Source organism: Vitis riparia, chromosome 11 (assembly GCF_004353265.1).
Source record: "Vitis riparia cultivar Riparia Gloire de Montpellier isolate 1030 chromosome 11, EGFV_Vit.rip_1.0, whole genome shotgun sequence".
NCBI classification, from domain to species: domain Eukaryota; kingdom Viridiplantae; phylum Streptophyta; class Magnoliopsida; order Vitales; family Vitaceae; genus Vitis; species Vitis riparia.
In genome coordinates this window covers 15,420,994-15,565,172 of record NC_048441.1, presented here as the reverse complement: position 1 = coordinate 15,565,172, position 144,179 = coordinate 15,420,994, and the positions used below count along the sequence as shown (strand labels likewise).

At 32.9% G+C, this 144,179-nt stretch overlaps 12 protein-coding genes, 1 long non-coding RNA gene and 1 other non-coding gene across 19 annotated transcripts in view; 8 read left to right on the top strand and 6 right to left on the bottom strand.

Moving 5' to 3' along the window:
- Positions 1–7,046, bottom strand: part of LOC117924929 — a 7,997-nt gene extending 951 nt beyond the window's left edge. Inside the window, exons 1-8 of one of the 2 annotated variants that reach the window (XM_034843668.1) lie at positions 4,983–7,046; positions 4,720–4,904; positions 4,486–4,584; positions 4,212–4,364; positions 3,825–3,988; positions 2,504–2,651; positions 2,252–2,374; positions 2,075–2,162 (exon numbers count right to left, since the gene is read on the bottom strand). In XM_034843668.1, the coding sequence (XP_034699559.1) occupies positions 2,075–2,162; positions 2,252–2,374; positions 2,504–2,651; positions 3,825–3,988; positions 4,212–4,364; positions 4,486–4,584; positions 4,720–4,904; positions 4,983–7,032 (3,010 nt within the window). In that variant the 5' untranslated portion in view covers positions 7,033–7,046. Of the gene's footprint in view, positions 1–2,074; positions 2,163–2,251; positions 2,375–2,503; positions 2,652–3,824; positions 3,989–4,211; positions 4,365–4,485; positions 4,585–4,719 lie in introns of both variants that reach the window. The other variant, XM_034843667.1, reaches the window with a different exon arrangement.
- An 11,649-nt stretch (positions 7,047–18,695) lies between these two features.
- Positions 18,696–19,712, bottom strand: LOC117925588. Of its 2 annotated transcripts, XR_004652990.1 has the most exons (4): positions 19,653–19,712; positions 19,289–19,530; positions 19,076–19,192; positions 18,702–18,864 (listed from the first exon to the last, which is right to left on the bottom strand). It is a non-coding gene; the product is annotated as an uncharacterized LOC117925588 (long non-coding RNA). The 2 variants fall into 2 exon arrangements; XR_004652989.1 differs by lacking the exon at positions 19,653–19,712 and having other exon boundaries at positions 18,696–18,864; positions 19,289–19,587.
- Positions 19,713–27,988: 8,276 nt separating this feature from the next.
- LOC117924862 (protein kinase PINOID 2) lies at positions 27,989–29,614 on the top strand. The gene is made up of 2 exons (XM_034843578.1): positions 27,989–28,545; positions 28,703–29,614. The coding sequence occupies exons 1-2, from the start codon at positions 27,992–27,994 to the stop codon at positions 29,559–29,561; spliced, it is 1,413 nt and encodes a 470-aa protein (XP_034699469.1). The 5' UTR covers positions 27,989–27,991; the 3' UTR covers positions 29,562–29,614.
- Positions 29,615–37,926: 8,312 nt separating this feature from the next.
- On the top strand, positions 37,927–39,017 carry LOC117925459 (early nodulin-93-like). Its single transcript, XM_034844471.1, has 4 exons — positions 37,927–38,177; positions 38,387–38,448; positions 38,569–38,644; positions 38,805–39,017. The coding sequence occupies exons 1-4, from the start codon at positions 38,087–38,089 to the stop codon at positions 38,897–38,899; spliced, it is 324 nt and encodes a 107-aa protein (XP_034700362.1). The 5' UTR covers positions 37,927–38,086; the 3' UTR covers positions 38,900–39,017.
- A 4,850-nt stretch (positions 39,018–43,867) lies between these two features.
- TRNAR-UCG lies at positions 43,868–43,941 on the bottom strand. Its single transcript has one exon. It is a non-coding gene; the product is annotated as a tRNA-Arg (tRNA).
- A 3,737-nt stretch (positions 43,942–47,678) lies between these two features.
- Positions 47,679–49,000, top strand: LOC117925610 (zinc finger Ran-binding domain-containing protein 2). The gene is made up of 4 exons (XM_034844674.1): positions 47,679–47,769; positions 48,030–48,333; positions 48,551–48,621; positions 48,719–49,000. Exons 2-3 carry the CDS (start codon positions 48,047–48,049, stop codon positions 48,618–48,620), a joined length of 357 nt encoding a protein of 118 aa, XP_034700565.1. The 5' UTR covers positions 47,679–47,769; positions 48,030–48,046; the 3' UTR covers position 48,621; positions 48,719–49,000.
- A 4,145-nt stretch (positions 49,001–53,145) lies between these two features.
- On the top strand, positions 53,146–57,705 carry LOC117925745 (zinc finger CCCH domain-containing protein 39-like). The gene is made up of 3 exons (XM_034844849.1): positions 53,146–53,527; positions 53,881–54,769; positions 57,085–57,705. Exons 2-3 carry the CDS (start codon positions 53,983–53,985, stop codon positions 57,339–57,341), a joined length of 1,044 nt encoding a protein of 347 aa, XP_034700740.1. The 5' UTR covers positions 53,146–53,527; positions 53,881–53,982; the 3' UTR covers positions 57,342–57,705.
- A 5,097-nt stretch (positions 57,706–62,802) lies between these two features.
- On the top strand, positions 62,803–69,940 carry LOC117925535 (nudix hydrolase 19, chloroplastic). The gene is given in 7 exon segments (XM_034844557.1): positions 62,803–62,971; positions 62,974–63,488; positions 64,468–64,608; positions 64,719–64,823; positions 65,073–65,172; positions 67,596–67,688; positions 69,351–69,940. Coding segments are annotated over 7 exon segments (1,323 nt in total). The 5' UTR covers positions 62,803–62,892; the 3' UTR covers positions 69,641–69,940.
- Positions 69,941–73,503: 3,563 nt separating this feature from the next.
- LOC117925762 lies at positions 73,504–75,979 on the bottom strand. The gene is made up of 2 exons (XM_034844866.1): positions 74,608–75,979; positions 73,504–73,909 (listed from the first exon to the last, which is right to left on the bottom strand). The coding sequence occupies exons 1-2, from the start codon at positions 75,298–75,300 to the stop codon at positions 73,619–73,621; spliced, it is 984 nt and encodes a 327-aa protein (XP_034700757.1). The 5' UTR covers positions 75,301–75,979; the 3' UTR covers positions 73,504–73,618.
- A 22,391-nt stretch (positions 75,980–98,370) lies between these two features.
- LOC117924970 (NADH-cytochrome b5 reductase-like protein) lies at positions 98,371–107,237 on the top strand. The gene is made up of 13 exons (XM_034843726.1): positions 98,371–98,581; positions 101,503–101,545; positions 101,802–101,877; positions 102,536–102,595; positions 102,736–102,786; positions 103,300–103,354; positions 103,481–103,551; positions 103,630–103,681; positions 104,592–104,669; positions 105,088–105,177; positions 105,260–105,373; positions 106,856–106,924; positions 107,019–107,237. Exons 1-13 carry the CDS (start codon positions 98,417–98,419, stop codon positions 107,073–107,075), a joined length of 981 nt encoding a protein of 326 aa, XP_034699617.1. The 5' UTR covers positions 98,371–98,416; the 3' UTR covers positions 107,076–107,237.
- Positions 107,238–107,570: 333 nt separating this feature from the next.
- LOC117924968 (zinc finger CCCH domain-containing protein 34-like) lies at positions 107,571–115,804 on the top strand. 4 transcript variants are annotated; one of them, XM_034843725.1, is made up of 4 exons: positions 107,571–108,063; positions 108,201–108,251; positions 108,780–108,926; positions 113,827–115,804. In XM_034843725.1, the coding sequence occupies exons 2-4, from the start codon at positions 108,237–108,239 to the stop codon at positions 115,273–115,275; spliced, it is 1,611 nt and encodes a 536-aa protein (XP_034699616.1). In that variant the 5' UTR covers positions 107,571–108,063; positions 108,201–108,236; the 3' UTR covers positions 115,276–115,804. The 4 variants fall into 4 exon arrangements, with proteins under 4 accessions (XP_034699616.1, XP_034699615.1, XP_034699614.1 ...); XM_034843724.1 differs by lacking the exon at positions 108,201–108,251 and having other exon boundaries at positions 108,780–108,890; XM_034843723.1 differs by lacking the exon at positions 108,201–108,251 and having other exon boundaries at positions 108,780–108,890; positions 113,821–115,804.
- A 1,408-nt stretch (positions 115,805–117,212) lies between these two features.
- LOC117924574 (MAPK kinase substrate protein At1g80180) lies at positions 117,213–118,094 on the top strand. Its single transcript, XM_034843232.1, has one exon. The coding sequence runs from the start codon at positions 117,416–117,418 to the stop codon at positions 117,758–117,760; it is 345 nt and encodes a 114-aa protein (XP_034699123.1). The 5' UTR covers positions 117,213–117,415; the 3' UTR covers positions 117,761–118,094.
- Positions 118,095–124,529: 6,435 nt separating this feature from the next.
- On the bottom strand, positions 124,530–125,029 carry LOC117924795. The gene is made up of 2 exons (XM_034843507.1): positions 124,625–125,029; positions 124,530–124,553 (listed from the first exon to the last, which is right to left on the bottom strand). Exons 1-2 carry the CDS (start codon positions 125,027–125,029, stop codon positions 124,530–124,532), a joined length of 429 nt encoding a protein of 142 aa, XP_034699398.1.
- Positions 125,030–131,091: 6,062 nt separating this feature from the next.
- Positions 131,092–132,427, bottom strand: LOC117924678 (metallothiol transferase FosB-like). The gene is made up of 3 exons (XM_034843380.1): positions 132,120–132,427; positions 131,889–131,997; positions 131,092–131,728 (listed from the first exon to the last, which is right to left on the bottom strand). Exons 1-3 carry the CDS (start codon positions 132,272–132,274, stop codon positions 131,405–131,407), a joined length of 588 nt encoding a protein of 195 aa, XP_034699271.1. The 5' UTR covers positions 132,275–132,427; the 3' UTR covers positions 131,092–131,404.
- Positions 132,428–144,179: the final 11,752 nt, after the last annotated feature.

The window sequence follows — 144,179 nt, the reverse complement described above, 5'->3', positions numbered from 1 at the left end:
GTTATAGCTTTATACTTCTAATTTTAACCAAAAGAAGCTGAAACTGAAGTCAAAACCATGATTTCAGAGAAGCAATCCTAATATTATAAAATTTTCATTAAGCATAAAACAATTTCCTGCATTAACTGAAAAGGACATTCACAAGAGAGAACCTTGACATTGCGTCCACAGACTCTCAAGGAAACCAAAAGTAGTTTTATTAAGATCATGAAAGCAGAAGTAGAAACTCTTGATATGTTTAAAGCTACTTTAAGCATCCAAAAAGTCAATTCAAACAGGGGCTAACATGCTGATCAGACTGAATTTGACTCAGTTTAAAGCATAGTTGTTAAAAACTTACAATACACGATACGCTACAACGATACAATACATTTTTTATGGAACTTGATAACATATCGCAATTTGTATCACAATCTTAGGTGTATCTTACAATTCACATATGATACATGATATGATATGTGATACAGTAATATGTATACCTTCAACTATTTTTCATAATTTTTGAGAAAAATCAAATTCAAAAATTATTTTATTAAAAAAATTATTATATTAATTGTTTAAAATATACAAAAAGGTTGTAAATTGATAATATAAAGGAGAGATGTAAAATAACCATATATGAAAAGTTACATTCATGTTATTAAAGGTTATAATATAAGTTAATGTAAATTTATTCTTACAATGAATATTAGAAAATTTTCATTTAAATGCATTCAATGTTAACATTGAAAATTATGATAACTAGTGAATAAAAACTTTTACTTAATATTCATCCTTTTTGTTTTGAAAAAATATTTTTTTGAAAAAAATGCCAATTTTTTTAAAAATATTTATCTTTTTTTTTGTTTTTAAATTATTCATTTCTAATTTATCTTTTATTTTAAATTTATATTATCCTTTTATTTTATATTATGATTTTATTTTTAACTACTTTTCATATTTATCTCATTAATCCTATTTTAAAAAATCACTATCACTTCTATTTTAAATATTTTTTATATTTATCATTTTAATTTAATTTAATTTTAAATATTTTTATTTTAAAATATTAAAAATATAATTTTATTCAAAAATTGTTGAAATATGAAAGCAATTAATGAAGTTCTAATATTTTATAAATTAAAATTAATTTGATAAGATAAATTATTAATATAATTTTTAATAATTTTAATTATTTAAATAAATTAATGTTAATAGAAAAAATTGTAACTACAAATTTGTAATAAAATTTTAAAAACTAAATCTCAAATAAATTATTTTATGTAAATCAATTTAATTTTTTATTTAAAATGTAATAAAATATGTTTTAATAAAAGTTGTTTTTAATTTTTAAAATAAATGAATATAAATATATTAAAGGAATTTAAACTATTTTTTAAAAAAAAAATTGATAAATATTATCATTAATCATATTTATGTCAATTACATTTTAACATTTTTTCTTATTTTAACATTTTTTGAAAGTTTTCTAAGCATTTTCATGAATTTTAAACCATTTTTGTTCCATTGATAATTTTTTCAAAATATCTACCGATATTTCCAATATATCGGTAACATCCAAGTATGGATATATCCGCGATATTTCAAACATCGGTTATATATTACTCTATACTTCATGCTTCCAATATAGATGCATATAAATGCATATTTTTTCTACTTCTTTTTCATTATGTAAAAAAATTTATGATACAAGATACAAAAAAAAATATAAAAACGATACACAATACCTTTTATGAGTCAACAACCATGGTTTAAAGCTAAAAAAGCTAAATAGTACTTGTGTTTTACCTTTTCATCGACACAAGTCATCGTCAATTTATGGATGAGTATTAGCAGAACTTCAAACATTATAGATTTGAGTAATAAGATAAGACTTCAAAACATACTTTTCAATAAAGAAAGCCTAGCTGCAGATAACATGTAATCACAAAAATTAGCTTCAAAACTCCACATAATTGAGATGAAAAATAAAATGACAATGACAGATTATTCGTTCAATTATATGAGACTTTTCTATTTGGTTAGTGTAACATACAAATCTACTTGCCATCAAGATTGTCAAGTTGAGCAGTACCTATTATTTCCTCTGAGCTCAACTTTCCATAAGGTTCCTCCCCAGTCAAGAGTTCCCACATGACTATTCCAAATGAGTATACATCAATCTATATAAAAGAATGAAGGAATCAAGTGAAACAATTGGCAATAGATATGAAACATGACAAAATTAATAATTTGTGGACAACCATCTCACCTTTTCTGTTACCAAGTCATTCTTACTGTTAAAAAGTTCTGGAGCCATCCATGGTATAGTTCCTCGTAACCCACCAGAGATGAGTGTCCTCCGTTTAATTTTTGACAAGCCCAGGTCACCAATCTGAAAAAGAAAGGCAGGTGTTGCAAATGAAAATGCCAGGTTGATGATCATGTACCACAAATAAATAACTTAGAAGGGAAGACCAGGAATGAAAGATATTAAAATGTAATGCTTTTCCAGGTAGCATGCCTTGCAAACTGGTCGCTGAGGATCCCTCATATTCATGAACAAGTTATGAGACTTTAAATCGAAATGAACAATGTTCTTCCCATGTAGATATTCCATACCAAAGGCTGCATCCATAGCGATAATTAATCTCTTCCGATGATCAATTGTTCTGTAAATCAGAAACATCTCAATTTAAAGAAAGCCAATGCCAGTATCACTATCTATCAATTTTAAGATCTGTGATGAATGTCTATAGAAAAGATGCAACAAGAAACTCAAACTCAGAATTAGTAACTTATTGACAAGAGCTTAAGAAAACCAACAAAAGCTTATTACATTACAAGCCAAGTCCAGATGAACAAACAAAAAATTGTATTATTGACAGTATTGGAAAGTAACAACAAATTGCTCATGCTCTCATCATGAGACAAGAATATAAATGTTTTGCATGAAAGACCTTGGTATCTCTGTTCACACAATTCAGGTTAATGGTCATTCTCTTTGCAATATTAAAATCTGGTTCTTCCAATTACAAGCAATGCTTCCTTGCAAGCTCATTCATGAGTATACGTTTAGAACAGAAACATGAATCATGTTCCTATGCAATCTCAATCTGTTGGATTGTCTCAAGTGTTAGTTTAATAGGCATATCTAATTTCATTACTTTCAAGGCACTGCAACATGAATAGGGGCAAGAAGCCAGTTGATTCAGAAGACACACAAACCAAGACATGGATTAGCCAGGATATTTATTCTAAATCACATGAAGTGATGTTGTCCCTGGACTACAGATCTCTTTAATGTCTGTCTCATTCCTTTTCTTCATTCTCATATTCCTCTCCAATTACATTATGCCACAAGCTTGACATTTGACATGTAGCACATGCGTGTGTATGTGGGAGCACTGTACTGATATTATGATTTGATCCTAATTGATATCAAGACAGCAAATAGAGATTTGATTAGATTGTAAACAAGATTAAAATAGCAAATATCTATTTCCCTGTGAGGGTTGATTTGGTGGATAGCTCTCCATATTGATCATCATATAACCTTCATATAAAGTAATAGACCCCATTTCATGATCTTCAAAATTGTGCTTTAACAATAGTAACTATGGTCATTCAAAGACTTTCAAGGGGGCATGGCTTCTGTTCTATGAATGTGTGTTTTTTGAAGCAAGGTTAGGATAAATGCCTCTTTTGGAAATAGCATGCAAGAGGAGCAGCAGATGTGCACTATATTCAGGTATGAATACGTTCTTCGATCTACTCAGAGAAATAGAGCAAAACTAAATAGTTTTCTGGCTAAACTAAAAACAAAAGATAAGAAGGTATCATACCGATCTTTTTTTTGCAACACTTGTTTAAGAGAGCCATTCACCATGTATTCTGTTACCGTTGCCAAATTTGTCACAGGTCCATCTGTAACTACACCATAGAATGCCACAATATTTGGATGGTGAAGCTGCCCTAGTATGTGGGCCTCCTTCCAGAACTCTGCAACCTGCAAAGAAGTAAACAAGAAAGAAGTTTCGTTATTAGATAGGCTTGGCCAAAACACTGCTCAAAACTTGGTCTGTTTCTTGTTGAAAATCTGATATTTGTAAAGAATATCATTAAGAAGTGACATGCAAGTTGATGAAAGCATCCAAACAAGGTAAGAGTTAATTATTTTACTCATTGAAAGATGATAAAAATTGGAAAGTTCCAAAATGATGTAATATTACCAATCGGTCCTCCTCCAATGTGTCTTCTGTGAAGCAACTGGGTTTTATCCTCTTAATGGCAACATCGGACCCCTTCCATTTTCCATAAGATACAGTTCCATAAGTACCCGAACCAAGTTCTTTTATGTATTCCAGGTCAGAATTTTTTATAGTCTGCAAAAAATATAAGAAGCTTAAATCCCTCTGAACAGGAAGAAGCAAGCATTTTCTTTTAAATTCCATTTTACCTCAAATGTTAGTAAAAGGAACTAGAGGTATATGCTCAACAGTTTACCTGCAGCTCTCTAGTGGATAGAAGAGAATAAAATGCAGCCAGGTCACTAGATACTCCACCAATTAGCTTAGAGCCTTTATGGCTTTCTTTAATGCAAACCTGCCAAGATGATTCCTTTGTCAGCCAAAGTCAAAGAAAATGCATCACCAATTATGAGATGACAGCTCAACTACATTTTCTTTCTTCATTCTTCTTAAATTATGGTTAGATGAAAGAGAAGAATATAAGCAATACCTTTTCATCAATGCTTAAATCAGATGAAGGGTCCAGTTGGATTTCTTCTTTATGCACATAATCATTTCCCAATTTGGTTGCATTCCCAGTGAGAGAACCGGATTCCATTCCATTTGAGTTGTAAGCTTCTGGGCTTGAGTGTCCATCTATGAGATCCAAATGCTTCGATTGAGACTTTAGTAGGGCTTCAGAAACATCAATGTCAACATGAGAAGAAAGTGCAAGAGGTTCCACTTCTTTGGATGATGACAATGAAAGATTACCCAATGAAAGATCAACTGGAGATGCAACTCCACCTTGTAAAGTATGGGCACCATCACGATGAGTGCTTAATGACTCAATACCTGCTTCCCTATCTGACAGCTTACTGTTGCATCTCAGTTCTGTTCCTTTGCTATAACCTGGATAATTCAGAAAGGCAGAAATATTGTCAACTTTCTGAGGGCTCAATGAGAATGGTTGCCTTGAATCATAACAACCAGATTCACAATTTGTGAGCACTCTGTGACAATTCTGGTAAGGGTTCTGATGTGGAACTTCATGCATCCCACTACCAGAATCAGTTAAGAAACCGTCCTTCAATGGGTTCTCAACAGCATTACGAAACAAGAGGGGTGGGTTGCCCATGCCAGCATATGCACCATGGTAGGCAAATTTACATTCCTCAATATTTGGGCTTCCATATTCAGATGCAAGGATACCCTGGTCTCTTATGTTCTCATTGGCATATTGGAGATCATGGGAGCAAGAGTGACTATTTAAGCTAGAGTCCATCATTCTCATCAATCCTTGCAGTGTATGGGTGTGTGTGCAAGACAATGGCTTCAAATAATTTGGATGGTATGATCTCATAGATTGCCCCTGTTTTGCTATGTTTGGGTTTGGTCTGAGCCCAGGACAGCATCGCCCTGACCAAGACCTTCCGTCCAACCTCAAATTTTGATTGCTACCCATCTCGGAGAGATTACTCTGATGGTTACGTATGTGATATAAACACATCCGATGATTTCTGGTATCACACAGGCCAAACCTATGCTTGCGGATGCCACTTTGAAGATCACCCCCCAACGCCCTATCTCTAGCAGACAGGATTTTCATTGGAGAAGCACTTCCCACCATCTCATTGCTGCAAGAAAGCGGCAATAAACTAATCTTCCCCAAATCATAATTTGCAGGACATGGCATGTTTTTCCTGTTGAAATTAGTCCATGACATAGGGTCCATGTTTCTCAAGTCCTGCTTAGCATTAGAACCACTTGACAACGAAATGATACTTGAATTACATGACAGCTGTGGAAACTGAACCACCTCACTGGATGTATTTGAAATGCCTTGATTCATTCCACCTCCATTACACCCAGACAGCCTCAACAAACACTGCCTGGGACTACTCCCATCCACCCTTGTATTTCCATTCCTTACCAAATTTTCAAAATTTTGATTTCCTGGAGAAAGGGCATCCTCAGTTTTGCAAATCAAAATATTCACTTCACGCGGGTGTTCAAAATTCAGATTCGCAGTTTGTTTACTCTTTGGGACTAATGCTTCAGGGGCTAAATCTATAAGTGGGTAACAATATTTTCGCTCGTCAGAACGCCTAAATTCCCTTTCCCCACTGCAAAAACTGCTAATTGGAGCCGGTTTCTTTGCCGACAACTGTTGTTTCAAGATCACTTTTCTCAGTGAACGATCACTATACCGGCCTCCGGCCACAACAGTCGCCGGATTGTTGATTTCCTTAGTATCAAACTGGAGTCCAAACAAATAGCTCCCACTATTTCGACTTTGAAACACATTACTAATATAATCACCAAAATCACTCACACCCTTCACACAAGTCTCTTTCCCCTCAACACCAAACCCCTTTTTCCCACACACATAATCATTTATGTTTTCAATACAATTCATGGGGAGATTCACGTTAACATACCCATTATCACGGCAAACGAAAATCCTCAATCTTGTTTGCTGTCCGTAGAAGTCCATCTTATCGTACTCATCGACCATGCAACGAACGTCATCGTCGGAAGCGATCAAAACAAGATTGGTGGTGTCACCGTGAACAGGATCCGACTCGGGAAGGCGGTATTTGAGAGAGAAGGAACGGATATCGGGGCAGAGCTCTGAGATCTTAGACCGAAGTTTCAAGAATCCGATGCCTCGGTCGACGGAGATGATACGAGTATCGCCGCCGACGTAACCAAGCTTACCAGAGGGCGGACGCGTCTGGAATCGGCCATTGAAGCTGCAAACGAGTTTGAGTTTCTTCGACGAATTGGGTCTCCTCCGGCGCAACATAGAGGGTTCTTTCATGGATATTAGACAGAGTTAGTAACTGAATCTTTGTGGGAAACAAACGTAGCGCTGGTGAATCGTGAGGGTTTATAGTAGTGGGGGAACTGGAAAGCTCAATGCCCTTGTATTTTCGGCTCCACGTTGCCTCTAGTTACGGTTTTACCACTCCTCTTATTTATTTATAACAATTAATTAATTATTTTATAATAAAATAATATCACAAAGCATGAGACCATTAATAAAAAATTTCATCTGCTCATTAATTTAGCCACGTGCATAGCGTGATTGTGAAGGCCTTTACAAATTACATTCCTCCACGTGCATGGGATTGTATTATTATTTCATGTCAACACATATGAGGTCATTTTGGGATAATATAAAAATCTTCCAATAAAAAATAAAATAACAACTAAAAATGCATATAAATGACTTGTTTAGAATTTTATAATTTGGGAAATATTTTTTAATTAAGATATTAAAAGAAATAAATATTTTCAAATTTTATTTTCAAAATTATCTAAGTTTCCTAAATTATTTTCTTTATAAAAATGATTTAGACACTTATTTTAATAAGAGATATAATATTTTTATTGGAATTCTTGAATTAAAATAGAGATAAAATATTTTTACGCTTTTAAACTTTCATACCAAATAAAATATAATAAAAGTAACGCTGACGTGGCAACCAATTTCTCTCCCATTTTAATTCGTGCATGATTCTTAACAACATTAATGACAATAATAATAAATTTTTGACAGAGAATCTACTTTTGGTCAGAATTATGAAATTTAATAGTAGGAACTAATATAGCCGAGTGGCAAATGAGATATTATGGAAGGATAGAGGGGCATTTAGAAACGAGGCTAAACAAACTCCTCCCTCCCCCTTATTCTTGAAATTTCCTCCTATAATTTTTATTTATTTTTTATTTTCCATTTTTTTCTATTAATTAAAATGAATTAATATTAGAAAATTAAATTTTTTATTGGTTCAATAGCATTTACACAGTAAAAAGGTCAATCCAATTTGATCCGTAGTAAAGTACAGAACTTTATCTTTGAACTTCACATCTTTCACTAATTGTGATTAACAAAAGTTTATGTGGTTGACCGAGTCTGTTATGATACCCAATCAACATCTAGTTTAATATTTTTATAATATTTATAATTTATAATATTATAAATAATAATATTTATTTTATTTTTTTAGTTTTAAAAAAAATTACATTGATTTTTTATTTTAATCATAAGATAAATAAATTCATTTTTATTTTTTATTATTATATTAAAATTTCATTTTATTTATTATTAAAATTTAAATATATTTATATAAAAAAAATATTATGGATGAATTTTAAATCAAAAAATAAGACTAGATTAGACTTGTGGAGTATATTTCACCTTGGCCTGGGCACGCAAATTAAGGCTGAAAAGGGCGTCAAGGCATATTTTAGTATCCAAATCTCCCAGGACATCTTAAACAAGACCGTCAACTTCGGCATATTAGACCACCGAAACTCACCTGAAAACAACAAAAGGTGATCCCGTATTGCTTTTTTGTCGCCGACCAATGAGGTTGGGGGAACACGTCATGAGTTGGACCCGCTGGAAAACAGAAAGGGTGGCCGCCCAGTAAGGTGAAAAGTCAGCACAGGCACAACACCTCAGCAGATATCGTGGACCCTCTTTGTCGGTTCGACACGTGGGCCATCAAGGAAAGCGCATGCAGACAAATGTTAGGTTCACTAGTTTCTTCCCATCTAAGGGTTTGGTACTATGCTGCTGAGGACTACGCTATTACTATGGTATTCCCTCTTTTCCAGGTTCGAGAAAAGGTATTCTCTTATATTTGATCTGTCTATGTATATATATATACACATGATGCCATAAGATTGATTTGATAAAGTAACCAAAATTGGATTTCTTGCAATAAAAAATAAACTTTCTCCCATTGACCTTTAAATGTATATGTCAATAAAAATTCTTCTTTCTCTAAACAGACATGTAGTTTTTACATTCATTTAATATAATTTTAAATCGTAGTGAACTATCAATATCATAATAATTTTGAATGTCTTTTATACAAATTGATGAGAACTTTTTTCCTTTTTTTTTTTTAACAATCTCATCTTTTTGAGTAAATAAATTTAACTAAGGTTATGAGTAAAGTAACCTTAGTTAAGTTTATGTTAATCTCTATCAAACCTTGTCTTAAATAGGTTTTGGTTAGTTTGATCATTCATTTATTATTCTTAAAAGTTGTCTAAGTATTTAGCAATTGTGAAATTAACAATGTTATAAATTACAAGTAAAGTAATCTTAGTTAAGTTTATGTTAACCTCTATCAAACCGTATCTAAAAGTAGGTTTTCTTTTGGACTCTAGTTCAAAAGGAATATTTGGAATTGCCTTAAAACCCAACATAACAAATTCAGAAAGATCTTTAAAGCAAGCATCAATAATGAAATGAGTAAAAGGAATTTTTTAACATACTTCTATTCATATCCATAAAAGTTCATCGAGCATATTGAGAACATATTTTGTGTCTTTCCAAGAGTTTAGCAAAAGGATCAAGACATTGTTATAATTCAATATACTTCCCAAAATATTCATCACCTCTCTATATGACAATACAAGTCGGGAGTAAAAGTTCATGGTGCTATTTCTTCTTAATTGAGTAAAAACGTTTTAAAACTCTGAGGATCCATTAAGCTCAAAGCGCATAATATTTACACAAAGGAAATAATCATTATAAGTGGTATAAAATTGATTTCCAATTTCGATGTGAGACTCTGTTTAACCCTATAAGGTGTGTATGTCTATTTAGCCTCATAGTGTCATGGGACCCAATTTGGATTTTGTGGTTGTATGAAAAATCATTATGATATCTCATATCAATTAGGGGCGAAAGGCTTTTGACATTATGCATGTGGTGGACTCCTCTTAATTATGTAATGTGTTTTAAAACCAAGTCTTTACAAATGGTATCAAAATTAATCCTCAATCCAAGTGTATAAATATGTTTGACCTTATAAGAGATGTTTGGTTGTTTGGGACACGACGAAAACATTATGTTTACATATGAAAGGTAATTGTAATATTTTACATGGATTAAGAGAAGAAATTTTTAGTACTACACGCTTAATAAGTTTATTTTCACTATGTAAATGAATTTTTAAACGGTGAGATATATTAAATCCAAAACAAATAATATTTATATAGAAAAAATAATCATCAGATCAAAGCAATACATATCCGGAATATATGCAACAAAATAGCAGCAAGAAGACCCTATAGTTTAATGAGGTAAAAGAACAGAAAGAAAACCCTCTTACAATAGGAAACATAAAACCAGGGTGAAGTATTGGGCTCAAGATGCTGCCACAGAACAACCCAAGAATCTGGCTCAAGTTGCTGTTGGAAAAACAGCCTACAAAATGGGCTTCTTGCGCTTTTAAAGAGTGATTCACCACATGGTCGTCATGTGCTGGGTCCTCATGCTCCTATAAAAGTAGTATTCAAAACCGAAACAAATAAACTTACTAGTTTGGTAGGGAGAGAATTTGGGGATGTTGGTAAAATATTTTAGCTCACCCACAAATCTAGCGTTAGATGATGAATCCATTTTTTATTTTTCACTTTTTATAATTGAGGGCCTTTCAAATTCTTCATAGGAACCCAAACCTTGGAGTCCTGATTGTTCTTGCCGTAACCATCATCGAGTAACAGCTGCAGGAATCCAATCCTAGATTGTGTCTCTACCTTTCATTTTGGCTTTCACCATAACCAAGTACCATGATGGGCTTAGATGATGATACATTTTTAACCACCACCTGGCCTAAAAATGATTATTTCTTATTTATTCATAAATTAATCTATTATTCATTTATGGATAAATCAATAGTCCTGGTCTCGAGAGTAATATTTTAGTGGGTTTTACTGTATAAGGAATCCAAAAATAATTGAAATATTTCTCACAAAGTAATCTCAAGCCAATATGTAATAGCCCCATCCAAGTGGGGGACACAGCCTTTTGCCCAATTAAACCATCTGTTCATACATCAATTGGTGGTACATTAATAAAAGGAAGCATTCTATTTGCAAATTTCATCTCAGAAAAAAAAAAAAAATGGTTTAAGTCGTTTCCATCAGGACTCCCTGGTCTTTCTCTGAAGCCACGGAAAAGTAAATAAGAAGTCCAATGGCAATCACACCATCTCCATAATGGGTAAATGCCTCTCTCTCTAGAAAACTCATGTGGACTGGTTGACATACTTTTCAGGTTAAGAGACATGGTGAAACTTCCTTCTTGATTTTCCTGTTCAATAGTTCCTGGGTTGAATTTTTAACAACTATTTGCCCATTCTTTACTCTACTTTCTTCTTGGATACGTATGGACATGACTAGCAATCTAATTACCACCATGTATGGTATCTATAAAACGATAATTTTCAGTCTATCACCATGATGCAAAGGCTTACCTGGTTGAGAAAGGACCAGGACCTCTCAAGATGGTTGCAGAAGTTATCTATAAACTCACTTCAACCAGTTTTCATCTTTTTTTTTTTTTTTGATAAGTAAAGGATATGCATTCAAAAGGCACAACGTCACAGGGTATACAGGGAGTATACAAAGCAGCTGAGGCCTCAAAAAACAACCAAAAAAAAATCACCTCCCTTTAAGTGGAAGCTATCCACTCTAGGAAGCCTATAAGGGAGAACGCCTCCTCACCTACATACAATTTGGCCCAACTCCACAGATTACATACAAGAAAATTCTTTAACTTCTGAACATTCAACACCCCCCCCCCCCTAAAAGCTAATCTATTCCTCTCCTTCCACACCGTCCAAAAAATACACAACGGAATGACGTCCCAAATCTTTTTCCTTTTCTTTCCCACAAACGAGCCCCTCCAGCTAGCTAAAACCTCCTTTACAGTTTCTGGAAAAACCCATTTCATATCAACTAAACCAAAAACAATATCCCATAGAGCTCTAACCACTGTACAATGAATAAGGATATGATTTACACTTTCTTCCTCACAACCACACAGGAAACAGCGATTTGGAAGTTGCAGTCCTCTTCTTTGAAGTCTATCCAAAGTAAGAACCTTCCCCCACGTCGCCTCCCATGCGAAAAAAGCAACTTTAGTTGGCACCCTTGCCACCCAAATGCTCCTTAATGGAAAGCCTGTATCATTAGACCTCGCCAACAAACTATAAGCTTCCTTGACCCTAAACTGACCATTTCTTCCTTTCCTCCACAGGACTGAATCTTCCTCCAAAGAGGGTTTGTGACCCCTCAATATATGGAGAAAATCCCCAACCAACTCCAGCTCCCAATCATTGAAGTCCCTCAAAAAATTTAGATTCCAATTTCCTTGACCCGAATTTTGATCCCACATTTCCTCAATCGTTGAGTTCCTTTGAACCGCCATACCAAAGAGATGAGGAAAACAGTGGGACAACGCTAACTCTGAACACCATACATCTGTCCAAAATCTGATCGTGTTGCCCTTCCCTACTCTGAAAGTCATGTTATCCCAACACCACTCTGATTCTTTCCAAATCTCTTTCCAACCCCTACTCCCACCGCCCCATTAGCCTTCTTTGGCCTCCAACCAAAGTCCTCCTGCCCATACTTCACCTTGATCACTTGTTTCCAAAGATTATCTTTGTCACAAGCATACCTCCATATCCACTTGCCAAGTAAAGCTTTGTTCAGCATAGCTAGCTTCCTAAGGCCTAGCCCACCTTTATCCTTGTCTGTACAAATCACCTCCCAATTTACCAAATGAGTTTTCCCCTCCTTATTTCCCCCTCCCCACAAAAAGTCCCTTTGCACTTTCTCAAGCCTTCTAGCAACAATCTTGGGCATTCTGAAGATAGACATTTGGTAGATTGGCATGCTAGCCAAAGTACTCTTTATTAAAGTGACTCTTCCCCCTTTAGAGATATAATGCCGTTTCCAAAGAGCTAGTCTCCTCCTGACTCTCTCTTCCACCCCATCCCACATACAACGTTACATTGATTTATTGATTTTTTTGTAAGAGTTTCCCTTACCAGAATGGTACCCGGGTCTGATTTGGTGAAGGGTTTATCCTGGATTTTTTAATTACTAAAGAATATTAAACTTGACAGAAAAGGAAAGACATTTGTTGCATTTCAAAACCTCTATAAAAAAAATAAAATAAAATAAAAAAATTCACTGCACTGCAGCACATACAAAATGTAATTACATCTATATCAACCTTTATTTAGTTCCTTAAACACAAAAGAAAACAAAGGTTAAGACTAATCCTACAGGCATTCAAATATTTATCATATGGAGTCATCAATGGGAACTCGGTGATTTCACATTGAAAAAGGTTCGTCCAGAGATCCATGGCTTCATACAGATAGTTTTGATCTCACATTCAATTTTTATTGTGCTTTTTCAATGGGAGAGGAGGCATCACTGAAACTGACCCGGTCTTCACACGTATAGAAACTCCATATGGTTGCATACATTCTACATGGTTATCAACATGCCATAAGTGTTCCTAGAAACTATTAAGGGCATGTTTGGAGGGTGATTTTGATTAGAGAGTTTTGACTTGAAGTGTTTTTTTAAGTGCTAGTTGAGGTTTTTAAATGTATAAGTGGAAGTCAGCTATTAATATCTGTTCCATACCCACCAGTTCTCTCCCACATGCCGTTTGGAGACCAGTAAACATTCCTAAATCTTTGAATTTTTATCCTTGTATTTTGCGTTATTTCATACATATATATGCAAAAATCTGTCTAATTATGTGCAAATTTAAAAGAAATTAGGCTCAGTGGCCGACAAATAGGAGGAAAAGAAAAAGAAATGCAAACCTTTGGACCTATTCCCTCCTTTTGGTTTTAAGAAGACCAGAAGAATAACAGAACTCGACCAAGTCATGTCAATTGCTTGTGAGTTTAATAAGTTGCCATTTTCATTAGCTTCAAATTGCAGATGTAAGATTTCAAATTTCTTTCATCACTTTTATTAGTAACCAATTGTTTTTCCTACTCTTTTCTGTTCCTTTTCGTGAATCCCTCCATGCAGCAGAGAAATGACTAGCATGAAAGAAGCTAAGCTGTTAACTCACTGTGTCTTGCTTGTTATCCTCTGTAACTTCTTTTTTTGCTCGTCTAAGGCGCTAGAAACCCTTAAACCTGGGGAGAATTTGAGGGACAAAAAAACATTAGTCTCAGCTGGTAAGGTGTTTGAGTTAGGCTTCTTCAAATCTGGTGAGTCAAATTATGGCTACTTAGGAATTTGGTTCAAGAATGACAGGAACAAGAAGGCAGTCTGGGTGGCAAACCGTGAAAATCCCCTTCTGGGTTCCTCACTGACTATATATCAGAAGCGATGGAAACATGGTGATGATGGATAAAAGGGAAATTCCCATAATAGTGAACTATGGTATGCTTGCAACTACTGGTCAAGTGCAAAGCTTCTTGATTCAGGAAATCTTGTTCTTACAGAGGGGGCAAAGATTGCCTGGCAGAGCTTTGATTTCCCAAGTGATGCATTTCTGCCTGGCATGAAACTGGGGTCATTTGACATGGACACAGATCATGTTAGGCATCAGTTTCTGGTATCGTGGCTAAGTCCGTTTGTCCCCACTACTGGACCTTTTGCTATAGGCCTGGATGGCAAAAATAGGACACTGTGCACACTGGCGTAGAGACGGTGCATTTCAACACATTGGTTCTTCAAATGGTCAGAGTTTCAGATTTTCCTTCCAGAATTCATTAGATAATAACACTTTTACCTGTGTCAAACAACAAGGAGATTTATATTATGTTTGATACTAGAGGAAATAGTATTTCTTCATGGTTTGTTCTAACTTACACAGGGGAAATCAACAAGTACACAGTGTTGAATGGGGAGATTTCAATTGTGGATAATTCAGTGTGTAATGGCACATCAATCAACTTGAATGGGTGTTTGATACTGAAGCCCTTGTCATGCAAGGATGGGAATGTTTTCTCAGATATTAGAGGGTCAATGCCAAATTCATTGATTGTAAATGGGTCAGACCGTTTGGGGCCAAGCGACTGTGAGATAATGTGCAAGAGCAATTGTTTATGTACTACATTTTCTTCTTTCCTTGAGGATGGAATTGGATGTTGACTTTACTATGGGCATAAGAAGGATCTTATGAGCATCATAGGGAAAGGCAACGCCACCATTTACATCCGAGGTGATGCCCCTACAGAATCTGGGAAGCCTTCTTATAAAGATCCGCTCCCTTCACATGTAGATATTATCTAGTAAGCCTTCTTATAAAGACCCACTCCCTCATAAGTAGATATTATCTATTCTGGGACTAATGGGCTCTCATGACTTTGAAATGTCTTTACATAGTTAAGAGAAACCCATTAGCTATATAGTATTAGGAACTTCTTTCCTTATTTGATGTGAGATATCACTTTCAACCTCCTTCCCCTCTCCTCTCCCCTCAATGCATACACAAGGCCACTCAGCACACTTAAAGCACTCTCTTAGAATCTCTAACCCATGTTAGGAATCAATTCAAACACCATTTATAACAACTTGCTCCCTCCTGTATAAATATTGTCCACTTTGGGCCGAATGGGGCTTCACAACTATAGAACACTTCTATATGGTTAAGAGGAACCCACTATATATACAACTCTTCCCTTAACCAATATGAGATGATAACTATCTACATCCTCCTATATAGATATTATCTACTCTTGGCCCAATGGGCTTTTATGGCTTTAAAACGTGTGTACATAGTTAAGAGAAGCCTGCCACAAATATAGTGTCTGAAACTTCTTCCCCTATCTAATATGAAATATAGGACTTATATTAATAACTTGAGAATCTCGGATGAAGTTGTTGGCATTAAGTGTATGGAATTCATAGGTCTCTTATTCTACTTATCAGCCCAGCACATCATGCTAAAATTTTAACCATCATCTCTCTCTTCTTTCCAAATTTTTGGTGCATTTTCAGGTTTTAACTTTAATTATGATTACTATAGTTGCAATTTTTCAGCATTTCATGAACTGTTTATGTTTCGTCCATCATGAAGCAGTTGGTAAGGATCTCAAAGTGTCATTGACCTTTCTTGTTCTTTTTAGTTTTCAAATGTAGAATAAATTTAATTTTTTTTCCATCTCTTTTTTCAGATCAAAGGATGAGGAGGCTGCTACTAGTTATCATAATTCCAGTTGTTTCAGTGATATTTCTCATTCTTGTCTCCTTTTGTTATTTACCATGGAGAAAGTACAACCCTGGAGGTAATTTTTGCAGACTATGTTAGTTAACATAACTTTAGATTTTTGCCACACAAGTAATGAATGTTGTATGTCTCATCCAGGAACAATTTTGTCCCAAACCATCATAAAGAAGTGCATGAGGCTTCATCTAGCAGCTCATGACAGAGTTCAAAATGCAAATGGCCTTCAACTTGATATAAATAAGGATCATGAATTGCCACTGCTCAATTTTTCTTGGATATCAACTGCCACTAATAACTTCTCCTTTGCAAATAGGCTTGGAGAGGGTGGTTTTGGACCTGTCTTTAAGGTATATTTAATCTTATGATGCAGAATGATTATTTAATACAAAGAATGAGTTCATTGCCTACTTTGACAGACAAAAAGGCAGAAATAGAGGGAAAAAAAAAATAAAACCTGCAAGATTTGATAGAACCTCTGGAATAGCTTCATCTTTAATAAGAATATCAAAAGCCTTGCAGGGTGATATAAGATGTTAGCATTAGTGATCAAGAATCAGAGGCAAGAAATTAACTAAACATGAACTAACAAAAATGAATTGGTAAGGTATCTTTGAAATAACTGAGACCAATATACAATTAATTAGAGTATTGTCAAGTCTTTGTGATTTAAAGAAATAATGAGCACCTCATGGCTGTGGCAGGGTAATATAGGAGGGCATGAGTTTGCAGCGAAAAGACTTTCTAGTACTTCTGGACAAGGATTAGAGGTGTTCAAGAATGAGGTGCAACTAATTTCAAAGCTCCAGCACAGAAATCTTGTCAGGCTTTTGGGTTGTTGCATTCATCAAGAAGAAAAAATGTTGATTTATGAGTACATGCCCAACAAAAGCTTGGATTCCTTTCTATTTGGTTGGTTACTATTTTCGACTTCGCCTACACATATATGTTTTTTTCGTTTTGATCTGTTGTCTAGTTTCATGCAATTTGAATGTATAACTAATGCAGATCCGATCCAGAAAAAACAACTAGATTGGGCAAAACGCTTTCACATCATTGAAGGAATTGCTCAAGGGCTTCTTTATCTTCACAAGTACTCTAGGTTAAGAATTATTCATCCGGATCTAAAAACCAGTAACATATTGTTGGATAGTTACATGAACCCCAAAATATCAGATTTTGGCTTGGCAAGAATACTTGGAGAGAATGAATCTAAAGCAAAAACAAAAAGAGTTGTCGGAACATAGTAAGTGATTTTGCCTATTAAAAAAAGAACATAGTAAGTGATCACTATTTCTTCAAGCACAAGCTAGGAACATGGTGCATGCATTCAAGTATATCAGTGTGTTTGTGGATATACATATCTGTATTATACCATCTTCAGACAACTAATACATTTTTTCTAAATTCTGGAATCAGTGGTTATATGTCTCCTGAATATGCGGTCCATGGACTTTTCTCTACAAAGTCTGATGTATTCAGCTTTGGAGTTATTATGCTTGAGATTGTAAGTGGCAGGAGAAATGTAGCATTTTCTCAATCAGAGTGCACTTTGAACTTGCTAGGACATGTGAGTATTACCATAGGCAGGGTTGTGAATGTATTTTATGTCATATATTAATCAGTAGGCCACGTCTATGAATATATTTTATTGTCATATATTAACTTTTAGATTGTAAATTTTGTCAAGGCTTGGGATCTATGGAAAGATGGCCGAAGCATGGAGTTGATGGATCCAACATTGGCCATTTCATGTTCGATGAGTGAGCTCACACTATGTGTTCAGGTGGGTCTCTTATGCATCCAAGAAAGTGCAGAAGATAGGCCGACCATGTCAGATGTTGTTTCACTTCTTAGCAATGAAAGAGCAATTTTACCAACTCCAAGGCAGCCGGCCTTTTGTACTCTAATAAGTGTTCAAGGCACTGATTCACAAATGGAAGAGCCAAAATGCTCCTTGAATATGTAACACTCTCAGTAGCAGAAGCTCGGTAACCACAATCAATACCAATGTAGATACCATTGTTTGTAAACTAATTTATGGACACAACGCTAGTTGGCAGAATAATTTCTTATTTCTTCTTGTTCAACTTGCTGATTTGGCTTCTGCTACAGTTAACAGAATATGCTATAACCTATCCCATTTTCTGACTTCAATTTCTTCATGTAAACGGTTTGTATCCATGTTTGTTTATTTCATTATAATCATTTTTTAGTAAAGATTCTAGTTTTGAGGTTTTCTCCTAGGAATAGACTCCTTATCGAATAGGTTTTATGTTAATCAAACTCATTATTTCTGCGTAGGAAGGGAGACACAATCAACATTTCTTTCCAAGAAAATGTTGAGGAGGGAGTAGAGGGAGAGGGAGTTTAGTAGGAACTCCTAATACAAGCTACACAAGATAATGAATTCAGAAACTTCTGGCTAACATTAATTGGGAGAAGCAAGACACATCTTTCTTACTGATAGCTATGCTATATATATATCATATTTCATCAATTAAAAGGTGTATGAGTCCAATAAACAGCAATTAGCAAATAGAATGGAATACAGAAACTTATGAATAATATAATTCACCTCTTACAAGTCAATTATAGCCCTTTCCCAAACAGTTGAGACATCATTGTACCCTGTAATACCATGGGAAACCATCAATTCTTCATGCCTGAAAAAACTAAAAAGAAGAAGAAAAGAAAAGAAAATAAACACAAGACATGCTTTGCAAAAGAGTAAAAAATAATGAAAATGTGGGTTAAGAATCAAAATTTGGATTCTTAAATTTTCAGAACAATCAAACAGAAAATAAAGAGACAACATTTTTAAAGTAAATGCAACTCCAACCTGTTCCCATCACAAGTAGGGCAAATACAAGGGTTTATAACAACAGAATCATACAGAGGAGACCATTCGATTGTGGAGTTCCTCTTGCATAGTTTGCATATGTAATAGCCTTTTCCTCTACAAACCCCACAAGGCAATGCAACCTAAGATCAAACAACCTCACCAAAATTATGTATAAGTATGTATACACAGAGAGAAAGAGGAATCTCTTACGCATTTAGCGTCGCCAGCTGCTCGAAGCGTTTGCATGGTGACAGATGAAGCTAGTTGCAGCACCCATGGCTCTGAGTGGCAGAGGCACACCGTCCACCATCTTCTTTCTCGTAAGCGTCGCCTCGAACACCTGGTGTGCCTGTAAATTCACGTACCTGCAACTCTAATTCGCTCTGGCTGGAAAGCCTGGATCCTTTCGTCAGCCCCCAAAATTTTATGCACCAGCCCAAAACGCCGCATTCCTGTAACGTGGCGAGTCAGGCGATTGGCCGAAAGTGAAAATTAATGACCAAAAAAATTTCTCAATGGAATGGGTAAGGAATTATATATATTACTAAATTGGAATGCATAATTTTCCTTTTACCACATTTTTCAATCTCTACCACTCCTTCCAATAGGCATCCCATGTGAGGATATAAGAAGGAGGATAACTAATATATATCACTACTTATTATATCTTTGGTTTAATTGAAAATAATATAAGATAAATGATGAAACAATTTATTTTATCTCAATACTAATATCATAACATATATGAGATGTTTGGAATTGATTTTAAAGAATGGTTTTTTTAATTTAAATGAATATGTTATTCGACAATATTTTTAAAAATAATTATTAATTGAGAATATAAAATAAGGAAATAATTGAAGGGATAGTTCAAGGGCTTCTTTACATTCACAAGTACTCCCAATTAAGAAAAATCCATCTAAGTTGAAAACCTAACAAGATGGCTGAGTAAAAATTTAGGATACCTTACTAAAAAATAATGTGTAATATTTATTTTTGTCATTTGTAATATTCTTTATCATATAATGAAATGTTCTTTTTCATCTATAAAGGTAAAAACATAATGGACCGTTGAAACCATGCTTATTTTTTATGTGGTTTGCTTTATTTGTTTATGTTCTTCCTTTAATATGCTTACATTAACGATTAGCACAACAAGTAATATCAAAGTCTTGATTGAAGATGTCTAGGAAAGCATTGGTTGAAAATGTTTGGGAGAGCCTTGGTTGAAGATGTCTTGGATAACCTTATTTCAAGATTTCAAGAAGAACAAAGAGATTAGAACATAGAAGAATATTACAAAAAGGATTTTAGTTGAAGGTGGAGTCAATTTTTTTTTAATTCAAGAAGATGGTGTGCGATGAGAATGTAGTGCATGAAGGGAATAATGGTGCCACAAGGAGAATGACATGCACAAGGAAACCATAAATCATGGAAAGATCAAAGATTGACTTAATAAAATTTGATTCAAAGATTGTGAGGAAAGTGTATTAAATTTATTTTTAAAATATACTCTTTTTTTTATTCCTAATTATAATTAAATACCTTATAGAATAAGGAAAGGGACAAGGAGAGAGAGAGATTTGAGGGAGATTTGAAGAAGAAAGATAGAAACTTAATGGAACAAGGGGGCGTATTAGAGTATAACTGGGAAGAGGAGTAAGAGACACCAAAGTGGAGAAAAGGAGTCTAGGGATGGCAATGGGGTGGGTTTTTTCGGGTACCCACCCCGCTCCGCTCCTAATGAGACGAGTTTCAATTTTAGCTAAACGGGTTTAGGATGAGTTTAATAATTTTTTTAAAACCTGAGGCTAGTTTGGGGCGGGTTCGAGTATTGTCTTGTCTCACCCCGTCCCGATTATATATAAAATTAATTTTTAAACTTAAATTAATTTCATTTTTATTTTTTTATTTTTAATATATAGATAATAATAAAATATTTTTAATAAAATAAGTTATACAAAAATATAATAATTTAATTATTTATAAAATATATTTATTTTAATGCAATTAAAAATTTTAAAATTAATTTTTTAAAAAAATAAAAAAAATAGTTAAATAGGACGGGGCGGGTTTGAGAACATTTAATTTTTTAATGAGATGGGGATAAAAATGATTTTGAATAAACGGGACGAGGTTCGGATCCATTTAGGGGCCCATGGTTCATAGTGCAGATATAAAGGGATCCCATAGTGGTATCTAATTTTTATCATATGATGAAATGTTTTCTCTTCTTGGTGGAGGTAAACTAAATCACATCAAAACCCCATATTCTTTTTGTGTGACTTGCTTTATTTTTGTGTTTTTCCTTTAACATGTTTACATTGATGCTTCCATTGAGACAAAAGAAGCAAATCAGTAGAATAAAGAGTCATGAAACTTTGCGGGTAACCAAAAGTTTAACACGACATAAGAGCTTTAACTATGGAATCCATCACTATTGGGAGAGAACTTCCACTAACCACAACTATAATACCATATTAATAACCACAAAAAAAAAAAAAATTTAATCTCATAAATTTCAGATGTACATCACGGCCATGAGGCTGAAAAAGCTCTCCCTAAAAAAAAAACAGACTCAAACAACAGGCATCCTATATCATCATTCATCTTGTTAATACTGTATATAGTAGGGTCTGGAGCAAATATTACTGGGCCTAATGTCACTAACAGTTCAGACCCAGCCCATACATATATTTTCTTTTATGGGCTTCCAACTTTCAACTTAGGAGTAATGATTTAATAAAATGATTTTATTACAATATATAATACCTTCACTTTTATTGAGCAAAATTCTTCTTCTCATTATCTTATTAATATTGATAAAAGATAATATGTCAAGCTTAATAGTTTTTTAAAAAATAGATTTAAATTATCAAATCATCTTAATTAGGGTTGCAATTTGAGTGGGATGGTTGAGTTGATGATTAATTCAAATCCAATTTGAATTAAGAAATGATCAACTTAAATCTAACCCAATCCGGACCTCTAACCCGAGTAACTTAATTCAAACCCAACCTAGTCTCATTTCTCTAAGTGTAGGTCGAGTTCAGGGTGATCAAGTTAGATTTAGATTGATCAAGTTGTATAATTCAAACTTCATTTATAATGTTTTTTTTTTAAATTTTTTTTCTATATATTTATATCAAAATTTAAATAGTAAATAAAACAAAATTTCAAGAAAATAACAAACAAGTAAAGATAATTTTACATAACATGTTTTTAAAAAAAATGAAAAAGTATATGATATAATATAATTTAATATTTTTTCTTAATTTTTTTATATTATTACAATATACATTATAAATATTATAAAAACATTAAATTGAGTTCAAGTTAAGATTTGATTGTTCAAAACTTGGCCTAAGTTCACCCAAATTGAGTTCAGGTTAAAAAAGATTTAATTAAATTTAATTTCAACTCAAATATTGAAAATGATTGCCCAAATTCATCGAAAGTCAAGTTGGGTCCGATGATCCATCCAAATTACACCAGTCTTAATTAAATACAAAAATAAAAAATTAAATAATAAGTTTCAATCAACAGATACTTTAGGACTGATTGATAAAATAATCTTTGATCTCCATTATCACCAAAACATATGCAGGATATAATTATGAATTCACTTAGAACATGCATTTATTCACATGAAACATACCCGAATCCATTTGATAAAGTTTGGTTGAAGATGTATGGATCTTCTAAGGCCAAGGAGGGTAACCACCGTCACTGGATTCTCTCTAGCAATGGGAAGCGGGAGAGATTAGGGTTCTGTTCTATTCAAAAATGTGATATCCAAAATGAACAGAACTTTGGCCTTTTATACCCTCCTGCCTTAGGGACCATACCCATTGGGCTATTGGGCCTCACGGGTCTTAGGCCCATTATCTAAGACTCGTGATGGCGTTTGGGCTCTACACATAGGTGGCCCATACTTTTGAATGAACAAATAACAAACTGAAAAGTGAATAGCATAATCATGAATTATTGTGAGATATGTGAGTCCATATCTTAACAATATTAACATTATAATTTTTTAGAAATTTAGATAATATCTAAAATATTGACATAATTAATTTAGAAATGCAAATAATATTTATAACACTTGTAGATGTATTATATGTATTATATGAACATAATCCAATGTGCAAGCTTCGAGGAGAAGTTTGCGTTGATGCGTTGTATCATGTGCAATTTAGCCATAACATGCATTCCCAAATAACGTAAGTTGAGACCCCACCTTTCCCATTCTAAACCACCAAAGGGCGACAAGGGTCAAGTCAACTAAAATAATATAGGTCGTGGAGGTAGGAGGCACACCTCCATCTATGGACATTAATACAAGGTATCAAATATTTTTAAATTTGGTCTCTATTCAAAGTCTTGCTTTGGCACTTGTGGGTTCCAATACCATGCTTCATGTTGAAAATTTGTTTGTTTTACATATAAAATATCAATTGATTGAACTTTCTAGAAATCCAATCAAATTCATGTATTAACTCCATTGAAGAGACATTATCAATTTTATCTAGTTGATCTTTGAGTTTAATATAAGGAGGGAATCTTTTAAGTTTTATCACCAAACTTTTAAAGGGTTTTTTTTTTTTTTTTCTTAAATCTCTTTTGCTTTGGATCAAGGATAATCATTTCATGGAATCATACGAGAGGTCAACAATTACTGAAATAAGTTTTTTTTTTTTTTTTTAACATATATTGTTGAAAAAAACAGGTCCAAAAAAATGAGACAAATAAAAACAAAGTTAACGAAAAATTAAAAACGAAATAGATATTTATTGATTTTTATTGATTAAGGTGTGATAAGTATTGTTCTTAAAGTAAATCAGTCATCTTAAATATAAACCTCAGTATAATAGAGAACTAATGTCCTACCTACAAAGAAAATTTTATGATGATATTTTTTGTTTTCAAATTACAAAAAGTTTTTGAATCTACACACTTATGTAAGGGGTTTCTCCACGCAAAATGCATATGCGGACAAGTTGTATAGTAAGGGTTTTTTATTCAAACTATTTGAATTCCCTCTCAAATGAGCTTGGACTCCTTAGGAATATGAGATTCCTTCTTTACCTCTTCACAAAATCATAAGAATAAAAAAAAAGTGAGTTAGCATATATATCCACAAAAAATATTTATCCCTTTCCAACTTAAAATGAAAAATAAAAAATAAAAAAATATTTCAAAAAAAAAAAAAGAAGCCTTTATAACCTCTTATTTGGATAGTCAAGGGCTAACACATGGTTTGTAAGTTTGCTCAAACGTTGTTTTCAATATTCAAACATCTGAAATTCTATTTAATTTCTTTAGATTATTTTGTTATTATTTTATTTTTAGTCCAATGACATTAAATAAATGGTACGTGAGACCTACCTTAGCCATTCTAAACCCCCAAAGGGCGACAAGGGTCAAGTCAACCAAAATCATAGGCCATGGAGATAAGGAGGCAAACCACCATACACAAACATTAAGACAAAGCATCAAATATTTTAAATTTGATCTAAATTCAAAGTATTGCTTTGACTTATTAGTGGGTTCCAATGCCATGCTTCATGTTCAAAATCCATTCTCAATTTCATGCATCACTATTATTAATTTTGTAATCGTTAATGGTGACTAGTTTTATCCTTTATTTTCTCGTCTCCAAGCTTGAATAGAAACCCACGTAGTGACTACGTCTTATTATTTATTAATCGAGTTGGGTGGGTATTCAAGTTACTTGATCCAATCCTATCAACTAAATAAGAGATTCAAAGGAGTAATTTATGGGAATTGAAGTGGTCAAAAACCATCTAAAAATCACCTCAATTTTAAAAAAAAATACTAAAAAGGAAGATCAAGAGAACTTAAAAAATAAACAAAAATTCTCTAAAAATAAAGGTGAAAGACTTTTGTACCGTAAAATGGAGTGATTCTCGATTTTACTATAGTCTCATTCACGGCTTGGAATGTAGAATTAAATAGTGAATTTTTATTTTTTTTATAAATATTTTTGAGCTATATGACATGGGAATGGGATAATTTTTTTTTTATTCCCTCTACTGTCCTTTTCAGAATTATTTTGATTTGAAATAATATTAGAGTTACCACGTGTACCAATAGGTGCGGACCGACTAAAAAACATAAAAATCAGGAGGAAAAAAAAAAAAGGATTGAAAGCAAGTGATGACATAAAACAAAATAAATGTGTTGGACCCCAGGAGTTGGAGCTGCCCATGATGATATGTCCTGGACAATCACTCTATACCATATATAGAGGATAAAAAAAAGGGATCAGATGCAGTTCCTCTCACTCTCACTCTCAGTATATGCTTCCATGTTCTTCTGAAATTGTCCACTTTCACTGAAACTTATGCTTTTCCTCCTTGTTTCTTTCTCGCAATTATATCCAGTATCCTTTGTTTTTATATATAATGGTGTTGTGGGGCTGTCAGATTGGCCATCTTTTCCTCACTCCTTTCTCCACATTATTGAGGGAATGGAAGTTTTGCTGTTGGGATAATGATTTTGGTGCTCTTTCTTCCCCTTCTCTTTTTTAATCTTGTCCTTTTCTTTTGATTTTATTCAATTTTCTTTCATTTATATAAAGCCTTGTTTCATTCTACTACTTGTCTCTTCCTTACTTTTACATTCTTTCTGGCTTATTTCAAATTTTGATTTAAAAAGGAAGAAAGAAATGGAACTGAGGAATTGGGTTGGTGTGATGGATAAATTACTTTAAATGACAAGATTTGGGAGAAGGCAGGAAAGATTGTGATGGTTGGGGGAGAAGAATGTATGGGGCAGGTGATGGAGGATTTAGTTTTCCAATATTCTTGTCACTCTGGACAACTGCAATTTTTGCTGGGTCTGCTGCCTGAAATTGCAACCAAAAGCGAGAATGATAAGATCCTGCTGACAAAAGTGGGGAAATGAAGGCAAGGAGGAAAATTATTTCTCAATCCATTCCTTTTCCCTTTCTTTTTCTTTTCATTTCAACATATGCAAACGAGGAAAAATCCAAAGGGTTTTTTTTTTTTTTTTTGTAAGGAAGTCCAAAATTCAATTTGAAGGGAGAAAGATATTAATAATCACATTCACTACTTTAATGTCTGCTAACTAAATCACATATATACATGAGTAGAAAATAAAAAAATAGATAAAATTTTTAATGTGGCTCCTTAAGTTTATGAAATGCATCGATACTTAATAATTTATTAATCAAAATGAATGAAAATAGTTACAATGGTAAAACTCTTCAAAAACTCTCTCAATTGTGAGTTTAACCCTTACAAATTGATAAAACAACTTGATCTTCGATATCATGAAACGTAATAAAATTGATTCAAACTTCATAATCCAATAATATCAAACCATTTTAGTTTTAGGATCAAATTTTATACAAGAAATAAGTTCTAGTTAATATTTAAATTGTGTTACGAAAAATTAAAAAACTATTTTTAAATTCAATAAAAGCTTATATATACATTTGACTAATTTTATCTAAAATAATTATAATTAAAAATAATAATATATAAATCAGGAAAATATAATTTTTCTTTTATATTTAATAATTAAAAACTAATTTTACCGTATCAATATTATTCTTTGAAAATTATAATTTTGTTTATATTTTTAGTTTTCAACTAAAATAAAAAATAAGAAAAAAATTGAAATTGGGTTATTATGAGCATTATTTGAATGCAATTGAAAAAAAAAAGGGGGGGATGGGCATTTGGTATTTCCTAGTAAAACCTTTTACATTTTTTATTAAATGAAATTAAAAAAAATAAAAGGTATATTTAAAATTTTAGGTGTTGATATAAAAAGGCTTACTGGGTAATAATAAAGTGGCACGTGTGGAGTCGCGGGCCCGGACTGGATACAGGTCCCCTTACATGGGTTCACATGCATGACAACCACATCATAAAAAGACACTAATATAAAATAAATAAAAGTGCCAAGTGGCACCTAATTTTTCCTTATTATTATGAGGTGGAAATTAATGGGGCACGGGTGCTTCGTGTCTCCGTTTTTCAAATTACCAAAAGTACCCACACTTTTTAACCTAACTGCTATTCAAAAGCTGGTTATATCAATGTTTGACCATCTAATTTGCAAGACACTGAAACGACGTCGTGTAACTTTCGTACGACGTCGTTGGCTCGAGGGCATTTTATCCGCTTTGACTGTCTGGTGCAGAAAAGACACTATCCAGCATGAATATAACAAAAGTGCCATGGAATCGAAATGAGTATATCGGGATCAAGGTGAAATAAAGTGTTTGGAAAGTGGAAAAAGGGCGGATAAAGAGAGCATGCCCAAAAAGGAGTAAAGTTGAAAATTGAATTTGAAAATTTGACTAAGTTTAAGTGCTAATGATATTTGGGTGGACAATTGGAAACATTTTTAAAAAACAGTTCTTCGATTCTTATACTTTTAAAAAATAATTTATTTTCAATTATTATTTGATACATATAATAATTTCTTTAAAACAATTAAAACATGTTACTAAAAAACACTAAATTTTTACAAGAAACATCGTAATAATATTTTTTTATTATACATTTATGAAGCATGTTTTCAAATCTGAAATCCTATTTTATGTTTTTAAAAATAAAAGATTGTTTTTAAAAAACAGTTCCTAAAATAGAGTCAAGCTCCTTCATTATGCATTTTTTTATTCTTGATCGTAGAATGATTAACTTTCTTTTAAGGGTTAGGTTAGAAATGATTTCATTGGCATGATAGATACATTATAATGTACTAATGGCAAAGCTGTGATATTTAGTAAAATAAGGGCGCAATATTGATTCACGTTTGTGAAATTCAATTAAGAAAGGCACGAGCCTATAACTTCAGCTCTTATATAAAGCCTGGGAAAGCAATAACAGAAGCGCATACGCATGTTCCCCAACCATGGCCACCGTAACCAGAGACGATTCCGACTACGACAGCAGCTGTTCTTCAATCACGGTGCCGGACTCCAGCCGGAGCTGGATGAGCAACCTCAGCTTTGGCAGCCGGAGCTCCGTCTCCGTCTGTTCCTCCGCTGACACCTCCCACAAGCCTCACAAGGCAAACCAAGCCGCCTGGGAAGCCATGAAGAGGCTCCGGGGCGAGAAAGGGCGAGTGGGGCTGGACCACTTCCGGATGCTCCGGCGGCTGGGAAGTGGGGATATCGGTAATGTTTATTTATGCCAGATTCGGAACCCGGTGGTGGGGTTGCCGCAGAGCTTTTACGCGATGAAGGTGGTGGATAGGGAGGCTCTTGCTATAAGGAACAAGTTGCAGAGGGCTGAGATGGAGAAGGAGATACTGGGTATTCTTGATCACCCCTTTTTGCCTACTCTCTACGCTGAGTTTGATGCTTCGCACTACTCCTGCTTGGTTATGGAGTTCTGTCCTGGTGGAGACTTACACGCTGCTAGGCAGCGACAGCCCGGAAAGCGGTTTAGCATTTCTTCAGCAAAGTAAGTTTTCTTTTTACATATGTTTGTTTGGAGAAAGGGCTCAGAATGTGTAGCATTGTTCATGGTCTTAGAAGAAAGATAAATGCTAACCAAACGATGCCGTTTGCCTTTAGTTTAATATATGACAGACTACTGACTTAGCTACATAAAACCACAGGTTTTATGCTGCAGAGACTCTGGTGGCTCTGGAGTATCTCCACATGATGGGTGTTGTTTACAGAGACCTCAAGCCCGAAAATGTGCTCGTCAGAGAGGACGGCCACATCATGCTTTCGGACTTCGATCTTTCCCTCAAATGCGACGTGGTTCCCAAGCTCCTGCGACCAAAGCCAGACCAAGAAGCCACTGGGAAGAAGGTGAAAAGCTCGACACCTTCTTGTGCTACACCCATGCAGCCAGTGCTCTCCTGTTTCTCGGCCTCCAACAAGAAAAAGAAAGGTTCAGTCAGAACAATAGTAGCATCCCAAGCTGATGACGTCCAAGAAATCGATCCAGAATTGGTGGCTGAACCCATCAACGCTCGATCCAAGTCCTTCGTAGGCACCCACGAGTACTTAGCCCCGGAAGTGATCTCAGGACAAGGCCATGGAAGTGCAGTGGACTGGTGGACTCTCGGGGTGTTCTTATACGAGCTTCTCTACGGAAGAACACCCTTCAAAGGTGAAAACAACGAAAAAACCCTCATCAACATTTTGAAACAGCCCTTAACCTTCCCAAGAATTGGAGTTAGCAGTAGCAAAGAGTTTGAAGAGATGGTCAAAGTCCAAGACCTCATTAGCAAGCTTCTGGTCAAGAATCCCAAGAAAAGAATCGGAAGCTTGAAGGGCTCCGTAGAGATCAAGAGGCACGAGTTCTTCAAGGGTGTGAACTGGGCATTGATCAGGTCAGTGAAACCACCAGAGGTCCCCAGAGACCATCTCCAGAAGATCATAAGGAGTAGAGCTTCCTTACCAAAGCTCAGCAAGAAAGAAAGAGACGCACCGTATCAGATCCCTCATCATTTTGACTACTTCTAACTGTAAATATCATGTATGAAACATGAATGACTACCAAAGAAAGAGTTGTTCTATGAGAGTGATGTTAAATTTTCATTAAAATTATTTTGTTATTATTTTTGTTAAATTAAAATTATTATTCTTATATCCATAACATTCCATTACCTTAAAAATAAAACAAATGAAAGTACTACATTCTTATACATTAATCACTTGTAAAGTCAATAGCTGCCAACATAGATGTAATTAAGATTATAATTTATACCAATTAATTAAATAATATTGATGGACAGTTATAAAAAGCATAGAGGGGAGAAGCCATTATTGTCTCAATGTGAGTCTCATGAGAACTCATGAACTCATGTGGTGACAATAATTACTTCCCTCAATGATGAAAAAAATAATAAAAAGCAGTACCCATTATTCTCTCTCTACAAATTTCTTTACCTTTTACTCGTATGGGCACTTTCATGTCCACGCATTCACATGTCCTTTTTAGTTTTTACCGCTTAAATAAAATAAAAATAAAAATAAACCATTCATCATGATCCCTCTTTTTCTCTATTTTTCTATTTTTCTTCTTTAATAATAAAATATTTTAATTTTATTAAATTCTACTATTTATTTGTTTTAGGAGAGTGATTCAAGGATCTTAGACATAATTATTCTAGTACTTTAAAATTTATATAAATTTAATCTAGTACTTAAAAAGATGTGACTAAATTTATTTAATGGAGCCCAGACTTGACCAAGATTTCTAAGGATTGTTTGGCAGAGCTTCCTCATGAGTATATCTGCAAAGGAATGAGAAGCACTGTAACACACTAATAGAGAAGCAAAAAAATCACTTAGAAGATTTTGAGTAAGCATGTGAAGTCCACACAAATGGTGGAAGAATCATGAGATTCAATAATATCAATATAGAATTGAGCTGAGCTGGTGAATGTGTCACCAAATATTAATTTCTATTTTTGAAATAAAATAGAATTTTACATTTTATTATATTAAATAATAATAATAATAATAATACTAGGGCATGGTTGAGAGTTGAGGGCTAATTAATAAAGGTGAACAAGTACATTGCATTTGGCTTAGGGTTTGAAGAGATTGCCATTGTGTTTGTTGTACATATAATTGAAGCATGTTAGCCTTCTTCACCCCCACTTAGGCCCCATAATACATGGTAGTTTTGTCCTTGATCATATTCTTATTCATTTCTATTATATAAATCCATGGCCACCACATCATGCCTGTAGGTGAATATAGTCCATCGGTGAAATATCCATTTTTTTTTCTTTTTTCCTTTTTCTTTTTTTTTTTTCATCTTTAATGATGTGTTTGATACCAAAAGTGTTTCAAGGTAAAAAGTTATCAACTAAACTAGTCATTAGGATCCGTAATAATGGCATGAAATTAAGTACCGACTTTGCCAAGATATGAAGTTATTGATCATCGAGTTTATGACCCATTGTCACCTTTGGAATGAGAAAAAGAGAAAAGCTAAGATGGCTTAAAAGGTGAGTATGGAGTTACAAAGTTACAATAATTTTCGTAGAAAAGCAATTACTATTTTTAGTATGTCTTTCAAAGTTATATCTATAGTAGTTCTAAAATTCACGTAATATTATTCAAAATTATTCATCTCCTTTAAAATCCACCTAAAAACCAATTGGTGTCTAAGTCGTGATTCAAATTCTGATACTAATTTTTTTTAATTGAGTTTTGACCGTCTCATTTGAAACCTAATCGATGTCTCACCTTTTATTATATTTGAGTTCATTGGATTAATTAAGAGTAATATTGTTACACCTCAGTAATTCGATTTCCTTAAATTAGACCATTAGAGGCAAAAATCAAATAAGATAGATCAATAATTCATACTCAATTGTGAAATTCAACTTTGATAAAAATGAGATATGACTTTCAATTAATGATATGAATTAGACATAAGTTAATTTGTTATGCTAAATTTGAAATATAGGTTAGACTTATAGTTGTAAGTAACAGTTACTCTGCATCCTTAGGCATGGTAATAATAGAAATAGGCCTTGAGAATTCTGGTTTCAACTACATGCATCATTATCATTATCACCCATGATAGCATTATATTGGATTCAGCACCAGTTCCAGATTTGAATAAATGTTAATGAGTATAGTCATGATTTTTTTTTCCTTTTTCATTTTTTCCTTTTATTTATTTATTTATTTATTTATATTCCAAAACCATGAATACAAAATTGATGCTGCAGAGAGAAATTAGTGGAAGAGATAAATCTTGTCAATAAAAAATTCACTATTTTTTTTTAAGATAATTTTCATTTTTTGTTGTGTAAACCAAAAAAGAAAATAAATTTTAATGGATATGTAAGAAGAATTTATTGAATTATTTTATACTTTCTTTTTCCTTCTATTTTTCTCCAGTTTTGTTTTTTTGGTAGTTGCAGGTTTAGACTTTTTGTGAACTTTTTAAGATAAAGTATAAATGGAGTCAAAAGGTTTTTGTCTCTATTATTTAAGAAAATAAATTAAATAATATTTAGCCTGATGAGAAGGTATCTGGGAGACCGTGTATTGTTGACAAATCAATTATTTTCTATAAATTATTAAATTCAATTCTTAATAACAGACAGATACAATGAAAGGATAAGAAAATGTAGGCCAAACCTTTTGATTTAAAACAAATACATACACTTTTAAGTTAATGATATTATCTTTCACCATTCAGATAATATTTTTTAATAATATAAATATTACTTTTTTATCAATAACTTTAGGAGATAAAGTGTTACCATTTTACAAATTGAAGAGTAAAATGATAATTTTTGTATACTAGGGGGAAAGTATAAAACATGTCGATTAAGGGGTAAATGATATTTAACTCAAAAATATATTAGTTCTATTTATAGAAGACTAAAAAAATAACTACCCCACTTCCAAAAATGGTATTTATTCCCAAATAATTGTGATGGAATCATACCCACAAATTAGGGTAATAATAAAATTTATCAACATATGGGAGTTTATTTTGATGTAATTTGATCTATCACCCTCCCATGTTTAAGCAAGCATTAAGAGCTAAATAATGCAAACAAATCATAATTTCAAATAATCTCATATTTCTTAATCCCATCCCTTTTTCTTTGTAAACCTAAAATATAATAGAGAGATTCCTAAAATATTTTCTTATTAAACAAGGGAATCTATTTTTATAAAGAAATGTCAATTTAAAAATTTTGATATACACTCTTTGAAGAAAGTTCAATGGAATGTGTAGTCGGATTAATTTAGAAATTTAATATAATTTTTAGTAAGTTTTCATCTAAAATATTCGGATTAATTTTTATCCATTCAAGTTGCTCACATGAGTACTTTGCATATGCTTCATTGGTGCTCATGACCCCTAAATATCATTACATGATTAAATTTAAATTCCAAATTTAACTTTTAAGAAAATCAAGCATCCTCTTTGATCCTAACACGATGTATATTTTAAATTTTTATTCCATAGGTTAGGTTTCATTCTTGAAAATTTTGAAAAAGAATTATAAAAGAAAGAAAATAGAAAAAAAAAAGTGGTTGACGAAAAATAGTTTGAAGGTAATAAATTAATTTTATTTGTCAGTTCAAATTCATTTAATTTATTTTAACTTATCGATATAAAGATTAAATAATTTAAACATATACAAAATTTTTAACTAGTTTTAATTATATTTAATGTTTTTCAAGAACCAAACATGATCATAGTTATTCAAATAAGAGATTCAATGAACCACATTGTCTTGTTGAGTCGAAAAATCAAACAAAAATTTTTAAAACATCGATTTAATAGTTAGTACCATACATCTTTATTCAATCTCAATCGTTGAATGTCATGAACGAGCCATAACAAAACATTAATACAAATACTAACGACTTATAATTCTTTGGTGTCCTATCTTTAGAGTCGAAAAATAATTTAGTTCAACCTCTTCCAAAGTATATGAAGTATGAATTTGAAATGTGGGTTAGACTTACGGTTGAGTCACAAGTCACAACTACCATCCATCTCGAACAAGGTAATGATAAAATCGGGCTTGAACGCTGGGTTCAACCATATGCATTATCATCATCATAATCACCCATGATGGCGAGATATTGGCTGGGTTCATCAGCAGACCCAGGTTTGAATACCATGTTCATGAGTATAGTCATCATTTTCTTTTGCTTTTCCACACTCCTGTTACTGTGGCAGTTATGCCGCTCTACCATTTTGGATATTATTAATAATAATGAATACTTTTATGATTTTATCACACAAAGGATTAATTATGAAAAGATGAATGATAGTATAGGAAGAGACTATTGGTGGCCACGATTGTTTAGGTTACTCATTGACCAATCCAATAGGCTAATTGAATTTAGTTGGTTTTAATTAAGTTGAAACCAATTAATATTGCTATATTCATTAAACCAAATCAATTTGATTTTACATAGGTTAGATTTGGTTCGGGTTGATTTATTTAATATGGGTTAAAATTAGGCTTATCCTTATTTTAGAAAAGTGACAACCTAAAATTTGTTCACTTTTAGAATATTATAAGTAAAATTTTTTTACATGAATTTATAAATATTTATAATAATAATTAAATACAAACATTCGAATGATTACATGATAATATAAAATTATACTTCAAATAATAAACATACAAAAAATTTTCATCATGACATAAAATACTAAACATCAACTACGTTTAAAGATTTACATGACATGAAATAAAGTAAAGGAAAGAAACCAAGAAAATAACAAATTCCTAAAAAAAAAATTAAAATGCATAGGATGAGTTTTGTTAGAAGGGGTCTTTGATAAGTTGCACACTAGCTATTGGAAGAGAAAAATTTTATACTAATTCAATTGATTTTCGATTGGGAAAGACCAACTGGTTGGACTAGTTCCTTAATTGGTTCGACCAATTTGGGATACCTTTCAATCAATTACATCTAAAAGTGTAGAAATACCTCTAATATTTAGTTTCAAGTTGTCGATAACTTATGTAACTCCTTTAAAAACCTTATTAAATCAACTTAGAAATAATTAGACTTAAAGCTTTTGAGTTAAAACACATATTCATTCTATTTCGTGATAAAATTTCAATTCCAAGCTTAAGTGAAAATGAAGAAAACAATCTTGAAGTGTACAAATTTTTTTTTTTGACTTAAGTGCACTAAAGAAAACAATGTTATAAACTTCTTAGATACCATAAGTTTTCAATGGATCTACATCTTCATGTCATTTAATTTTCTTTCAAGATCACTTGAATTTTCTTTACAATTTGTCATTGAAACTTAAACTTCACTTGATTTAAAATATTGATAACTTATAAATTGAATTGAAATATCCATTTTTTTAAAATAATATATAAAAAAATTATTCATTCGTCTCTCCTTGGGCTTTAGATAAACATGTCTAACCTCTATAAGTTTAAAATTTTATCAAATACTTTTTTTATTATTATTATTATTATTTTAAGTGACCACCCTCTTTTTAAAAATTCGGAATTATTTGATAAAATTTAAAATTAATCAAGATCAAAGATATTTAACCAAATCCTCAGGAAAGGTGAGTGAAATTAATTCATCCATAAAATTTTGAAAAAGTCAACTTAATTCAATCAAGCTAGATTCCATTTTTTTTTAATTTTTTGATCCATCAATTTACATATCAAATTTGAAAAAGTCAACATAATATGATTTTATTTCTAGATGTTACTTAATAATATTAAGTCTGCATTATATTCAATTTTACTAAGTTCAACATATAGGTTAGAAATAAAATAAAATAGTCAAGGTAAAACATGAAGTGGAAATTAGAAGTATAAAAAATATTTGTAGATATCAAAATTTTCCTTTAAATAAAATTATGATTTTATTAATTCAATATTTACTTCATGTTTTATAAGATAGTTTTGATATATATATATATATTAATTTAAAGTAGACTATGAATTGGATTTGGGCTTGCTTCCAATCCACTTAAGTTGGAGCCTAACTTTGGCAATCATAAAACCCATATCATTTGGTTCGTCATGGGAAAAAATATTAGTATATGGTAAAAATTATCTAAAAATTAATATGTTTTAAAAGTCATATTAACAAATAAAATTAGTAAATATATGATAACAAAGTTTACTAAATTTTATTTTTTTTAATTTTAAATTTTTTTACCTTTTAATTTTTTTTTTAATTTTGACTCTCTTTTCTTTTACTTTTCTTCAAACTTTTCATAATTCAAATAAAATGAAAAAAAAAACTTGAATAAATAGGAAAATAGACCATAAGGATTGGATTTTTTTTTATTAGGAACCTAAATCCAATTCTTATAATTTATTTTTATTTATTCAAAAGGAATCAACATAAAAATAGAACTTCTTTCATGGTTAGCTTAAAGTTTGTCCAAATTTATTTATTTTTTAAAATTTTAATGGCTACACTACATTTGTACACATTCAACTTTTTTTTTTTTTAAATATTCAAAATCATAGTTATGACTTTAAATTTAAATTTAAAATTATATTTAATAATTATGATTTTAAAGATAAATTTAAAATCATAATTAGCCGTTAACTATGATTTAATGTTTTTTAAAAAATTAAATCATAATTACTAAATACGGTTTTGTGACATAGACCCGAAAAGTATTTTCGGGTCTTGTCATGCTAAGTGGGTCAGTTTAAGATTCGACTTAGTAGAATTTTTTTTAAAATACATTATTTTTTTCTCTAACCTCGATAAAAAGTGTGGGATAGAATACCTTTTGACAAAAGGTAGATAATCGGGATCATTGCTTTCGGTTACAATTTTGTTTTATAGCAAAATTTGTTTCGAGCACAACAGACAGCGATACCAGGCTTCACCCATGAATGGTTACCTTGGAAAAGACTCCAACAAAAAGAGAATCAATCTAAAGTTTGAATAAAAGTTGTATTCTTTCATCAATAATTACACCATTTAGGGAATCTATAAAATAAAATAAAAAAAATTGAATTTAATTCAACTTTGTGCCGGGATGGGGTTCATAATCAATACTTATTACTTAATAATTTAAATTAATTTTATATTAAATTATAATTAATTTATTGACTTAAAATTTATTATATAAATTTTATTTTAAGTATTAAAGTTATTTGATAAAATTAATTTAAAATTTACTTTTAAGTTATTAAATTAACATATTTATCTTCACAACTTATAATTCTGGTAAATGAGATTGAGTAATAATAAAGATCGTCGAGTAAAAAAAACAATAGAGATAATTAGGATAAATAAAGATTAAAAACTAAAGTGAAAATGTTTGTTTAAGAATAAATTAATTATTTTTACTTATTATTTAAAGTTATATTTTAGTTTAAGTTATATTATTAAATTATTTTATCGAATATATTTAATTTATTTAATAATTTAAATTAAATTATTTAATCACAGTTAAGTTAATTTATCAGATACATTCACAAAGGTAGAATATAACAATTAATTTAAAAAAAATAAAGAAAAGTAAAAAAAATTAAAATTGAGAATTTATTTACTTAAGACTCCTTTCATTTAATCTCTTACTTACAAAAATTAAATAATTTAAAAATATATAAAATTTTAACTAATTTTAATTATATCCATTTTTTGTAATATTTATATGGTTAAATCAAATAGAAAAAAAAATAATTTTAAAAACATTTTTTTTCCTTCTAATTTCTAAAAACTAAACACACCCTAAAAAAAAGGTCTTCAGTCTTCGATGAAGGGTCCAAAGCTTGGCAACGGGTGGCATTGTGTCAAATCAAACACAGCAGAAAGTGGGTGAGCCAAGCACAGTCCAAGTGCCTAAACGCACCACGTATCGTGGTGAAAACAGAAACCCATCAATCTGAGCCCTTGGCTTGGGACACATGCCCTCATCTCATGCACTGCTCGAGGTGCATGGATCCAAAGCACATGCAAAAGCCTCTGCCCATGGTTTTGAGGCTTCCTTTCTCCTAAACCACCGGCCTCCTTTAATCTGCACACTGCACAGAGAAATTTTGCCTTTTTCAAAAAAATAGTAAACACATTTTCTTTTTGAATTATGTGTCACTGACTTTGTTTTGTTTCCTCTTTTACCAGAGAATGCCCATTGTTTTCTGCATTGTTACCATTCAATCTACAGTTGCCTTAAATCAATCAAGTAGTGAAGAGAAAAATGAATGCAATTAAGAGTTGGAGCAGTAGAGTACATTTTTCGCCCCAGCCCCACCAACTCTCTCCAAAAGATCCCCTCCAAAAACCAGGGGCAATGTGGGGACCAAGATAATATAAAACCAAGTGAGACTGAGCAGAAATGGGAGCTAAAACAAGTGTCTGAGACGTTGGAATGCAGCTGAAAACCATCAAAGTTTCTGCCCAACAAATCACCTGAGTCTCATCTCTCTCACCAAATCCTTTCAAAGTGCCCTTATATATACCAAGCACTCCCCCAAAGCTTCTCCATTACTTTCCCTCTCTGCAACTCCTTCAACTTTGTGGTGTTATCTTGTGCAATTATGGCAAAGAATGTGGCTGGGTCTCCCCTTGAGAGAAATGGGTTGGCCTCATTTGACCAAAAGCTGGCCATGGCCAAGCGCTGCTCTCATGGTATACTTCACTTTCTGCTTTCTTTCTTTGGTTTAAGCCTTTTCCCCTTTCCTTTACTTCGATGGCAAAAATATTATTCCAACACAATCCAAGGGTCAAGATTAATGGGTCGGTGGGCCTGTGGATCAAGAATTAGTATGCAGATTTTTTAGATGAAAACATAGGCAAACGAATCTGAGTAATTGATTATTGTTTTGGTGGGTGATCAGAGGGCGTAGTTGCAGGAGCCAAGGCTGCAGTTGTTGCCAGCATTGCCACTGCCATACCCACTGTAAGCCTTCTTCCTCCTCTTTGCAATATGAATTAATGACCAATATACCCATTGAGATAAAACCTTTTGAGATGGCAATTTTGACATATGAAGCTTCTAATATTGTTGTTTAACATGCAGATGGCTAGCGCAAAATGGCTGCCCTGGGCAAAGGCCAATCTCAATCACACTGCTCAAGCTCTCATCATCTCTACAGGTTGGTTTACATTTTTATCATTTTTTGTGTGCCTCACAGTTACAAAACAAAAGATCAAAATAAATAAGACTTAGATACGAATAATGAAACCTAAGAATATATACGATAACACGTACATTTTGATGGTGACATTGTTACTAAGACTTTAATTGAATGACAGCGGCAGGAGCGGCCTATTTCATAGTTGCGGACAAGACAGTGTTGGCGTCGGCTCGCCGCAACTCCCTCAAGAAACCCTGCTTCTCCGACGTATGAATTTGAATATCTAGTATTGATGTAAACCCAGCTCTCTATAATCCATGAGCAAACCTGTTATGTAAATTTACCATCTTCTAAGTACTAAATAAACGTGTGTTTCTGTTCTAAGCAGTCATTGAATTTGTGGTAAAAATCAGTTTCTATGAGTAACTTCAATTCAAATTAGGCTTAAACCATTAGAAATTTGGGCCAAAACATGGATCATAGATAGATGGATGGATAAGTTAAGAATGACCGACTCAAATTCAAAGTTTCAACCATATTGGGCCAAAATATGGCAAGTTGGACCAAAATATGAACCACTTTTGTCCTTCTAAATTTTGGTAAAGAGAATGAAACAAAAAGAAATAGGAATGAATCAAAATTAAAATTAGAAATATATATAAGAAATTAAAGGCGGAAAATGTTATATTGATATAATATATGTTGTATGTAATAGATAAAAATATTTTGTTTTTTTACATAATGTTCTTAGAGATGGATTTCAATAAGTGAAAAATTAAGAAAAAATATATAAGGTTAAATTAATTGGGAAGGTAGAGTCTTTATTGTTGAGGAGTAACTTCCCTAAAAAATTTATGAACTCAAGCATCATGGGATTTCAAAATTGGAAGTAAACAATGAAATGCAAGGGAAGAGAATTTCATATCATCTCAATGGAATTTGGTAAATATTAGAAGATAAAAATTAATCATCATGTATTTTATCGAACATATAGTTCATTTGAATTTAAAATTTTGAATCAGACTAATAGTTAATATTCTAATATATTATATGTAGGTTGTTATAAATGGAATTAGAATTGATCTTATGTGATACTTTATTTGTTAATTTAGCCCCTATAAAGGATATTTGTCTGTAGTTTCATGGTGTAGTGGGATATAATAAGGATATTGTATGTGTATGAATGATGAATGTAATATCATAAGAGAAAAAGTTTTTAACAAACTCTTTTAATTATGTATACACGTTTTAAAATCGTAAAAGTCTGTTGAGTTCAAAGCAAACATTATATATACTAACTAGAGGGAGTGAGTTATTACAAAATTATATCAAAGACAATCTTTGACGTTGATGTGGACACAAAATGATATTACAATCAATTCATAAGGATATTTGTTTATTTGATTATATAATTTCATAGGATTGGATAAAGAAGTCGTATTAGTATAGGGAGTGATTGTGATATTTTAAATCGAATAAAAAAAATATTTCTAACACTATATAAACATGTATTTTAAAATTATAAAAATTCATTGAACTTAGAATAAACTGGAGGGAGTAAGTTCTTTATGATATATTTAGATAATCATAATAATTATGAATAATTACTTTGTTAGAAAAGGAAGATAAGGATTTGAAGCAGCATGAACGGATAAATATTCTTGAAAAATGACCCCTATGCTTTTTGTTCTTTTTTGGTCTAATCTCTTGCGAGGATGTGGATTCTCTGAATATTAGTGAAATGACACGATTTTGACAAGAGACACATGGAGATCATTAAAGAGTAGGGCTGCATCTTAAGGTTTCTCGAGTGGAATGTTCACCTAGTCGGCTAAAATATTGATGATCAGGGTTCCCCTTGTCTAATCCAAGGTCAACATACAAGCATCCACAGCTGGATTTGGAGATAATGGTAGTATTGAGCATAAGGGTGAGGTTTTTTTGTTTTTTTACAACTTGTGCACTGAAATAGATTCTGGCAATTAGAATAATTTGTCAAAAGCCCTTTTTCCAATAATGCATGGGAATTTCAGAATCATGTAAAGAAGGGCAACCTGAGTGTGGAATTTGTGTAGCATACATGCACTCATCAGCTCCAATAGCTTTAAAGGAGGCATAAAGACCGAGCCCAAGAAGACCGATCGCTGAAACTGGAATTTCAGAGGCACTGATGCAGTGATGTGTGTGCAGCCGTGGACCACATGTCCTGGTTGGGGATTGCTACTGCTCGATAGTGACATGTAGAGCTCAGAATTTTGTCAGCAGGGCCATTCTGATACAAATGCCATGCGCCTAAATTGATTCGAATACGTCACTGAAGGTGCATAATATACAGTCTCTCGATTTGCTGCAGTTGAATCCACATTTTTTCTTTTGAAGAGCTCGATGACAGTGTGATTAAGAGACTAGCTATCCTGCGAGCATTTTCTGTTCATAGTGATTTGCATGGCTTATTCTCCCAATTAAGAAAAAATTATTTTGAAAATAATTAATGGCATACAAGTACTACTTTAAGAATTACTTTAAATTTTTAAAAATAATTTTTGAGATTTATGAATACTTACGTGTGTTTGGTAAAACTTAATACATATTATTTAATACTTAAATTAATTTTAAATTAAATTATATTTAAATTATTGACTTAGAACTTACTACTTAACTTTTATTTTTAAGTATTAAAATTATTTGATAAAATTAACTTAAAAATGATTCTAAATCATCAAATCAACATATTTATTCTCATAAATTATAATTAAGGTAAATAAAGTTGAGAAATAGTAAATATCGTGGAAAAACAAAAGAGATCGTTAAAGTAATTAGAACAAATTGGGATAAAAAGGTTTAATGAATATATGGACTTAATAATACGATGATTGTTTTTACTTATTACTTAAAATATTTTTTTACTTTAAGTCATCATTAAGTTATTTTATCAAATATATTTAATTTACTTAATAACTTAAATTAAGTTATTAAGCCACTTTAAATCATCAAGTTGATTTTGTCAAACACCTTATTTATAAAACACTGACTTAATTTTTATTAAAAAAAACCATTTTGGAGTATTAAATACATTTCTAAATCCCAAATGAGTTCTTGTAACTTTATAGTACGATATTCCAAATTTCTATTTACTTGCAAAATGATCACCCCTTCCCTTTTCTTTTTCTGGTCGAGGGATATTATTATTATTATTTTTCTTTTTCTTGTCTAGGGATATTATTATTATTAAAGATTTATTTTTCTAATTTCCTCCATTTCTCTCTCTTTTTCAATGAAAATTATGAAAAAAGAAATTATTTTATTTATCTATGTGAGAGTGATTGAGCTCAATATATTTGACATGTAAAACATGAAGAAAAAAAAAAGTGTACAGTTACATGACCTATGATCTATCTCTGAAAGAAGGATTGAACTCAATATGTTCTGACCCTGGCCATTTGTTGTTTCTTCATTCTTGATCTGACCTACAAGAATATTGGACTTGTCCCAAGGGCCTGGCCCAAGACCCATTTGCATAAAGCACAGGGAGAACAGGGAGAACCAGGGCTTTACCAATGAGACAAATTTGGTTGGAAATAGCCCTCCAAAATTTTACTTTTGGAACAAATGAATATTATTAGTTATTTCAGAATAATTTATTTGTGCACATGTTTTGATGAATGTTTAATGCATTTAAATATTGTCTTTATAAGCATTTTGACTTATTAAACACATTAAATATGATTTGGGTAGACGAGAATCTACAAAAGACATAAAATATGTGTTCTTTGTGACTTAAATGGTATACAATTAGTGGTAAATTTGGACAATTTAGTAGAGGTTATAATATTACATTACTTTCCAAATAATAGAATAACTTATTTTAGTTATTATAATTAGATTCTAAGGTGAATGTATTAATGTACATGTGTTACCATTAATCCGACTTATAGAAATGTGTATTGTAAATGCTCTCAATTCGATATGTATTTTTTTTTGGATTAATATGTTGCGTGTATTCTTTGAGTTTTGTTAAATTAATATTTTTTTTAAAATTGATTTAACTCAGCTCGTATTGAAATGGATATTTAATATAGATACCATGATATTTAGTATTTAAGACATTTAATATCTTCTTAAGTTATATTAAATTAATGATTGAATTTAATTCACGGTCATGATAATTCCATTAAGTTGAAATTTAATAGTTATATTAAGAAATATATCAATTTATCAAATTTTGTGATCGGATTAGGCATCAAATTCTAACAACAAAAAAAACTTATTGGGTTTGGGTACTTGGGAGCAAATCGAGTTTCCTTACATTCAAAGAAACAACAAATAAACGGAAGGTCTTTGATTCTAAATATAGAAGCTCGGTGAGCTTAGTAGGTGAGATTTCTTGTTTTAACCTTTGTTAAGTGAATTGCAAGTAGGCTCTTCCAAAACACAAGTTATCTAGCATGAGAATCTAACTATAATTCTTATTTTTATGAATATAATACTTCACGATATGACAAAACATACTAAGATTGGTCTATACAAAAAAAGGGGAAAGTTCTTTCAAAAAAAGTGGAGGTCAATCATGTCCTCTCTATAGATTACATGTAACAGCTATGCCAAGACCATTTTTAGCTCAAGAGTCACGTGTTATTGTATTAGAGGTTAGGCTTATTAGTTATTCAAACTCTCTATTATATAATTTCTAATTCAAATGAGACATTTCTTGAATGAACGATATTTAATAGCATTATTGTTATGAATAAAAAAAGTGATAGAATGAATTCAATGTGGGTAATCTAATCACAATTATTAAGTATTATGATATTCCATTGGGAGGTATATCCTGCATTCATTTGCATAAATCTCTCATAATCATGGAGATTAGGGTACGACTAATTATTTGACGAAGATTTGGCATTTGATACTATCAATTATTTCACAGATATGGACCCTTTGGCTGGTGCTGGTGGTGGTGGTCCATCAACTCTAGATCCCCAACCCATTTTCCTTATTTCACATGTACTCCACATAATTATTGGAGTCAGTTGAACCCAATCGGACGTGAAGATGGGTGAGGTGTGTGGGCCTAATAGATCATGATACAGTAGTGCTGGAGAGTATCATAGATTGCCTTTAATAATGTAGAGATTTTTGATAGATTCCAATCATGTACGTGCGTACCAAAATTGATTAAATTAGATGAATGTTTTGATGATCATCACTTAATGTGCGCCTTTTGTGAAAAAAATTATAATCCGACCACAGTGGGAGTCGAACCCACGACCTTTTGATCCGAAGTCAAACGCGCTAATCCACTGCGCTATGCGGTCCTGAATGATATTTGGTTCCTTCTTGATATTATTCTATACTTTTTGGACTCTCTCACACATTTTGGAAAAAGAAAAGTTGTTTTCTTCTGTTTTGTTGTCTCCTTCAGTCTACAAGCGCTTTTTGCTTGAAAGTAATTCGTTGCATGTGAAACATTTCAAAAATAAGTTTAAATTTCTCTATTCAATAATAAAATTTCATTTGAAAATTCAAATATGAAAAACAATTAATTTTCTTGGTTTCTTCTCCGTAAATGTAGTATATACTCAAAGTTTTCTTTAACATTAAATATGTTTTTTTATAAATGAAATAAAACTTAACCCTAATTAAGTCTTTTTTAAATGAAACTTAACTATAGTATGGTTAGGTGATTATTATTGTAATTAAAAGCTTAACCTAAGTTAAGTTCTTTATAAATCAACTTAACCATTGCATATCATGAAATATTTTTCTTAATTTAGATTAAGTTTATGAACTAACAATATCTTGAAAGAGAACAAAAAGGCCATTGATTTATCATATGCTTCTTTCAACCTGTTTTTAATTATTTATTTTATTTTTTAATAGTTGCAATAATGGTAAAAAAATGATTTATGAGAGAAGATCTTCCTAGAACATCATTAATTAAGAGAGAAAGAAAGTGAGAAAAGAACAAATGAAAATGAGTTAAAAGTCAATTAAAAAAAAAAGGTTATGATGTTGAGAGATAAATTTAAAAGATGAAGTTATGTTGGATCATAAAAATGAGTTAAAAGGCCATTGACAAAATATAAAAAAAAAGGTTTTTGTCTTGCAAGATTAAGTTAAAAATGAAGTTATGTTGGATTTTTCGGTAAGGCTAGAAATATAAATGGGTAAAAAGATTAAGGTGGATGAAAAGAAATGAGAAGAAAAAAAAAAAAAAGGCTTTTGGAGGGAAATAGAGCATAAGGGCAAATTTGTCTAAATATGGTTAAATTTTAACAAAATTAATAAAAGAGTCATTTTCGCAATTTTGTAAGTATCTTATCCTACTTGTTCAAATAACTCAAAATTTTAATTGTTTTTACTAATATGTAATATAACAAAAATATTATTTTTTTGAAAGAAATGCTTCTTAAATATTAGTTCAATAATCACTTTAAGTCATTTTTAAAATTAGCATCTAATTATTATAACGAAAGCATTTTGAATTATTAGGAAATGTTTTTAATATAAGAAGAATCTCTTTTAAATGGGCTATTTAGAAGATAAATATTATACTCCATATCATTGAATGTAGAAAAAAAACATAAAAGCTTGTTTGTTAATTGTTCTTAAATATTTTTTTTTTGCTTTTTTAGATCTAAAAACCAGGAAAACATATTTATTAATTAGAAAATAAAAAGTAGTGTTCAATTCTTTAAAAAAAAAAAAATAGAGGTTTTTGTGAAAATATGTTTTAGTTGTTTTTATCTATTTTCATTCTTTTTTTAACATTGTTTTAAAAAATAATAGGATAAATATGTAGAATAATTAAAAATAAAATACTACATATAAAATTTATTTTTAAAAAATAGTTAAAAATATAAAGAATAAATTAATATTTTAAATTTTTAAATAGATTTTTATTATTAAAAATATTATAGGATTGATTTTTAAGAATTGTTTTTGAAAATATCTTAAAAAACTCGTAGAATTTGTTTTTTGGCTGAATAGAAAAAGTTAAATATTTTGACTTTTTCTATTCAGTTAAAAACTTAAAAGTAACATGTTGATATCATCAAACATAGTTAAAATGAACTTGTTATCAATAAGTTCAATTTAATTATATTGGATAATGTTAATAAATTACTTTTAATTGAATGGAAAAAGCAAAAATATTTGATTTTTTTTTTATTCAGCCAAAAAACAAAAACTACTGTAATCTTCGAGTTCTTTTTTTTTTTTTGTTTTTCCACTTTTCAGAGTGATTTTATGAAAAGAATAAAGTGATCTCACAGCAACCTTTTTCTTGCTCATGAGGCCGATGTGAATGAAAACTGATTGTAGTTATTACACTAAAACAACATGTGGAATACAGGGAGATGATTACAGAAATCATGATCAATGGCTTTAGTGGAAGAGGAAGATGATATGAATTTGAAGTAGAAAAATGGAATATTCAAAAATGGAAAAGCAACGGCTATTTTTTCTGCCTAATGTCCGCGAGGATGTGGATTCTCGAAGTATTATTGAAAGAAGATGGCCCCATTTACATAGAGAATATAAGAGGTGGGACTGCGTCTAAGGTTTTTCATGTGGAAGTGGAATATTCACCTTGTCTGCTATAATATTACGATTTGGGTTCTTCCTTATCCAATCCTAGGTCAACACGCAAGCATCTATGCCCGCCTGGATTTGGACTTTATTTTCCACGTCAGAAATTTGTAGGCCAACAACCCATGGTCAAAGGGTTTCTCATTGCCCATTGGTCCTTTAACATGGGCAAATTGTTGGGCATCTCGGATTAGATTAATACTCAAATTTCTCCTCTTTTTATTCTTCCTCAGCATGGGAGGTAGGCCTGCAACATCCTGGGGTGACCAATCGTATTGCTCGGCATCGAGTTTTTTTCTCCTTTTCTCAATCTTATATCATATACAACAAAAATCATTTAAACTGGACAGCTTTTTAGGGTTCTATTGAGCTTGGCTGAAAGCTACTTTCCGTCTATGAATCTATTTGAAACTGTTTTATCACGTTTCTTTATATGTTTATGACCATAATCCATTGTACCACCTTTTGGAATTGGTCACATTCTCCTTCCCATTCCATGTATCTTGCCCACATAGGTCACATGTAAAATTTTTGGAACATTTGTAGAACAAGCTTAATTTAAAAATGATTAATTTTAAAATAGTTAAAATATTTATATATATAAAATTAAGAGTATTTATATGTATTTTTAATTTGATTTATACTTATTTTACAGTGTATATGCACAAATATGGTAATTACAAAGCGCAAAGTTGCAGGGTATGTGAATCTGAAAATGTGTGACTTTTGAATTATTGCTAAAGAGGAATCAAAACAAGGAAGGAAGAAGAATAGAATTTGGGCATGGATGTGCATTAAGGGGGAGAATCAATTCCCCTCAGCTGGAAGAAAATGGCTCAACTTCTGGGAACCTTCCGTTTGGAAGCTGACCCACCTGCGGCGGGAGCGAGACTAGGTGGTTTTGCAAGCTGGGGTTAAAACCCACGGCGAACGAATGCTGCGTGACGTTGGCACGTGCATAATCTGTGTCATGTTCACACATTGGGGGGCCACGGGCCCACTCCATGTGAATAAGAGATGGGAGGAAAAAAAGGATCCCCCCATGCCCATAGAAATACCTTTCAAATAACATCTCCCCCAATAACACCTAGCCAGAATTGGATATAGAGAAGGGAATAGTTTTTCAAAGCCTTTTTTTTCCAATAATGCATGGGAATTTCAGAATCGTGTAAAGAGGGTCGCATTCCAACTTTGTGTGTGTTTTGTGTAGCTGTCTGTGCATGCACTCACTAGTTCCAATAGCCTTAGAGGAGGGCACCTTGATGCGAGAGACGCCCAAAGAGAGGTTTTATCTAAATCTCTCAGAAATTTCGACTTTTGGAATCTAACCTTAAAGTATACAATCTGATGCACACAAAAACTAAGAAAGGAACATCTGCCTGACCCCACGCTACAGGAGGCCTCGCCAGGTATATAAAGCTCTCCAACCCCCATACCAAAATCACCAAACCCATTTGCAATCACTTCTACACGGCTGCTACCGACCCCCACTGCAACTTCTACTACTAATTAACCTTCATTTCATTTTGATTTCTAGGCGTCCTATTCTTCAGGTGAGCCTAACTTAATTTCTGCACTTTTGATTCTTTCCCAGTTGAGAAACCCATGTTCCTTTTGGAACTCTTTTCGCCAACAAACAAAACCCTAGTCCTGGTTGAACCCAATTCACTGAACATGATGATGTGGGTGCATCAGCTCTTACAGTACTATGAAAGAACATTGAGTTCAAGAACATGGGTTCTAATGTTTTTTGTTTTTTATTCAGTATAGTGAAGTTTCATATTCACCTTGTCTTTCTTTTCTGCCTTTATAGGTTCCTAAGGCAGGAAAATGAGCCGCCGTGGAGAGTGGTTATGTGGGTATTGCCAACACTGGAACTTCAGAAGCAAAGAAGCCTGCCATCAGTGTGGCAACCCGATGTTCAGTGGCGGAAGTGATATGTCATGTGGGACAGATGTTCTTCCTGGGGATTGGTACTGCCCTGCCTGTGCAGCTCACAATTTTGCCAGCAGGACCAACTGCTACAAATGCCAAACCCCTAACTTGATGGGCCCTGGAGGCATCGCATACGGAAGTGTTCCGCCTGGCTGGAAAACCGGTGACTGGATCTGCAACAGGTGAATCCACATTAGCTTTTTATTTTGAGCAGATAATACTGTGATTAGAGCACAAAACTAGAACGTAATGTGGAGGCTGGGAGCATATCCTATGATAGTTACTGTAAAACATATTCTCCCTGATAATGAAAATGGTATATAGAAACTAGTGTGCATGGTCTGATGGTCTTACTATGTACTGCAGTGACTTACCACTCTTTAATTTTGGGTTGGACAGGGCTGGATGTGGGTGTCACAATTATGCTTGCAGGATAGAATGCTACAAGTGCAAAAGCCCAAGGGAGTAGGGTAAGAGAAGAAAGTGAAAATGGATGTTATCTCTTTCACAGAACGATTCTACCTATATATTCATGTCCTCTAAGCATTTATTGCTTTTGTTTTTCAGGTGGTGCCTAAAGGCAAAGAATTAAGAGAGAGTTCATGATGCAACATCGATCCTCTCTCCTCACTTTAAGAATGCCACCTTTGTTTTTCTCTCTCACCTTTGGAAGATATAATAAGCTTAATTTAGGTTAGTTTTCATGGGAAAGGCCTTATTTCGCAGGCATTTGGCAGTGTATTTGAGCTATGGAAGGTTTCTATCTTTATTATGTTGGGCAAAGTGTCCTTCGAGAACTCATGGAATCGCTTCTTTTTTTTATTAATGAAGATATTATATAAGTCCTCTCTTTCTCCCTCTCCCCCTCCCTCCCTCTCTCTCTCTCTCTCTCTCTCTCTCTCTCTCTCTCTCTCTCTCTCTCTCTCTCTCTCTCATATCATGGAAGCTGAACATCTATAATTCACCACTTTTGTTGGGTGGTCCAAAGAATTTCTGGCAGTTGCTTACGCATGTCAACCATAGTCTCTAAGATCTGCAGAGCACTTGAAAAACCAGACATGGACCACCAGATATTGGAGAATTGGATTCAGCAATGCAACAATTAATGCAAAATTTCACTTCAAAAGACAGGCCTTTTGGAGCAATAAGTTATGATCCCTTTAGGTGTCATTCTTCTGCAGTTTCTTTTCCTTTCCCTAGTTCTTTCTGACATCCAAATGAAGCCTTAAAACATCAACCCCTCAAAAACCTATAAATAATTATACAGATGAGAACCAGATTCTATGCTTTGAGCACAGATGCAAGATCAAGTTCAAAGTGAGTCAAATCTTACTTTTTCCTCCCATTATTTTTGCCTTTCAATAGATTGAGTCTCCACCAACCTCTCATTCACAGACCATTGTGATAATGCTGATGAGATGATATCTAACTTCAACCGATATATGCTATGCTCCTGCCATATTTGGAAAAAAAAGTTCCCCACTAAGCTTAGAACTGCCCAAGTATATTTTAGGTTTCTCTTATTGACTTGATTTTCCAAGTTGAATAGTATGTGCATATTATAGGTCAAAGGGAAACTATACATAAATACTGTCTCTCCCAACACTCCATTGTTTAGCTTTTAAAAGATTCTTGGCTTCTGAGATAAGCTAGCTTTATGTTATACTTCATCTGCTTTGTTGATTTTAGGCAAGTGCCTAGATTATTCAACCGAACCAGTCCCACAGCATTCACCTGGGGGAACAGATATTGCTGGACCAACAGTGTTTCCTTCTTCATTTTTTTTCTCTCCTAGCTAGTTCTCTCTTTTCATTATCTAAGTCAATCATGTGCCCAAAAATTATTCAGATAAATTTTGTTTGTAGTCTTCATCTCAAAGAATACATATATAAACTGAAAGAAGATTTCCACATGCGATGTAGGATTGGACTATCGTTCTTTTTGAACTCAATGCTGCCCTTCTGTTTGATGTATAACACTTCGTTCTCAACTGATCACGGAGTATCATTTCCAAAATCCAAAAGATAGAACCTCAATGAGACACATTTTCATCTGTTGTCGGTATATTTACATTAGACAAATCCGACAAAAGATGAGAATATAAACAGGTTCTAGGAGGTGGTGGCAACAGCTTCTGCCTCTGGATTATTGTGGCAACATGTGTAGAAGTTGTGTACGTACGTAGCTTCACGTTACAAGTTATGAGACAAGTTTGTGCGTCTGTTTGAAATTTTATTAATTCTATTCAGTCCTTGATTGTGGGTTAGTGGTAATTAATAAGGAAGATACCTCATGATATTCACTTGCTAAGGCAATCACACTATCCAAGCTTTGTCCGATCACTACATTCTTATCACACTTATTAAGTCCTCATCTTTTGCCAAATAACTAACACCTTACATTATTTGTTGCATTTATTTTTAACCATAAAATTTAATTTTATAAAAAAATAAATAATTTTTTATAAAATAAATTTTGTGACAATACGTCACAGCAAGAAAATAGGCTTTTAGCAATAAAATAATTTGTCACTAAAAGATTTCAATTTTAAATATCTTTTCTAATAAATTCAATAATAATATTTCAAATAAATGGTTGATAGAAATATATTTTTGCTTAACACCAAATTTCTAAGCAATAAAAACCTTTGTATTAGTCCGATAAGAGTATATGCTTTCATAACCATTCACTTGTAAAAAACATGAACTAAACATTGAAGTATGGAACATACGTTCCTCGACTACCTATCCTTATACAATCAATTCTATCTAAAAACATAACCAAACACAATTAGGTAACCACATGATCACTTTTGTTCCTTTCATGAGTATTAATTCAAATTCATCTTACAAGTAACATCATCCCTTACTAGATTTAGAAAAAGTAAGAGAGAAAAAAAAAAGGTGAAGAGATAGCCCAAAAACAATTTCCAATCTCCCATGGAATCTTTTACCTTTACGTGATGCATCGCAAATGGCTTAGGAATCTGGAAAAAATAAATTCACATTGAAGTGGTTGTGCATTTGGAGAAAGAAAAATAATTAATTTACATATTAATCAAACAAGTACTCTTAACATATATTACTCAAAATATTAAGATAATAAAATATATAATGTAAGAAGAAAGGAAACAAAATAAGTACAACTTAAACACTAACTTAAAGCACTACTAGAATGCTAACTTATGACATTTGTGAAGGATATACAATTAAAAATTCAACTTACCATGAATAAAAGGCCACCGATGATGACATCTTTACTTTTATGAACAACAATATTAGTTTACTAAGCTTATATAATTCAGATTTCATTGACGTCATAATGCATTGATGTTCATCAATAATTTAATTCAACCGTCTATTTTACTTTTTCAATTTCTAACCTTGTACTTTTAATTGTCGAGCTTTCTCATTTAATTGTTTAGCTTGATATGTAACTTGATTTGACAATTGGTTAGCCTTCTTTTTAGTTGTCATAACCTCTATATAGTTGTGTTGAGTGAAGGTGTTAATCACCTCACCATGGCCAAGTCCTCTGACATAACCAAACTTGCTATTAAGGACATCAAAATAAATTTCATTTGCGATCATTTGTATCGATCTTGATATGTCCATAATGTTTAATAATTATTATTATATATTGGATATATTCCATAAAGTTATTTAATTTTATAATATTTATCTTTTAAATGATTTTATTATTATAAAATATATTATTAATTATAACAATAAAAAACGGTTTATTAGGGTGATATTTGGACTATCACTACAAATTCGTTTCACGCATGCTAGTCTCCCTGGCCTCTCTAGACTCCTATCAATTTTAATGAGCCTGAGCCCATTTTATACAAGGCCCATATAAAAAGTCCAAAACAACTTTTTCAATTAATTTGCTAATTTATTTCATTTATACTGATTTATTTTAGTATTTATGCATTTCTCTAATATTTTTTTCTTCAATGTAGTTTACAAATTTATGTGTTTTAATGTTCAAAATCGTATGTATAATAATTAGGGGTTGTAATTTGGGTGGATTGATCAAGTTGATAACTAATCTAAGTCTGATTTGAATTTAAAAACAATAAACTCAAGTTCAACCTAACTCAATCTCTAACCCGAGACACTTAACTTAAGTCCAATCTAACCTTATTTTTCTAAATTTGGGTTGAATTCAGGTTGAGTTTAGATTAGTTGGGTGTTGTAAAATTCAAAATCTATTTGTAATTTTTTTTTTATAAAAAAATTCTATCTATTTATATGAAAATTTTAAATAGTAATTAGGAAGAAATTTTAAAATAGTAGAAAAAAATCATAAATTTATATATCTTTCTTAAAAAATAAAAAATAAATGATATAATATAATTTGATTTTTCTTCTTAAAATTATAAAAAATGAATATTATCATATGGGACAATATGTATTATAAATATCATAAAAATATAAATTGAGTTTGGGTTAAGTTTAAGTTGTTCAAACCTTGATTTGAGTTTAATCCAAATTAAACTTGAGTTGAAAAACCCAATCCAAGCCAATAGAGTATTGAAGATGACTGTTTGAGCCTATTTAAATATTAGGTTGAGTTGGATCAACTCGTTTAAATTGCATCCTTAATAATAATTAATATTATGTGGATTAATACTTTATGAATAAAATCATGTTTACCGTAAATATTTTAATAATTTTCACAATTATTTTATTTTTAGTGTTGAAATGAATTGATATTTTCTATAAATAAAAAATAATAATAATAATAAAAAAAAGGCAAATGGGGGAGAAGGTAAAAGTATTTTCCAAAAATGAAAAAAATAATACTATGACCGACCAAGATTGTCCAATCGAAATACGTGGATGACCTGGCAGCAACACCACAGGGTAAGACAATCGCCGCCCATCATAATAAATTAATAATACATATATATATAATATAGCTGGATAAACCTGATTAAATTAGCCTAATAATAGTGATTTAAAGATGTTTTAAGGGTTTAGGGCTTTAGAGTTAGGGTTTTTTCAACTTCTTCTGAGAGTGGCCCTAGGGTTCAATGATTTTGGATGGCAATTAGGTTTCCATATGGCGGCTAGGGTTTTAGATTATCATCCGAACTCTCCTGCCGCCTTAGAGTATATAACTTCCATTCCGGATGAAGTCCAGGTTTATTTTCAGATTTATACGTAAAAGTTTTGAACTTTGGTCATTCCTTTTGCGGTCTCTTTGTAAAATTCAGTATCGGTTTTTGATTTCTTAATTTGCCTTTTAGGACCGATAAAGTCATCTGGGTATTCTTGGTTTCTCTATAAGAATAGGTTTTTATAGCCCTAAAACCTATCCTGGTGTTCTTGATTCTCTGAATTTTCTTTGATCAAAGTTCTTATACAGGTTTGTTAATTCTTCAGATCCATTTTTTCTTTCCTATTTTCATTGCCTTTGTCAGTTTTAAGGTTTATAATTGAAAGTTCTGTGGTTGGATCATTCTTTTTTTCATATCAAATTCTATTGATTTCTTAAATAGAAATTGTTTTAATCCCAAATATACCCATCTGCATTGTATGCAGGTGTATGAAATTTTATCATTGGTTGCCGATTCAAATTCATTCTGGATTAGCCTGAATTCTAATTTTGATACATGATATCATTCTTTTTACTCATTCATTTTGTTGTTGATTTTTTACTAAGTTTGCTGATCGTTGTCTCCTTTCTTTCTGTTTTTTCTTTTATCAAATCTCCATTAGGTTTTCTGAGCAATACTGATAGCAGCTATTTTGCCCAAAGAGTCATCATTGATTATCTCTTGAATAAAAACTGAATTTATTCCAGGCCTAGAATTCACAGATATGAGTTTTCCTGATTCCCGTGCTCTGGTTGCGCCACCATTGCATCCTTTTCCTGTTGGGGATGATGACATTGGTTCCTGGTCTCAGTTCCCAATGAACAATGAAGAATATGAGGTGCATTCACATTTTGAATACCCTCCTCACAAGAGGACTAGAAATTCTGAAGGCCAGATGCCAAATTCATCACCTCACCCATCCATGAATCCAAGGATACATCCACCAAATGCTCCAACCAGTAGAGGGACAAGCAATATTTTCTTCAAGACCCGGATATGTGCTAAATTTAAACTGGGTCAATGCCGGAATGGTGAGAACTGCAACTTTGCCCATGGTATGGAAGATATGCGCCAACCTCCACCCAACTGGCAAGAACTTGTTAATGTTGGTGGCCGTGAAGAAGAACGGGGGACAAAGATTTGGGATGAGGACCAGAGGATAATTCATAAGATGAAGCTGTGCAAGAAGTTCTATAATGGTGAAGAATGTCCATATGGGGACAGGTGCAATTTTCTTCATGAAGATCCAAAGAAGTTTAGGGATGATTCAGCGAGGCCTAGGGAGAGCTTTGCAATAAGCATTGGAACTACAGGCCCTCCAATGGAGCATGGAAGTGGTTCTAATCTTGGTTCTAACCTCAGTTCTAATCTCAGTTCTATGAATTCTGGTTTGGATCCTTTCAGAGGAAATGTGAAGCCTACATATTGGAAGACAAAGCTTTGCTGTAAGTGGGAAACCACTGGTCACTGCCCTTTCGGGGAGAAATGTCACTTTGCTCATGGGCAAGCTGGTATATTTATATGAATATTTCTTAGCTTGTTTGTTAATTTGCTGTGTCACTTTGGCTTCCTTTTTCCTGACATCTGTTTTTATTTTCTCATATTGATGTTTGGATTGATCAACATGATTTTTTTGCAGGATATTCCCTGGGTCAGAATACATAAATATACAACTTAGAGATTCAAGCTTGTTCCTTATTAACATACATGTCACACAATGTTGCATATTTGTCTATTTTTCCTTTGGTCTATATAATCAGAAATCACCTAGAATAAATTACTTTTCATTGGATTTGTTGCTTTCAACAATGATTTGAATTTGTTTTTACTGTTCTTTGAGAAGCAGAATGAACTGATTCCTTTCCATCTCTAGGAAGTAGTAACTCACTCATGATTCTTTTGCAGCATATTCCCTGGGTCAGCATACATAAATATACAATTTAGAGATGCAAACTTGTTCCTTATTAACATACATGTCCACAATGTTGCACATTTGTCTATTTTTCCTATAGTCTATATAATCAGATTTCACCTAGAATAAATTACTTTTCATTGGATTTGTTGCTTTCAACAATGATTTGAATTTGTGTTTACTGTTCTTTGAGAAGCAGAATGAACTTATTCCTTTCCATCTCTAGGAAGTAGTAACTCACTCATGCTATTGGCAAATCCTTGATTTTATTCTGATTACACAACGAAAACTAATTATTTTTGTTGGGCATTTGGGGTACCTATTATATATCAATCATAAAATATTCAATCAAACTTTCTGATGTTGATATTGTGAATTAATTCTTTTTCTATATTCTGTTGGGTGTTTCTAAAGTTCTATTTTGTAGTTCACTGGGCAAATTAATTTGTGTGGATAAATTTATAATTGGTGCTATCTTTGTAAGAAGGAATTTGTACCTTTATCTTTTGGCTCTCTCTGCTTCTTGTAGTAATTTCCAAGTGCAGCAAAATTATTTTTTGTAGAATATTCCCTACCACTCTTTTTTTGCAAAGGGGGACATGTTTGGCCCGCCTGAAGAGAAATTGACATATCTTTACCTGTTTCTAAGTCTGGCCAATGTGTATTATTTATCATATCACAATAAATGGCTTCCTATAGGAGGTGGCATGCACCCCATGGGCACAAGTAATAGCGCTTCTTCTTCTTTTTTGCTTTTTAATTTTAAGATGCCACCACAAAAATTCTTCCTACATCTAAAATTTCTAATTTATTCTCTAAGTTTGTTTGCAAAACCTATATATGGCCCATAAAAAGGAGGCAAAGAAAGGGAAAGATATGGTTCCCTTTGGAAGAAACTAGGGTTGCTGGCACGCCCAGCAACTTATTCCTTCTTTTCTCTCTGTCTCCCTCCTTTAGAATTTTATGTGCAGCCAGATTGTTCATTCCCTTCCTCTTCACCACATATTTATAGTTAGCTGGATTCATCCACTTCACTTTCATTTCAACTTTTAAACCATATTTCTATATTTGTGGTGACCAATTCATCAAGTATTTTTCTCTTCTTGTTTGTCATAAAAGAAGTGGTAAAAACTTTCACATCCACAGGCTTCTTTCTAAAGATCTTTGGGTAGAGAGAGTATTATAGCTGGATAGAGTATTATAAGCACCTCCTTTTTAAAAATTAAAAAAATTTAAGAAAAAGAACTATAATATGCATCAATGGAAAGCAATCCCTATTTGAGTGGCGACTTACAACACATACTGAGGTCAACATAAAATTGCTTTTAATTTCTCTGAAAGTGTTCCAAATAACCTTTCAGGATGATTGGTTGAGTTCTTATATCATATTAGTAACAAGAGGAAGAGATTTCAGATACGAGGTTGAGGAACCTCTTTCTACGGTCTCTTCTTGAGTGGTCTCAACAGATTATGGACGTGGACTATCTCTCTTTTCTGAATTTGATGGCTGATTGGAGTGTTGGTTAACTTTGTCCTTTCTAGGTTTTTGTTCCTCCTTTGTTGCCTTGGGTTTGACTTTCTTTGTATACTGCCTGTGTACATAGGGAGCGCCCCCTGTTTTGGCGTGTTTTAATTTAATTTTGTCTCTTTGTCTATCAAAAAAAAGAAAAAATTAGTAACAAATAGTATGATCCTCTAGTGACCTTTTGCCCTGGTCTTCCCTGATATAATGCTTCTTTGATCAAAGTTGATGTGAAATATTTGCTGTTTGTGCCCTTTTATTACAGCCTTGGAAGATGATGAGACCTCTTTAAACAGGGAGCATAATCTAATGACATAAAAGCAAAGAATTTTTAAGAATCCATATGCTCTTGTGATATTTCTGGTTACTAATGGTGGTCTTTTTTTAAACAGAGCTACAGATGACTAGTGGTGGTGGTGGTGGCTGGGCTGAAGCTGAAGTGGGGAACACATGCTCCTTGCCTGCAAAGCTTCCCTCTGTTCCTGCTAATGTCTCAACTCCTCCTGAGTTGGGTACTGGGGCTCCTATCAATCCAGAAAGACAGAACAAGAAGCTGTTACTGCAGTCAAAAGGATTCAAGAAGATCAATCGAATTTATGCTGATTGGATTGATGATCTGCCATCATTGAACAACAAAGTGAAGGACTGAGTTCAAGTTATGCCTGGAATTTTGCACATGAGCATTCAATATTTGATTAAGAAGTTCAAGTTCTGCTTCCAGATCTTCACATATTTGACCATGAAGGCGGTTCAGATGCATGGAGAACTGGAAGATACATTCTTCCCTGCTCCCCTTTATCATTTCAATCATTGGGTCATTGGTGGGTGTTAATTTGGTCACATAGGTATTTCAGTTTTAGATCTCTTTCCTTGTAAGCCTTCATTAATTAAAGATATGGTATAATTTTTCAATTTGGATACAGTATAGTTTCTAGCTGGAACATCAAAATAAGGAAGAATTGTTGATAAAAAAAATGTGATAATCCAATCCATGCAAAATTTGTTTCTTCAAATTCTCTATTATATATAAAGTGCCTCAAAAGGGCGCACTAGAATACACACAATGTATATAAATTTTGTCAACAGGTAAACAAAAAGGATGAGAGAATAAAAACCAACCTTCCACTCCTAAATGGAATTTAACCACTCTATAAAATCTATCCTGGTCTTAGAAATGATCATCTATGGACACTAGCCAATTTAAAGTCAATCCAGAAGAGTTCACAAAGAATTATTTGATTGCTTGATCCACTGTCAAATGGCCTCCTATTTTTATTCCTTCCATAGTGTTTACGATAGGTACAAAAGCGAGGTTCTCTAAGTTTTCTTCCGCATCTTTCCCATAATATGGCTATTCCAACTCAAAAGAGTTCCTTTTACAGAGTGCATCACCTAGGCCTAAGCAGAGAAAAAATAAGTTGCCACAAGATTCACTTCAAGACGGTTAAGAAGCTTGTGATCAACTGACTTTTCTTTCCCTTTACATATGCAACATCAATTTAGAATATTATATCCCCTCCTAAACTAATCAAGTGTTAAAATTCTTTCCTAGATAGCTTTTAGCAAAAAAAAAAAAACCCACATCACTCGTGGGTTTCAAACTATGCTTACAAGGAAAAACTTACTTCTTCCTTGGGCTAAGGAAGCATAGAAAGATTTGATAGTGAACTTGTCATTCTTAATTTCCTTGTAACCTAATCTATCATCCATATGCTTTCTAATTCAACTTAATTGGAGTCTTTCCAAAAAGGTTTTCACTCTTTCCAATTCCCAATCATGGAGCTATCTATGAAAGCAATGACTCCACCAACATCTGTCCTTGACTTGCCTCCACATCTTTGCAACCCAAAAGTTTTTAGCAACAACTATAGAAAATAACATTGGGAAAGACTTCTAAAGTACATTCCTTGTATCATTTCTTTCCAAAATTTTGCTTTTATGTCATTACTCACAATGAAGCAAGATCTACTTCTAAAGACCTCCCACCCAATCCTAATAGCCTTCTAAAAACCAAACCCAGACTCATTCCTTACTACCCTCCAACACCATTACTCTTCATTTGTCCTAAACTTTCCTTTTATGACTTATTTCCAAAGGGATTCTTTCTCTCTCTCTCTCTCTATTTGCCAAGGAAAGCCTTATTAATAGTATGGAGATTTTTAATACCAAGACCTTCATTCTTCCTATCCAAATACATAAAAAATCAATTAAACAAATGAGCTTTCTCGCAAGCATTTCTTACTCCAAAGGAAATTCCTTTAGACTTGCTATACTAAAAAGCTCAATCTTTTAGGAGTGATGAATAAAGATATGAAATAAATTTGCGACTTTGACAATGTCCTCTTGATCATGGTGCGTATCCCTTAAAAGGTATTGTTTTTTCCACAAGGTAAGCTTTCTTTAGAATCTCTTCTCCATCGAATCTCACATCCTCATCGATTTGTCAGAAGGTTCCAAAGGCCTATGTATGTAGTTAGTACATTTCCTACCTTGCAACCCAACACTGAAAGTAGCTCTTCCACATTTGCTACTTTCTGTACCAAATTTAGTTCACTTTTCTCCATTTTTTTTAAAGTTGAATATCCTCAAATCACATGAAAGGCTAATTTAATTTGCACATAGATTTCTATTTAAAAAATATTAAGTGTTGTCAAATTTATTTTTCATTGATTTGAAAAATGATGTAGGTACAATTTTTGTTTTGTCATCGGATTCTTCATTTTTTATTATTAATTGAGGGCTTGAAGAAGTTCAATTTCAAATACCTTGAGCTTAATATGTGTCAGATTTAGTTTTGTGTTTTGAGTTAGATCTTGTCTTTACTTAGTTTTTAACACGATTTAGACCTTAATTTGAATTAAACTTTGACATGACTTGGGTTTTGCCATGAGTTGAATTTGGTGTGACTTTAGCTTTTGACTTGACTTGAGCCTTCACTTGATTTAAACAACTTAAACTAATTGAATTAAACTTTGACATGACTTGGGTTTTGGCATGAGTTGGGTTGGTGTGACTTTAGCTTTGACTTGACTTGAGCCTTCACTTGATTTAAACAACTTAAACTAACGGGACTTACTAAAAAAGGTCTTTTATAGATTTCAATTTAAAACTTGAGGATTTCAAAATCTTTATAATTTAAAGACATTTTGAAAAAGTTGAAGATTAGTTGAAGTCTTCTTTCAAGATTTAATTGAAGCTTTGGATCTCCCTTAAAATGCTCACCAAATGTCTTCAAAATTATCTTTTGAATCATGCCTTTTGGAATAAACCCTATTTATAGGGTTTGGAAGTATAATATTTGGATAGTTTTTGGATCATTTAGAAATATTATTATTTAATTAAAGTTATTATTTAAGGAGATTTAAAAGACTATACATAATAGTTTTATTCCTTTGAAATATTATTCTTTAATAAAAAATCATATTTAAAGAGATTTAAAAACACTATATTTGATAGTCTTTAATTTATTTCTTAATAAGACTTAATAATTACTTTTAAAATTATCAAACTTACTATTTTTTTATTCTAACAATTATATTTTAAGGTTAGAATTTATATATATTTTTATTTAAATATAAAACAACTTATCTTTTCTTTGTGTTGGCCCATGATACATAAGTTCTTATTTTATTGATAAAAAATTTATTTCATCACGACTTTTAATCAATCACAATTTAAATTAATATTAGGCACTTGATTTTTATGCTAATTTATAATTAACTTAATTTAAGTATTTGACAATTTGTAAAAGGTCAAATTTGTCCTTCTACACTTGATACATCAAATACTCTTGATTAGATTTATAGAAAATTAGGGTGTTATTAGCAAACAATAAATTTGATACTTCAATTTCCTCATTACTTGTTTCTCACTTTGAAACTCGAGACAAAGCCCCTCTCTGTGGCCCTCTTTAGAATCTAACTAAGTTGCTCCATTACTAAAATGGAAAAGTAAAAGTAAAGAGGATCTTTTTGTCACAATCCCTTAAACTCTATAAAAAATTAGTTAGGATCTCATTGACTAGAATATAAAATTTCATCCAAGGTATGCATCATTTGATCCATCCTACGCACTTATGACCAAAGCTTATTTTATCTAATACTACTAACAAAAAGTCTCAATTTATATTATTATTATATGCCCTTCTAATGTCCAACTTGTAAATAATCCTATTACTAGAGCTCTTTAGCCTTGAATCTAAGGTCTCATTTTGCAATGAGATCCAATTTTTTTCCTTTTTCATGAAAGTGATACCTCAAAACACTCTCCACTACCTTTTTAGCTTATTCGTGAGGACTTGAGCTTGGAGCATGTACAACCCCCCAATTAAGCTAATAGTTTTGAAAACTTTCAAGTCGTCACCTCCACTTTGCTTTGGGACTAAAACCAAGAAAGTGACATTTAGGTTTCTTTCAAATGGGTCATTATCAAATAACTCTTTGAGAAACTCATCACTTCAAATTTTACAAAGCCTCAACTTATTTGCCAAAATGTCATAATGAAACCATCTACATTGAAGTTTATCTCAACATAAACCGAAAAAGGCAACTAAAACTTCCCCCTTGAAAAAAGGTAACTCCAATTTCTTAGCATCATTACTTTCTAGCATTTTAAAGGTTATCTTGTTGATGCTAGGTCTCCAATCCCCTACTTTGGATAGGAAATTTTGGAAAGCCATGGAGACACCTCTTTCTTCATATGAGCTTCTTTGAACAACCATTTATTATTCACTCTTACTTTGGACAAAAGGTTTTTTTTTTTTTCTTCACACATTGGGCATTCAATGGAAGAAATTGATGTTTTTATCCTTCTCTTTTAATTGAACTTCTCTTAATTTTTGCTTCTACATAGTTTTTTTTAATCAAAACCTACTTACTAAATTCAACCACCACGAACCTTCTAAATTAAGACTCTTCAACAAAAAGGATTGTTTCTCTCTTATTAGAATCCTAAAAATAGATATGATTTAACACTTCATTTCTTTTTTAATTGTGACATTCCAAAAGATCTCTTTATTCCACATCTTTAAATCTTGTTTCAGGGACTTTAGCTTTGTTACTAGTAAATGACTATATGAGCCACACACATTATAATTCATCTACTATCTCTTTGCTAGATTTTTGAAGTTTTCTTATTTAAGTCACACATTTTTTAATCTAAGGGAATATTTGCCCTTCCTCATCCTATGATCATGTAAAACAATGGGAGTTTGGGTCAAATGTTCTGAATTAAACTGAAAAAATGATCATCTCAATCATTCAGCACTAAGAATTGGTCAAGCCTCAAAGAAGACTAAAAAATTTGACCACTACACTAAGTGAATGGTCCTCCATCTAATAGATGATCCCTTAAGTTCAGGTCCTTTATGATATTTGAAAAGCCCTCGTATTCGAAAATAGACTAGAGTAATTTTTCTAATCATATTAAAATTCCCTCCTAAGCACAAGCTCATGTCAAAGATCACTTGCAGCACCTAAGTCTATCCCCAAATCTTCTCACTCTCCACTTTGGACTAATCTATAAACCCTTGAGAACACCTAGACAAAGTCATCTTTTTAGTTTTTGAACTAGTAAGAAATAAAGAACACTCATATTTTCATACCAATCAATTCCAACACCCTATCATCTTAAAAGACCGGAATGTCTCTTGTTGATCCTTTTACTTCCATTGCTCCCCATTTCAAGAATCTTATCACTCCCAAACTCCTAACCTGCAGTATAGACCCTTGTTGAACTTTAGTTTGTTATAGGCAAACTAGATCAACCCCTTGGTAACTTTATCATCTTTCATTTCTCCATTTTATTTGTCTTTCTAACATTTCAAAAGGAGTTTTAACTTCATCACGCAACATAAGTTGACTTTCAGCTACTACTACCACTTGGATGAGGTTTTATAATTGACCGACCACTCCAACCTTTGGAGGTCCCTCTCAAAATAGGATGTCAAGGTTAACCACTCAACCTAAATTAAGTGGGGAGGATTTGGATTCCTCGTTTCCTTGGTATTAGAGGAGAATTCTAATATGGGCCTTAGGAGAATGGGCTATATGGGCTCAGGAAAAGGGCCGACAAAAACATATGGTTGGCCTAGCAGTTATGACAAGAGAAGGAAATCGGCTGGTGGCCGTAGCGCCGAGGTCTCAACCACCGAGTCATCAGCTAACTTGTTCTTCATCTAATGGAAGCGGCAGCACGGAGACATGCTCTTTCTCCTATCTTCTTCATCCACCTCTCCCCTTCTATCTCTTTGTAGAAAAATCCCCCTCAAAACTCTAACAACAAAACTCTGTCCCACCTCCACTCTACCATGTCCATCAATCTCAAGACCCATGCCTTTGCTGGCAATCCTCTAAGATCCACTACCCCCAAACCTGAATCCCTATTTTCCCCCATTTCAGCCTTTGAAACCCTCAAATCTAGACTTTTAGAGAATGCCCTTTTGCCCTCTTCCCCAATTTTCAAAGTTCTGCCCTTCAGAAAGGGGAGGCCTTTAGCCACCTCTACGAGTCCCACAGGCGATTCCCCGCCTATTTGGCATCTGGGTTGGTTTAATTTGGGTGATTTTAAGGGTTTCTTGGCCAATTCCGAGTTTCAACTGACCGAAAACTCGTTTGTCTATTTGGGTTCGCGGTCGGAGGACGATGTAGTATACTGGGGAATTGACGTTTCTGAGGATAGTAGCTTGGTTCCTCAATTTGGTGCAAAGCACTTTGGCTTCGTCGAGCTGCGGACGCTGATGGTCGCCACTGATTGGACTGATGAGCAAGCCATGAGTGATTTGGCTATTGCTGGCCATGTAAGTGGTTATGATTGTTGGATGAGGGTGCATTTGTTTGCTTCTTTTTTTTTTTTTTTTCTCTTTTTCTTTTGGATTAAAATGTTGCATTGTGGCTGCAGAAGAGGATTTGGAGGGCTCAATTCCTGTGCTACTGTTTGGTTGCATTATATATCAATTATTTTGGACTGGATAGAAGTTGCATAGTTCCCAAATCCAAATAATTAGAATCCTAATTCAAATCCAATTAATTGCCACTAAATGCAGCCTTTATGTTGTCTGGTTTTGCATGTGTTGAAAGGGTTCCCACTAGTAACAGCTTTGGTGTATTTCCACTCTTCCCTGTAGGAGGAGTGATATGTATCAGTATTGGGTTTAATGTGATGCTTTGGGTGGCTGGTGGTTTAATAGAATGCCTTGAGAAAAGGTTGGAATGCACATTGTGGAAGTTATATAAGCCTTCTTGAGGTAAATGACCAACGGCCCTCCTATAACTTGACTAGTGTAAAGTAATGAATTTTACTTTTTGTGGTAAAGTTCAGTTGCCTTGGCAGCCACTAGTCAGGTGAAGGCACGTTATTAGAAAATGCAATGAATTCATTGTATACTAATACCACTACGAAAATATAATTGCCTTACAGTTTGCATCAGTATGCTGCTATGGATATATGGTCAGCTCATAGTTTACCTCCAATAATATGTTTTTTTAACCCTTTCGGAGATTTGCATAATACTAATCTCATTCAAATCTATAGAAATTCCAGAGCACCAACCAAAAGAATAATAATAATAATAACAACAACAACAACAACAACAATAATAATAAAGGAAATCAATATGTCAATTGTATAATAATTTTCTCAGGATTAATGGTCTCTTGGCTCAACAACTGAAACCTATCTTATTTTCTGACAAGTTCTAACTTGCTCATGTTCCATTTCAATTGAGTCAATCCTGGATTCTACTTTTAAATTGTATGTTGGTTTTGGCATTTGCACAGGCTAGGGCATTGCTAGAGTGGCATAACATATCATGCTTTTGTGGACACTGTGGAGAGAAAACAGTTCCCATGGAAGCTGGAAGACGGAAGCAGTGTTCAAATGCATTATGCAAAAAGAGGATTTACCCTCGAGTTGATCCAGTTCAGTGAGGCTTTCTTTTCTCTGCTTCAAGCTGTATTTGAAATTCTTTTATGGCAGATTATAAATTGACTGTAACATCGCTTCTCTTGCACATGTGCCCTTTCAACAGGTTGTCATTATGTTAGTTATTGATAGAGAAAATGATCGTGCACTCCTTAGCAGACAGTCTAGATTTGTACCCAGAATGTGGAGTTGCCTTGCTGGTTTCATAGAGGTATCCATCTTGTTGGAAATATTAGTGAAATGAGGAACTTTTCCCCATTACCTTGGATTTTCTAAAAAGTTGGGTATTGGTTACCTGGATTGAGGAACTTCTTTTTGTCTTTCATGATCTGGTTCTTATTTCTTATCAAGAAGCAATATATATTTGACTTATACTTTTGTCATTTTTTGTCAGCTGACAAAGTTATCTTAATTTTTTAACGAGAATTTTCATTAGTTTGAATCTTTTTATTGCCCCTAGCCAGGAGAAAGCTTGGAAGAAGCAGTGAGGAGAGAAACATGGGAGGAGACTGGTGTTGAAGTGGGAGAAGTTATCTACCATAGTTCTCAGCCATGGCCTGGTATTGTTCTTTGCACCATGTTTCATTGTTTTTTGTTTCAGTTTTTATTTTTTAAATTCCTCTATTGCAGTAATAGCCTATAGGAATGGAGGAGTACAATGTGAAGTAGCTAAAAGAATTTATAAATTTTTTTTTGGAGAAAAAAAAAATTATTATTAAATAGTGTTGGTTTTTTTAGTTCAACTGGTTCAGGAAGACCTTACCCCAGTTTTATTTATTTATTTATTAATTATTATTATTATTATTATTATTTATTTAATAACTTTTGTCCCTAGTAGGACTTGAATCTAGAGCCTCCCACAAACCCTCCCCATCCCTTAACCACTTGAACCTTGCCCCAGTTATTAGGTGTTGCTTACATGAAATTTGCTGTTCTACTCCATATTAGGCTATATTTTCTAATAAAATCATGGTGGTCGACACTATAGGGAGTCACATTTAGTAGTAAAATCACGGCCATTGTATAATTCCTCACTCCTCAATCCATGCCCTTTTCAGACTTCCCCATGTCCATGTAATTCAACTTGCACCATATATTTGAGGGTTAATGAAATTGTAAAGAGAGACAAGAAGGATCGAAAAGCTTCAAAGAGACTTTTTGTGGGGTGGAGCCAATGGAGGGAACAAGGTTCATTTAGTCCAATGGGAGATGGTGTGTGCGGATAAAGGAAAAGGTGGATTGGGTCTAAGGAAACTAGCTCTCTTGAACAAAGCTCTCCTTGGTAAATGGATTTGGAGATATGCGCGTGCTAAGGAGGAGCTTTGGAAAAAAGTGATTGAGGCCAAGTATGGGCAAGAAGAGTTTGGGTGGAGGACAAGGAAAGCAAACGGGGTGTATGGAGTTGGAGCTTGGAAGGAGATTTTGAAGGAGTCCACTTGGTGTTGGGAAAATATGGCTTTCAAGGTGGGAAAAGGCAACAGAATAAGGTTTTGGACTGACTGATGGTGCGGTAACATTGTGCTGTCCCAAGGCTTCCCAAATCTCTTCTCCATGGCTGCCCATAGAAACGTCACAGTGGAGGAATGCTGGGACCAGAATGTGGGTCAAGGAGGGTGGAATTTAAGGCTGTTAAGGGACTTTAATGACTGGGAGTTGGGCTTGGTGGACAATCTCTTAATTGTGTTGAGGGACTATAGAGTAAACTCGGAAGATGATTCGGTTTGTTGGAAGAAAGGCGAGGGCGGACTGTTTAAAGTTAAGAAAGCTTATAACGTGTTGACAAATACCCAAGGAGTGGACTTTCCTCATAGCAATGTTTGGGTGGACAAGGTTCCAACCAAAATTGCTTTCTTTGCTTGGGAAGCTACTTGGGGGAAGGTCCTCACTTTGGATAGGCTCCAGAGAAGAGGGTGGCATTTACCTAATCGTTGTTTTTTGTGTGGGTGCGAAGAGGAAACAATCAATCATATATTTATACATTGTACAGTGGCAAAAGGGTTGTGGAACATCATTCTTGCGTTGTGTGGTGTACAGTGGGTCTTTCCAAATTCTGTAAAGGAGGTCCTTAGTAGTTGGAAAGGTTCTTTTGTGGGGAGAAAAAGGAAAAAAATGTGGAAATCAATCCCGTTATTCATTTTCTGGTCTATATGGAAGGAAAGGAATAGGCTAGCCTTTAAGGGGGAGTATTGGATTATCAGAAATTAAAAACTTCGTTTGTATACAATGTATGGGGGTGGGCTAAAGTGTACATGGTTATGGAGTCGAATTCCCTATTAGGTTTCTTGGAGTGGTTAGCCTCCAAATAGGGTTTGGGTCGTGTTGTTTTTTTGTTAAGGGGGTGGTAGTCTCGTATACTTCCTGTATGCCTTGAGGCTTCTTTGCCTTTCTTATATATATTCTGCTTGCTTATCAAAAAAATTGTAAAGAGAGCAACAAGGTTCAATGGAGGTGAAAAAACAAAAGAAATTTTCTGGTCCCTCCTGAGCTGGGGTTGCTTTATTGGGATATGCCACAAGGAAACAAGGAAACAAAAGGCTTCTGTGCTCTTTACCCTGCCCACAATAGTGGGTATCTTGTCTGGGGAGGACTGAGGGTTACCAGTTCCTTCTGGAGAGGACTACAGTTGTTTGGATCTTGTTCATGATCAAACCAAAAGATTGGAGTATATTGATTGCTGGAAGCAAATGTTAGAACTTCTTACTAGAAAACAGCTCATACAACACTGAGTCACATGATACAATCTGTCCTTTTGCTGTTACAAGTTATCCCAGAAATACATGTAGTGTTTGTATATCCTTTTCAGCCCATTCTGGTTGTCTATACCATTCTATAGCAGTTGCAGAAATTGCTTGAGAATTTCTTTATGACATACATGCACTGTGTTAGTATATATATATATATATTTTGATACATAAATGCACTGTGTTAGTACATATGTGTCTCTTCTGCTGATTTATTTTTCTCTTGATCTGGAATGTTCCAGTTGGGCCAAATAGCATGCCGTGCCAATTGATGATGGGGTTCTTTGCCTATGCAAAATCAGTTGAAATAAATGTAGACAAGGAAGAGTTGGAAGGTATTTTTTGACAATTTGGAAGAATAACTATTTTTAAGTTTGTCCTTGCTTTATTATGAATTGCATCAGCTCGGCAGTCCTTGGTATAAAGTTATGGTATTCTTGCTTCTTCTTCTCTTCTTCTTTTTGGAGGTGTGGGGAACACAGTTTTAAAAGGCGCAAGGTGCACCTAAAGTGCAAAAGTCTCGTACAGCATAGGTGCAAGGTGCAACACAAGATGCGCACCTAAGTGAAGTGAAACCTGACCTAGGATGCATATCAATTTTATAAAATATGATTCAAAATTTAATCCAATCAATAAAAAATTTAATATTCCAAACATTTTAAAGAAGCATTCAACAAAAAAGTAATGAAATAATTTAAGTTTCAATATACGATTAGGAATTTCAAGAATAAAAGTGTTTAAAAAGGATAAGTAAAGTAGACAAGGCACGTCTTTTCAACAAGGCACATGTCTTGGCAAACAAGACCCTATAGCTAGGGAGTGGTTGCGCCTTGAGCCTAGAGCACGCTTTTTAAAACACTTATGGAAGTGGTTTTCACTGTTTATTTTTTCAATTTTATTTACTTTTTCAAGTGATTTTTGCCTCCCTTTTTTTCAAAGAGCACTACTGCCACTTGCAACCTCAAGAAAGCCTTACACCAAATGTCTGGGGTTGGCTACAAGGAATCTTTCTGTTATTGTAGTCTAAGGCCATCCATTTTGTTTATTTACCTTGCCTTTGGTTGGAGTGGTTATCATGTATTTCTGTGCCTTGATCTACTTCCTTTGGGAATTGGCCTTGCCCGTTTAGCACCTTCCGCCAGAACCATATCACTTGGTATTCTATTCTTCTACCATTGATCCTCATGGCACATCCACTAATAATTTTGATTGACTTTCTTTTATCTGGTGGTTAATTGTGCCTCATTTAATATCCTGTGAATGCATTTATTTCTAGTTGATATCATCTCATAGTCTTGCCACAATGCCAGTCGTGCATTTCACTATTCTTATTTATGCTACTTATTTTGTTGAAATGTTTCTTCTCTGTCCAACATGCTCTGTAAATTATCCTGGCTTTGTAGCGCCTCATAAGATTTTCTGGGACGCTTGACCTCCATCAATCATATAATACTCCAAAAGCACCTGTTTCCTTCATACCTTATAGAAAACATATTTTTCAAGGGGGAAAATATATAATTTTCAATTTCTCATCTATCAATGCCATTTTAAGGAGTATATATTTGATGTTAATAATCATCCAGAATTTGTACAAAATAATGTAAAAATGTTTTCTGAGGAAGAATTATGGGTCCTCTAAGTTGTGTAATTGTAGATCATTTTTGTATTGTTTTGACTGCTTTATATAAAATATCAATTTTTGTTCAATGGCTAAAAAAAGGGTGGATGCCCCATGTGTCTGTCCCAGGAGGGCTATAAAGGAGAGAGAGTATCAGACCACTAGGCAAATTTGAATTCTTGGTTGAACCTTGCACCATATTAATTAAAATTGTTACATTTTGCCCCCGTCTTGCATTGCTGGCTCTGCTGCTGGTTAAAAGGACTAATTTTCTTTTCATATGCCAAGGATTCAAATTGCTTCTGTGGGCATGGACATGGCAGTTCATTCCCCTTTTACTTGGTGTAGTAATAACAAGTTGAAACGTTTGTTTGTGTAGATGCTCAGTGGCACAGTAGAGAAGATGTGAAGAAGGCATTAACATTTGCTGAATACAAAAAAGCACAAAGAACTGCTGCAGCAAAGGTGGAACAGATGTGCAAGGGAGTTGAGAAGGGACAGAACTTATCTGCAGATTTCAATGTGGAAAGTGGAGAACTCGCTACCATGTTTATACCTGGCCCCTTTGCAATTGCCCATCATCTCATCTCTTCTTGGGTCAATCAAGTTCCATTGAACGGTGTTGAAGCTCAATTGAAACAACCTTCTGGTTCTCTATCAAATTTGTAGCACTGGCTCATTTCATCCTTGGCTTGCTTTAATCCAATATCCCTGTCCCAGTCGCGTTTTCCTCTTGGTATTAGAACAGCTGAGTTCTCTTATCTTCTCATCATTATAAAATCTTTATGTAATTATTTCACCCTTTTTGAAGTACATTACATGGGCAGTGCATGCCCTGTATGTTATTCTGATACTGCTCCAATCTGATAGCAGTCTCATACACATTTACTATGCAGAAACTGGCCTTTGTACCTACACATTTCTTATTGTTTTTCCTGCTATACTTACCTCCTTTAGTATTTGTTTCAATTTTTTTCCTAATTTTTCTAGGCGGAATCAATTGACATGAATAAAGTAGAAGTAAATATTTTGTGACATCTAATCATCAGCTTGCAGATGGGAAGATGGTGAGGATTTGAAGGGGTATTTTGTCAATATTTACAGGATATTCGAAATTTTACAACAGGATCTAGAGTCTATTTGATAGTGATTTTATGAAGCGCTTTTGATATTTTTTAATACTTAAATTTTTTTATCATTTAAGTGTTAGAAATATTAAAAACATTTTTTAAAATCACTCCCAAACTCCCTCTTATTTTCTTAGATTTTGATCATCTTCAGTCATATGATTAAATAACTCCACTGCAATACTAAATTGCAAAACCATTGTGAGACATGGTTTCTTCATGAATTTGATGAAGAAATATTTTTGTGCCTCTAGTTATTTTGTGGATTCTGAAGAATGGAATTGTGCAGAATCATGCACTCTAGAAAGGTTATTGAAATTAAAGGAAGTTCCCTTAGCAAATTTTAATTTGAAGATGCAATGATATTTACAGGGCTAGAATTCCTTTGAAATTTTTTTAAGGCTGCACAACTTCCCAAGAACACTAAATCCTCTCACAGAGGCTTTACAAGTTTGGACAACTTCACATGATTCGATTTTTCTCTTTCCTTTTCTTTCTCCCTCACCTTTCTCGGCAACCAAACAGGAAATTGATGCACTCATCTTACAGTAGAAGAACTATTGAGAGCTTGAAAAGACCAAGAGAAGCAGAGAACCCAAAGCACTCAACGTCAATCCAAATCCAAGTATTAAAAATGATCTATCAAACTTGTTGAAATGTCTGATTGAATCGAGTCAACCCATTCAAGTTGTACCCTTACTTGATTGTAACTACTCGAAAAATTATTAAATATTTACACTTACTTTCAAAATAAATGATTGCTAAAAATAGTCATTAAGTTTTGTAAAATAAAAAGTAATAATTTTTTTTTTGTAGTTTCAATAATAGTATGCGAAATTGAATTATTAAATAAAGATTTAACCATTTTACTTAATGATATTTTTTATAGTTTTAATTACATGACATTGTTTTATTAAATAAAGATTTAATCACATATTTTTATCTTCATAAGATATATAATTCTTAAATTTTAAAAGAATGTTATTATTAAATAATCGAATTAATTCAAAATTTAAATATAAGATAATATCAAACACTTTTCGATTTTACTAATTCAATACTAATTTCAGTATTTATGTTTTAGTATTAAGGTTTTTTAGTGCTTAAATTTTAGTTTTATCAAATACCACCCAATTTTATTACTACATTGAAGCTATTAATGGATGTCATTTAATTTCTTCTAATACTTCCATCTTTTAATCATATTATGATTATAATAGTGGATGTAATTAAGAAAATGGGTTGAATTTTTTTTTTAAAAAAAAAAAAGAGAAAAAAATCTATGATTATTTCACTTTGGAAGGTGTGAAAAGTCATGACTAAAAAAAATATAATAATCAAAATTGAAATATCTATTTGAAAATTATTCTTAAAATCTATTTTTTTTTTTAAATATGTCTTGATAAATTTTAAGTTAAAAATAATTTTTGGAGAATTCATTTTAAAACTATAATGATATTTTAGAATAAATTTAAGGTATTTTCATGCCTTAGATTTTTAACTTATCAATAAAACATAGATGGTTTTTTTTTTTTTTTTGTGCTAGAAAAAAATCAAAATATTTGATTTTTTCTATTTTGTTAAAAACGACTTATTAATATCAACCAACCCAATTAAAGTAAACTTATTATCGATAGATTTACTTATATTGATTGATCTCGATAGGTTATTTTTAACTTAATAGAAAAACCTAGTTATTTTGACTTTTTTCATTCAACCAAAAAACAAATATCATCTTAAAAATAGGATTAAGCTTTTGCATTATGGATAAGTACATAATATTTTTATAAAAAATAAATAAAACAATTATTTTTTATACCAAAATATTTCAATTATAATTTTATTCATGAAAACAAAATACAAATATTTTTTAAAATATGGTCAATAGGTCCTAAAATTTTTAGAATCCAAACAAGCACTAATGACAAAGAACACCACAAAAACTAATGAAAAGGATTAGAAATATGACCAAGGGTAATAAAAAAATAAAAAAAAAATGTTACTCTAGAGGAAACAATTGACTGAATAGATGGGTGCATTGGAGAGAGTACCATTTCAGATTTCCGTCTAGTCACCCTTGTTAGACAGCCAATATAGACAAGTGAGTCACTATTTTTTTTTACTCAATGTCTAGGGAAAGAATAAATGCCAACATAGCATGATAGGACATAGAATGATAAGATACAAAATAAAAATAATAAAGAAAATGTATAGAATCAAATGCATAATAATAAGAATTCATTCTCATCCATACTTCCCAAAATTAAAAGCAATCAAATAATATTTTATTCTTCTAATTTATAAAATAATATTTATTTTTCTTAATTTGAAGATATTTATAATTTATTTCTTTGTATAATTTATAGTATGTCATTGTATAAATTTATATAAAAAAAAAATTATGAAACTCAATACTTCTATTATCAAATTATCAAAGGGGAGGGGCTCGAATTGAGGTCTTCTCCAAGAATGACCGATTGTAATAAAAGACTCGATCTAACCTTACAAGTCATGTCTTCCTCTTTAAAAATATTAAAATTTAAAATTAAGAAAAAATAACAAACTTAAATATCCAAGTCTTTCACTAGTTTATAACGTTCGTGTTCTTTATCATTTTTTAAGTTGAGAAAAATCTATTGAAAAAAATTAAAGATGATAAGGGAAGTCAAAATTATATCCTGAAATACCAGTTATGGATTTAAAATAACGGATTTATCACTCTTATGAGTTTTTAAAACTAAGCAGGGTATATGATGTATGAACTTTTCTTAAAGAGTAATTGCTCCCTGTTATAGTTGAAAAAAAATTCAGGATCTCTTGAAGAATATTTACGAGCCTTCAAAAATATATATGACAATCTTATTACAATCAAAAATCAATTTTAGACCAAGACAAAGTTTGTCAACTCATTTATGGCTTAGAATAAAGGTATAAAAAAAATTCACTTGCATGCTTACTGAACTACTTTATTCTTCTTTTAGTCGATTCATAATAGTTTTTTAAGAATATAAGAAATCACTCCATACCAAAAAGAATGAGAGAAAATATTATTTAGACAACAAAGTCATAATCGAAATGGTTAAAAAGGTAGAAATTTTCAAGAAAAATTAAACATCCATATTCATTTTCACTCCAACTTGAGACAATATATTAAAGGAAATAATGAAAGAAGACACATGAAGTCAAGATAAGACATAGGAAAGTGGCAGGCAAAGACAGGAGATGGAAAAGCCTAATTAAGCACATAATAACAAAAAATTCACTCTTATTAATACTTTCATAAATCAAGCATAATCAATTATTAATATTAATACTTGATTTACTTGATTTTCTTAATTTAGAAAATAATGTTTCTTTATTTTTTATAATTTACAATACATTCTTATATAAATTTCTACAAAGAAATAAAAAAACCCAATAGTTTCGTTACAAAATTATCACAAATCCTCTACCACAATGGCAATATTTTTTGTACAAACTACTTACCACTATTAGTTGTCTAGACAACATGGGTTGTAGTTTAAGCTTTTCTATGTACCTCTTCAATAGATTTTGCCCACCCTATAGTTGAGCGGGCCAAAGCATCCATGGGGTTGATGCAATTCTTAGAAAGAGGATCATCACGAGGCAAAAGATCCTGCATTTCATCAGAAGCAAGGATGACAATGTTCACAGCCCTCATCAGAAAAATATGCACTGCGATTCTCAATAGGTTCCTTGCTCCTTCCATGTCCTTTCTGTGCAATGCTTCAATAGCAGGAACCACAATGTGCTCCATGGTTGCCATGTCTGGCAAAACTACCTCAAAGCCCTGCAAATTGCAGTATATGGAGACAAGAAGAAAGAGAGGTTTATATCAAGGGGGATAGATAATCAGGAAGAGGTATATTGAAACTTCTTCTTTCCAAGCAACAAGTTTAGGGATGACAAATATGATTCTTCAACACTACTGGAACTTCACATGCTTTTCGTATCGTGTTTACTTGCATAACTCATTTAATAAATATGTAATTTTTGGGTAAATTTGCATAACACGAATTTTTTTCTTGAATTGATTCATTTAATAATTTTATTAATTAACCTAATTATAACTTTAAACTATTTAACTCATATTTTACTCATTTTAATTTGTTTTTAAATAAATAGATTAATTGAATCTTAAACATGTTTGATGAAGACATTAATCATATAAACTTATACAAAACTTTACTCAACATGATTATTAAATGAGTTATATGGTTACACATGAGATGTTACTTATTTAACAATTATATGATATTTGGGTTTATGTTTTTAATATGATTATTATTCATGTCGGTAGAAATGTTTAGAATTTCATATGACAGGAAGACAACCCACTTACATGAATTGCCAATCAAAGCAACAACCATAATTTTTTAAGCTAGAAATTCTAAGCAATAGAAACTAGTTCACACAAGAAAATGAACATTGCAGAAAAGTAAACAGAAATTCTTCCTAAGGAACTCGAACAAGGCAGAATAAGAATACCTGACTCTGTAGCTTCTCCTGGTAGAAACCAGCCGTTAAGGTTTCACCAGGGGCAAGCACCCCAATCCGCACATTGCTCCCAGCTTCAAGCGGCTTCAACTTTGCTTTCTTAAGCTCGCTGGCAACACACTCCCCCACATGAAGGAAAGGTAAAGGGCATCCCTTTGATACCTCACTGTGCCAAGCATGAGCAAGGTGGCATGGCATAACTATGCAACGAGCTCCAGACTGCTCCAGAAATGCCCTTTTACACCTCAAATTCTCAACGATTGGACCATGGTCTAATTGGAATTGAGCATTTTTTCCTCTGAAGAAAGGAGATAAACTGGGGGATGCAAGCTCCCTGTTTAATGTTGGATCACTGCAGACAACAAAAGGAAGGCTTTCTTCTCCGTGCCTTGAACTCCACCAGACCAGCTTTTCCAAGAAAATTAGAGTAGAAAAAACAGAAACCCCTCCAAGAATACCAACAGTATTTGCTTGGGTAAGCAGGGAATTAGGGGCCTGACATCTTGCCACAGCTGCCACTGGACCCAAAATCTTCTTAGATTCTGGTGTATTCCCACTCTCATCAGTTTGTATGAATACTGAAGATAGTTGGACGGCTGCGGAAGGATTTGATCTTCCACTGCACCAAGTCCTATTAAGAAATGCAGGGAAATTCAGTACTGTATGGAAAGACATTGTTGTCATGATCTTATCGAAAATCTCTAGTAACTTAATTCCCCCCTGAAAGCTAGCCTTTTTTAACTATGAGAGGAATGGTGCTTCTGTTTTAAGCTGCAAGTTTCTATCAAGCTACCCAGCATTGGTCCTCTTGACCAAACCCACAAACCAGAAAACCCCCACGGAGAGATCTGGATTTGGGGACCAAAATCCAACCTGAACCCAATATTTGCCCCCTCTGAAATTCATTCATAACCCATTTACAGATCCTAAAATACACAAACAATAGAAATAACCAGTGAACTCCAACTTTATTTCCATGCCATACTCCCTACAAACAGTAACCCGCATCAGAAAACCAAAGAAGACTTCCTAGACTCCCCTGTAACTCTACAAGAGCTGATTCATGGTCTGGTTCTCTTGTTACGGCTTCAAAAATTGAAGCAACAAAGAAGAACCAAACCCCAAATTCGGACTGCAGAAGGCAGAAAAAGACAGATGCTCCAAACGTTTCAGGCTCTTTTATATATAAATGGAAATATCAGAGTAAATGTTCCAATCATGACTAGTTGGGAGGAATCTACATAATTGCCATCCTATCACCTTTGCCATTGCATCACTACCTACCGTTCACTACACAGGTGATATAAGCTATCTAAGAAAGAACATAAAATATCATACCAAGGGCAACACTATTATCTTCACCTGAATTTTCTTTATCCTTGTCTGCAAGTATGACAAAGATGGCAGCATGGCAGCACTCACAAAAAAATAATTTAAAAAAAGTCATGATATGCAGGAAATTTATAGGCTATGAGCCGTTCATATGGTTGGTTGGGGGTGCGAATCTTCTAGAGCCGTTCATATAGTGCCCTTCTTTGGAATCACCAAACAATCAAATTTGCCTAAGAAAGAGTTGTCTTTGAGTATTTGATTTGAATACTCATTGATTGGGGAAAATTATTGGATTAAGATTGACTGAATCGGATCAACTGCTTATTCATGATCGTTACGTCATATATGATTAAAATAATAATAATATAATTTAAAAACTCCAAGGTATATCACTTTTTTTTTTATCTTTACAATTAATAAATTAAACTATGATAAGAATAAAATATAAATTATTATCTTAAAAATTAATATTTCATTTACCTATATTTATTATCTTAAATCAATGGGAATAAATTTTCATATTTACTTTAAAGCTTTTAAATAGTATATATATATTATTTTCATTTTTTTTTTTATCTTAAATCAATAGAAATTAATTTTTACATTTAGTAAGTATTTGATAAATCAACTTAATAAGTTAAAGTCACTTACTAACTTAATTTAAATCATTAAATAAATTAAATATATTCCATAAAATAACTTAATAAAACAACTTTTAAATAATTAATTTATTCTTAAACTCACGATTTCTTTACTATTCCATAACTTTTATTATTATTCGATCTTATTTACCTTAATTATAATTCATAAGAATAAATATATTAATTTGATAAAATAAAATTTAAGTTAATTTTATTAAATAACCTTAATACTTAATAAGTATTAAATAAATAACGGAATATAATTTAACTTAAAATTAATTTAAATAAATAATAAATATTAAATTTTATTCCTTACTATAAATCTTTTAAATAGTATATATATAATTTATACCATTTTTACTTAATTTAAAGCAAGGCTGCAATGGAGTGTTTTTTATGTCCACTGAAACTCGACTCAATTCATTGTAATTTTCATGGATTATGAAATGAATCTATTGAGTTTTTGGTAAGCATTTAATCTTGTGCGTTAGAAACAATAAATGCCTCTAGTGGGGCTGGAGGACTCATACCAAGCCAGCCCACCAAAGCATCCAGAGATGAAACCCAGACTGGATGGAATGAATGCAGTGAGGAATAAGATTTACGAACAACCCACTTTGTAATTTGCCTTCAAAGCAGAAACAATTGCATTTTGACTTTTTTTTTCTCCTGATGTGAGCTGCCACTCAATGGAAGCCGGCCGTGTTCATAAGCAATCAAAGAATTAATTGATGAATCACAATCATCGCACCAGGGACCGACAAATCCATAAGATGACCTAGCCCACAGCCACATTCAATCGAATCAGTACTAAATTATTGAAATTTGTCTTTTGGGCAACTGAAAGAGATGGGAAAGAATACAACACCGACACGCGGGCAGGCACTGGAATCAATGGGCGTGGAGCGTAGAATGGGTCTTGAAATGGCCACAAGTTCAGCATACTCCATAAAACGTCTACCCACACAGTTGAATCAGCTTTTTTGTTCTTTGTCCTAATGTAAACTACAAGAAACCATATATCTAAGCGCTTAAGCCTGTCGACAGTTTTACCTACTAATGAGATGAGATCATGCTGTGCCGGCAGAAGCCCTCATGTGTTAGGGGAAACTTTGTTATCACCCATTTTTATCATATATATATAGAAAGATATGTATAATTTGGGACACAGAAATCATAGAAAAAAGGGGAAATAATCAGTAATTTTTAGTCTTAAATTAGTTTATTTCCTCACATGTCTTTTATTTTTCTTAGATGATATTATAGTATGTGACTCATATTTAAATGAAAGACATATGAATAACAATGGGCAAATACTGAAACGAAGTGATATCTTAAGGATTAATATAAATACTCTTTTATGTAATTCTAATTTGACATATAGTGAAAATCATTTTCTTTGTTATAATGAACGTAGATAATTTATCAAATCATATTAAATTTATGTGTTCTTTTTTCTCGTTTTTTTTATACAATCTGAGTGATAACTTGTAGAATAAGTCTACATGATGTAATATAAAAAAATCATAAAATAAAATCTGAGTTATTAATCAAAACTCGATTCAAGATTTGATATCAAAGTTCAAAATTATCCAACTAGAGGTGGGTCACCCAAATCATGGCTCCTAGAGGAGATTTAACCGTCCTCCAATGGGGCGACTTGGAAGATTTTCTGGGTGCTTGCTTCCAATGGGATTCTCCTTTTGAAAGTGATGTTTCGGACTGCATTATAGAATTGGAATTTTCTAGCGCAAAAGAGGCCTCATTTGTCTTGTGGTAACCTATCTTATAAACCATCATGCGCTCGGAGAAATTAGAATTATTTTCAAAACATCTGTGTTGACGATGTGACCCCCACTTGTCTCTAGATTCAAATCGGAATTCAATCAAGATGTGATTAAAATTTTAATTATATATTTGTTACTGGAAAATCTGTAATTCTTCCAACTCGAATTCTGAGGAGATGGATTTCCAGTATCCCGTTTCCATGTTCATCAACTTGCACCCTGCCTTTGAAGCAATAACATGAAAAAAGCGTTTTTGGATAATCATTCGGGAAAGATGACAAGGACTAATGAGCTGCTCCTCGACACGTATACTTTCAATGGCGTAAATCATTAGATTAGTGACGACACGTACACTAGTGTACTAGAGATGGTACACTGGTGATGGTGTCGTCAGCATACAAGTGTAACATTCTCACCACATTAACCTCCCCCCTTTTCTCTTTGTTATTTTTTTGCGTGGGCTTATGTTTGATCGTGGGCTTACGTTTGATTGTGGAAACAAAACAGATATATACACTATGTTTAGTTGTCCAAAAATATTTTAAAAAATGTTTTTTTTTTTTTAATGTTTGATTTTATTATAAAAATATAAAATCAAATTTAAATTGATTAAAAATTTATATATATTTTTTATTTCTTTTATAATGAAAACAAGTAAATGAATTCAACTTAATTTTTTCTTTCCTTTTATATTTCTTTCAAATTTTTTAAGAACCAAATATAGTCTTTTTTTTCTCCATTTTTCTTTGGAATTTTTTAAGAATAAAATATAATGAAAAAATAAATAATAAATAAATTTAAAGTCAAAAAATCATTTTTTATGTACTTCTTCAAATTTATTTTACTTATTTTCTAATTAATTTTAATTTAATTTTATTTTTTTCTTTGAGATTTTTAATAATACAATCAAATATAAAAAAAAATATAAAAACATCATTTTTAACTTTTTTTTTCTTAGTAATTCCCGTAAACCAAATACATACTTAGGTGGTGTTTTTTTTTTTTTTACTTAATTCTAAATAAAACCTTAATATTTAATAGTATTAAATATCATGTTATTTATTTTTGTAGTATTTTATTTCTATTAAGTATTTAAAAGTAAAAAAAATAAATATGTTATTTTTTATATTTAGAAAAAGTTACATATTTTGATTTTTTTTATTTAGTAAAAAATTTATAATAAGTTATAAAAAGGTAGGAAAACAAACGATCTAAATTCTGAAAATAAATTATTTTCAGTAAAAAAAAAAAAAAAAAAAATACATCACGTAGTATTTATAAAGGAAGAAACTCATTTTTCTTTCTCTCCTTTTTTTTTAATTCATTTTGAATGTGAATCTTCAAATGGTAAATACGTTATCCAAGGGTCTAAAATAATTAACTTGATCGAGTCCAAACCCAAAAAAAATAAGAAACAAAATAACGAGGACAGAGTACTTATCGGTTTAAAATGGTTGAGGCATGGCTAGCACTTCCTTAAAGTAGATCTATCCTTCTCGGATATTAACCTTAGTGCAGTGAGGAACCGCGTCCTACCTCTTGATACAAAAATCAAGAATCTCACTTTAAGTACACTCCTTTAGCAAGACTCATTATAACTGAGAGTTTGGAAGAATTTAGAAAGACGGTAGAGAACACATGGAATGGGAGTGCTACTGTAGTGGGCTTGGATGCAGCAAGTGTTAGGCTGCACTGTAGCTGATGCAACAAAACTTAGGTCTCCGGATGCTAGCAGGGATGCGAAGAGTAGAGAGAGCAAGAAGGAGAGCATTAATTAAATTAATTAATTTAGCAAGATGTGGGAACTCTCTTGATCTGGAAACCAGACGATCTATATCTATATCTATATATATGAAATAAAAAAGATCATTCATGCATAACATGGTCCACACGAACTCATTTAAAATCTTTACTGAATTATGACCGGCCATCATATTAGAAAATAAACGTATTCCTAAGCATAATGAGTTTAATGTGCAAAAACAATGAGGGATGAGCTCAAAGAGTACTAAAAAAGGTGCTTACATGTTGTGGGACACACACACACACACATATATATATATATATATATATATATTGGGATTTCTATGAGATATGATAATTTCTTTGTTGGATAAAAAACTTTGAAAATGAGAGATTTTTTGTTAATCATAGAACTAAGAGGGTGTTTATTTATTTATTTATTTTTTCCTTGATGTAATTTGTTTTTAAACTTTAAATTATTTGTTTTTCAACTTTTTCATGAGTTATTATAAATTTTTTATTAAATAGAAAAAATCAAAATATTTGACTTTTTAAAAATGAAAAAACAACTAAAGACCCTAAATTTGTCCCATTTATTTTATTTTATTTTTTAACATAATATTTCAAGTCATTTTATTTTATTTTATCTTATTATTATTTTAAATTTATTTATTTACTTTTATTATTTTTTTCATTTTCTTTCTTATTCTTTTTTCTTTTCTTATTCCCCATTCACAATCCACTTTCCTCATATTTTTCCTTTTTCCTCTTTTTTCTCTTATCCTCAATGTTTTCAAAATCAAATCGGTCATTAAATCAGAAAAGTGATCAAACCGACAATAGAACTATGGTTAAACTGGTGATGTCATAAATATATATTTTATTATTTTATATATTATTAAACTTAAAAAAATAATAATAAATTCTATATAAACTTTGATAGCATCTACTTTGTTTGTTGAGTTTTTTCACAAAAATTTTTATATGTAGAAGTCATCAATTATCATATATCATATCTATAACACAATATAAGAGATGTTATACATTCATAATGTCAATAAACTCAATATTTATCAAATAATTAAACCATTATTATCTTATAATGACCAAATTATCAAAGAGTTGTTAACTTAATACATTATCCATAATAGATAATACAAATGTCAACCAAAACACTTAAATAGTTGTTCAAAATATAACATGTCAATGTTTAAGTATTCATGAAGATTTTTGCATACTAATAAATATAAAATTCATGTCTTCGTTCATTTTGGAAATTGAAATATGGAGATTGAAAATGAGCATGTGGAAAACCAAAGTTCTCCACATCAAGCCCTTCTATAGCCACGCCACCACCATTCTTAGTATCTACAAAAATATTGAATATATGTCAACAAGAAATCATTTTTGAAGAAAAAAAAATATATATAATTATTGAACTTTTATAAGTTTAAATATTTTACTAACCAATGTGAGAATTTGAACCTTCCATTTCATTTATTGGAATTAACCCTTCTTCATATAGAAGATTTTCTAATTCTTTAACATCTAGCTCTACTGGCGGATCCTCATCAACTATCCAAAAATTGGTCTCATCAATGCATGCATCGTCAATGGGTTCATAGGTTCTTTTCTTGTTACAGAACCTAACAAAGAAAAACATATAATTATTCATAATCACGAATAAAAGAATTTAAATTCAAAACAACAAAGAAAACATTTATACCAATTTTTTAGCCACAAATTGTAATGAACATATACAAGATCATTAAGCTTTTAATGTTCCAATATATTCCTTCTTTTGGTATGTATCCGTTCAAAGACACTCCAATGCCTCTCATATCCAGAAGAAGATGCAATTTGACTCAATATTTGAATGACCAACTTTTGCAAATGTGGTGCACTATATCCATGTAACCTCCACCATTCATCTAGTTACCATTTTCACATTAAAAATAATAAATGAAAAAAACATTAGCAAGTTTAAAATTTTAAATAGTAAGTAGGCAACTAATGAAAAAGAATAAACACAATAATAAATTAAAATCATCTTTTACTAGGTTGAAGTACTTCACATGAAGAATAAGCAAAGTCTCTTCTAAAACTTCTCAATCAATCACGAAACAACTTCATTTCATTCATTGTATCAAGTTTGCCTTTCAGAACTTTTTGATCAATGACACCTCCAATAATAGTTAGCTTATTACAAAAGTTTTCCAGATTATATTGGAAACATGGATTCAACCAATAAGTTGTTGAATAAATGTTTTTCTTTAGTTGTTGATCCCAATGTTGCTTTATGATCTTTGTATAAGGCTTGTATAGTATTTTGTTATGCTTAGATAATTTTTTAATGCTCAAACAAACCTTATACATGCCTTCATACACATATTCCATCGAAGACCTCTCATCACAATCAACAATACACAATAAGCACATTAGTGGAGACATAAGATTCACAACTATCAAACAATCATTCCAAAATCTATTATCCAAGATGATGGAAACTGCAACTTTGCTTTTATTATCCCTTGAATATCTAGAGTCCACAAAAAACTTGCTAGTCACCAAAGCTTACAAGTCATGTTTATGATCAGGAAGATTCTTGAATGCAATGAATGTAGTTGCAAAGCGAGTTGCACTAGGTTGGAAAATCTTTGTCCATTCTTCTTTTTTTCTCAACCAACTTAACAAAGCAACATGTTCAGCAAGTCTTACAAGTTCAGCAACATGGTCCATTTTACCAATATCCTTAAAGATCAAATTAAGACAATGAGTTGCACAAAGTGACCAGTTGATGTGTTTATGCTTTTGAGAAATCAATCTCCCTGTGGCCACAAAATTTTTTGTGAGAAAACAAAGGCTATGCTTAGTTAAGAAAAACACCCAAAAGGGAGGAGGGGGAGGGGGGGTTTGAATTGGGTTTTTAAAATCTTTTAAATCACAATAAATTCAAACACAATATAAGTAAAGCAAAAAGATAGAGTTTAGATAATTCAAACTCAAGTTTATAGTGGTTCGACACTTCCTTGCCTACGTCCACTCTCCTTAACCTCCTAACCGAGTGAGAGTTCCACTAACTTGAAGCTTGAACCAAGCTTCCAATCTTCTTACACTTGGATTCCAGCTTCAATGGGCTCTTACACAACATCTTCAAGATTCAAACCTCTTGAAAGCTTTAACACTCAGATTTTTACAAGATATAACCCCTCAACCTAGCTTAAGGATAGCTCAAATACAAGACAGAGCTAGGATGACACACAAAAGTGTACTAAAGGATATGCAAGTGGTGATTTAATGCACTATGAAAGAAATGAGAGCTTTTTGATCAATAACAGGTAGGTAGGCTATTGAATGCAAGTGTTCTCTTATCAATAAAAGAAGTAGAGCTCTCAATTTATAGGTTTCTAAGCTCAGGAGTCAAAAACAGCAAAAGGTAATCTCGTCCGGTCAAGCTAGGGGTCGACCGGTTCACTAACTGTTGGAGCATTTAATGCATGACAAGTTACCGTTCCCTCAACTGGACCTTGACCGGAAAGAGAATCACCTCGACCTGGAAGAGAAGGCTACTGGGAGAGAGAGAAATTTTTTGTGCATCATCGACCGGACGAGCACAACTGGTCGACCAGTTCCTCAACCGGTTGAGCCGGTTGGCCATAGCCTCGACCGGTTGAGTCTTTTTGGCCCCGAAAACCTATTTTTTTTTTATTCCTTTCTTTTCTAACACTTAGGCAAGGTCTTTAGGAAAATTATTAAACCAATTATAAAACATTTTGCCTAAGGTACATTAGTTAAAAACTGGGGTTTTAATGAAATCGAAGTTTTAAAGAATAAACCGAATTTTCTAAGATGCATGAAACATGTGAAAATCCTAAGTGCACTCATGCATTCATCTTACATTAATTTCCTATGATCACAAGTCTTCCAAGCGTCTCGATCTTGTATCCATTTGGTCCTTTGATGAATTTTCAAGTTTATACCTAAGATTCTTAATCATTAAACCAATTAGTTACTTAATCATGGTTTGTTATCATCAAAACCCGATTAGGAGAACCCTTGGGCTAACATGTTGCATTATCAGTCACTACATGAACTACATTGATTGGACCCACCCATTCAATCACCTTATCAAATAATTGAAACAAATTAGTTGCATCCTTGACAATGTCTGAAACATCAACAGATTTCACAAACGATATTCCTTCAGGACAATACACAAGGAAGTTGATGAGTGTTTTTTTGTCTATTATGTGTCCAACCATTACCCATTATTGTACACCCAACTTTTGCCCAAATTGCACAATAAGAGTCCATAGTAATTGAACTTCATTCTTGGCATCCTTTAAAATATTAACTCGCAACTTATGGTAATTTGGACCCTTATATTCAAGACCAATCGCAGATATATCATCGAACATTGGCTTGAAGTAGAAGGAATTCACAACATTAATAGGAATGCATGCATCCTAAAAAAATCTCCCAACCGCCATATCTGTTATCCAAACAACTTATTTCCTAACTAATACACTCCTCATGGAAGGTTGATCTCCTTGAGTATTTTTTTGGTGCAAAATATTTATCCATTGTTGATTTTTTTCTTTTTCCACTACCAGCTACCATAGGATTTTGCATTTCTTGAACCTCTTATTCACCTTCTGCTGTATCCCCTTCAAATTGTGACACATTTGGACCACAAAGATTTCTATATTAATATGCTTCTTGGGTTGCTTTCTTGGAATTCATAAACTCCTGCAAAGAATTTTCCATTCGAAATTTGACATAAGGAGGAACCAATTTACATGGACCAATATCCTCTTTCACTCCAGCAAGATGTTGCTTCATTTTATGAATACTCTCACCTTTTGCAACCTTTTTACAATACTGTAGACCCCCTTTGGTGGGGAGGACCCGGGAGTTTGTTTTTTTGAATTTTCATCATGTTATTAGAAGGGGTAGGGGACCCCCAGTAGAGAGAGGGGATGGGTAGCAGGTCAAGCTGACAGGGGCCATGCTGGTGATTAGAGGGCCATGCTGCTGAGGTGAGGAATAGTGGAGCTGGTAATGGCTTCCGGGGGAAGATAGAAACAGGAGAGAGGAGAGTTTTAGCTGGAGGGGACTACGGGGAAAGGGGGGATTTTTTTTCCGTGGCTGGTTGCTTGAGAGGAAGGGTGACTGAGAGAAAACAGAGGAGGTGGCGCCTTTGCTGTCACACAGAGGAAAGTCTCTGGATTCCTAGGTACGTTTCACTCTCTGTTGCTTGTCTTGGACATCAAGGACTACTGATTTGTTATGCTAAAGTTGTTTGTGTATATATGCTCTGTTTATTTCTTCTTTGGCTCCCTGGGCTTTCCCTGCAAATATTTGACGCATGGTTTCATTCATGAACTTGATGTGGATAAAAGAAAACATGCTTCTGTCCCTTGTTTATGATACTTGCCCCTAGCTCCTTTGATCACCCATAAAATAGAGCTAGGTTCATATTATGTCCCCATGTTTTGCTTCCTTTCTTTATCACTTTGTTTCTTGTTGATTGAGGCCCCGGGGCATGCTTGTTTTTGCTCGCCTGCTGAGAAGCTACTTGAGTCAGTTTGTAGTTACACCAAGTTTTGATGAGCATGACATGAGACGTTGATTTCTTCCTAGAAAACGTGGTGACCAGCTATCCGTTTGACAACCCAATGACCCATGAGGCTGCTGATTCCTACAGTTTCTATATGCTGCCCTCGTTCATCTTTGGTCCTCAGGATTACCCCACTTTTAAAAGCCATTTATTCCTGCCAGGATGCCTCAACAAAGACTCTCTTGCTTCAGTTGTTGAACGATACACCTACCCTTACAAAGCAAGTGGATTGTAGCGTTTTCAATGCACTGGATGTCTTGCATGATTGGGGTCATTCATCCACCTCCTATCCTCTCAAGAGTCTTCATACCCCTTGTCATCCATTAACCCATCTCATCCTTCGTTCATTATACTCTCTCTCTACACCACCCTTATCCACTACCCGAATACTTCACTTGCCCATCTCTATGTTCTCGTCACTCATTTCATACCCATTTCCCACACCCTGTTGCGGCTGCCCTCAACCTTCCGCTTCATCTATGCATGAAACCATTGCAACCCGCCACTCCGTCCTTCGAAAGCCCACGCTCGATCCTCAGCTACAGTCACACAACCTCGTCCTCATCATAAAGAAAACGACAGCCACAAGACTCGCAAGCAGCCCCTGCTTTGGCGCTCATCAAAGTCCCCAAACGCTGACCCATGGACCCTCACAAGAGGGGCACGCCAGGAACAGAATTCTTCACAAAATATGAAGAGGCTCCATGCTTGGTTTGATGCGGTCCCGGGCACTATCATGGAGGAGCACGAGACCTGCAGCCCCGCTGGTTCTGAACGTCATGTAGACGCATTCAGCATGATGGACTTGGTGAGGTATAATGCTGACATAGAGTGGGCCATTGCAAGGTCCACTGGCTGCCCCGACACATTGGATCTAGTCCAACGAGAGCTGGACGCGGTAGTGGGCCGAGGCGGGCTTGTAACTGATATGAGACTTACCCCAACTCACTCACCTCCAAGCCATAATCAAAGACTTTTTAATCTGGACCCACCTTCACATGTCTTTTTTTTCTTAGTTGCATGGCCACCTTCGGCATGCAAACTTTGGTCACGTGGTTTTTCTACTTTTATCTTTTTACCTAGTTATTCATTTGATTTGTTTGTTCATTATTATTATTATTCTTATTTTTAAAAAAATAATTCCCATTTTCCCATTTCTTCAAGTAATTTCCCCCAAAGTCCCGTTCTTCAAGGAAACTTTCTATATTTCATTATTTATTTACTTGTTGTCTACTTAGTTATTATTATATATATATATGTGTATATATACGTATTTATTATTATTATTACTATTATTATTAACGGGTATCATCATTATTTATTATTATTATTATTATTATTATTAATTATTATTACTATTACTATTATTATTATTATTATCATTGTCATTATTATTATTTGTTCAATTTTCCGAATCTTATTATTATTATTATTATTGTTAATTCAACCTTCAAGATCTTATTATTATTATTATTATTATTATTATTATTATTATTACGAATTCAACTTTCAAAATCTATGTCCCTGCAGTTTAATTCTCTAAAGTTCATTTCTCATTTTCTTTGGCGAATTTCATTTTAATTACCGAAGCTCTAATCTTTTAAATTTAATTCTCAAAATCTCCAATTTTCCAATAAACTCCAAGAATCCAGTTTTCACCCGAATAGTTCTAATTCCATTTCATTTCCTAAAAAAAATCTTCTGATCTTCTTGATTTTACATAAGCAACAGTGAATTCTTCATAATTCTAAAACACGGAATTTGTGAGACTAGTTCGTGAATAATAAATTGGACTTGGGCTTGAGTTAGAGCCAGGCCCAGTTCGTGTAGATGATAGGATCCATGTCAATCCCTCAAAAATCCTAGGTTTAATTTAATATTTCAAAATATTTGCTCAAATCATATTTTCGTAATTCGAATTATTATTCCCATATTGGTTATTTATTCAAAGTCCAAGAAAATCAAGTTCACATGTTTTAATTTAGTTCTTCAAATACTCTTTTAAATCTCACATTTATCAACTAGAATTATTATCCTATATTATTCGTTTAATTATCTATACCAATCCTCCAAAAATCTCGTTTTTAATTTAATTCCTCAAATACTTGTTTAAATCATATTTTCATAAATCGAATTATTATCCCATATTTATTTAGTTGTTCAAAGTCTAATCCCTCAAAAATCCCCTGTCTTAATTTAGTTTCTTAGTAAATCGTTTGAATCTTATTTTCGTCGATCATGATTATTATCCCATACTCATCTATTTATTTAAAACCTAGTTCTTCAAAAATCTCATGTCTTAATTTAATTTTTCAATCCTAAAAATTCTATAATTCGTCTAAATTTTATCCTCACCCATTAGAATCGTTATTCCATATCTATTCCAAGTCCAATCTTTTGAAAACCCCCTGTCTTAATTCAATTTTCGATCCCAGAAATTCCATTATTCGCCTAAATATTATTCTCGTTAATTAGTATTATAATCTCGTATCTACCTACTTATTCAAAGTCTAATCCTTTAAAAATCCAACGCCCTAAATTCAAATTTTCAATTATAAAAAATTCCACTATTTTATTCGTTTGCATATTTGTTCATTTATCTATTTCAATCATTAAAATTCAACTCCTCAAAACCGGATTTCCAAATTTAACCTTTAGACTAAAAAAAATTTTCCATCATTCATTTTTATTCATTTAAATATCATCTTTGTTATCATTATTATAAATTCCACTTTTACTCGTTTCTTTCTTCTAAAAATTCCAACAATTAGAGTTCAATTATTCAAAGGCCTGACTTTCGAAATTAATTTTCAAAATCCCACTATTCACTATTCATCCGTCTAAATATCGTTTTGATTAATTAGTAACATTATTCCATACTTACCCATTTATTTCTCTTATAAATTTCAATGATTAAAGTCTAATTCTCCAAAATTCCGATTCCTAAGTTTAGCTATTCGAAATTCTAATTGTCCTATCTCCGAACTTCATTTTCAGTTTCTCGTGCTCTAATTCCCGTATTTATCCCGCTACTTATCATTATCATTGTCACTATTGTTTTATTCATTATTTCTATAAATTTTGCCTTCAAACGATTTTCAGGATTGCCAACTTTTTATAAATCGACTCCCATAATCTCTACTTCTCAAAATAACTCACAATTCTGTTTTCTTTCAAAATTTAATTCCCAAAGCCCCGATTTTCGCAACTTAGTTTTCCTCAAAGATCCCGAACTTTCGAATAATCCCTCAAAATCCCAATCTCTTTCAAATTTAATTTCCAAAATTCCCATTCTTACATCTAATTTCTGCGAATCCAATTTTCAGATAAATTTTAAAGCTCCAATTTTTTGAATAAATTTTCAAATGAATTTCAGAAATCCAGCTTTCCTTCGAACAATTTTAATCCCTGTTTAGTGATGCATGTGATATGTTTTGTGCTCTATATGGTGTACTAACCTCCTCTATTGATAGCGCATGGTGGCTCGTGGCCCAGGTATGTACCCATTTTCCCTCTAATCGTTGTCTATTGCGTGTTTTGATTCTTATATTGTGCATGATTTAGGCGGGTATCCATTGACTTTCTCGTTGATTGCCATGATTGCTTCATTTTATTAGTAGAGACCCGACTTTAGGGACTTAGAGGGGTGCTACGGTCTCTACCGTACCTTCCCGATAAGTAACCTGACCCCCGAACCCGATCCGGTTTTTCACAGATCGCCTTTTCCAAACCAGGAGTCGCACTTAGGGTTTTTTCTTTCTTATTTTGTTTACCCTTTTAAAAATAAAACAAAAATAAGTGGCGACTCCAAGTCATTTTTAACCAACAAAATCAATCTTTCAAATTAAAATCGAGCTCGCCATCGAGTGGGAAATGCATGAGCCGATATACGGGGTCCACAAATACAAACAAACAAGAGTTTTCCTTCCATTTGTATATCTTTCTTTAGAAACATACTCCCATGTAGTATTGATCTTACTTCTAGTTGTTTGTGAATTGGTAGTTGAATCTTGACCAGAGGATGAGGTCAAGTTTGATTCCATTTTTTATTTCTTTATCAAATTAGAAACAAAAATCTCACATTAATCTAGAGAATTAAAGTCATCAACAATTTAATGATTTATAATCAAGTCATCAATAATTTAATTTTTTTTAAAAAAATCAAATCATCAACAATTTAAAAAATCAAAGAATTAAAAATTTTGAAATTTATTAAAGAAAATTTTTTCAAAATAAGAAATTTACTATCAAACCAAATATTTATTTAAAATTTTAAAATTAAAATTTTATTTAAAAATGAACAAATTATTTTAATTTTTAACTCCTAATGTTTTAAGTTTTAACTTTTCAATAATTTGAATAAATTAAAATATGTAATAAATAAACAAAAATTTAAAATTTATAAATATTAAGCATAATAAATAATGTCAAAATTATAATCAACAAATAAAAATAACACATTTTAATAAATATAAAACATAAAAAATAAAAATCAAACCTTGGAGCTTCAACTACTGCCACTGCATAGAAGAAATGAGAATGGGGCTTACAGCTGGTGTTGCAACCGCTACCAAAGGGGCTTCACAACACTATTAAGGTGTCGTTGAAGGCATATTTTGCTATCACGGGGTGCTGTTAGGGAAGCAACGTCCAACCATTGGCAGCTCCATGTCGCCAACAATGAGCGACTCCTAAAGAGGTTGCTTGGGGAATGGATGAGAGGGGGAGGAGGGGTTGAAAGTTAATGAGATTTTATATTCATCAAAACGACGTCATTTTGATACTGTAAAATAATAATAATAATAATTAATTGGATTGTCCGGTTCCGAGGAAATCAATTGGTTCATCGATCGGACCGTTGGTTCAACCTCTTTCTGAGCCAATTCACCAAATCAGACCAGAACCGTGACCGGATGGCAATCAGACTGGCCAGTCCGGTCTAATTTTTAAAACCATGCTTGTCCTCCACAATAGCCTCGATTCACCCCATTTTTTTCTCATATCTTTTCCCATTTACTTTTTTAATTTCTTTCTTCCATTTTTCCTTTTTCCAACCTTTTCCTTCATATTCTCTTTTTCCTTTCTTTTTTTTTTCTTTTTTTTTTCTTCTTCATCTCATTCTTTTCTTTATAACTCATGGCCACCTCTCATCACCGACGATGCCACTACCGGCAGCAGTCTTCTCCGATGCCGACGGTCATTTCCTCCTTCGACCATATTTTTTCTTTTTCTCTCTTTTTTCCTACCCATCATCATCTACTACCATCTCTCACCATGAGCATTATCTTTCCATCTTTATCTGGTGACGGCTGCTATTATTGTGGTTACCCTTTCATTGCACATTTATTCTCCACATGACTTCAAGATCATGGATAAACCCTACTCTTTGATCTTTATGGCTTGTACTTGGGTTGTTGGATTTTGTTTATGGGCTTGAATTCAGGTTGAACTTAATTTCAATATTATTTGGGCCTTGGCTTATTGGTATTTGGACTAGATTTTGAGTTGGGCCTATTTTGTTAATTAGATTTTATTTATGATTTGAGATTTGGGCTTAGTATGTTGTTTCATAATTACCATTTCAATTGAATTGCATTTGGGCTTTCCTTTTATTTGTATGGGACTTGTATATTATTTGGGTTCTGTTTATTTCTTTTGCTTTTTCATTTGGGTTTTTCTTGGTTTTTGGACGGGTGTTTTGGCATTGTGCTGAGAATGAGAGAAACATGGGAAAACATGGGAGCAGTTCGAGCAGTTGAAGACAGAGCATGGGTTGAGGTGACCGAGGACTAGAATCTTTGGATTAAAAAAGGAAAAAAAATAAGCAAAAAATGTAAAAAGATGATGACAACTCTTAGGATTTTTCTATCTTTGTACTTTCTATGATATTTGTGAGAGGGTTGAGAGTTTTTCCTATTTTTGAGCTTCATTTTGGAAGCTTTTGTTATTGGGACTGAACTTCTAAGTTTACTCATTCATCCTTATCCTCCTAATTTTTGTTATATATATTTGTTTTAATTTTCTTCCTATATACATGTAAATGGACTTATTTAGACTTTTATTGTGTATATCCATTTAATTTGTTATTCATTGATTTATTTTATTTGTTATTCGTATTTGATATGCTCGATTAGCCTTTGTTCATTTATTTATTTATTGTTAATGAAAAATATATGAAAAGTGTAATTTATTTGTGCTTTATCCCTCTATTGGTAGAATAATCCTAGAGTTAATGTTTTTTTATGTTTGAAAAATATTTTATTTTTTCTTTGCATCGAAATTCATTTTGGAATAAAATTTTAATCCTTTTAAATAAATATTTGTTTGATAAGGTATTTTTTATATTAATAAATAAAAATCATTTGCTAAAATTACATCAAAAAATTTTTCTTGTATAAATAAAACTCTTCAAAATAAAAAATTGAAAAACTGATTTTTAATAAAAGTAAGAAAAAAAAATTTAGAATAAAAATGAAGTAAAAAAATCTCTTTTAATAAAATGAAATTTCTCTTTTTAACATATTGAAATATTATTCTAATAAATTATTTTTAAAAAATAAATACATATTTTTTATGATTTGTTATTACGTTTTTAATAAATTTGAAATTGTCAAAATTATTTTTAATAAATATGAGATAAGCCAAATTCCTTTTAGATAAATTTGTATTTTATTTATTTATTTAAGGAATTTTTTTTTTCTTCTTTCCAATAAAATTTGTAAAAGATTTTCTTTATTACTAAGTATTAAACAAAAATCCTTTTGGATAATGTGAAAAGGTTTTTGTCTTGAAATAAAAGATAAATTAAATTTTATTTTTATTTAAATTTATTAAAAAAAATTCTTCTTTACAAATTTCCTTTGTTAATAAAAGTTAAGCAAATTTTAATTTAAATAAAAATTGTAAGAGACTTGCTTTTTATTTACACAAAATCTTAAATTTTTTGTTATGGTAAAAGTCAAGTAAAATTCATTCTTTTAAATAAAATTGTGAAAATGTCAAATTCTCTCTTTAAACAAAATATAAAATTTTGAAGTTTGTGTTTTTCAAAAATCAAATTGTATTGCTCTCATGAATAAAACTTGGAAAATCGGTTCTTATTTATTTATAATAAAATTAAATAAACCTTTTTCAAATTTTATCTTTTATTTTTATTTGTCTAAATTAGAAACCTTTAAATTGAAATATCTTTTGTAGAATTAAGGATGATTTTATTTATTTATTTATTTTTAGTCCTAATAAAATTGAATAAACTTTTTTTTTTTCTAAATCCAACAAAGTAACAATTTTTTTTAGATAATTTTTTTTTAATAAAATCAAACAATAAATCATTTTTGGTAGATAAAAAAGGGATTAAAACTTTTTGTAATTAATTTTGTAAAAAATTGTTTTTTCTATTAATAAATTTTTTGTATTAATAAAATTGGATTTTTTTTTAATGTTTTTGTAAATAAAGCTATAAAAGTTTTTTTTTAATAAAATTCTTTTGCAAAGTTATAAAAAAAATATTTTTTAAAATAATTTATATAAATCACTTTTATGTATTAAATCGAAATACTTTTTTTAAATAAAGTTATAAAAATTCATTCATACTTAGTAAAAACAAGTAAAAATGATTTTTATTGCCAAATTGAAATTTTGTAATAAATTCTTTTGATACAATAAGTGTAAATAACCTTTTTGAAAATTGAATATAAATGAAATTGAATCAAATCACTTGAATAAAATAAATTGAATTTTTTTTGTAAATAAATAAATTGAAATTATTAATTCAAAATTGCTTTTAATAAAATCCTTTGAAATTTCTTAAAAACTATTTTTTTGAAATGTATTTTTTTTAAAAAGTAGTTGAATAAATCATTTTGCATAATTCTCTTGTCTTTATTTTGTGCATTTTTATAATTTGATTCATCGTTTTTTTTGTATATTGATTTGTTCCTTTAATCGGTATTCATGATTAATTAATTAATTATCACAATTATTTCAATTCATTTAGTAGAGACTGTATGTATACGAACTTATGACCGAAATTCTCTATTGTACCAAAATACTTAGCATTTTTTACGTAGCAACTCTAATCAAGAAAAACTAGAGAAAGAGTCACTACGACTTTTGTAGTACTCTCGGTATTGTCCTCAAGGACTAGCTTATGGAAATTGTCAATACTAGAATAAATAAATTATTTTTGTTAAAATCCTAAAGTGAAAAACAATATGTGAATAATGTGAAACTAAGTAAAAATAAATAAATTAAATTAATAAAAAAATGAATATTGATTTTAAATTCGATTGATTCAAGTTTAGGGTTTTCCACAATCCAACCTAGGGTATAGAAATTAAAAAAACAAAGGGTCTTTTAAGTAATAAGATCTTAGGGTTTTGGGATCCTTGGCCGCTCACGATCAAGTTGAGTTCTATAATTCAAAATTGCATCATAAACCTAATTTTTCCTTTTTAAAACAAATTCCTAAAATCATCAAGTGAATGAAATTGATTACCAATTTAAGATTTGACTTTTTAACCCTTCCTACTCTTTATAACTTTGTTTTGAGGCAAATAATGATAGAGAAGACAAGGATAACTAATGATAAAGAATTACCAAGAATCACTAGTATCGGGTAATAACCTACCGCATCATTCCTAAACTAACTCACAAGGATAGGATAATAAAAAAAAATGATAAATTGTCACCCAACTAATAATTAATCTCATTGTTATAATAATTTACCCATTGTCCCTATAGGTTTCCTAGCCCTTAAGCTTTCATGCTTCAAACTCCAAATTAGCTTTTAGCCTCTCATGGGGGTGATGTCACATTCGCAATCCATAATAGGGTAAAAATCCATAATTTGAATAAAAGAACCTAAAACAATATATTTAATAAAGGGAAAAAAAAAAAAAACCAAAGTTTTTGTCTTCTTCCACTTTCAATGTCAAACTCTCCGAAAAAATATCCAAGATCCCTAAAACCTAGAGCTAAGAGAGTTTATATAATATCATCAATTACCTAACATATGACATACTCTCATTGGCCACTTATTAAAAAAATAATTACCTAAAAATGATTAAAAAAATAATAAAATGGTGATTTCTAGAAGTGTGGGGTCCACTTAGGGCTGATGGAGTGCCTTAGATGCAATTCTCGAGGTAGAGGAAGTGAAACATCAAAGTAGCAGTGGGTGAATTCGAAATTGGTGTCATTTTAAAGTGGATTTCGAATTCATAAGTTGAATTTATAAATCATTTCGAAATGACCCTTTAGCTTTGTGCAGTTGTTTTCAAATGGTCATAACTTCTTCATTTTAGATTTGATTTGCACATCGTTTAAAGCGTTGGACTTTTGACTTCCTGAGCTTCAAAACAATATATAGTATGTATAAAATGGACTCCGTAAAGTACTCCAAATTTGTCCTCAAATTCAAAGCATATATTACAATCAGATTTTTGAGTTATAAATTTCTATGCAGTTGAATCTTGCTTCATGCCTCATTTCCCATGTTTTCTTGCCTTCTTTTTTATTCCATAATGGTCATTTCTCATCTTTCAAACTCATGATATCCTCATCTTGCATTTTCTCTTGGTTCATGAGTCCTCACTCACTTATTTCATCATTTAACCCCTTCTTGATCTTTCAAGATCTAAAGTGATTCAACTTATACCATTTTCTTCCCTTGAACTTGAGATAAGTCTCCAAAGTACAAATTAAACTCATGGCTAGGGCCTTAGCATTGATTTAGGTCAAGTTGGATGATTTGAATGTCATTTGATGCACAAATCATATTGAATGTGTCATTAGAGCACATATTTTGGCTCCAATCAGCTTAGAGGGGTGTTATGACTTATCACGATACCTTTTCAAGTAATCTTACCCTCGAATTTGAATTCGGTTTTCATAAACATGTCTTTTTTAAATAAGAAGTCACACAAGTTTTTTTTTTATTTTTTTGTTTTTTTTTATTTTTTGTTTTCTCCTTTAAAAAAACTAAAATAAGTGGTTGACTTTAAGTTTTTTTTCAAATAAATCAATTTTTTACAAATTAAAAGGAAGTCTCACTTTTGAGTGGGGATGCACGTAATAAATGCAAATCCATAACAACATATTGATTTTTCTTTACTTTTTAATTAATGCTTAATATAAATAAAATATTACAAAAACAAACTACAAAATTAATTGCAAAAATTTGAATTTCTCAAAGGAAAAAGATCGATATTATCATATTGAACTTATGATATTTTTAAATATTGAGTTGCATTCTTATTTACAAATTATAATAATAATAGATAAAATCCTCCTGATAGTAAAAAGGGATTTAGTAATCAACTTAACAACTTAAAATCCATTTGACAATGATTTGTTTTTGGTCTAAAAAGTGTTTTTGAAAAAAATAAATTAGGTGTTTGACAAAATTTAGGAAACATTTTTAAAATTTTGAAAAAATTTACTTGCATTATTAAAAAAATTACTTATAGAATTTTTTTTTTATAAATATATCATAAATCATTCTCCTAAAAATACTTTAAAAGAAAACACTTTCACTTAAAATACTTTGAGTAAAAATACTATCAAAACACAATTTTTATGACTTAATAATTTAAGTAGATTAAGTATTTTTAGTAAAATAATTTAATATTACAATTTAAAGTCAAAATAATTAACTTATTCTTAATTTCAAATTATTTTATATTCACAACTCATATTTTATAATAAATATTTGTATAGTTATTTTATACATTTATAATACTTTAAATACGAATATCTAATAAATAAATTTATTTGTTAATATTATTGAAAATATAAATATTAATTAAAATCAATAAAAATAAATATGTTAATTTAATGAATTAAAATAAATTTAAAATAAATTTTAATAATCAAAATAAATATTAGAATTAAATACATTTTACCCGTCATATGCAAAACACAACACTTTGCACCTCGAATTTGTTAAAAAATAATATTTCATCATTGTTAATGAAAACTGTTAAATGAAAGAAATAAAGTTAAAATGCAAATAAAAACACAAATTATCCAAATTCAAAGTTATTAGTTACATGCAAAAATCATATAAATATCTTTGCATAATAAAAAATCAAAACTAAAAACTATTATATTTTGTAAAGAAATTTCATTTCATTGTCAATTCAAACAAACTCGAGCAGATGATCTTCCCACACATCACTGTCTTTCCGCTCCCCCAATTGTATAAAAGAGAAACACAATACTTTTCCACTTCCCCAATGGAATAAGATGCTACATCAACATTTTTTAGATTTTTAGAACTTAATACTACAGGGATGATGCACATCTCTGCAAGTACTGTTTCTTGGCTCCCTGAAAAGGAGCCAAGAAAGAATAGCGTAGGATCTCGGCCTCCGCCCACATGCGTGAACGGCATACCCAGGAAACTTCCTTTCATTGTCTTTTGAGAACTTGATGCATGAAGAATCATCAACAGAAATCTAGAGATGGACGCGTCCCGTATGAACTCCAAACCTTGCCAAAGTCCACGTGGTGACTTACGGCTTGTTTGGGAATTGATAGTGCATTTAGCAGTAATTTTAGAAAATATTTTTAGTATTTTTTATATTTGAAAGATACCAATTTTTAAGTATTAAAAATATTAAAAATACTTCCTAAAATCCCTATCAAATGCACTATAAGAGTCCATTTGACAGCGATCTTAAGAAACTTTTTTAACATTTTTAACATTTAAAATTTTTTATTATTCAATTGTTAGAAATATTAGAAATATTTTCTAAAATCACTATCAAATACACTCTATAAATAATAAATTATTTTCAAAGTTGAAAACACTTATATATATATATTAGAGAAAATATGACGTTTTTTAAAACATATTTTAAGTTATTTTTACTTTTTTTAGGGACTATTTTAAATAAAATTATTTTTTAAAAAAATTCAAAATATAACAAATTGATTGAAAAGTAAAATTTTGTTCTTATGGATTTGTTTTTAAAATGTTTTTTCTAATATTTTAAAATTATTATTTTTCTTTATACTAGGTTTTGAATTGGTCTAATAACAGTTGCTTACCATGTTAATAGTTGAGCGTATTTGAATGGAATCCAATCATTTCATTAATAATTTAACTATTTATCATACTCCTTTTTTAATATGGGGATTTATGTAAATATGTAGTATTTATGAAATATGAATAAAAAGGGAATTCAAAAAAATTATTTTCATAGAAAGAGGATTTTAGGAAAAATAATTTTTATTTTATGCGTTAATGTCCGACTCAAATTACCCAAAAATGGAGTGGGGCAATATTTATGTAAAATATTAGGCAGCAGTTTTCAAAATATATTTTTTAAAAATATTTCCGAAAATGGTTACCTTACATAACGTTAGTTATTGGTGATGACTAATCAGAATTCATAAAATAAATACTATGTAATTTAACAACAAATCAGAGATCATGGAATCCCAGGCTCACTCACTCGTCCATCACAGACATCACAGCGCACATCATCACCCTTTGTTCGAAATAAAAATGCTGAAATCACGGTCGTGGGACCCAACCTCATTACAGCTTCTTCAAATCGACGGTGGAAAATGTTGGCATCCATCACAGCCACTGCTTAAACTCCACTCTAAAAGCTTTAAAACCCTCACTTCACGCCATCCCCCTCCTAGCTTCTGTCATCTCCATCGCAATGGCGCTCTTCTTCAAGAGACTCGCTAAGGCCGCCCCAGTCGCATTCACCAATGCCTTTGGTGGTCAACCCAAGTCCGGTGCACGCAATTTCCGTATACCCTTTGGAGCAATTGCAGCAGTTTCTGGTGGAATCTCATATTACTGCTTTTCTTCAGAGAATTTGGTAAATTTTATTTTGGTAGTTCTTCCCGGGTTTTGGTTTTATTGATCCTGTATGCAATGTGAGGTTTAATTTTCTTTTTTATTTTTTTTTCTTTAACAGAATAATTTTTGAAGGAATTATTAAGATTATGTTTGTGATTGTATGGCGTATTCATTGGGGTTCCTGGAAGGTAGATGCTAAAAATGAGAATTTTGGCTTATTTGGAGTGATGGATCTGTTAAAGTTGATGTGAATTGAAACGGATTGATTCAAATTTGATTGATTTGTTGTTATGTTCGTGGGTAAGGATAGATATTCACTTTATCACTAGTCACATTTGAGGAAAGCTGTGTTTGACAAGTTGGAATTTGGGACAATGGGAGCAATGGGCTTGAAATCCAGCCTATTGATTGTATGTGAAGTTGGGTATCGGAATTTAATATGAAATCTTGGAGATGTCGGTTAGTTATTTGATCAAGATAATGTTTTTTTTTTTTTCTTTTGGTAGGACTGAGTTGGATTGCTTGATGTCAAATTTTCATTTGGTTTTGGTTGTATTTTTCTCTCATTGATTGTCTGTTAATGTTAATTCTGTGGGAAGCTAGCCTCTATAAGTCAAGTTATCAGGAAGAAACAGCTCAAACTATTGGGTGAATTGATAAGATCTTGTTAACCCACAAAAATCCCAGGATCTTGTGCTATGAAAAAGGGGAAAAATTGATGGATAAGGTAAAGAGTGATAGAGTGATAGTGACAACGAATACCACATCACAAGCAGTTCACACTTTACATCATTCACTGCAGAAAAGCTAAATCCACATGCAACACAGAATGTAAAATCTAGCCTTGTATGGGAACTACAACAATAGAGATGAACTTCTAACTATCAAAAGAATTAGTGAAAATCCCACTAAATGCTTTTACAGGTGTGTCTAGTAACTTCCCTAATGTTGTTACAACATGTGACCAGAAGAATCGGCATTAGAAAGGTGAGAGACAATCGCTCTCTTATAGAGGCTAGATGATAAAAATATGACTTTTCATGTGGTCTTATTTTTTTTCCTGCTAGCACCATTGTAGTATGCATGTATGGGATGCTTAGGCATGTCTGGCAATCAAATTTGCCTAACCCCTAATAGGCTAACTATTAGAACACAATACATGACTAAACTAGTTTATAGGTTCCAATCTTTTTTCTTCTATATGGGCAAAATGAAGAGTATATGTAAGATAGTATTTCCAATTGAGGTACTTAACTAGAGTTGAAATTTCCATTAAAGAAATAAGCAATTCAAAAAAGTATTGAATGGAAATTGTAGTAAATTAGGATTAAGTTCTTTCCTTTCTTCATGCATTTTAAAATCCCCGTATAACATAGCTTTTTTCAGCTATTCTGTTGATCTATTATGTGTCATTCAATTTAACATCCTATAATTTTCTAGAAGAAATCAAAGCGAGACTGCTTGTTAAATAAAAGCAGGAGCTATTTCATTAGTTGGGTGCTGAAATCTATGCCTTTCTTTATTGATTGGCTGATGGATCTGGATTCCAGAGGAATTAAAGTTTTATGGAGCTTGGGTCATCACTGTTTGTTCGGGTGCATGTGCAAAGAAAGAAACAAAAGAGCCTTTTATGGCATGAAAGACTCAACCTTGGAGTCAAAAAATATTGGTGCTGAAGTGCTGACCATTTGGAGTGTGCACCAAACAGGGGCTAACACCTGGCCTTTTCAAGCTTCATTGATTTACTTAGGCTCATTAAGGCTGGCTTTGTTACTTCTTCTCTATGTACACCTTGCATATACTTTTGTTCTTTTCTTCTCTTTGCTTTTTTTTTTGTTTGATAGGCATTTATTCTTTTCTTTTCTTTTTTCTTTCTAAATTTTCATTTGTTGTAAACATACATAACTTCATTTACAAAATGTATTCTTCAATGTTCTGTATGCACTGGAATTGCACTTCTTTTTTTGATAGGCAAAGGGGCAAAAGATATATTAAAGAGTCCAAAAAGGCTACACCAAGTACACAGGAAGTATACATGTGTGCACTAAGTACACAGAAATTGCACTTGAAACCAGAGGTTCCAGAACCCAGAAACCTGAATTTTCATTTGTTTTAGCATCTCCATTGTCTGGTCCAGTTTGGGTTTGCAAACATGGTTACGCCTAGATAAGCCTTGTCTTTTTTGGCCAGAGTGGTTGCTGTGAGATGAAAAAATGGATTTCTCTTATGTTTCCATTTGGTTACTAGAAGATAGAGGGGAGAAAAGTAAAATGACAATATCCCAATGGTTTGAGATTTGTATGGTTATATTAAGCTACATGGTTTCTTTTCTTTTCTTTTCCTGTCTTATTTTGTTGTTTGCTTGTTATGATGTTCTGGTGCTTGTTTCTTCCTGATTTCCATAAATGCTGTTATGTAATGAATTTGGGTCTCAGATTCAGACTGCGTTTCTTGTCTAAACTTTTTCCTTTCCTGTCTTCTTGGCACCTTGCTTGTTCTGATGTTCCGACACTCGTTTCTTCCTAATTTTCATTAATGCTGTTATGTAATGAATTTGGGTCTCAGATTCAGACCTTGTTTCTTGTCAACTTTTACATTTTCTTACTCTTAGTTTATTTTTTTATTTAATAAAAAAAAATTATTTTAGCTAATGTACCATATATTACCCAATTTTCCTAAAACGCCCTCCAATCCATATTTGTTTCAATTTTGCTTGTGAATTGATTGAAAATTATAACATTTTGTCTCAGATTGTTATTTATCCAAGCATGAAAATTTGTTTTATCCAATGACTGTGTATGGCATTCTGTGTTTGAGTATTCAAATGAGAAATTTATTTACACTATTGTTTACCAATGTATGCAAGTCTTTTATAATCTTATTCAATTTATCCCTGTTCTGAGTTAATAGCTAAAGTATTTTTGTGCTTTCTAATTACAGGTTCATTTAGATCAAATTAATGAAAATGCAGGTCCAAAAGTTGGTGGGTCTCTCTCTCTCTCTCTCTCTCTATAATATGAAATATGAGATGTTTCTTAAACAAGATTGTAATAAAAGAAGGGTGGTTTGGAATTTCTCAAGATTAAATGGTAGTTTTAGCAATGGTGCTCCAAGATTAAATGGTAGTTATAGCATTTGCAAAGTGAAACTTGACGCTGAATGCCCCAGAATCCTGTTATATCATTTTCTTCCCTTTCTTTCTTATACATGGCTCAAGGGATTCTTTTATGTATTTTCAGCACTAAATCCAGATAAATGGCTTGAATTTAAGCTTCAAGACACTGCAAGTGTCAGCCACAATACCCAATTATTCAGGTCATTCTCTAAGCTCATACATTTTCAAATTTATACTAGTTGAATAAACCTTGCTCACTTATTAATTAATATATTGAAACCTTGCCAATTCATCTATGTATGTGAGCCTATTTGTTGTTTGTGTTTCTCCATAACTTTGTGTACTTTCTAGTTTCTAGTGTTAGCAATGGTGCCTCTGCTTTTGACAACACTGCTTTCTAGTGTTAGTAAGTGAAGTTGCAGAAAGCTCTTCTCGAAAGGGCCCTTGCATGCCTTTTAGCAATGGTGCTCTAAATTTTTGCCTTGTTAAAATGAACCATACTTTTTTGCCTTGGATGGCTTTAATTGGAGCAGATTAGATTGGCTACTGAGAGGATGCTTCAGAAAGTGCAAAACTGTTAATATAGAAATGCATAGCCCTTGATGCCTGGCTCAAGTGACAAGGGGTTGGGATGGGGATGTGGGAGGTGCCAAGTTCAATTCCCATTCAGAAAAAAGAAGTTACCCATCAAAAAAGAAAAAGAGAAGTTAATATAGAAATGCAACATGGATGTTTAGTTGATAAGGAGAAATTTCAGTAAACTCATTTAATAGTTATGTAAATTGAAATGAAGTGGTTAACTTCCACTGAGCATCCATGTGCAACTAATTTTTTTTTTTTTTTAACTCAAAATCCCAGGTTTTCATTTGATCCTACTGCCAAGCTGGGTCTTGACATTGCTTCATGCATTCTTACGAGGTACAGTCCACTGTTTTAAAGAAGCTACTTTAGTTCCTTGAGAAAATTCTTTTTTTGGATGGGTCTCATGTTAAGAGTCCCCTATGTTGTCTGTCACTGTGTTTATGCTTCATTACCTTCATACATTGTTGTGACTGCAGGGCTCCAATAGGACAAGATGATGAAGGAAAAATAAAATATGTCATTCGCCCGTGAGTCTTCCTTTACAAACCCTAATATGCTTCATATAAAATGTCATTTTTTGGTTTAAATCTACTTGATTCAGTAATGGTGGAGTGGCTTGAAATTTGTGTTGTTTTAATTCATCAGTGTGTGGCAGTCTCATTATCTTGGACTATATACCTAATTTTTGTTTTACAAGGTTTCAATTTAACATTGTTATGCCTTTTAGACATTAATGTGTTCAACATCATGCATTGGTGAGGTCTTTCTAGTTCACTCATTTTTCACAAGTGCACATGATATAAACATGTCGGGCCTGGAAACATAAAGGATGAATGCGATCCACAAGTTTTCAATAGATAGTGTTCAAATTATTATTTTGATATTCCTCCTTTAAATCTACAATATTTTTCTGCAGAACTCAGGCAGTAGAGTTTTACCCATTAATGCTATGAAAGAATGTTGATTTTTCACTCTTAGATAATAAGCTTTTGTTTTATTTAATAAACAACTTGATTTATATGTGTGTGTGTTATGTTCAGGTATACTCCTATATCAGATCCAGATTCCAAGGGTTATTTTGATTTATTAATAAAGGTATAGCATCACGAACTGGTTTTTGGATTGTATTCAGCTTACACTTTTATGAAGATGCCCTTGCTTCAATATTGTACTGCTTTTCACTTTGATTTTGTTTTTATCTTTTTATTTATGATATTGCAGGTGTATCCAGAAGGGAAAATGAGTCAGCATTTCTCACATTTGAAACCGGGTGACATTATAGAAGTGAAAGGGTAAACATAACTTGCAAGGAATTATTCAATAATTTGCCATTTTATCTTCTTTGTACTGGACATATATTTTTCTTGCAGGCCCATTGAAAAGCTCAGGTATACTCCAAATATGAAGAAACAAATTGGCATGGTAAGAGCAGGGTATCTAGAAAAATCAAACCTGAGTTTCTATGCCAACTTTAGAGAGTGTGTATAATGTGTTATACCTCATGGATTCTCCAAGTACCTATCCCAAACTACAAAGGTTTTCTTAGTAGTCTGTCCATAATAATTTTATTGGATTCTTTGCTATTTGTTTCTATTGCTCCTAAAGAAAGATGAAATGTTATATCAGCAATCTTTTTGCAAAGCACAAACTTTTTGTAAAATCTTGGACTCAACTATAACTTTATTTTTGCAACTTATGTCGCATGGCCACAATCTCATGTTTGACACGATGTGACATAATTATGGATGGACCATGTCCAACTAATTTTTGTTACCTAATGGTCATGTGCAACAAGGTAAGGTACAGGAGGAACATTTTCATAATTCGTTTCAAATTCCCTCATATGTTTCCTTAATCTACCTTGTGTTGCATAGATACAGTGAGGTATGTGATGATAGGCATGCTAGTCACATTTAAATTTCACTTTTCGTAAGTGTGAAGGAAAAAAGTTGGATACTGAGATATATAAGATGTGTTTCCATGTCTTAAGATTTGAGGAATAGATGAATCCAACACCTAGACACACCCATGCCAAACACTCATACCTTAGTCTATTTGAAGGTTGCTACTCTTTTTCATGCAAAGGAGGTATTTTCATCCAAACCTTTAAATGTGCCTCCCTTCTCAAAATCCAAGAAATGGAAAAGAGAAAAGAAAAAAAGAGGGCATGGATGGGTGTTGTGGTGGTGGGTAGGTGGGGGTTGAAGTTGATAGCAATCTTTTGGTGATTAACTGAATAGCATATTACTTATATTTGCTTTTTGTTTGTATATCTATAATAAATTAGGATTCCCGCTGCTATCTGAAGTGTAAATATATTCTTTTCATCTAGATTGCAGGTGGCACAGGCATCACTCCAATGCTTCAGATCATTGAAGCTATACTGAAGAATCCTGATGACAAGACCCAAGTAAGCTTATTGTCTTGTTATCTTTTGTCCTCAGCTCTATTTAGTATTTGTTTGGTAGTGATTCTAAGAAGCGTTTTTTAATCTTTCTAGCACTTGAAATTTTTTATCAAAAGGGTTGTTTTCAAGTGCTAGAAAGACTAAAAATGCTTTCCCAGATCTGCAGATTGTCTAACCCAAATTTATTCTTTTTATTTCTAGATTAAATCTAAATATGATTTGAACAAAGTTTTTTCAATTAATATGAAGTAAACATAAAGGATATTTTATGCAAATACATGCATGAGTGATAAAGTTAACATAGTTGCAAATTTTGTAGTTTGTTGATTTCAAGTGTTTTTTTCTTAATTCATTATTTATACCCTCTCAACATGCGCAACTGCGTAAAATGTGGCTTAATTATGACTTTTTATCCTTTCAGGTATCACTCATTTATGCTAATGTATCCCCAGATGACATACTGCTCAAAAAGAAGCTTGACATGCTTGCAGCTACCCACCCAAATTTGAAGGTACCAAATTTTCAAAATGAATGTATGATTCCTGTTTTAGTATATCATGTTAAAGGCTTATTTTTCCATGAAAAAATCCCAGATATTCTACACTGTAGATAATCCATCAAATAATTGGAGAGGAGGTACTGGATATGTATCAAAGGATATGGTTGTGAAAGGCTTGCCAGCTCCCAGTGATGATTCTCTTATCCTTGTAAGTCCCAGCATCTCAAGTTTCACACTTCTACTCGTTCATTAATACTTGGCATAAAATCAAATTTGCTTTAGGTGTTCCTTACATCACATCTTTTCTATATCCAATGTACCAATACAACTTGCAGACAATTATTTATTTATTTATTTGCTCCAGTCCCTATATCTGTTGGTTTTAAAAAAATTAATCTTCCAACTTTAGGGACTTTAAATAGACTGATCAATTGAAAATGTTAGGATTGTTAATGGTCTGGTTAAAGGTCTAGCTTGCTGTCCCAAAAGCTTAATTCTTTGTTCTGTTTGATTTATAATCATTTGGGTCAATGGTCTCTGAGTTTTAATATGCTGGTTATTAATACAATTCCGGGCAGCATCATGTCATGAATAGATGTCATTTACCTATAGATCATACTATTGGTACACTTTTAGCTATATATAAAGGAAAGAAGGAAGAAATTCAAATGTTTCTCAAAGAAATTTAGGTGTTGTTTCACATTACAGAAAGTAAACAAGGGAGAAGAAAAAAAAACAAGGAAAATGCTAGAGGGTAACATAAAAAACCAGAGGAGTTTAATTTGTGTTTTGAATTGTTCATGCAGTAATGGATGTAGAAATCAAATAAGAGAAGAACTGAGAGAAAAAAGGAAGAATATTTGGAGAGCTCAATGTAGGGAAAGTCATAGTTTACCTAATGGTTGGTACTGAATCCATCACACTCATTTTGAAAAGAGCTCTAGAGGGGAATGGAACAGAGAGGAAAAGAGGATATAAGTTAGAAATATTGGCTTCACAATTTTGTTTCTTTAGAAAGATAAAACCTAATGCCCAACTTATGGTCTAAGTAATTAATCTTTTCTGTCCATCCTTTTGAACAATAATTATATTTAAGGGGTGTGTTTGGTATGCAGGCATAGGAATGGGAATGAGAAATTCATTTCATTTCCCATTCATTACTGCATTAGGATTACTTATTAGAAATTAGAATGAGAATAAAAAAACCATTATTATGGAAACTAAAACCTACTTTTGTAGTGATTTTGATTCCTACACTTTAACATGATTTTCTGATTACCTCTAGTCCTATTCTCACTTCACTCTTATTTTCATGTACCAAACAAAGACATTGAATACCCAAGAAGCATATCCTTTTCCTTTTTCCATTTATTTTTTGGACCAACATTTGAGGCATAAAACAACTACTTTCAATAAAAGAATACCATAACCATTGTAATAGTCAAGAAATCTTTCCAACAAAGCAGTTAACACTTGGACCAGCTTTATAGATAAAGTGATTCACATGCTCCTGGCTCCAGGAAGCTAACTGAATCACAGGGCCTCACCTGTGCGGTCTGTTACTCAACAAGCTTGGTCCATCAGCAAACACGTTTGCTTCGATTATTTTTCAATTATCAGAGTGAAAATATTGATGAGATTTTTCCTTTTTCATTCTGACTCTTGGAATCTCCTTGGTTTGTTTTTCCAGGTATGTGGTCCTCCTGGAATGATGAAGCATATATCTGGTAATAAGGCAAAAGATTACTCACAAGGAGAGGTACAAGAGGGCATTTCTATCATACTCAGCAGTGCTGACCAATTACTCAGATGTTTGCTTCCTCTAACATGTTCCCTAAATTTCTATATTGCAGCTCACAGGCATACTCAAAGAGCTTGGATACACGGAAGACATGGTTTACAAATTTTGAAGTCTAGAGGCCATTTAGAATCTGGAGTATTGAACTCAAATTTTGTGTAATAAATTAGTTTTGAAGAAACAGCGATTGCTGGAACCCAAAAGGGCAATAGATCGAGATCAAATAATGATGGAAACCTATTTCCAACATAAAAATGCTACATCTTGCAGCACCCCCGCTCATTTTGAGTTATGACACTGAGCGCTGCAGAGGCTACACTGCATTGGTAGGATGTTTACAGGGTGATGATAAATCTCAGACCAAGAATGCACGCCTGCTAATCATCCCAACTGTTTAGGCCTCTCCCATTACATGTATTGATGTCTGAAACATACCACCCCACGTGGTTAAGGCTGGTCTGCTGCCATAGAAAGACAATGCTTAGCACTAGTATATGAAGGAGATTTAGACCCACTTGATTCGTTTTTTGGATCGCAAAATGTGTGAAAATCAATGGCAGCTGCTTTAACGGTCAAGGTTGGTTTGTAATCCTAGTGACCGTAACAAATGGCTCTTATTTGGTCAGAAGGTAAAACAAATATTTTTCAAAAATATACATATTTTTTTTCCTAATCCCTGCCACTGCCCACGGCAGATAACGTGAGTTCAAGTTGAACACTAATCGAATATCAATTCGGTGGATTGATAATTTTAAAGATGGTGTATTAGATATATACCCGCACATTTGTGGGAGAGGGAGTAGCAAATACGTAAGTAGTGGGGCCCGGAATACATAAATACGCCAAACTCCAGGTGGCTAGGTGCAAAAATACCTGATTCAAAACCCACCAAAAGCTACAATAAAACCCAAAACAGATCAAAACACGTTACAAAACAAAAGCATCTCTCTCACCCTCAACGTTGATGGACCCTCTTGATCCCTCTCTCTAGAATTCTCTCTTCCCATTTACTATATTGTCCCAGGAAAATGGAGGATGAGTTACAGAAGCGCAACACTGATTGCGTCTACTTCTTGGCCTCTCCTCTCACTTGCAAGAAGGTATGTCCTGTCAGAAACACCAATTTCTGTCACTTGTTTTTTTTTTTTTTTCCCTCTCCTTTTTCTTTGTATGATTTGCTTCTGGTGTTTTTCTCTGTTTCTAATGCTGCAATTTGTTTTCTCTTTTCTAATTTTAGTTTGGGAATCTGTTCTTGTAACCAGTCGTTTGAAGGATGCCGCTCTCTAGGGTTTGTTTCTGATCTAGGGTTTTGTTATGAATGAACTAGTGGAAATCTCATGTTATTTAACTTCGGAATTGTCTGTCATTTGGTCGTTTCTTTTTATTTTTGTCTTTTCGGCTGCCCGATGATTTTGGAAATTTGAAGTTTGCTGTATGGTTTACTGCTTGCACTAATTGGAGATCCAATTTTATAGTTCTTCCTTTAATTTAGTTGTAATTGCAAATGTCAAATTGTTCAATTTTAGTAGAGAAATGTACAGTTCATATGCTCAAGAGACAAAAAGCCATTTTATTCACTTTGGGATACGTGGCATAAAGGGCCTAGCATTTGGAAAGTAGTACTTTTCCTGATCTAAATTGGCTTGCTCTTTTTTCTTTTTCTTTTCTTTTTTTTTTGTCTGGATTTTAGTTTGTATATGTTTGTATTGCTCCTTTATTGGTAGAAGAATCGTGCATTAGTTTTTAAGCATTATGGGTTCATAATAGTTTGATCTTTCTAATGGTGATCCAGAATAACTTACTTTTTCTTTTTCAGGGAATGGATTGTGAGTATCGGCACAGTGAGGGTGCAAGGCTCAACCCACGGGATTGTTGGTATTGGTTGAGTGGGAGCTGTCTGAATCCAGCCTGTGCTTTTCGACATCCTGTAGGTTCATATTCTGTTTCATTAATCTGCATGAATGTAGGTTAATTTATTTTTTACAGTCAATAAAATAAGCTTTAATTTCAATTATTATGGATGGCCTTCAATCCACCTTGCAGTGTGCAAGTCTCGTACGGGTTTGCTCTGTTGCCTGGTTAAATAATCCTGTTTTCATGGATGATTATATCTTTAGATCAAAGACTGCTGTAATTGGGGAAAATATTTCATGAACTAATATTTTATAACAAAAGTTATCTATTATTTTTATGAAAGATAGCAAAAGTTGACGATTTTACCCTTTCAAGGCTTGCTGAACTGATTAAAGTTAAAAAGTCTCTTAAATTGCAAAAGCTGTTTGTTTGAAGTTAACTCAGGGAAAGATAACCGAGAAGAGAATAGGACCTTTTTTTTTTTTTTTGTTCTTTTTCACTTTTTGGTGGAGGATGGGGTGATTGGTATTCAGGTGATGATAGGAAGGCAATGCCAATCCCAAAGGTTCAGCCTGTTGGAGGCTAGTTGGAGGAGAGGGGGAGGCTTAATGCATGATTAGATCCATGACATGCTGCTTTTTGCCCAGGGACATCCCGTTGAGATAAAGACAGGAGAGTCATTGTTAAAATGGGTTTGAAATAGGCCATGTCTGACCTCTTTTATATTGCTTCTTGTTTTATTTTTGGCCTGTGTGGTGCACTTTGCGTACCTCCTTTTACATAGGTGCCCCTCTTTTTGATTGGTGTTGATCAATAACATCACTTTTTGCCTATGAAAGAAAACTGTTTTGAAAAATGATGAGGCCAATGCTACATCTTTATGGGAGATGGTAGATAAAGAAACAATTTTGAGTCCATAAGTGATTGTTTTTATGATTTGGTGCTCTTTTTCCTGCAAAATCTAATGCTATATTTGGTTCGACGAAAGCACCAAGGAAAGGAGAAAATATTGCGGAAACTGATTTTCTCATGTTTGCTTTACTATGGAAAATAAGAAATAAAACAAATATGATTAAAATTGATTAGAAACTTATACATTTTTAAATTAATCTTTATAGAGAAGAGGAAAAGTAAGTGAAATGAGTTTGAGGAGGTATGTAATAATAATTTATTAACTTTAACTTTTTTTTTTTTCTTCACTTTTTTCTTTTATTTTATTTCTCCTCTGTATTTTCTTTCCCTCTTATCTTCCTTCAAATTTTCTAAGAACCAAGAAGATCCCCTCTTTCCTTGTTCATTTTGGTGATGGAAGTTTTGAGCTGCTTTTTGCAAAGGGTGGTCAAAGAAGGGCAGCTCATTAAAGGGTTTAAAGTGGTGGAGTGTAAAGGTTGTGGTCTGGGACCTCGCCTTCTGGTTGCTGATGATAATTTTGCTTTTATGTGAGGTGGATATAAAGCAAGTATTTTATGTAAGGTAAATTCTTTTATGTTTTGAGACTGTTTTGGGATTCAAAATCAACTTAGAGAAAAATGATATCTTGCCTATAAGAAGGATCTAGAGGTTCTAGTTAGTGAGTTGGGTTGCGCAAGGAGAAACCTTCCTTCAAAGTATATGGGGTATCACATTGGATGGTCAAATCAAGTCCTTATCAGTGTGGGCTTCAGTAATGAAAGATTCATGAGAAGGTTGGCTTCTTGGAAAAGCCAATCTCTCTCCGAGGGAGGGACACTTACTTTGTTAAAAAGCACACTGTCCACCCTTCTAATTATTTATTATTGGCTTTTGTAATGTCTAGAAAGGTGAGGGTCATGTTGAAAAGAATTCAAAGAGATTCAAGAAGTGGTCTTCTTGAAGAGAAAGTTCACCTAGTACGATGGTTGCCTATTTGTTCTAAAAAAAACCATAGGGGGCTTGGGTGTGAGGAGCCTTGATCCCCTCAACAAGGTGTTATTGGGTAAGTGGCTGTGGAAATTTGCCTCTACGCGTGATAGCTTCTGGAGAAAGGTGATGTGGGGAAGCTTGGGGAATTGGAAGGGGATTGATGCTATAGCTAAGGATTGGAAAGTCGTGAGGGAAGGTGGGGCTGATGTTTTCCTTAAAACATGATCTGCTATAGGGAATGATCTTAGAGTTAGGTTTTGGCATGACCCCAGGTGTAGTGAGGATCCCTTAAAGAATCATTTTTTAGAGCTCTTCAATATGATGGTCCAAAAGGATGCTCGGGTGGGTGATTTTTGGGATGGGAATTGCTGGAATCAAAGATTCAAAGGAACTATTTAGAAAGGAGTAGAATCCTTGTTGCGACCAAAGATGAAAATATCGATAATCACAGATACATCGGTTCTTGGATTTTACGGATATATCAGGATATATTAGGAGATATTAGTGGATATTTTGACAAAAAAAATGATGAAAAAAATTGATCAAAACTCATAGAAATGCTTGGGAAAAACTCTAAGAAATGATAAAAGAAGTAATAATAGATATTTTGAAATTGTTTTATTGAAAAAATTGATATATGTGATATAATTTGTCATATATAATAATAATATCATGTGTGTCGATATGAAATATGAATTTTGTAAGCATATATTCATTATTAAGTTACATTAAATATTATTCAACAACAATATTGTGACATTTGATAATAATATGTCCAACTTGAAAATATATTTAATATTAAAACTATGATCTATTTAATGTATTCAATGATATAAAATAAATGATGATATATATTTGTTTTTTAATATTTATATTTTTTATATTTAATTATAATATAAGTGACATAAAAAAACTTGTCACTAATTTTTATATTTTTGGTAATCAATTAAATAAAATTTAAAAATAAAATAATTAGAATTAGTTAATTTATTAAAATATTCTTTTAATATTTTGTTTTTATAATGAAATTAAATATATACATTTGTGCATTCTTATTATTACGTGTGAATCCTCCCAAGTGGTTGCTAAGGTTTAATGTGAACTTTTGCCTTGGGTTCGATTCCCCCTTCTATAAAGTGCAAACCAATTTTTAGGGATTTTTAAAGTTTGACCAGCAAGAGGAGTGAGTTGACTAGGGCAAGGGGAGAAGTAGGGATTTTTAGGGTTTGACCAAGCAAGTGAGCAGTGAGGGGTTGTTTGACCAACTGAAAAAATGGGAAATTTCCATGATTTTTCACGACACTGCATATGCCAAAGGAAACATCACCGATTTTATTGGCTGACCCAATATATCAGCAATATTTGTCGATTTTTTCCAATTTTTCCTACAATCAAGCTTTCAGTGGAGATTTTCACTTTGGGCATCACCAATATTCAATATTTCCTGACATTTCAAACCTTGGTTGCAACTTTTAAATCCTTTATAGGTGTCAAGTCATGTGGAGGTTAAGTTGGTGTAGAAGATTGATAGAAATGGTTCATTTTCTATCAATTCATACTGCTCATCCCTTGTCTCTAAGGAGCCCTTCCCCTTTCCTGCTACTAAGCTGATTTGAACTCTAGAGTGCCTTCTAAGGTGTTTTTTTTTTTTTTTCTTACATGGGAAGCAGCTTGGGAACTTATGAAGAAAGGATGGAGCTTCATCAGTAGGTGCTGTCAATGCAAAGATGAAATGAAATCCGCAGTCCACATTCTCATTCACTGCAAATGAACATCTGGATTTTGGTCTTTGATCTTCTCCCTATTTTGGATTGTCTTAGGTGTTTCCCCTTTTGGTTGAAATAAATCCTTAGCTGTTACAACTCTTTTTTTGGAACCTTTATATTTTTTGGATTACCTGGAAAGAGCAATATAGAAGAACATTTGAAGGAGTGGAGACATTTTGCATGGAGTAGAAAGATTTGATTCTATAGTCTATTTTTTGTGGTCAAGTAGGCATTTAGGTTCTCATATGTTGTATTTTTTGGATTTGTAGACAATATGGGGATTGGTTAGCTTATCAATGGCGTCTGTTGGTGTTTTGTGTCTTGCTTGCATGCATAGTGTGTACTTGGGTTGTGCCACCTTTCTTTTTAGGCACCTCTTAATGCATTCTCTTTGTTTGCCTATGAAAATGAGATACTATCAGGGGCTGGTTGGTTGTTATGTAGGATAGAGAGCATTAGAGTAATGTAATCTATTTTTCAGTAGCTGAAGAATTAAAAAAGTTGGAAAAGGTGTTTTTTGTTGGTAGAAGTCACATGCTATTTGGCTTGAGAAAGGAAACATAGAGCACCAAAATTTTCAAATGTTAGCAAAGGGCTACAGAAGAATGAATCTATCATGGACAGCAGTTTTATTGGAAGAGTTGGGGCAGTGAAGGAAGCTACAGTTAAATTCTATAGTGATATTGAATAAGTTTTGCATTTTAAGGATACATTTGGTATATAGTCTAGTGTTTAAATCTTTAGATTGGCAAGCTAGATATTAGTTGGACTAAGGAGATGGTTGGTGCAGGAGACAACCTGCGAAGAAGATTCTCCCTCCTGGCATTCCTGGGACAGCTCCAAGTGCCTGCAACAAGAGATAGCCAGATGTTCTTTGGCACAATGATCATAACATCAGTAGAAGAATAGAGGAGAAAGGAAGGAAGATGAGGATCTAATGAATGAGATAGATGATGTGATGGCTTGACTAGTCAAGGATGGCTTAATGAAAGTGGTGACAAAGAATTTTATGTGAGGTGGATTTAAGAAAAACTTCAATGCTGATTTCATCTCTTCAAATCTTCCATTTGTGAGTTGCAACATTTTTTGGCCGGCTGGTATTAGGTAGAAAGAGAAGGGGTGGCTGGGTAGTTTTCAGAAGCCTTGATCTTGGCTGGCTACTTAAGCACTTTCTAGAGCATTGTATTTCATGACATTTTAAGTTTAACATGCATTTCCCTTCTACTGTCTTGAACCTTTTCTTTCAACCATCTCTCATTTTCCTTATTTGCTATTTAGACAGTTGTGTTCTTGATGTTGGACAGTTTTTTTCTCTTTTAGTTATCTGATAAGGTGATCTGAGCTAGCTTTTGTTAGTTGCAGCCATTGGATGGGCATATTGAAGCATCATCTGAGCCTGTCACTTTGTCACATAACTCCTCCGTACCCGTGAACAAGACCAATACCCCTTGTTATTTTTACTACAATGGGTTTTGCAATAAAGGCGAAAGATGCTCCTTTTTGCATGGTCCTGACAGTAGTGCACCTGCTTGGAAATCCTTAAAGACAGCGTCTGAGGTCAATGATACGCGCCCTCCAGAAAATAATACAATAGCGGGAACTGAGACAGGGCCAACGCTAATAGGAAGACGGCCTAATTCAGTAGAAACTGCCACAGTCACAGCAATTGAAACACAGTTTCAGCCTAAAGAGGATCTTCAGAAATCGGTCTTTAAGAATGCTTTTGAACAAAGTTCATCTCCACAGATATCAATGTCTGAGTATGAAGAAGCTGCAGCAGTCAGGTCAGATTCCTTGCTTCCAGCTGAAGGCTTTAATCAAGGCAGATCTCTTCTAAGCACAGATCAGAGTTCAGAGGAGCAAGTGGATGGCCCCATTGAACCAGAAGAGCGCTGGGAATCATCCCCAGGTTTTGATGTTCTTGTGGATAATATTTCAGAGAACTTGGTTTATGAGGATGAACCTGAGTACTTACTGGCTCTTGATGGAGAAGGCAGGGAGCTGAACGGTCAATTCTTGGGTTATGATTTTGAAGACCCAGTTGAATATGATCTCATGTACCCAGAAGCTGAAATTTTGTATGACCACAGGGTATATGATTCTTTTGATTGTTTGGACAATGAGCATAGTTCTGATCATGTAAGAAATATTCCTGGGTGCTCTAGGGAGAGAATTTTGGATCCTATTTTGCCCCGGAAAAGGAAAAATTTTCCAGTGGAACTAGCAGTAAATGGAAGGAGTGGTCTTGATCTTCGAGACCGACTGAGAAAACGTCGGGTAACTGATGGTCACTCAGTGACCCGTTTCTCAAGAAGGCATGATTCATCTTGTCTGATTGGTCGAACCAGAGAAAGGCGTCGAAGGCATGGTATGGACCAGCAGCTGCAAGGAAGATCTGCATCAGAAGTCAGAAAAAACATTATTGGAATGCTCAGTGAGAATGAAACTCTTTCAAATCGTGGGAACAAGCAAGGTTGGGTTAGACGCTCTCGCCTACCCAAGTCTCGGCAGCATTACAAGGAAAAAGGGCACTCCCAAAGGCAGCATATTTCATCTGAAGACTCAAGGAAACCAGTTTCAAGAGAGAGAATATCTACTCGAGAATATACTACATTTACAGGACCTAAGTCCCTTGCCCAGATTAAGGAAGAGAAGAGGAAAGCTGAAGAAAATGGAGAGGGCTTTGGGAAAATGGGATATTCAAGCAATACCCCATCCGCAGATTTCCAGGGTCCCAAACCTTTGAGTGAAATCCTCAAGGACAAAAGAAAGCTGGGTTCAGCGATGGATGGCAATATTATCAGCAGCTAAAATGTAATCATTTTGACTTTGAGAGGATTGTAGCCATTTAGTGGAAACTTAGAACAAATTTGTAGAAGATGATGATGTCAATCAGCCTGAGAAGCCTTCTAGCATGTTCTCATTTATTTTTTTTTGAGCTCATATCTGCTGGCTTCCTGGTATTTCCTACTACTAGATGAAGACCATCAAGCTTCCTGCTAGTAGTGAAACAACGGAAGCCTTGAGATGCTCACCAGCCTTTGTTTTGGATATTCAAGATCCCTCCTGTCCCCCCAAAACAACCTCATTTAGTGAATGAGAAGCGGAACCTAGAGCAGGCTCATTGATTGGCACCTGCGAATATAGAATTTTGCTTATTGAGCTTGCTGATATTTCCTGTATAGAAATGCTTTTATCAGATCTCACATTTGTGTTGAGAAAACCATGTCCGTTGCAATGCTTGTGATGTGTGACAATGATGTATCTTCAAAGACTGAACCGAGGCTCTTATCACATTTTTCTTTATGGATTTGCCTGAATCTTTGGTCTTCCCTGTCCAGTCAGTTTTGTCATGAAACTCCTGATTTATTTGAGCGTATTGAATTAATATGGTGGTGGGATTGTTTCCATAATGGTATTCCTTATGGATTTTCTTTATGTACATCTTGTCCATATACTCCGATCCCGACAAATTAAGGTAATTATCTTTCATTTTAATACTAACATTGGATGTTGGCCTTCTTTCTTATTTCTTTCTCCTTGTAAGATTTTGGTTAATCCATCGAAATTTAGATGGTTTCGTTTCGAATCTAACCCGTGGCTTTCTGTTGATGTTGACTAGATCCCACCCAATTAGCTATTAGACAAAGAATGAGCCGGAGACATTGACGTAAGCTTAACCAAGACACTGTAATTTCCAGTCGCGACGGAATTAAATTATATCGTAGATGCCTTGCTTCCTCATTACAGTGTCGTGGGCGAAACTTTCGAATGACTCCTATGTTTTCAAGGTTACTTTCTACGATATTCCTTCAAAGTTCGATAATAGCGTTGTAGTAGGCATTTATACACTCTTACGGTTCTCAAACTTTTAACATTACCAAATAGGATCAATTATTTATACTAGTGTCCAATGATGATGCTTCAATTTATGGATTGAGCTTTATCATTCACCTTCTAAACCTTAGGATCGTAAAAATGAATGGATGAATGGATGGTCGGATATTTAATAAAAAATTTATCCAAGTGTTTCTTATGGAATAAGTTTTATTTCCATTTATATATAAAAATATATATATTTATTAAAATCTTATAATATTTATATGATTCTTCTAACTAAAGTTAAAAATAAAATATTATCTCAAATTGATCTTAATACTATTCAATAATTAAGGCTTAGCTCATAAAGAGTTTTAAAGTATATTTGACAATGATTTTAGAAAACATTTCTAAAATTTTTAATACTTGAATGATAAAAAATTTCAAAGTATTAACAATTTTAAAAACGTTTTTAGAATTATGAAATAGGTTATTAATTTATTGAATTTTAATGAAACCAAGGTGTTAATACGTAGTTTGTGACGGTCCTATGTATTGTCCTCACTCCTGGCAGCCTTCATTTTTATTCTACTACTGAATGATAGCTAGCCGCTAGGGCTGGGAATCATGGAAGGCATCGAGGCAAAAAGGCCTTCTAAAAACCCAAGGTTGAGTTGTAATAAGTTAATAACATCACCTGTAGGGGAAATAGCCAACTCAACAGGGAGATACCATTGGGCAACAAAGCTCCCTGACTTCAATTTTCCAATCAAAAGAATGGATTTCATTGGTTGGTCACGGGTGGGTGTTGAAGGAGGCTTTCCCAAGTCCTCATATCCAATATGATGTACAACTCAGAACCAACCTTCAAGGAAGTTTAAAGTAGTCAAATTTAAAATTGTATCCCCTTCTTAACAATCCATGTAGATGCCCATCCTCTCTCCTTTGCTCCCCATTTGTCATTTTCCCCTCTCCCTCTCTCTCTCTCTCTCCCCCCTTCCCCTCTTTTTTATATGAAGAAAAGTCACACCCATATAGGTGGATTAGTTGATCAACATTAATCACCAAAGCTTAACGTTGTAGATCACACCAGAGAGAGAGAGAGAGAGAGAGAGAGAGAGAGAGAGAGGTGATGGCTGGTTTGCAAAGGTCTGAAATATCATTTAGGAGGCAAGGCTCATCAGGCTCGGTATGGGATGACAAGTTCTTAGCAGGAGCCTTGAACCAGGCGAAGCAAAATGATCAAGAAGAAGAACAAAAGGCTGAGGCCGGAGAGGCAAAGCTTTCACAAAGCCCTGCACCCATCAGTGTGATGGAACGCAGTCGATCTAATGGAGGACAAGCATATAAAACAGTCAAGGTTGCACCAGCCATCGACCCACCTTCCCCTAGGGTCTCTGGCTGTGGTATCTGTGGTGTTTTTGGGAAACCGGTCAAGTCCCACCACCGCCCCAAACGGGGTAAGCGTAAATCATAAATTTCTGTACCTGTTCTATGGTGGCACAACATCATCTTCCAATAAGGTGAACACAGCATGTGTGCTTCTTGGTTTTTGTTTCCCCCTCTCACTGTCTTTACATAGCTATATCCCCCATATATATATCTCACCAGTCTCGAAAAAAACTGAGATACAAGAGTACTTCTATTGCACAAACCAAAGGTATATGTTTGATTAATTTTTGTACGAAAACCCCTTGTTCATGGGCTTCTCTCCTTTAGCTCATAGAGGTATTGATGTAGTTCTGCTTGATGTAATTCTTGTGCATATTAATGTCATGGTTTTTGGGCTTGGATCATACTTTCCCCCTACATTTTTCTCTCTGTGTTTCGCCCTCTATAATGCCTACCACGCGCCATGGAAACAGATGGAAACTGCAACACCAATTATTCAATAAAAATGGCTGATCTTATCTCACTTTGACCGTTTCTATGGCCTCAATGTGCTGTTTGTTCAGCCCTTATTGATCATTGATCAATTGAATTTACTTTTTATTTTTTTTAAAAAAAGATCAATTATGAATGATGGGTATGCTTCAAAGAGCAGGGTCAACTGCCCCTCGAGCTGCCATCGCTTTCTTGCATAGCGCGACCCTATAAAAAAACCCCATATGTAGAGAATAATTTATTCATTATAGCAACTTGAAATTGCAGTGGATGCAATTTAGTTAGCAACGTAGGCAACTTCGCTTTCGATTAATACCTCTTTTTCTTTTTTTATCACTTTTATGACCTACCCAGAGGCAGCCATCATCCTTGGCCTTTCAAAAAATGGGCAAACACATTGGTCTAATAAACTTTTGGCACTTGAGAGTTGAGATCATGGCCGGTGAAAGTTTTTCTATAAACCCTAAATCCTATCTAAACTTCCAAGGTGTATTCTTTTATATAAATATTCATAAGGTGTTGGGTGAAGTCAAGTTGTTTCTGAGTTTAAAAAGGCTTTGTGATGGTGGTTGTGCCATGTGAAATGTCTGAAAAAATATTAAAGAGGGTGAGGTCTAAGCTTCTGATGCCCAACCAGTGACCCAATCCAACATAGCCCATGTATTAAATCATTTATCAAATCTTTGAGCATGGTACTGAGATCAGAAAGGAAGTTGGATGTTGAAGATCAGCACTACAGCCAAACACAAGTTTTCCCCAAGTTTCAAGTAGAAAATCATCACTCAATCTGTTTTCTTGTGCTTTAGGCTGAGTGGAATCTTTTCACTAAAGTCCTTTTAAAAATCATTCTCAGCTCTACCGTCACTCTTCCACATGTCGTTAAATCACTAACTATATCTTTTTCTTCTTCTTCTTTTTCAAAAACAACAGGCCACATCAATATTTGTAGGATTCACGGATGATCAAAACTGCAAAATTGGAAAGAGGGCTCAGCGGCCTAAGCAGCGTAAGCATGCATCTAACTAAAAAGTCATAGTCTCTGTCCATCTCTCCGTCACTCTCTCACATGAGCACGCCACCAAACCCCACACATCAACTCTCTCGAGATGTCTCTGTTGAATTTCACGAGTGATACAACCTAATATATAGTATATACCCACATCCATCCTCTCCACCTGTCACTTCTGGGTCTCATATTTTTTACTCACATTTTATACCGACATCTTTTCTAACCAAATTAATCTAATGTAAATTTTGCAGCCCAAAAACTAGGGCTGCCATTGGCAGCCATTCATCTTGATGAGTCATGTTCTTATCACATCCGTGTCAAAATTTAGCTACTTCATTAAGCAAAGCTAACTTAAACACGACACTAGGAACAATAATAATAAGGTTATAAAGCTAAACCCACCTATGGTCTCGATATTAAATATGTAACATATCATGTAATTTATTTAACCCGTTTAATAATGAGATCTTTGTATTTAATAATCGGATTAAGTTACATCGTATAAAAATTTATATGATTAATATCTCAATTAAATATATTTATAATTTAATCGATCTTTGAATTTGATTGAAATACGAATCATTGTCTTTTGAAAATATAAATTTATTAGTAGTGGGGTATTTTGGTATTTAGTTTTTAAACAACTATATTTTAATAATATATATTTTTAAATAACAATTACAAAAAATCCTAGAGAAATGAGGTGTTAGCCAAGATGGCTAAGTTCATGGGTGACCCACGCATGTCCGGACAAATCACAACTAGCCTTGCCGGCCCTGTATATATTTATATAGAAGATAAATATGTACACCTCACACCTCATGAATTTTGGCCATGTATTTCAGGCTTACATTCCAAAGTCAATGAATTGAGAAGTGGTGGGGTCCTTCAAACTATATATTACTTCAATTAATCTGATCTTATTAGGTGATTTGTTGTGTTGCGTTACCTTCATTCACGAGTCTTACACTATATCAAGACGAATGATATGGTCACCATCTGCATTGATTGAGTTTTGGAAAAATTCAAGTCACATGAGTATCAAGTTGTGTTACCCCAAATTTGAAGATTTTCTTGTCAATCGGGTGATGGGTGGTCACACCATTGTGGGGGCAATTTTCAACCCATCTAAAGCCCTCACGTGTGAATCGAACCAACCTCACCTACACCCTCACATACAATTGAACCAATCTCACCTACACCCCTATCATCATATTCCTACCCAGGTGCGAAACTAGCTAAAAAAGGCTCCCCCTTCTTACCAAATGAGACCCAAACCCAGGTCCACTGCTACCCCCATTGGACTAAGGACCACAATTGCTTTTAATTGACAAAATTTATGTAAAGTGTCGGCGCTGTCACCATTCCGAAATTGATTTTTTTCAACCACCCTTGATATGTTTTTTGTACTCTTATATTACTGAAATGGATTGGGTTAGGAACAATTTTTTAATGTATGGGAGGAACCCCTCTTTCCTTGAAGTTTCCTTGAAGAAGGGCATTTTTATATCTAAATTGAATGTTTTATCTGGGGATTGGAGTGGTGCATGATGTTGAAGGCAAGGCAAGGACCCACAGGGCTTTTGGGTGTGTGAAGAACAAACACATGAAGCCAATATCACACCCAATACCCAGAGGGAACACATGGGTCAAGCCCAGCTGGCAGCCTCACTTGACTCATAATGGTGGGCTAATAACCCACTTTTTCCTCTTCTTTTCTGAAAACCCTTTCTTTTTCTTCCATCATTTTTCATTCTCTATCGTTGAAAAATGTGTGATACAATACCAACATACTAGAGGACATTAATGATGCTAACAATAAAGCTGGGGTTATGAATTATGCACTCATATGATGGCTTGACAATATGGATGCAGATTTGAAAATGGTTAGACAACAACATGGAGGTAAAGGAAAATATCACCCATTTTCATTGCTATTTCTTTTGATCATTGAATGAAGTGATTGAATGTTAATAAAAGTGATTCAAATAAATGGAAATATGTTTATGGATCCAATAATTACTCTACCTTTGTCAATAACAGAGTACTTCAAAGACTCTGTTCAACCTTCACTTATAATTATTGGGTTTATTTTTATTTTTGTAATAAGTAAAGGGTTGACTTTTTTAAATGACAAATAAGAATGTTATATCCTCATATAGGGAGCATATAGAAGGTATCGAAGGGCACAACCTAAGAGGGAAGGGACAAAAAAAAAAAACTCTCTTACCAAGAACTCATTCAATCTATAAGTTCAATAAGAGATATTGAACCTATTTTTATGTATTTGTTACCCCATGATAAAACATTACTAAGGAATAATCGTTTCGATACTTAAATCAATCGATCATCATCATCAAACACTCTATGGTTTCTTTTCCTTTTTTCTTTTTTTCTTTTTTCAAATTATTCAAAAAAATTATTGAGGGAAATCGTTCTTCAAACTTTCTTACTTTGTAAAAGTCTTAATAGAGTGTCCTTTGTTAGATGAAAAAAGGACTCAAATTATGTCAAATAAATAAAATAGAAGCTACCATAGTGATCTTACTATGAGAATATGATTTATTGATTTCTCTTTGCATTTACAAAGAATATAGCTTTCAGCTAATGTTCATCCTCTCTTTTGAATTTGATTCATGATTAACATTTTGCCCTAACTAGCTTCCTATGGAAAAAAAAAAATGATACTTTTGAAAGGGTCCATAAATTCTAAATGATGGTGACAAAAAAAGGGAATTGCATGCCTTCACTCCATAATAGAATAAAAAATTTTGATATAGAAAATTCAAAATTCCCTTCTTAAAACCCATCCAAGTCACTCTATCCTTAGCATCCCTCTGCAGGAGCTTTCCTTAAACCTTGAAAAAAAAACCTTTTACAAAATCTTGCTCTCGATAATTCATATATCCAATGAAATAAAGATTTCAATTTCCCCCATCACCTATATTATCCTAAACATTTGTCACCCAAGCTCTCTTCAACGTAACTAAGGAATACAAAGAAGGAAAAAGACTAGTTAAGGGTTCATTTCCACACCACTTATTATTCCATGGATCTTGATTTCAAACACCAACCCGATGTCATCCCCTTACTTTATAAGAGTACCAACCTCCTCCTTATCTTTTCTCGATTGACTATTTTTTTTAAAAGTATTTCTCTTTAATGCATGCGTAATAGCCTTATTAAGAGAAGAAAAGTTTCTTACCACTATGCCCCCTTATTTGTCTCCCCACATACAATTGATAATTTTATTAAATGTTTTTTTTTTTTCAAAGGAAGACTTTGTGAATTTTCTCATTCCTTAATATAACCTTCCTAGGCATGCCATATCGGGACATGAAGTAAAGACCAAGTTACTTGACCTCACTAACTAACTTCTAAATATGAAGAGGTTGCATAACGGGATATTTGATTAAAAGGGTCAAAATAATCATTTTTCTTTTAAAATGGCTGTCACTCTTTCAAAACCAAAAGAATTATTTTAATTTTTTTGATAAAAATATTATACTCATTTCACATCAAAGATTTATCCTTTGAAACTATATCTAAATTTAAAAAATAATAATAATAAGTTTATTTTTATAAAATGAGGAATATTTTGACCTTTTGGCCCAAATATTCCTCACAAAATTGGACCCAACGTGATTAGAACTTACTTCCCAAGTATAATTAGACCATGTAACTAGGGTTACCTTTTTTGGTAGAGAACCGCTAAATCCATCCTAGGAAAATTCTCTGTGAAGGCAAAATGGTGGACAGTAGATTTTTGTTTTTTGGGTACCGAAACCCAACGCTCCCAAAATTAGGACCCAAGGCCCGTAATCAGAAGCGGTGTGGGCTGATGATGAATGGTCAATCAGGTACTCGGCCCAGTACAGAAATGGGCTCAACTTGGGCCACCCACTACCTGGATTTCATCTTTGAAATGGCTAGGACCACAACAAAACAATCGAAATTCATAAAAACACAACATTTTATCACAATCATAAGTCATTTACAAACATAAGAAAAACATAGAAAATAGTGATCAACCACAAGAAAATAAATAAATAATTAATAAAATTGAAAAAAGAATCAGAGAAGAAACCTATATAAAAGCAGCATTAGTTTTCAACTATATATATATATTTTATCTTAGACTGAATCCAAAGCTCTTTGAACTTTGGTTTTGAATACTAAAATAAATAATTTCTCCATTGAAAAGTAAAGGAAACCTCCCGTGGAATGGGTCACGAACGAGCCAAAACTTGAGCCCACGATGCAATGCCAGGCCGGCCCATACACCTTATCAAACTCCTACATGTGGAGAGAGATTTAAATATGACAATGAGTTACGAGTACATGATTTAACTCAAAATTAAATATTTTTGAATTATAATTTTCAATCTCAGTGTATACGTGGGGAGTTTGATTTGACAAAGCCCAATTCGATGAACCTAATTGTCCAATCAAGCTCGCAATTATTTGGATGTCTTTTGGACAGGTTCTTGTATCAAATATACTAATATTGGACGGATGTAATTGATTGTTTTATGAGATATTCCACGGGCACTCATATGGTCAATGAATTTCAATGGAGAAATTTTTTATTATTATTGTGTTTATATTTGAAAATTTGTTAAAAAAAAAAAAACTCAAACCACTTATTTTATTTATTTGAATGAAATGAAGCATACTTAGTGTGATAATATTTGTTTTTTTGACTAAAAAGATCGAATTTGCTTTAATTATGTTCATTAATATCAACTAATTATTTTTAGTGGAATTGAGAAACTAAAATATTTTAGTTTTTTTTTATTCAACCACAAAACAAATATTATTTCAAAAAATGCTAAGAAAAAAAAATAGATTTAAAATTAATTAATTATATATATAGATATATATTATTTTAAATTCATTTAATTTATTTTAACTTTTTATTAAAGAAAAAGTAAATAATTTAAAGATATATAAATTTTTTACTCATTTTAATCCTATTTGATTTTTTGTTACCAATAATACAATGAAACATCAAAAAAAATAAAATTTCTTAACATTTGTTTTTCTTTCCTTAAAACACTTCGAACCAAACATGAAGAAAATGATATGAAAAAAATTGATATGAATTCCTAGATTCCCTCCTCTTATAATTCAGAAATTTCTTTCCTTTTCTATAAGAAAAGAAAAGAAAATGGAAAAACACGTTCCAAATCCCCATTATGGTCCTCTGTTATTGTTGATGGTCATGTGGGGTTGCATATGAACAAGATCCAATCATTCAAGAGAAAGAAAGTCCAAAAAGAACCGCCCAGAAAACATTTTTCATGGAAAACACTTTCTTCTCTTCTGCCATTTGTGATTTATAAATTAGGTATTAAAATGTTGTGAATATTAGAACCTAAAGGATGAACAAAAGAGAAAAAATGAATGAAACAAATCAAACAGGTAGAAAAGAATTAAGAAACCTACCTTCTTGATGTTATAAGCCATGTGTTTAGAGCTGAACTTCTCCAAGCTATCAAAAGTCCGGCGAGCACACCTAAAAGCATGCACCTGCATGAATCCAGGCATGTCCGTCACCAACACCTTCACTTGAAGAAATGCCGCCACCGACGACACATTCGTCTCTATGCATGACACTGACTTCCTCGCCTCCACCACCACCCCTCCTCCTCCTCCTCCTCCTCCTCGTCCTCCCTCCACCACCCTCTCTCCACCATACTGAGCATTTTCTCGACAAGTTTTTGATTTCCTCAGCCCCCAACTCCAGCCAACCTGCTTCTTAACACTCAACCTTTCCTCGGACTTCTTCTCCCCCTCGCCGGAGCTATTAACACATAGGAGTCCTCTCTCTTTCTTCACATGGCTGGCCATTGCTCTTGGACTAATGAGTCTCTCTTGGTTGCTTTCAATATTATGGCTGGGGTTGCAAATATAGAGGGGGTGTTTGGAATCATGGGCACAAGGAAAAGAGGAAAACCCATATAAAATAATGGTGATTAGAAAGTGGGAAAATATAAATTAAAGCAGCAAACCATGTGTTATTGCCTGTGATGAAGGGATAATGAAATGGTGGTATAGGTGGTAAGGATTTGATATATTTTGTTGTTTACTTCAAGTAGGTGATTAGGGGGTTCTTGTGGTGGAGATTGGTGACTCATTGGGCATGTTTGTCTCAAATGGTCCTTTGTTTCTAGATTGGCAGCACGTATAGGTCTCCTATCCTACCCTCCATTGCTTATTTTAGCATCCTTACCCTACATGGTCCTGGTTGTTCCCCTTAATCTTTTTCTTAAGGGTACATAATTAAATATTGAATGACACCCATATACATTAAGATAGAGAATATAAAGCTTGGAATCTGATGAATGCATGGCAACCCCAATCATTAAGGTGGTGACTTGCTGGTGTCAGTGATGTTAAATAATCTCACATTACCATTGCAATCAGCACCTTTCCCCTAATTTTGTCTCTTCCTTTTCACTAATCATGCAGACAATATATATATATATAAATTATCAATTATCACTTCCATCCATTCTCTTGATGAATTAAAATATTCTTTAGGTTTAAAATAAATAAAAACTTACACAAAAAGAAAGAGATCAATGGAAAAGATCAAAAAAAATTATTGACAAGAAGAATAAAATAGATGGTTGATATTGAAGGGATGCATTAACATAAAGAGGGATGTGGACCCTACAACATGGTCTTCCGGATGCCCTGATGTATTTACTTGGAGGTGATACAATCCAGAGGAAAATTGACAAGGAAGTAGAAAACTAGTTGGATCTATATAGACATTTGATTAGTATGGCGCCCAGGGGAGAGGGGCGGCAGGACCCAACCTTTTCATTTTGATGTCTTCTTCCTTGATTGGACCATGGCCAACAGTTCTCCACAGTTAACCTAGGGAACGCACCCCATGTGCAAACCCTACTATATTACCTACAAATAGAACAAAGTAACTAGCTAGTTCTTCATTTGAAGAAGAAAATATTCATGTTGAGGGAAGAAAAAAAAAGCCAACTTTCTTTTGTGGACAAGGCATGTGGCATGTGCAAACTTTATTATATAATTTATATTATGTGTATTTGACAGAGAATTCAATTAATGTTGTACCATTTGTTAGTAAGAATATGGGCATAAAAAATAGAAGTTGTTCTGCCAATTGCATGTATTATTATGGGTCCTGTTTATCCATTCATCCAGATGACGAATTCAGATAATTTGTAGAAAATGTTGGCTGCATTTAATTAAAGCCATATGGAAGGACAATGCAAACAAAAGCAAGGGATAAATGAATGGGATCGGTCACCACATCTCTTTCAGGATTGATGAATAGTGGGGCTGGGATTTATGGTTCTTAGAGATGAAATAGATGGGTGTTTGTTTGTATTTTGTGTCCCAATCTTGGGAGGGTTCAGTGTGGTTTGGGGTGGGGTTTGAAGCTTTAAATGTTGCGGGCTAAAAGTACAGCAACTGAGAGACCAATTTAATACGCCCACTGTTGATCACTTAAAAGTTTGTTTGAACTATGAGTTGAGTTAGAAGGAATGTTTAATTAAATATGAAGCACTTCCTCTATAACTCTAAAAAAATGATTTTTACAAAAAGCAATATTAACCTAATTTTTATGTTGAACTCTTTTTGAATCTTATTGGATGGATAATCGATCTCAGGTACATTAACCTATTACACACTAAAAAGATGATGTCAGTATATTGCAAGCCTCTTTAAAAATATATACAAAATATTTAGTGGTTTAAGTAAAACCGAAAAAATTGAAAAATCAATCAAAACCAACAAAAATTGATTAAATCGGTTTGTTTTTAATAACCACAAATGTGGGGTTTGATTTAAGAATTTTTAAATTCAGTTTTATTGATACGGTTTTTGATATTTTCTTTTATTTCCTAATTGATAGAAACTTAATTAAACTGACATCTTAAGATTTATGTTATTGTGTTGACAATTTTGTTCCATTTCTTATGAGCTTGAATATACTCATCTTCTTGTGTCATAAAGGGTCTAATACCTACAAACTTCATCAAGATTGAGTTTGGAAATATGCAATTTGAGATAGGTGGGCATCATTGAAATGGTAAAATACTTTGATGAATAATTATGGGTCATTTTGTTAAGGGCTCATTTGGATACACTTTGAGTGCACTGATCTCCTTATGTCTCAAATTTATCAGTGTGAAATTGCCCCTTTTGAATTTGATTTTATCTATCAACCATTAATGCAATGTATAGGTATTAAAATTTAATAAAATAAAATTTTGGTCTATATATTCATTTTCAAAGTCATATTTGTTATTGAGTAATATCTAATTTTATATATATTATTTTCTTTGGAAAAAGAAAAGTTTAATATGTACACTAACCAAACCTCCATTCATATTATAACTAAGGTTTTAACCCTCACGAGTGAAGATTTTTTTTCCAAATTTCAGAGGGGCCACTTACTAGAAAATAAGTTGGAGGGGTGCATAGCTTTGTGGTAACTAAGGGTTTCTCAATGCTCACAAATTAATTTGAATACGTGTCTTATGCTCACTTTCATTAATATTCATATTTTTATCATTAGGATTTATCAACCAAAGCTACCTTCAATTATCATGCATTGAATATAAGTCAAGCTCTTCAAATTTCTGTTTGGATGATAAGAAAAAGTCATAGAAAACACCTTGCTCCTTATAGTAAGAAAGAAACAAGTAAGCAGTCATAAACATTAATAAAATACGTTGACATTGGATATATTATTTACATTGGCCTGAATTTCAAGATGTGTTTTTTCTGTAAGATGATTCAAACACATTAGCCTCTAGTGGCTTTGAAGGCCTGTAGGTGCTGGTCTGGACTGGGGTAATGCAATAAATTTGAGTGCTCAACAGAGAAGAAGAAGAAGAAGGATATTTAAGGCCCCCATGCGCAGTCATTTTCAGGAAGATGGGGTATTCATGATTCGGACACCTTCAACAGTTTGCTAAATGTGCTAAAAGCCGGATCGTTGAGGGAATCAAACCCACTGAACCAATAAGGAAAAACCGATTCAATGTTGGATGGAGAGATGTAATTTGGTGTCATGTGACGATGAAGTTGGAACCAATCCCATCCATCTCCATTCCTTGAGAGGAAACAAAGAAAAATGGTTGAGAGGAATCACAGTCGATTAGTGGAAAAAGACAACACTCCCTCGGAGGCCTTTAACCAAAAATACTCACAGAGTTTTGTGATGACTTTAGGGACCACCACCAAGAAATAGAAACACTGGTATTTTCTCTGGAAAAAGGCAAGTATTCAAATTAATCAGTTTGACATGGATGTCCCTTTATTTTCCTTTGTTTTGGTTTTAACTCACATGTAGCGTAAGTACTCCTCGTTATGAAGACTGATCAGTACTCGTAGGATGATGGGTATTCAAGAAACCTAGAAAAGATTATAAGAATTTATAAGAAAATAAGAAATATTATTGACACCCATTATTATATTTCCAAGTGTGAAAAAGAAAGGGCCCATGACTAGTGATGATTTCGAAACCACCCACCTTTTTGTTATCACCAATTCATGCTGTTGCTGTCACATATACCCAAATGCTTGAGCAAGTCATGCAGCTATAAGGTCCATATAGGTCTAGCTTATGCACCCTATCTGGCTAAAAACCTCTCCTTCACGCACAAGAAAAGCATATATATACAGTGTGAAAGAGAGAAGCAGCTGTTCTCTATATACATTTAATAATGATGAATATATACTACACAACTTTCACTATGGATGCACCTTCTCATCTTGTTTTCTCCCTTTGTTCTCCTCTCACTATCTTTCTCCTTTTTTCCATGAGCTTAATTGTCAAGAAAACTGCAGAAATGGGGGTTCCTTTGCAGCCCAAAACAACTCCATCGCTGAAGAAGATGATGAACTTCATGCTCCTTGTTTTGGACTGAAGGGAGCTCCTAGTTCTTCTCTTTTCCTTCTTTTATGGCTTTCAAGGCTGGAAACTATTAACCAATATACGCATAGATATATATATGCCTAGAGAATGTTTGCTATCTTGGAGGATTGGATATATCTAAGGGGTAAGTTCCAAATTTCTGTTGCTTAATTTGTTGAAAACATGGAATATCTTATGAGAAACAATGATTTTTTTTCCATTTTTTTTGCATGCCTGCATGCCCCATGATTATGTTTGCTTTCAGAAATTAAGCTTGTTGAGATTAGAATATGGGAATCTAGCTAGGAGATGAATGATATTGTTAAACCAGATAACGTTAGTGTTTGCTCGAGTGATCGGTTTCTCGGCTCTAGGTGTAACCGCGTTCTTCCTCTCAGTACAGGCTGTTTGTTAGGAATATTGTATTTTAACCCATCTCATGATCAGATGTTAAGTTTGGTGATAATGAAAAAGACATGAAAAATGATGTATTTGTTATGAGAAAATTTGTGCTATTGTGGGGCACCATTCTGTGACCATTTAGATTCAGATGCAGTTAAAAAGAACTTGGATTTTTCTCCACTACATTCATGCTGAGATTGGAAGAGCATGAACCCTGATTTTTGAATGTTATTAGGTGCCATAGCCATGCATGTGGAACCCATATAAGGGGCCTTTCTACCAATCTTTATAAAATTTTATTCCCCAAAAGAAAAGAGAAGGAAACAGCCAACACCCCACAGAACCCAGCACTAGTCTGGTCTGCAGAATATTGGGACAGAATCTGCTGTCTGTGGTAATTAAGTTGCTTCATTTGGAAGACTCTAAATAGTAAGTCTCTCAATAATCAAGTGATGTCAAAGCAAAATATAGACTTTGGGATCACTCCTCTGTTCTTAACTAATTTCATGGATGTTGAGTTTGTTCTTCATCTCTCTTTTCTTCCCGTTTTTAAAACAAATGCAGAATTTGTATCAAAGACTCTGTTCTTCAGGGATTAAAAATATGCATCCGTAATCATCATTGCGTGTGACTTTAGAATGTACATCATCACATTGCCATTGCCTTTATGCATTCAAGTTTGTCATTTGTGAAGGACATGACTAGAGACCATACTCCATAGGTGTTGTTGGAACTATACAGGGAGAAGTCTGAAATTGGAGTCTAAAAATCAGGAAGCCAGAATCAGTCAGCATGGCATTTGCCGGCTTTGAAGGATTACACTGCAATACTTGGTTGAAGATAATCTTGAAACATTTATCTATGATGCTTTCACCCGACTCAGGAAGGTCCTGAATTATGCAGATTAGAAATTTTGCAGCCTAATTCTGATAATATTACTTTACACGCATAAATATTTGTACTAAAAATTGAAACCCTGCATGAAAACGTAGCCTTAACAGAATCCTAGTTAAGATTTGCATATATTCAAGCAGCCCATCCAGTGATCCACTTAATATGGGACCTATGTATCTCAAAGTACTGCAAATTTTGCATCCTCTGTTCTGTGAGCACTTCCCATTTTCTCTGGCATCCTAGGCATTTCTTGAATTCATCTCTCTTCACAAACTCCAGGTAATTGAGATATTAGGCTTCTACATCCAAGAGAATTTGATCATATTATCAGCCACTTCTCCAGAGTCACAGAAGGATGCCTCAGCAGTCAGCATCCTTAAATTATATTCCCTGCATCTTGTTTCTGTGTTGCTAAGGGCTTTTGAAGGTGCTTTGATGGTTCAGTGTAACATTCAAGGTACTTGAATTTTGAGCTGGGGGGATGTTATAAGTAGACATGGCCTCTGCCAAGTCATCACTTTGTTTCTTCCTTTAGCAAAACTACTGCTTTATCTCTCCATTTTGTCTTATGAAGACCACTCATCTCCCTCAACACTTCTAGCTGCTCCTGAAATCTCTCAATTGCAAATTCCTCTGGGTATACTGTTCTAATTCATCTAGGATTGGAAGCAAGATTAAACATAATAGCCAGGTAACACTTATCAATTCAGGCAAATAATGTGAGCCCATGCCATAAATTGAAGAAATATACCAATGACTAGATACAAAATGAAAATTATCCATGTAATTGTCTGCAAGTCCAAAGGTAGGAGACTCCCAGGAGTGTCCAGCAAATTTATGAGAGCCTACCCCATATACATGCCCGGACACACAAACTAAAGAAATTGTCTCTATGTGACCCTCACATATTTTCTCATCCCCACATTCACAAGCCTCATGAACTTGCAAGAAAAAAGATCACATGTACGCACACCTAAGCTATTGGACACTTCTGAGGCCCCCACCTTCCATCCATATCAAGCCCAAGGGAGATACTCTTCATTGATGGGAATGGAAGGCAGACATGTAACCTGCTGCTGCTTAATCTGCCCTGCAGCCTGTTGCAGCTGTTGCTGTTGCTGGACATTGCAGTTGATACGCGAGCATAACGTGGTGTCTCCACCGCCACCGCCTAGCGGTATCACAGGGAGGTTGTCGCAGTTGCAGATCTCGATCATGGAGCCATCAGGATCGTGGAAGAAGAGTTGATCAACGCAGATTCCACCCTCCTCCACCCTACTTTGCACGTACTCTATCTTCATCTCCTTAAGCTTTTTCTCCACTGTTGCCATGCTTTCACACTGCCATGTATCAAGAGAGATTTTGTCATTTTACAACATGTTTTCAACTATTCATAGAAAACGACAATAGAATGGACTGAAACAGCTCTGCATTTTCCCTGGCATTTTCTGTTCTTTATTTTTTTCCCCTAGAATCAAACAGAGAGAGAGAGAGACGTACTTGAAATGAAATGTGGTTGTCCTTGGGATTAATCTGCAGGCTGATCTTGGGCATGTTGTCAGGGTCTTCAGATTGCAGGAGATGTATGCCCATGCCATAATTGTATAACCTAAATCATCAAAAACAAAAGAAAAAAATTGGAAAATTAATTACACCCAAATCAAAAACTCAACTCCAGAAAATCAAGAATCATTTTATCTCATTCATCTTTTACATATCTCAGACTCATACCATGCACCCTCAAAATCAAAGGAGCCAGGCCTCCTGATGGAAAAGAACCCAAGAACATTCTGATAGAAATCAAGAGATTTCTCAACTGATCTACACACAAGTGAGATATGATTCACAGACTTAAGAAGCAGAGGATTCTCCGCTCTTCCCTCCATCCTCTTCAATAATTAAACAAAGTAAAAACGAGAAAAGGAAGCTAGAAATGGTATCAAGGAGAAGAAATGAAAATGAGAGAGCTCGAATCGAAGAGCTTCACGATCTGGAGAAGTAATGAGAAGAAGATGAAGATTAAGGGCAAAAGAGATGGTCGTTCGCTTGGCCCTCCACATGTATATATACTGCATGCGTTTGGTTTGGCTTTTCTTCCTATGTTACAGATGGCGATTTTATCTCCTACACGTAGATCCGACGTTGCTGACTACTCATCAACATCACCCCTCTCACATCTATAAGGAAATGGAATTCATTTTCTTAATTATTATCATCAACTTACGTCACTTTCAAACATAATCAAAATATCCTTTTTATAAGATTGAGTGTACAAATATTTTTATGTGACACACAACACAAATCAATGAAGTAAACGAGTGAAACTTTTTTTTTTTTACATGTCATCCCTAAAAGGATATTTCTAAAAAGCATCATTTTTAAAAATTAAAAAAAAATTGAAAAAAAAAATGATAAATGTTATTAGGTGTGACGCCTTAACCTGAATCACACATCATCAATTGCATAAAGAAAACTTAAAAAGGTGAAAGCTTCATCTCAGCTTTGCCTAAATCCAAAAGCTATTTAATTTAATGCCATTTGAAATTTGAAATTTGAACTAACCCTTAAAAAGAGAAAATATTGAATTATATGTAAAAAGTTCCACAACTTGGGATCATAAAATGAATCTCATACTCCATTTGATAGTATTTCTATTTGAAGTATTTTTAATGAAAACATTTTATTTGAAAGTGTTTTTTCAAATTTTTTAAAGCGTTTCCTAAATTTTGATAAATATTTCAATTTGTTTTAGGTTAAAAGTGTTTTTGAAAAACATTGTGAAATAGACTCTTAATCATGATAAAATATTTTTTATTTTGATACTTATTTTTGGAAAAATTAAGATGACTATCAAAGGACTTCACTCTCAATTTTTAAGTGTATTTGATAACGATTTTAGAAAATATTTCTAACATTTCTAATATTATCTTTTAAGTAAAGTGCGTTTGGGAGTGATTTTAAAAATGTTTTTAGAATAATTCATTAACTTCAATCTAATTTTTAGATTATTTAATCTTTATATAGAAGAGTTAAATAAATGAAAAAAAAAATCAAAGTAATTTATAAAAATAATTTATTAACTTTAAATTTAATTTTTATTTTCTCTCACTTTTTCTTCCCCTTTTATTTTCTTTCACTTTTTATTCCTTTTTTATTTTCTTTCTTTCATATCTTCCTTTTAAACTTTCTGGAAACAAATATAACCTTAATGTTTAACATTTTAGATGGTCAACACCATATGTAAGGATGGTAGGTTGGATGAGAATTAACAATGCCTACATCTAGACATCAAATTAACTACCAGTATCATAATAATTAAGAAGAGTTAAATTAACTTAATAACTCTTGTCCAACTTGAAGCGTCACAGTCCACAAATTTAGTTAGATTTATTTATACAAGTTGAGAAATGCAGTGCATTCATATAACATTTTATTTATAATTCAAGAGAATCATTAGCATTGTACATTTGTTAATTAAGAATATCTATTAGCTTAAACCTTATGCCACGTTGGACTTCAACCACTTAATCCAAAATTTCAAACTTCATATTTCAATTATATTTAATCTGATTCTTGGTAGCATCTTTAAGATGGTTGATTGACATGTCTAACAATAATTATTAATAATATTATTGTAAGTAGAATCCTTAAATAGTTGTTGAGTGTTTCTCTTTTAAGGTTTCATTTGGGGAGGCTCTCAAACCCCTTATAGGGTCATGTGAAGGAGGGTCTATTATAAGAAGTTTGAGACCTAAAACTATTTTTGATATCTATGATGATGACGGATTTTTATAGAGGGATATCTAGAAAAGATTAAAAAATAATATCATTTGAAATATTTATAATGGATTAAACATGATCTTAGAGAATTAGCTTTTAAACTACATATGTGATATCTGTTGAAGTAGAGAGAGGATTATTGAGAAATAATGGTTTCACTTTTCCATTGATTAAGAATGAATATATTTACACAAAACCTAAAACACAAAAATAGGAAACAATCCTAGAATTAGGGAATTACAACAAAAAATAGGAAGTTACAACTAATTATAAGAATTTAAAAATAGAAAGAAAATCTATTGTAATGAATTCTTTAATATACCCCTCTCAAGATGGAGCTCCGGAGGAGACTCCAATCTTGACCTGTAATTCTTGGAAGCAGCTTCGTGGAAGCGGTTTAGTAAGAGCGTTGACAAGTTGATCTGCTGAGGAAACATGAGTAACACAAAGAACACCTGATTGAACTTGATCCTGAATAAAGTGATAGTCAATTGCCAGAATGAAAGACTGGATTAGAACAGAGATAGGTGGCACCAACATTGTCACAATATATAACAGGCGATGTAGGTAGAGTAACGTCAAGCTCTGTGAGAATGGAACAAATTAATTGATTTCTGAAGTAATAGCGGCAATTGATCGATACTCAGCCTCTGTGGATGACCGAGCAACTGTACGTTGTTTCTTGGATGACTAAAAAATTGGATGATGACCAAGGTTTGCCATGCATCAAGGGAAATGGTGGTGCGGGCAATAAGTGGTTGTAGTGAAACGGAGATAGCACCAAGGAGAGTGCTGAAGATGAGACGATCCTGACGCTTCCAGGTTGTATATGCCGGATTTGGGGATGCAACACCGGTGACGATGACGGTGGGTGGTAGTGGAGTATGAGCGCCATCAATGAAGTGACAAAGATCATAACCTTCAAGAAGAGATTGAATTTGAAGGTTTCATGTGAGATAATTGGTAGATGACAATTTAGTGATATTGGAGAGATTGATTATAAGAGATGTTGAGGATCATGGGAGTTTTGGATGGTGATAGGATCGTTGGTGGAAGAGAAGGATGCATTGGAAGCCATTGAGGAGAAGGAAAAAAAAAAGGAAGAAAATACACCCAAGAAGATTAGGGTATGATACCATGTTGAAGTAGAGAAAGGATTATTGAGAAACAATGACTTCACTTTTCCATTAATTAATAATGAATATATATACACAAAACCTAAAACACAAAAATAGGAAACAACCCTAGAATTAGGGAATTACAACAAAAAATAGGAAGCTACAACTAATTAATTACAAGAATTTGAAAATAGTAAGAAAATCTATTATAATGAATTTTCTAATAATATCTCACATTAGATAAGAGATAAAACTTTTAGTATTATATTAAGTGTGGACTTCTCTTAATTTTGTAAATGTGTTCTAAAGTCGTAAGGATCTATTTTGGGTTTGGAATCATCGGCCTCAATGTGGAGGTTGTTTAATCCCATGAGAGGTGTTTGTCTGGTGTTGGGAATGTTTGTCTCTCTATTAACATTTGTGATATTTTTATGTTAGAAAAAGAAAAAAAGCTTATGATGGTACATGAATATGGACTTCTCTTCATCTTATAAACACGTTTTCCTTTTAGTCGAAAGTGAATAATATTTATACAGGATTATCCAAATTATGTTTTCTATTTTATTTTAAAATAAAAAATAATATTAATTTTTATATAAAATACAATAACTTTTAGATATATACATTAACATGCTAATAAGTTTTTAAAATGATTTAAAAACTTAAGTTACTAAAAACAATTACAAATTAAATTTTAAAATTTAAAAAAAAAATACAAGTTAAGTCCATATCTTTTGTATAAGAGTATACATTTTTATTTCTATATAGAAATTGTTATTATTATCTAATTTTTAAAAACAAAAATAATAAACATTCAAACAAATACTATGTCCATAATTTTTGGCATGTTTTGATTAAAGTTGGGTTGGCAAGAGTGGGCTCCATATTGAAAACCATTGTTTTAAATGCATATAAATACTTGTTTGTCCTTAATACACACAAGGATCGACTCAGATGTTGAAAAGGTCCGCATCACCCCTATGAACTGTATAATTTCTTGTGTTTCCTTTTTCAAGTTTGCAGTCATACTTGATGACAACTTGGCCTCGTAGTCCACATTTTAAAAACATTGTCTTCCACACATAAGTCATCCAGGCTGTAACATGGACCATAGGGAAGCTGATTTTTGGTTCTCTCTTTCTCACTTCTCCTTCTTTCAATATGTTTGAGTTAAAATTGAACTCTGCCATTCTGTTCGGCTGGTTAGGTGGTGTCTCCATCTTACCTTGATTTCCACTTCATCAAATGTATGCGGAAAACATGAGAGAGAAAGTCCAAACATGCCACGTGAGTTTTACCCAATGTGAGATGTACAATGGATATGAGGACTTGGGGTGGTGGGGGACCAAAGAAAAATAGCAATGCAACTTCATCAAGGATCTTGGAAAATGATGTCTAAGCCATTTATTTCTTGCCTTGGCCAATATATTTCACTTGTGACACCCTAAATTCAAAGAGTAAAGGCATCGGGATCATTTCACATGTCAAATCTAAAAACCTAATTAATAAAATCATAACATAACTAGTTGTTAAAGTAACTATCTTAAATTTTTTAGCCAAAATTAATTGAAAATTAACAATAAATTCAATAGTAGCTCAATTCATATGATAATTCTAAAATCCTACTCGAGTAGATCCTAAAATCATTATTCTTAATTGAAGTCGGTCCTAATCTTCTTATCTTAATCACTCATCCTTGATATCTTTATACCTAAAATATGGGAAAATCAAAATGAGTAAGAACAAAAAGCTTAATAAGGATATATAATACAGTAAAAAGATCAAATATAGCTTAGAATTAAACCTTTTAAATGTCATATTTGTAAATAAATTACTAACAATTAAGCTTATTTAGTTTACCAAAGTGCAATTCTTTGAAAAACTATTCATTCATATATTGTATAGATCTACTTTCAATTCAATTCAAAAATAATAAAAAAAAATAACATAATACACTTTCAATGATTAATTCCATATATATATTATATATAAAAGAACATTTTATTGTAATTCAAGAATAATTGTTCAATAATTGAGATTTAACATTGTGTTCAAATTGTAGGACTTCTACATTCTGGCCAACTTTAATTATTTATCTTACTGGTAGATGGAATGATTTTCAATTAACAATATACCAACTTCCTTACATACTAGGTTTGCATTACATCATTGCCCCCATCAACGATAATGAAGATGAACAAGTTTATCAAAACCACTAATAGCCATAACTTCAAAATAACTATAATAAAAAAATTTGTGTACCGACAATCTTTTGTTTCCCATATGCACCAACCCCCTTAAGGTTGGCACTACCATCTAGGGTTTCAATTGCGAATAATCGTCTTCTTGTACTCATGTTATGTTCAATAATTGGTTACCTTCTTTCCATGTGTCTTGATGGAGAGTCCCGCTCAGAATTCTCTTTCCTTATATTTGGAATGTCACTTGATAAATACTTGTTTGGCATAATCCCAAAACATATATGCTCACCCAATATTTGGTCAACTAGATGTTTTTGTCGACCAAAGAAAAGAGATGACACGCCATAAATGGATACGATCATCACATACAACAATAAGAACAAATAAATTTAACATAATCAAAATTGAGAAAATCAACATAAATTCTTCAAAAAAATCAAAATAAAAAAAGATTTAGGGAGACAAAAAGGGTATCCAACGTAATTTCTCAATACTCCTCTTTTCATTAATCTATCCTATCCCTTTATTTATTTAAACTAACAAAAAGAGGAATAACATCCATAGCATAAAAACCAATCACATAAAAACATAAGGTTTGCAAGGACCCATGGTCAAACCCATGCCTCTCATCCATAACATCACAATTAACCGATTGCCAGCCCTGTTCAAGTCTTTCCCACATATAATTTCCACTTAAAATCTACCTAATTCGATTCAATGCTCATAGCCTAATTATTGATCTTAAGCATAGGCCTTTTCTTTTTCTTATGTATAGAAAATTGAGATATAATGGTGTATACATAAAGTTTCTAATTGGGGAGGAAATCAAAGTTATTCAAATAGTCCAATATTTTATTTCTTTAAATTAATTATAAAATTACATAGGGTTTAGGTTGTGTGTTACACCATGTCTTCATGTCATTTTCGATCTTATTTTCTTAATTTTTTTTCATAAAAAAAATTGACAATTTAGGAGACCTCCATGTATATTAAGTTGAACTTTTCTTTTTTAGGTCGCTTGAAACCAACAATCATCATAAATTTGATCATGCTTATTTTTGGATGGACTAAGGGTTAAAATGGTATCAAAAGTTTTCAAGTTAAATTAAGGATTAATGGCTCCTCATTATTTTTAGCGGTAACATCATTTTTAGTGCATATATGGAGGTATAAGTTATTCAATTGCACACACACATACACACACCTATAGTCATTAGTAATTCAATTCGAAAACTTTTCATACAATTTTAACCCTTAGCCCATCCAAAGATAAACATGACCAAAATTTCAATGATTAATGGTTTCAAGCCGCCTAAAAAAGAAAGTTATACCTTTTGTGTATATATATATATTGAAATCAATAGTGACGGGAAATTTGGTCATACTTATCTTTGAATAAATTAAGGGTTAAGACGGTATGAAAAGTTCTATATATATAAAAAGTTTTATATTTATATTGATGGATCATGGTTCGTAGATGAGGATTAAAATTCCACAAAAGGACAAACAACAATACAAGTATTAGGTTTAGATGGCTTGTATGTTTTTTCCTACTCATTGAATAATGAGTTGGCTTAGAGTTTGGCTTGTAACCTAATCTAAGACCAATTTAATTGTTATTTTATTAGACTATAGTGTTGTGATATTTTTAAAATTAATCAACTCGCCCGTGTTGATTTGGGCTAACCCTTTATGAATCGAGGTTATCCTCAATTCTAGTAGATTGGATCTCACCTCCATCCACAAATAACATTGTATACAAATATTATAAATATATTATAAATACAAGGAAAAATTACATTCATACCCATTGGGATGACCTATAATTATGGTTGTCTAATATAAAGTCAATACCCATTGTTAGATTTTATCCTCTAATCCCCCATTAACAAAAACATGTAAGGTTAATAATAGCCTTTCATATTAATTAAACATAGTTAGAAATTATGAAAAAAATCATAATCAAAAGTTATGAAAATATATCAAATATATAAAATCTCATAAGAAATTGCAAAGTTAGAAATTATTTATGTAATTTTTAATTCTTTTTAATTATATTGTATAATTAGAAGTTAAACAAAACAAAATTATATAATCAAAAGTTGTATAATAAATATTTCATAACCTAAAATTATATACAAATTTATGTATTTTTGTTACAACAAAATAATTAATAGTTATAAGCTAAAAAACGATCACTTATCAATTTCAAAATAAAAATATAGAAAATTTTTAAATCATTGAATTTTTATTGGCAAATACTATTTACTTAATGATGTATCCTCACATAGTTGTGTTAAAACTTTAATATTCCTTCCTTTGTGATAAAACCTTTCATTTTTTGGAATAATCTAAGAAACGATATGACCACCAAAATATTGTAAACTTCTTAAAGCACCTTATAATTTGACGTACTTGAGATATAAGATTTCAAATATATGACTATTACTTGAATTTATTTAAAATTAGTTTACAATCAAAGCTACGAGGAGAAAAAGTCATGAAAGAAAAGACATTTACTGCTTTTCATATCTCTAATGTGTTCATATAGCACCGATATCGAGAGCGTTGTTTTGCCAAATATTCTAAATTAATTTCATGTTTTCATGTGTTGAACAAAATAACGAATTTATACAATTAAAAAAAAATCAATTTCGTTCTACTAGTTTGAGTCATTGCTTAAGCATGTCATATTGTGTCTTGTCTCCCCATCTTTATTATTATTTGAAAACCATTCTATAATATATAATTTAATAAATAATTCATTATATTTTATTATTAATATTTATGATTAAAATATTTAAAATTTATAAGTAAAAAATATTATATTATATAATTAAATATACAAAATAATTTATTTATTCTATATATAAATATATATAGTAATAATGTTATGTTTACAATTTATAGTTTTTTAAAACTATAAATTTAATTTTTTTTTAATCAAATTTTTTATTCTACAATATGAGTAATATAAAAAATAAAAATAAAAATGAGGAAAATGAATAAGAAAGCAAATTTAAGATTCATGACTGTTAGCAATAAAATCTTTTTACAGTTTATACTTAAAGTAAACAGTAAATAAGTATGTAAAAAAAATCAATGAAATTACAGAACTTACTTTAATTCTATGAATCCGAGCCCAATGACAACACTGTTTCCTTAAGACAATTTTATTCCCTCTCTAGTGCTCAAGGTAGTGAATAAATGTCTCCCAAGATAGAACGAATTTTCAGTTCTACAGAAGCAGCACTTCAACCTGTAGAACACCACGAACACAACTTGTGTTTTGTACTCGAACTGACAAAGGATGCAAAGAAGAGAGAGAAAAATATTCAGGAATTAATTCTAATTTTTTAATGTCGGGGTAGAAAGTTTATTTATAGTCTTCCTGGTGTTTGTTTAGAATAGGTATAAACCTATTCGGAATAGACACGTACCTGTTTGGAATAATCATGAACCTGTTCAATATACCATTTCAAGTGGGTGACTTTGGAGTCAATTTTTTCATTCAATACTTAATGGATTTTAACAAATAAATATACCACGTTATACTCCTCGCGGAGGAGAACGCATTGGTGCGTGGTCCCGACATTTTCGGAGTGTGGGTCACACTTTTAATTAAGCCCCAAGTTGCTCAATTATTATTATTTTTTTTTTATTTTTTTTTTCAAACTCATTTCCAACAATCCCCCACATGAATGTAAAATTGGCTTTACAACATGCAAAATAAATATGCAGACACTAGTTCGAGTACAAATGAAAAGTTACTGCTTCAGACTAAGTGACCATTGGTCTTGAACTTGCCCTAGTGAAGACTATCGGATTTACTTGGCCAGTCAATAGACGTTGTCTTTGAATTGCCAGCCGTTGGTGTAAACCAAGACAATAGAATCACGCAGTACCATTTCTAACACAGTTGGTTCTCACGTTTGTGTTCATTTTGGCTTTGAACACCTCTTGGTTCCGTGAGTATGTTAGAGAATTTAGCTTTTCATAATTCTCATAGAAGTGGTCCCCTTCTTACTCACGTAGGTGATTTCTATTAAGAATATCCTGCAATATCCCACTTATGACACAATTTCATAAGCTATAGAAATCATTAAAAGCGTATCTTATCCTGATTCTCGTGGCAGATATGCACTGTCTCATCATAGGAATGGTTTGGAGTAAGTATTTCCGCAGTGCGTTCTGAGTTCTACATAGTTCGGTTTGCTTTTTGAACCTAGATCTTAGGATCTCCAGTCAGCTAGGTTGGGTTGCCACTATGATGACCCTTGGTTTATTTCATATGCTTTAAACTCATTCCCTTTGATGAACTTTCTACTTGCTCTCTAGTTAAACCTTTTGTAAGCGGATCCGCAATATTATCTTTTGATCTTACGTAGTCAATTGAGATAATTCCATTTGAGAGCAATTGCCTAACGGTATTATGTCGACGTCGTATGTGACATGACTTACCGTTATAGTTATGACTTTGTGCTCTTCCAATTGCTGATTGGCTATCACAATGGATGCAAATAGCAGGCACAGGTTTTGACTAATTTGGAATATCCTCTAAGAAATTTCGTAGCCATTCGACTTCTTCTCCAACTTTATCTATTACAATGAATTATGATTCCATTGTAGATCGAGCTATACAAGTTTGTTTTGAGGATTTCCAAGACACGACTGCACCTCCAAGTGTAAACACATATCCACTTGTGGATTTTGAGTCTTTTGAGTCAGATATCCAATTAGCATCGCTGTATCCTTCAAGTACAGCTGGATATCTTGTGAAATGCAGTCCATAATTTTGAGTATATTTAAGGTATCCCAAAACTCGTATTATTGATTTCCAATGATTTTCTCCGGGATTACTCGTAAATCGACTTAGCTTACTAACGGAGTATGCTATATCAGGTCGAGTGCAGTTCATCACATACATTAGACTGCCAATTATACGAGAATATTCTAATTGAGATTTTCCTATGCCAGTATTCTTAAAAAGATAAAGATTTACATCCATAGGTGTCTTCTTTGGTCTTATATCGTACTTCTTGAATTTCTCAAGTATTTTCTCAATGTAATGAGATTGAGAAAGTATAAGACCATCATAAGTTTTTGAGACCTTAATTCCCAAAATTATATCTGCCACACCTAGATCTTTCATATCAAATCTACTGGATAGCATTTGTTTAGTCATTTTTATCATATTGGTATCACTACCAATAATTAACATGTCATCAACATATAGACATACAATGACATATCCTTTTTGAGTGTTTTTTACATAAACGCATTTATCACATTCATTAATTTTGAATCCATTTGATATCATTGCATTGTCAAATTTCTCATGCCATTGTTTAGGTGCTTGCTTTAATCCATATAAGGATTTAACAAGCTTACACACTTTCCTCTCTTGTCCAGGAGCTATAAACCCTTCAGGTTGATCCATATATATTTCTTCATCTAATTCACCGTTCAAAAATGCCGTTTTAACATCCATTTGATGTATTTCAAGATTATTTATTGCTGCTATAGCAATTAGCATACGAATAGAAGTTATTCGGCTAACTGGTGAATAGGTGTCAAAATAATCCAATCCTTCCCTTTGCTTGTACCCTTTGGCAACAAGTCTTGCTTTGTATTTATCAATTGAACCATCTGCCTTCATTTTCTTTTTTTAAAAATCCACTTACATCCCAATGTTTTGGTACCTGGTGGAAGATCCACTAGTTCCCAAGTATGGTTTTGCAGAATAGATTCAATTTCACTATTAATTGCTTCTTTCCAATATGAAGCTTCAAGGGAGGACATAGCTTCTTTGAACGTTTGAGGATCATTTTCTAACAAATATGTTAGAAAATCTGGGCCAAACGAAGTTGACTTTCTTGCCCTTTTTCCACGTCTAGGTTCTTCGTCAACTTGTTTTTCTTTTGATTCTTGATTTACTTCTAATTGATTATTACCAAAAGTAATATCATGAGTCCTCTTTTGTGTACTTGTTTCAGATGGCTTGTTATATGGAAAAATAGTTTCAAAGAATGTAGGATTCCTTGATTCTATAATTTTATTAACATGCACATCAGGAATCTCGGACTTATAAACAAGAAAACGATATGCACTACTATTATTAGCATAACCAATGAATATACAATCAATGGTTTTAGGTCATATTTTAACCTTTTTAGGTTTATATAAATATCTAAAAGTGTGGGGGTGTTTGGCAAAGGTGGAGGTTCTAGGAACCTCCACCTTTGCCAAACACCCCCACACTTTTAGATATTTATAGCAAGGCTTGTGACCTTTCCATAATTCATAAGGTGTTTTAAGTGTTTTCTTATGAGGCATTTTGTTAAGAATATAATTGGCGGAAAGCAAAGCTTCCTCCCACAAATTCTGGGGTAAACCAGAACTTAACAACATATCATTCATCATTTCTTTCAATGTTCTATTTTTGCGTTCAGCAATCCCATTAGATTGAGGAGAATATGGAGTAGTAGTTTGGTGAATGATTCCATGTTCTAAACAGAACTCCTCGAAAGGGGATTCATATTCACCACCTCTATCGCTTCTTATTGCCTTAATCTTTTTGCTAGGTTGATTCTCAACTTCATTTTTATAATGTTTAAACATTTCAATTGCCTCATCTTTGCTTTTAAGCAAATATACATAACAGTATCTAGTGCAATCATCGATAAAAGTAA

Excerpts from the sequence above, each read along its gene's own strand:
- LOC117924862 (XM_034843578.1), top strand. The coding sequence starts at position 27,992 with ATGGCCACCGTAACCAGAGACGATTCCGACTACGACAGCAGCTGTTCT. Across the intron at positions 28,546-28,702 it reads TTTAGCATTTCTTCAGCAAA|GTTTTATGCTGCAGAGACTC; the intron begins GTAAGTTTTCTT and ends ATAAAACCACAG.
- LOC117925459 (XM_034844471.1), top strand. The coding sequence starts at position 38,087 with ATGGCAAAGAATGTGGCTGGGTCTCCCCTTGAGAGAAATGGGTTGGCC. Across the intron at positions 38,449-38,568 it reads TTGCCACTGCCATACCCACT|ATGGCTAGCGCAAAATGGCT; the intron begins GTAAGCCTTCTT and ends TTTAACATGCAG. Across the intron at positions 38,645-38,804 it reads AGCTCTCATCATCTCTACAG|CGGCAGGAGCGGCCTATTTC; the intron begins GTTGGTTTACAT and ends ATTGAATGACAG.
- LOC117925610 (XM_034844674.1), top strand. The coding sequence starts at position 48,047 with ATGAGCCGCCGTGGAGAGTGGTTATGTGGGTATTGCCAACACTGGAAC. Across the intron at positions 48,334-48,550 it reads GGTGACTGGATCTGCAACAG|GGCTGGATGTGGGTGTCACA; the intron begins GTGAATCCACAT and ends TGGGTTGGACAG.
- LOC117925745 (XM_034844849.1), top strand. The coding sequence starts at position 53,983 with ATGAGTTTTCCTGATTCCCGTGCTCTGGTTGCGCCACCATTGCATCCT. Across the intron at positions 54,770-57,084 it reads CTTTGCTCATGGGCAAGCTG|AGCTACAGATGACTAGTGGT; the intron begins GTATATTTATAT and ends TTTTTTAAACAG.
- LOC117925762 (XM_034844866.1), bottom strand. The coding sequence starts at position 75,300 with ATGACAACAATGTCTTTCCATACAGTACTGAATTTCCCTGCATTTCTT. Across the intron at positions 73,910-74,607 it reads AGGAGAAGCTACAGAGTCAG|GGCTTTGAGGTAGTTTTGCC; the intron begins GTATTCTTATTC and ends TGCAATTTGCAG.
- LOC117924970 (XM_034843726.1), top strand. The coding sequence starts at position 98,417 with ATGGCGCTCTTCTTCAAGAGACTCGCTAAGGCCGCCCCAGTCGCATTC. Across the intron at positions 102,787-103,299 it reads ATAAAATATGTCATTCGCCC|GTATACTCCTATATCAGATC; the intron begins GTGAGTCTTCCT and ends TGTTATGTTCAG. Across the intron at positions 104,670-105,087 it reads ATCCTGATGACAAGACCCAA|GTATCACTCATTTATGCTAA; the intron begins GTAAGCTTATTG and ends TTATCCTTTCAG.
- LOC117924968 (XM_034843722.1), top strand. The coding sequence starts at position 107,992 with ATGGAGGATGAGTTACAGAAGCGCAACACTGATTGCGTCTACTTCTTG. Across the intron at positions 108,064-108,779 it reads CTCCTCTCACTTGCAAGAAG|GGAATGGATTGTGAGTATCG; the intron begins GTATGTCCTGTC and ends TTTCTTTTTCAG. Across the intron at positions 108,927-113,826 it reads TTTCATTAATCTGCATGAAT|CCATTGGATGGGCATATTGA; the intron begins GTAGGTTAATTT and ends TGTTAGTTGCAG.
- LOC117924574 (XM_034843232.1), top strand. The coding sequence starts at position 117,416 with ATGGCTGGTTTGCAAAGGTCTGAAATATCATTTAGGAGGCAAGGCTCA.
- LOC117924795 (XM_034843507.1), bottom strand. The coding sequence starts at position 125,029 with ATGGCCAGCCATGTGAAGAAAGAGAGAGGACTCCTATGTGTTAATAGC. Across the intron at positions 124,554-124,624 it reads TGGCTTATAACATCAAGAAG|GTTCTAATATTCACAACATT; the intron begins GTAGGTTTCTTA and ends TTCATCCTTTAG.
- LOC117924678 (XM_034843380.1), bottom strand. The coding sequence starts at position 132,274 with ATGGAGGGAAGAGCGGAGAATCCTCTGCTTCTTAAGTCTGTGAATCAT. Across the intron at positions 131,998-132,119 it reads TTTGATTTTGAGGGTGCATG|GTTATACAATTATGGCATGG; the intron begins GTATGAGTCTGA and ends TTGATGATTTAG. Across the intron at positions 131,729-131,888 it reads ACAACCACATTTCATTTCAA|TGTGAAAGCATGGCAACAGT; the intron begins GTACGTCTCTCT and ends GATACATGGCAG.